This window comes from Saccostrea cucullata, unplaced genomic scaffold (assembly GCF_032062105.1).
Source record: "Saccostrea cucullata isolate Sc308-1 unplaced genomic scaffold, CSIRO_AGI_Scuc_v1 ctg3124, whole genome shotgun sequence".
NCBI lineage: Eukaryota > Metazoa > Mollusca > Bivalvia > Ostreida > Ostreidae > Saccostrea > Saccostrea cuccullata.
In genome coordinates this window covers 378-144556 of record NW_026920915.1, presented here as the reverse complement: position 1 = coordinate 144556, position 144179 = coordinate 378, and the positions used below count along the sequence as shown (strand labels likewise).

General features: G+C 32.5%; 4 protein-coding genes and 3 long non-coding RNA genes across 8 annotated transcripts; 4 read left to right on the top strand and 3 right to left on the bottom strand.

Moving 5' to 3' along the window:
• Positions 1-4325: 4325 nt before the first annotated feature.
• Positions 4326-15013, top strand: LOC134258646 (proline rich transmembrane protein 1B-like). The gene is made up of 4 exons (XM_062741189.1): positions 4326-4391; positions 5928-6112; positions 7603-7731; positions 14586-15013. Exons 1-4 carry the CDS (start codon positions 4367-4369, stop codon positions 14742-14744), a joined length of 498 nt encoding a protein of 165 aa, XP_062597173.1. The 5' UTR covers positions 4326-4366; the 3' UTR covers positions 14745-15013.
• A 20062-nt stretch (positions 15014-35075) lies between these two features.
• On the top strand, positions 35076-43137 carry LOC134258652 (proline-rich transmembrane protein 1-like). Its single transcript, XM_062741195.1, has 4 exons — positions 35076-35250; positions 39922-40091; positions 41475-41603; positions 41840-43137. The coding sequence occupies exons 1-4, from the start codon at positions 35223-35225 to the stop codon at positions 42002-42004; spliced, it is 492 nt and encodes a 163-aa protein (XP_062597179.1). The 5' UTR covers positions 35076-35222; the 3' UTR covers positions 42005-43137.
• Positions 43138-49252: 6115 nt separating this feature from the next.
• LOC134258650 (proline-rich transmembrane protein 1-like) lies at positions 49253-62912 on the top strand. 2 transcript variants are annotated; one of them, XM_062741194.1, is made up of 4 exons: positions 49253-49395; positions 52172-52374; positions 53438-53569; positions 56283-57412. In XM_062741194.1, the coding sequence occupies exons 1-4, from the start codon at positions 49371-49373 to the stop codon at positions 56439-56441; spliced, it is 519 nt and encodes a 172-aa protein (XP_062597178.1). In that variant the 5' UTR covers positions 49253-49370; the 3' UTR covers positions 56442-57412. The 2 variants fall into 2 exon arrangements, with proteins under 2 accessions (XP_062597178.1, XP_062597177.1); XM_062741193.1 differs by lacking the exons at positions 53438-53569; positions 56283-57412 and adding exons at positions 58760-58891; positions 61260-62912 and having other exon boundaries at positions 49256-49395.
• A 1149-nt stretch (positions 62913-64061) lies between these two features.
• Positions 64062-100436, bottom strand: LOC134258649 (uncharacterized). The gene is made up of 9 exons (XM_062741192.1): positions 99939-100436; positions 97568-97807; positions 93367-93861; positions 83797-84006; positions 73728-74222; positions 72389-72640; positions 70882-71136; positions 67179-67312; positions 64062-66238 (listed from the first exon to the last, which is right to left on the bottom strand). The coding sequence occupies exons 1-9, from the start codon at positions 100324-100326 to the stop codon at positions 64940-64942; spliced, it is 3768 nt and encodes a 1255-aa protein (XP_062597176.1). The 5' UTR covers positions 100327-100436; the 3' UTR covers positions 64062-64939.
• A 12844-nt stretch (positions 100437-113280) lies between these two features.
• Positions 113281-120181, bottom strand: LOC134258645 (uncharacterized). Its single transcript, XR_009990196.1, has 3 exons — positions 119422-120181; positions 114612-114687; positions 113281-113404 (listed from the first exon to the last, which is right to left on the bottom strand). It is a non-coding gene; the product is annotated as an uncharacterized LOC134258645 (long non-coding RNA).
• A 1676-nt stretch (positions 120182-121857) lies between these two features.
• On the bottom strand, positions 121858-124194 carry LOC134258644 (uncharacterized). Its single transcript, XR_009990195.1, has 2 exons — positions 123919-124194; positions 121858-122720 (listed from the first exon to the last, which is right to left on the bottom strand). It is a non-coding gene; the product is annotated as an uncharacterized LOC134258644 (long non-coding RNA).
• Positions 124195-129410: 5216 nt separating this feature from the next.
• On the top strand, positions 129411-130526 carry LOC134258643 (uncharacterized). Its single transcript, XR_009990194.1, has 2 exons — positions 129411-129922; positions 130052-130526. It is a non-coding gene; the product is annotated as an uncharacterized LOC134258643 (long non-coding RNA).
• Positions 130527-144179: the final 13653 nt, after the last annotated feature.

Here is a 144179-nt window from a genome sequence, read left to right as displayed (position 1 = left end):
CAATTGTTGTATAAGACTCAATATTGATAATAATCATGCTAACAGTTTGACTGCTTGAGTAAAGACGATTATTAAAGAATGCATTAATTTAAGTGGTTTTTTGGGAGGGGGGGGGGCAGGGACTAAAAATTCATTAATTTTGTTCCCATTCACCCATAAATGCTTTGTGCCAAACATTGGTTGAAATTGATAGAGTGGTTGCAGAGACGAAGCTGACAAATGTTAACGCACGACAGATGAAGCAACATGCACGACGACAGACGAAAACAGATAGCAACGTTTATTCAGGTGATCTAATAATTATAACAGTTAAATTAAAAGCTGAACATTTTAGGCTAGCTTATTTTTATTGAGACTATTATTCAACTGAACACAATTTATCCAGCTGATAACACCGTATAAGGTGTGTAACAAGAAAACACAAAATAACGAACTGAATATAGAAATGAAAACCGTAAAAGCAAAATTTTTAGCAAGTATTCAATTTTGGCATTAAAGTGAAGGTTTTAAGATCGCTAAAATTAAATGCTGCTAACAATTTATACCGAATCTTTTGCAATAGTTGTATTTCTAAACATAAAATCTTTGAAATTAACTCTTGCAAAAACATATGCAATTTACTTTTGATGATTTTGCGTCTCGCTCAAAATTCCACTTATTCGGAATTAACACGTCGCTTGCTATATAGAAAAATAAACAAGGAGAAGATTATAGGATTCTTAGAACCAACCCCGTTTTAGGGACAAAAAAAACTTGTATGCAAAAATGTTTCCAATTATTATTAAAATAGAAAACAAAAGATTGGTGTATAAAGGTGTTATTGTGTATATTATAACAGCATGTAACTTTCTTGATAAAATATCTTAAAATATTGATGTAACACACATCCGTATTTGGAGTGCATATAATAATTATGCTTTAACTTTTGCTTCCATGGTTTCCTTTGTTGTTCGATGTTTTTTTAGAGGTACATGTATCAACTTTGTAAATAATAATGTCTTTCAGAGCAGTTATATTATTAAAAAATTTTAATTAAACATCTAAAGTTTTGCTCATTCTTACAAATCGAATAAAGAATTTTTGTTAGAATCCGATCCTCAGGTTCATAGAAATAGCATTGAAGTTATCAATATAAAATAATACAGCTTCAGAGAAACAAGGAATTCTTGAATCCAGCCTTAGCTACCAAAGCTTATTAGCATGATATGAAATAAGAAGTGATTTATTGTATCTTGCAATGATAGTAAAAGCCTTATACACTATGTATTATGGAAAACATGACGAAAATAGAAAACAAACAATATCAAATAAGTAACATAAGAATCATTAAAATTTCTCTGAATGAGTGGATACCTATCTTTGTTTTTTTTTAACCTAAAATATATTTGTTGATCAATTTGCAATTAGAAAATGCATTGCTGATATTCCAATTCGCTTTTTCTCTGCAAAAATATTGGGGATTTTACAATTTCCCCTATATAATATGATTAATTTTAATAATCTTTAACTTTTAAGAAATACTGTGCATGAATTTACATAACTTTGTGGATTCAGAGATACATTTATGATTATTTTTTATCACTAAGCTGCTAATTTTATAAACCTGTGGATCGGACTACCTTAACTTAAAAAGCAATAGGTATCCAGACATTCAGTGCAATTGTGGTGATTTTTATACTAATTTGGTATTGTATGTCTTCTATTTCCTTCATGTATTATATAATACATAATATAAAAGGTTTTTGCTAGCATTGCAAGACATCAAAAATCACTACTAATTTCATATCATGCTAAAAAGTATTTTTATCTGACACTCGATTCAAGGAAATCTTACTTCTATTTTTTCCCTATTATGGGGTAAAATGAAAACTTTTTATGAGACCTTTTCTAAAATTTCCATAAACCTTGAATCATATAAAGATGAATAAAATAAAAATTGTTGCATGTAAAAATTTCATTTTCAAGCCTCATATTGACACTTTTTTAAATATCAATTTTTGGAGTTTTCATTTATGGCTGAGGATCGGATATCCTTATAATTCAAAACATTTTCAACAGTGAGATAAAAAACTTGACTATTGAAAAATGGATTTTTTTAATGAAAATATTTGTCAACACACTAATAAATTCATCAATGGATTGTTGTTTTCAATGAAGAGTTTACCATGGGTGTGACCCGTCAGTAGTGGATGCTAACTCCTACTAAATACCAGAGCCTCCTCTAGAATTTCCATAGGGTCCCTGTTTATGCCATGTTAACAGAATTTGTTTTGTTGAAAGATTTTTTGAGATTAATCAATGTTGGCAGATACGCAGGTAAACTCATTCATTTTATTTATAAAAACATGGTTAGTTGTTACATAGTACTTTCGTACTCTTTGATAAAAATTTTATTTAATGTAAATACACATTTATATGTTAATAAACTCTTCTGAAAATTTCATAAATATCCCGTGTGTCTATTTATTGTACGGCTTTTCTTCTCATAATAAAAAAGTGGCATTTTTTTTTATCAATTTCGCAGTGATTGTTTAAATTTGGTACAATGAAATATACAGAGACAATGAAGATTATTCAAGCTCAAAAGTCTATCAAACGAAGCGCACACGGACCTCTAAAACATCAGCAGTGGAATCAGGTGCCATAGAGGAGTGACCAAAGCCTGCCAACCAGTCATTCCCGCCGTATGCTCTTTGTCGTGATCGGGATAAAACGGATAAATCCGCCGTCAGTTTAGTGCAGTGTTAATAATAGCCTAACAGTTAGTATGAAAAACGTCTGTTAGCATTTATATTTAATGATACATGTAGATTGTACTTGTAGATAAAGTCATTGTATCGACCTTAGAACTACGTAATTACGACTTTAAACGAGACTGTTGAATTTCTCTCTTCATCAACTTGTTTATCAATAATTTACCTACTTATAGAAATAGTTCGTATGTATAGCATCCTCTAGCGTATCAAATTAAATGAGAAATATAAACTCTGTACGCAGGAGATAAAGGTATATTGCTGCATATGTAATGAAAGTTGACGATTAAAAAAGTCATCACGCTTATCTAAATGCTTATTTGTTAAATTACTATTAACTTGTTTTTCTTGTTAAATATCCAGATATGAAAGAGATGTAACGACTCTCATAATTCACCAAATCCTTTAAGGCATGATTTAGCCATAAGTGTAGCAACTTAAAATCTATACCTTATCAGGATGCTTTTACCTAATTATTCTAAAATGTCATCTTCTAATGGTCCTTCATTTTCGGTAGTTAAGGGTTTCTGGTAAGCTTCTTCTCTCATATGTCCTTGGCATACGGTGCTGTAAAAGAAAGAGAGTTTTTGTCACGTTAAGCGAAGATGGTGGTCCTTAATAGGAAGACTTTGACGATTTTGAAAATTTCTTTCCTTACATGTATCCATGTTAATATCTGATCTATTATGGCCCCGACATCGAAATCCACTGCACTGCTTTGACGAAATGTAGAATTTACGTTAAAGAAATTAGCTGAAATATATAAACATGTTATCATTGAACATTTTTTCCTGGGATAGTTTTAAAAAGGCCCTTTCTTAATTGATTCTTGTCTATATGTCGAAAAGGGACATGACCTATCGATTCAACATTTTTTGGAATATCCTATCCAAAAGAATCATTTTTCCAAACACACCTGGCACAGATAAAAAAACCAAAAGTGTGATAAGTTCGCAGACCGACAGTCAGAGAGCTGGACAGAAAAATGGGTAAACAGAAGGACGTTCACATTTTAACCTTGAGTACTCCATATCTAAGCATAACTTACCAAATTTCAATTCATAGTTACAAGAAAGCCTATTCTAAAAAATGATAAGAAAGAATTGTTAATACACCGAGGGGTCATTAAAGTATAGGTCGTATATAATTTAATTAGAATCGCAATTATCCTCTGTTTAGTAGTATCCAAAAATCGTTTTCACACTTCTAAGTCTGACATGCAAAATTTTACGTCAAAAAGGGCTTTATCAAATAGAATGTTGTGAAAGTATCAGAAATATTCAACTTAATTTTAACGTCTGTACACATTAGAGTCATGTAGTTAATAAAAACCATGATATACAACTGTATCTTGAAAATTCTTTACTGTATTAATAGTAAAACATTTCGCATCTTATAATGAAAACTTTGGAAACCTTTTGATTAAAGGCCATTTCACTGAATGCAGTCTTACCTGTGTGACAATGCGCATTGCATGTGTTTAATTCAATAGACCCCCTTTATAACCTGTTATAATAGACTCAATGCTGCTGCCAACTTTTATTACGTATATATATTTGAATACTGGGAATAGTTTGGAAAACATTTTGGAAATACAGGTCCCCGCGTGAAAAATGCTTTCGGTGGATAAAACGGGAGGTGGGTAACTATTATTGTTTTAGTAAAACTATTTTCAACTCATAAAAAATTGAAAGTGCCTTTATGTGGCGGTTTTTTTTTTTTATAATAATTATTTCTCTGTAGCCACAAGAATGATGGTGCATCATGTGTTAGCATTGTATTGCTTTTAGCATTGTAGACAAGTGTAGCGAAACAATACGGCTTTTTATCATCATAATCAATAGAGATTTCTTTGATTTTTTAAAAAGCAAAATGCATGCCAAAGTGTTGAAATTGGTTGCTTTTTATATGGACACGGCATTTGTGGATATAATAATCCAACTCTGCACATAGATATATTAATAACATTTAAAGCTAATTCTACACTGTATATATCTAAATATTATGATACAGATAAAAAGATTTAGAGTAAATGAAAATAAATATACGATTGTATTATGAAATCTATATTTAATCGATCCTGCATAGGATTAGTGAATTCATTAGTTTTACACGAGTACATAAGCACTTAAGCTTTGAATCAGTTTTGGAACATCAATAATTCGGACCTATTTTACTATATACAAAAGACATTCATGAGTTATTTTGGGTCTTTTATCATTACATATAACACGTCAAAATACAAAAGAAAGGTGGTTTAAGCTCGTTTTTTAATTTATTTTTTTTATTAAAAAAATATTTACATCATTTTGGAGCATTTGATTGGGTACATTAAAATTCAATCATGCGCTTATATTAATGACAGCTCGTACAACTATGTAGGTCAATCTAGCTGACAGTTGTAGAGCAACAACAGGAAATCCAATAAAGAACGTCTTTTTACTCTTAAACCGCCTCAAACCAGTTTATAATAAAACTCAAACTTCAACACTAATTTATTTCAACGGATTTGGTTTAATTATTTGAAGGTCACAAAATATGCAAGGTTACGTATATGTATAAATTTTCAAGTTGACGTGTGCAGAAAAGGGATATAAATATGATAAAGGGTCTTGAAAAATCTTTATGCAGAAATATTAATAATGCTTACATCGGTATTTAATTCAATAAAACTTACCATATATAACAAAATGACAACAAAAGCTGTTTCTCCAATATTTCCATAAATAGCTACATAGAAAGCAATTAGAACCTTGACAGAAATCAGAAAATACTCAAGCAGAAGATCATTACATGCAAACCATGTGCATGAAATCATCTCAAATTGTGATTCTACGGAACATTTTATTTTTCTATACCGGGAGGGTATACTGTAATCAGTATGTCCGTGTGTCCCTCTAGTTGTCCGTCCGTCTGTCTATTACGCTCTGGGGTACCTATCTCTCAACTCCTCTTATACCACTGGGGGAAATTTAATGCATTTTTAACAGAATCTGTATTACATATTGCAATTGTGTCCCTTTTATTTTACTTTTTGATCCGACACATATTTTGGGTTTCCAGGCCACAGCAAAACAAGGACTTTCCCTATAAACATATGGAAGTTGGGGGGGGGGGTTATCATTTAGTGAGCTCTCTGCTCACAGTACCTCTAGTTTTTCATACTTTTTGTAGGTTTCCCAACGAACAACCAGTTATCAGACTCCGATGCTCAGTTTACGTATGCAAACCGGTACAATCAGCTCCCAAGTCAAAATTCACAACTAGAAGGTGTTCAGTATGAAAATAAAGATGGCATTCCTGTCTCTCACCGATATCAGGGAGTTGATGCTCCGTTTTGGATAAAAAACAATACTGTGGTGAGAATTAAGTTTTATTTCAAGTACATTTTTCCAGATATTTTCGGTTAATACTGACAGATATTATTTTTTTATATGTAGATATTGTGAAAAAAAAACAATAAAGCCTTTAGAATTATTTTTGTGTTAATTAATACTAATCTGAATTTACACACGTTTGTTCATATCTAATGTTATACGTAAATATCCAGTTTGGGCATAATTTTTTCAGTATTCAAATTCAACGATAAAACAATTAATTAAAGTTAACACTTTAGCTTCAAACCTTTAAATATCAGTCAATTGTTTCATTTAAAGCAGCTCAATAAAACAGTTTTTAAGGGTAAAATGTTAACAATTTTCCTTTCGCTTTCATGAAATAAGAAGCGATAAAAGAATAAGAAAGTTTTTTTTCTTTATTTAAGGACGTTTCGGTATGGTTTTAGCAGATAAGGCTTATAACAATGTTTTATGGGTAATATAAAAAGATGGTTTAATTCCTACTTCTGAAAAGCAAACTTTTTCTCATTTCTCACTTTCTGACAAGTGATTTTTTAAAAAAAATTCTGTTCAGTGTTCTAATACTTTACGTTTCATTTAACGAAAATAAATTCAGTTTTCTATATCTAAATTGGATATTTTTAGTTTTATGAAAATCCATGGAACCAAGATACTCGACAAATGGAAAATCTAGTTTTCATTTCTGCATTATTCTGATAAAGAACAAGAGTTATTAGGGGGCGTTTCAGTTATTAGACAAAAAAATTATCCGATTTTTAAAATTGGGATGGAACAAACATATTGTAATATACATGCATATTCATGATTTATGGCCGATATTTTTTAAACCCGTCTTTTTTGAAACATATGACTTTGAGTTTTTGATGTATGAAATGCATTGCTTGACGACAGTCGATATTAACAACAAAAATTGACTGAACAGAATTTATAAGTGCAAGGTTCACTGTAATTTGTTTTTGCATAAAGTATTCAGTATTATACATGTATGAAGAATAAATCTGAAAATTAAATATTGCATGTAGTTAAATGTAACATGCCCCTCGGTTGACAACAGTTCTCTTGAGGTGAAAACTTTCAATGTTACAATTAGCAACATGCGATGTTTAAAATGTTTCAAGGTTTCTTTGTTCATCTTATTGTTTACTGTAGTTATAAAGCTTTGCTGTTAAAAACGCTTTAACAGCCAGAGCCCATGTTAAACAGTAGCTATTAAATTCATTTATTGTGTAATTTGAATATGAAGCTAATAGAAAGATAAATCTAGAAAAAACAGAGAAATTTGTATAAAAAAATCACTTTATCATTTGAAATATTTGTTAAAGCACATGTTCATGAATCAAGGAAATAGATCCCTGATTTCTGAAATTGTTTTCTTTTTCACTCCAAAGAATATCTTTTAACATTGCTTATTCAAATTACGTGTATTTTGGTGTGCATATACCTGTAATATAAATCGTTAATAAGATATCTTTTTTACATATGTCCTGCAGGGCCCACACCCTGGTCAGACGCCTAATATCGTACCTCAAACTCCTCCCAGAGACTGGATGATTCCCGCTATTCTTTCTTTGTTCTGCTGTTGCATAACCGCCGTTTTCGCCATAAAGTCTGCTAAACAGGTATTCATACATTTTATTTAAAATATTTTAAAATTATTGTTGTTTTGAGGTCAATTCGATGATTTAGCCACCTGAGGAGTACAATATTCAACGAGCCCGGAGGGGGATGTGAATATTTTATCTAGAAGGTGGCTAAATCATTGTATTGACTAAAAAACAGCAATATTGTTTTACGCTATGCTATATGATTGAATTGGACATTTTCGGTTGAGTGAACTTCTACTGCACTATCGATAGCGGATTAAAAAAGTATGGAAACCATAAAAAGCATTTATGAATAAACAAGATGTGTTTGTAAAACACTGATGCCCCCGTATGGCAACATAGCAAAGATTAAGCTTTTATTAAATGCAAATTTAATTAACTGGTACCAAAAGTAGGGTATTCTCACTGGAAAACAATTGTGAAATTTTAAAGTAAGCTAATGTTAAAGGTTTTTAATAAGTACAAAAATCTCCAAGGTCAAGGTCAAAAGGTCAATGTAATTAGTATCAAATGAAAGGTCTTGCCTAATAAAATACTTATGTAGAGCATGAAAGCCCTAGCCCTAACCGTTCAGAAGTTATGGTTAACGTTTAATTTCTTAAAAAGTAGATCAAACTCCAAGGTCAAAGCATCAAAGTTATTTTATCAAATGAAAGGTCTTGTCATAAGGATCAAATATGTAAAGTATGAAAGGAACTAGCCCTAAGTCTTTAAAAGTTATGGTCAAGGTTTGCTTTTTTTTCAAGTAGGTCAAACTCAAAGGTCAAGGTCAAAGGGTCAAGGATCTTCATATCCAATGAAGGGTCTTCTCACAAGGATTACTTATATGAAGTATGAAAGCCCTATCCTTTACCGTTCAAAAGTTATGGCTAAGGTTAAAGTTTTTTCACAAGTATGGAAATCTACAAGGTCAAGGTCAAAGGGTCAAGGTTGTTGGTATCCAGTGAAAGGTCTTTTAACAAACATTACATATGTGAAGTATAAATGTCCTGGTGTCTACTGTTCAAAAAATATGGCCAAAGTAAAATTTTAAAATTTTCATGTAAAAGTGGGTCAAACTCCAAGGTCAAGGTCAAAAGGTCAAATTTGGTGGTACCCAAAGAAAGGTTTTGTCACAAGAAATACACATATGAAATATGAAAGTCATAGCTCCACTAAATCAAAAGTTATGGGCAAGGTTAAAGTTTTTGCGGACAAACAGACAAACAGAGAGACATACAGACAGACACGACAAAAACTATATACCCCCGACACTTCGTTTACGGGGGCATAAAAATAATACAAGTTCCTTAGTTCAAAACGGCGTTTTTTAACATTCAGTTTACAACAACTTACGTTTTAAAACAGTTGTAAATTGGATAAGTAAATTAGTTTTTCCTTCATCAGAGAATCAGACAATATTTTTATTCAGATCACTTGTAATAAACGCCATTTAAAACAAAGGAGCTTATATACTAATTTTAATGTATTCAATCAGTGCTTACTATCAGTTAAGATATATTACTGTAGTCAGCAGCGACTTCTACAACTTGTTCCAACGAAAATAGCTCCATCATGAGAAGTAGATACAACATTATTGTTCATGAAAAATTATACTGTGTAAGTCGTACGTAAAAGAAACCAAACTTAACGTAAATGTTTCTCAAAATATCACTTTCCCCCCGAAAAGAGAATTAACATGTTTGATGACAGAATATCTAGGTCTTTCTTCGATTGATATCTTTTCACCGATGAATTGATTACTAGTGTACTATAATCAACAATTGTATTAAGTTCATGTTAATTGTTCGTTAATTATAATTACTGAGTATCATATAGTTTCCTTTCTTTTCCCCATGACAAATTCAAATCCAGGGTTTTTTATATCATTGACAGCTGCTTCTTCAGCAAAAATGGAAAAGTAAATTTACTTTTCCAACAATCTATTGGGGTTTCCATGGGTACAAATGGCGTTATTAACAGACTTATTTTAATATTCATATGAAGCAGAATTTATGTTAAATCTTATGCACGAAAAGAGGGAAACACTTGCTGTGGCCTTCAACTTGACATTTAGATATATCGACGGCGTATCCAATTAATAATGGCAATGTCCATTCCTACGTCGATACGACATATCCTTGTGAGCTTGAGATAAAAAATACCACTGAGTCCCCCATTTGTTTCATACTTGGATATTTTACTTGAAAAAGACGCTAATGGTAATCTAACAACCAAGCTATATGATAAACGTAATGACTTTAACTCTTCTATCGTCAACTTCACTTACATATGCAGCAATACAACTTCATTGCCTGCATACGGAGTATATATATCTCAGTTGATTTGATACGCAAGAACATGCTCTACGTATGAACAATTTCTGAAGCGAGATAAATTATTTACAAGGAACTTGATGAAACAGTAATATCAACAGTCTCGTTAAAAGTCATCATTTCGTAAGTTCTTTTGTCGATATAATGACCTTGTCAGAAAATACAATTTTTCACTGGCTGACGTTTTTCATACCAATTGTTAGTCCATTATTATACACTGAATTGACGATGGATTTATTCCATTATTTCCTTATCATGACAAGGTCGGCAGGGGATGCTCACTCCTCCATTGCGCCTGATCCCACCTCTGATGTTTCGGGTGTCCATGTTTGCTCTGCTCTTAATTTGTATTGTTTTATGGACTTTGAGATCGATTACTGTTCGTTATCTCCATATCCTTCTTTGAGACGAAAAAAATAATCATTGTGTGTATATTATTAAATGAAGGAATTTTCGATCCCTTGCCGGGTTCTGATCGTGTGTAGACTGTGTGGGGAGCGTATAGTTTTTAAGATGTGTAGCAAAACCCGAACCTGGTCGGATATTTCTAAACTGAAAACTGGGTTCGTGTTCGTGCATATTATTTAATATAGAATTTGAATTATATAAGCGAGTTCCGTGAAGAATACATTATTTTATTTCAGTAATTTAAAAAAAAGGATCTCAGTTTAGAATTTCCGGACACAGCCCTGATTTTCCTGACACATTTTAAACACTCTTTGATGCAGATGCAAATGTTAAAACAAAATTTTCTGAGTAGTTCAGCAGGGATTGTATAATTTTTACTTAACAGAATTTGTAATGATACGAGTATGTCTGTCATCGTAACTTCTCGGAAAAACAAAACGTGTTTCTCCGCGGTCGCTATAGATGCATATGACAACTCAGTCGCACCTGTATATAGACCAAGGCTTAAACTGGTCTTGAGGACTCAGGTGTGTGTACTGTTTGTTATGAAACTGGGTGACCGTAATCACGAAATTTACTCAAATCGAAAAGTCGAATATCTTTGGATATCCCATTTCTACTCTTGTTTATTTCATAATTGCTTTATATGGTTTCCATACTTTTTCTTATCCGCTATCGATAGTGCAGTAGAAGTTCACCCAACCGAAAATGTCCATTAGAAAGGTAGTGGAATTAAAAAAAAACTTACAAAAAGTAAAAATGTTTGATTAGGAAAAAGTATTGAAAGGTCGGGAGGGATCTCGGCACCCCAAACTTACCACCCCACTCAAGTTATATATTCGCCTATAATGTTATGTTTACAGAGTCAAAGTGGGCATCAGGTATTATACAATGATTGCTGTGTTTTGAGGTCAATACAATGATTTAGCCATCTGAGGAGTACAATATTCACCGAGCCCGGAGGGCGATTATATATATATATATATATATATATATATATATATATATATATATATATATATATATATATATATATATATATATATATATATATATATATATATATATATATATAAAAAATTATATAATAAAATACTATATTTCATTATATGGTTGAATACTTCCTGTCATTCTAATTGACTGAGTTCCAACTATGTTGAAAAAAACAACGTTATATTTACTTGCAAGTGGCATTTCAGGTGAATATAAGGATTTAAATTTAGATTTATTTTCTATACATTGATCCAAAGATAGGTCGGGAAATTCCAAATTGATACAAGCTATTTTATTATATGATTGATTAATTTCCACCTTTCTGATTGGCTGAGATCCAACTATGTTAGAAAAATACTACGTTGTATTGACCTGCACGTGACGTTCCAGGTCAATACAAGGATTTATTTCCTCTATTTCCTCTACATTGATCTAAAAATAGATTCGGGGAATCCCAAAATGACAAAAATTGTTTTGGAAAGCCATTTAAACTATTATGACTTTTTTTCATGTGAACAAACCAAGCGAATATATATTTTCGCGTGAGGGTGGTAAGAGGGGATGCAGAGACATCCCTTGGACACTTTTACTGAACAACAATTTTAACTTTTTTGGCAGTCAGTTTTCCCTGATAATACTCCTTCATTTAAAAATCTATCCTAAAAAAACTGACATATTTTTTTTTCATGACAACTAAAATTGATAAAAAAAAACTTATTAAAAAAATTGATAAATAAGACCTGTAAGGTTAATTATCATTTTAATTCTGCTTCTCTTAATTGTATTTGGATAGGACATATAATTAAATGCAAACATGTAGTGGGTTTTATCATTTTATTAATGAATCATATAATAAAACAATTATTGCTGTGTTTTTCGGTCAATACATTGATTTAGCCATCTTCGAAGTACAGTATTCACCTCGCCCTCCGGGCTCGGTGAATATTGTACTCCTCAGATGGCTAAATCATTGTATTGACCTCAAAACACAGCAATAATTGTATAATGTTATGGAATAATTCATATCTTTCTAATTTTCTAAAATCCATCAAAGTACAAAAAATACAACGTAATAGTCATCTTGCACCGACTTTTACTCATATGAACATAAGATTAAGGGATTTGTAATGTTAGAGAGGATGCAGGGACATCCATTTTCTTGAGATTTATTTTTTTTCTTTTTATAGCTGTCAATTTTATTTGATTATTCTCAAAGAGCCCAAAATATTTTTTTTCATGGCAACTATACAATTTTATTTTCAAATTAATACGATTGGTAATGTTTACTTACATTTTAGCTCTGCTTCTCTCTTATCTATTGGTTAGGACTTCAACAAATGCAAGCAAGTAATGAGTTGCATACTTTATCATTGAATCATAAAATAAAATAATTATCTCTTTTTCGGTCGATATGATGATTTATCCACCTTTGAAGTACAAACTTAACCTTATCCTTAGTGCTCCGGAAGCATATTACTCCTTCGTTCTAAATATATTACTCATTGTAAGGACCCAAGATGCATCATCTGATAGAGGTTGATGATTTGTAGCCAATAAGGGTCATAAATGTTTAAGTTTAGCCATAATATTCCTAAAGTGCATGTGAGTCTCGGTGACCTACTTTTTGTTTGACATTTTCCAAAGACCTAAGAAACAACGATCGTAATATCTAAGACCTGATCTGAAATATTATAATTCAATACTTTGGTTTATATTCTCCGAAGACCTAAGAACAAAACACTAACCAAAACACCCAATAGCAATAGTGATGATTCTAAGCCAGTAATTTTTAAATTACTTGATATATTCAAACATAGTCATCAAATTTCAAAAGTTAGTCACCGTGACCAATTTTTACTTAACTGTTTCTGTAGACTCGAGATGCATTTACTGACAAAATGTGATGATTTTAACCAAATAATTACGTAGGAAATTTCAAAATAGGCATAAACCTTCAGATGTGGGTCACTGAAATCTTATTTTTTTACTTAAATTGCAAGATGCATCAGTTGACAAAGTTTGATGATCATACACATGTAGGTCTGAAGGTATCCAAGAAATGCCTTTGGCATATGAACTTTTGACTTTGAAGAGCTAAATATAGAAAATAAAGCAATACATTTCTTCGTCCTCTACCCGTGAAACCGGATGGGATGTGACTATAGGTTTTCTCTGAGATTGTCCGTCTGTCTGTGAATGTCGAGCTGTCCGATCGTCCAACTGTCTGTCAGTCTGTCCTACTTGGTTTTACTTTCTTTTTTCTAAGTATATATAACGCTTGAAAAAATTGAGTTGATGTTTGGTTATAGCTTGACGAGTTTTAGGTGTAGTTTGTATATTGCTCCGTATCTTTGATTTTTGGCGGAATCATGTAATTTCATTTTTTTTCTTTGATTAAAGTTATGATCCAGTTCGTGATGCATTAAATAAATGCTCCAAAAATGCTTTTATCTCAAAGAGAAACGGAGATTCCGATAGGGGACATGTATTCTTATCAAAAGATACGTGTGCTAAAAGGTTATGACCAAGGTGGGTTTTTTTGGTAAAATGGGGGCCAATATTCAAGTCAACAAGGTAAAATCTTGTGGTACAAAAGAGAGGTCTTGTCATTAGGAATGCTCCTGTAAAATCTGAAAACCATGACCCTAAGCAATCAGAGGTTATGGACAAGGTTTATGTATTTTCAAACAATTTAACAGCTAGAAGGGCCGAGAGGACAAAAACTATTTTCCCCCGAATATTCGATAGTGGGGGCATAAAAAGAGATCTATTTAAAGAAAAAAAAGCTGTCATCCTTAAGCTGAAATTGACACAACAAAAATTTGACTAGTGCAATGACGCTTCCATGCATCTCTTATTAATTTAAGGCATTGAAATTAATGGAAAAAATGTTTTGCAAAACTTTAACTTGGTACGCTAATACCGAGGGTAGTACAAAAGCTCCCTCCCTCACCCGAACCTCTTATAGGCGAGTAAAAAAAATGATGTGCGGGTGTTACCAGTCAACAAGAGATGCTTTCTTCTTCTATACACATGATCCATCATCTGCAATTTTCTGGAATATATATTCCAAAGCATTCATAGATTCGTTTTGTTTATAGATTTCTTTCTTGATTGATCACTGTCGCTTATCTCCATTTATTTTTCTTATAGGCAAAGGAAGCGGTCCATGTTGGTGATATGGCAAAAGCACATCGGGAAGCAAAAGGAGCACGTGACCTAACCATTATCTCTTTTGTGATCGGGATCAGCTGTCTCATATTATTTGCGATATATCGAGTGACTATTTATTTTACTCTCGAAAGTGATTAACACTTCAGAATTGTGTAACATGCTAACTCCTCCGTGGCAATGATCCCTCCTTGAAGAGGTCAAATTTTGTAATGTTTGTTGACTTTTGAACTCAAATACGTTTTGGTTTATCAATATATTTCATTAATTTTTCTATAGATTTGCAACATACCTCAGGAGAATTAATATTATTAATAATTACTAAATATTTAAAGTGTGATTTTGTTCATTCGAGTTTATCTCAGTTCTAAGGAAAAGGAAATGCGTCCGATCTCTCGGATGTACTTACCGTATATAACCGCCTTTCTGTCGGTATTTTGGGAGTTGAATTTTAGTCAAACAGTCTCTGTCCGACTTATAGGCGAGTAATAAAAAGACAGGTATTTTTCTGGATAGTGAACCGTAGTACATTGTATTCTATAATCATTTTCAACAGCTATCGTTGAACAAAGTATGGATACATTATCACATTTATGTATTTTAAATTTATACATCAATTACATGTGTTTTATATAAATGAATTTTATAATTTTATTTCATTTTTAATCTTAAGAGGGCAATATTTATATTTTTATGATTTAAAAATAGATATCTTCTTCATTTCTTAAAATATCAATTGAAATCAGGGTAAAACATCAAAGCATTAATAGAACTTGTCATATGATTCTGGCAAAAAATTGCACGACTTATAAGCGGGACAATTGCAAATCCTTGCAAATAACTTTAAAAAATACAACCGACTTATAGGCGGTCTACGAAAGCCCAGAAGGCTCATTCGAGATTCGAGATTCGAAATACGAGATTCGAGATTCGAAATACGAGATTCGAAATTCGAGATTCGAAATTCGAGTTTCGAGATTCAAGATCCAAAGTAACCAATCAAAAGGCGGTTTGAGATTCAATTACTCCCCTTTATTATTTTTTACTATCAACAAATCGTTGAGTATTTTAATACTGAGGAGGTCATTTGATTAAATTACAACGCGAAAAAGTGTTATATATTATCAAAACGAAATTTAAAGAAATATTAGATTTTGGTCTGCACGATATGCTTAATTAATTTATAATAGCTTCTTAAATATCATAAGAGATTTATATAAAGAATATATATATTTCGTGTTATCTACTTTGGATACAGGGTTGTTGACATAATAGTAAACTTAAAATAGATTAATTAACAGTACATACATCCCCCCTTTTTTCCAAACATAATTTTTTTACTATTGAAAATGTTCATCGAAAGGTCAGTTGCCAAGCCCACCCACCCCCCCCCCCCTCCACGTTTTGGTACAGTGGTGCAGAATAGTCAAAGAAGTTTAAGTAGTAGTGTATTAAAAGAAATTAGGTACTAAATGAAGTTCGATCCCCACCCCCACCCCCCGCCCCCTTTCACGCCCCGAAATAGGATTTTCGGGTTTGAACAAATTTTTTCTGTCAGTTTTTATTTTCAGGTTTGCAATAATATTTTTGTCTGCCCCCCCCCCCCTCCCCCCCACCCCACTTTCAAAATCGATGCTTCGTCTCTGTAATAATTAGAACTACGGGTTTCAAGGTGGATAGTGTTTGTGACACGGTATTAGAAAGTGGCCAGTGATCGAGATCGACCAAGTTTATGAAACCAATAGACAGCCCCTTAAAAACGGATGGCTGAAACATGCATGCTTAATAAAGATAATGACCCATTGGGAATAATAAATTTTGAAAAAAAAATCATTGTTAATCCCCCTATCCCTACCCTAACCTCAAAAAATAGGGGTTATCATGGTAATTGGAATTTATTTTTGAATGGACATAAGCATAAAGTTACTGTTTTCTATAGTATATTATATCGGAAATATATAAAATATTACGGGAATGGCCAAGTGGGAGGGGGAGGGGCAAATGTGTGGTTATCAACATTCATCGTCAATCTTGCGATGCATAGATACAATAAATATATATTCGATAATTATTTAAAAGGAAATCGCTCGGGTCTCGCCCGACTTGGTCAAAGACTCAAATATACTAGTAAAACCATAATGCTCATTTCATTCGGGGGGGGGGGGGGGGGGGGGCAACCATACATTTTCAGTTTTCAACAACAAAAATTTCTTGAAAACCAAAAACAAAGCAAAAAAAGTCATCAGATGTTTTATTGAGGGGGGAAAAAATTGAGGGGGTACAAGCATATAGTAGTTATGATTTCTTTAGTATTTTATAATCGGCAAAATCATTGGGGGGGGGGGGGCACAATGTAAAGAAATGTACCCTCATTAGTATTTCATATAAATAATAACTTTCTCCCTCATCAATGTTCTTATTTAAAAAAATATCGACTTAAGAATACCGCAATTCAACGATAAGACCATATAATATTCTTTATACCTATCTATTGTTTTGTTTAATGGGGAAAAATAAGAATTTATATATATTTTCTAAAATGTAACCTAAAATTTCTTTTTATTTCGTTTTAATACATATATCTTTTTTTCTTGCATTATCATTTAAGCAAATGACCCATTTGATATGAATATATTCAACGATTTCTTGATAGTAAAACATAATAAAGGGGAGTAATCAAAATTGAACCTGCCTTTTGATTGGTTAATTTGGATCTTGAATCTCGAAACTCGAATTTCGAATCTCGAATTTCGAATCTCGTATTTCGAATCTCGAATCTCGAATGAGCCTTCTGGGCTTTCGTAGCGGACCGACTTATAGGCGAGTATATACGATACAGTCCGAAATATCTTATAAAAAGTGTTTCTGAAGTTTTTAAGAATTTGATATTTTACGTGCCAGGAAAACGTCAGAACCGGTGCCATTACGAAAACTGGAAAATGCCGCCCTAACCGGAGGCGGCTTTCTTGGGCTATTGAAGATACTTGCAGACCAAAACATACTAAGAATACAATAGTTTTAGTACTCACCAATCCCATTTTTATGGTTCATTTAAAAATTGTGCAATTCGATGACTTTTTTTCAGACTTGTTGAAATGTGTCTTCGTTTTGGGCCTTTAAAATTCTTGCAAGCCCCTTAACAAAATTTGGAGTGATATTTTCCTTTCATCGATATTGGTGAGTTTGGAGTGTTATATTCTTTACAACTGTATATAAACTACAAATTAAACATAACGTAACACTGTAAATATTAAGTGTAGTCTTAAGATATAATTATAAGACATTGACTTTTGAAATTAAGCTTTACAAAAGTACTAGTTTAATCTTAACTTGAGAAAGGTCTTCAGCAATAAACGTAAAGTGAGCAGACCTTTTTATACATCTTACAGTGTAAGTTTATCTTCAGCAGAAATGACCACAGGTGATAAAATCGTCGAATAGGATGTGACAAACAATTAAGGAGACACGTGGCATCAGGGGACAGGGATAGTCCAACTTTTTTCCAGAAATATTTCAAGTTTGGGCACCCATTTTGGTTTGAGTATTGTCAAATAAGAGTACATGTTAAATGAGGGTTATAATGTTTGAGTAAAAACACATTGTGTGTTGACAACATTCTTTTTTTTATTTTTGCTTGTTTTTTTTTCTTTATTTCCCCTTTCCTTTTCTTTTTGTTTTGGTTTTATTTCCTTGTTACGATTTTTCAAGTAAGTGTTCCTCGGATTGACCACAACTTTGAAAAAAAATGCTACATGTACGTCAATTTTTAGCCTTACAATAATGAAAACCCCTCTGACTACTTTGCTGATGAGGATTTTTTACAGCCTTCTTTGTCGTTTCACTCATAAAGCGGGACTTTATATCGTATATTTTAAATGACTGTTTAAAAAACATATATTCTTATATTACATTAATGTATAAAATACATAAAAAATGTTAAATTTTTTTCAATTTTATATTTTTAAAAATCACTTTCAGTATGTTGATTTACATGACACGTATCATTAAATGGCAAAAATGAACACTCTCCGATTTCTTACAATGATTTGATGGTCTTAAAATGTTTCAAAGATATACGTAAGGAAATTTCTTACTACGTCGTCGGAAGCAAATTGAAAGTGTGTGTTGGGGGGCTAATTGAAAATGGGGGGTGGGGGGGGGCTAAACCTACAAAAAAAGGTAAATTCCAATTTTTAATGCCTTAGTTATGTATACATTTACATTTGCACAAAAAGTGGGGGTAAGCCCCCCCCCCCCCCCCCCCTCAGTTCCGACGCCTATGCATCCAGCATTAAATCCACTTCCTTAGACCGATAAGTAAATGAATTAGATGATACTGCATTGAAAAGCAAGGGGAACAAGGCTGCAATCACAACCAAGAAGAAAGATGGAAAAGACGAACATTGAGGTAGAATGACGTAAACAGATCAGTAAGGAATTGCTTCACGTGACGTGTAAGGAAGAGAGTCGCGTGTTTTGCAAACTGAGTGAGCACATGTACTCAGCTACATGTATATTTTCTGACATTATCAAACATGTATTGACTAACAATCATCTCAATATTTACATGTAGTGAATTAATATGTAAGCTACGCTGTTAATTTTGTTTTTCAAATCTTTGTAAATTTGCAATAATTACTTTTTTATGCTTATGTGTTATATACGTATAATCTCGAAAACATATAGAAAATACTCGACAAAAAAAGAAAAAAAAAGTAAATTAGTATCATCGGATGGGTTCTAGAACATTACCTTTCTGGAGTTATTTCTCTCATCACATTAGTACTAAATGTTAACCTGAAGTAGCAATTTGCTTTTAAGCTGTTAAATGTAGCCATCTTTTTGCTTCAATGCTGAACAAACAGAAAAAAATTACTTCACTTTTCAATTTCATCATAAAATACATGTTGTAATAGCTGTTCAAAAAGCTGAATCTTAATTTTGATAAATAAACAATCAGATCGATTTTTTTGTAAGTGATCAGTATTCTTAGATTCAACTTCATATCGATCTTCGAACTGTTACCGGTCTAAAGTAGGATCTTCCCCGATGAAAATTTACTGGAATAGGATTTCCCCTTTGGAAATCCCACACCAGATTCAATTTTCCCGGGTGAAATTCTCCTACATAGTAGATATAGAGTGCAAACTCCCGGAAAGGTATCTTCCCACACGCCCAGTACAAGAATTTATGATTTAAATCACTGACTCTTTGTTATACAACATTAGTTTCACTTGATGTTTGGTTTCTGTCATTGGTTATTGTTTCCCCTTCAGTAGACGTCTCCATATGAGTGAAAATTTCTCAGGAGGGACGTTAAACAATATACAACCAATCAATCCCCTTCAGTATCCTTGTTCTTTTTACAATCTTATTTACACTAGATCTTTGATCCGCTCCAGTTTGAATGCTACACAAAGTATCAATCAAACTGGAGCGGATCAAAGAGTTGTTTTGACATACGAACATGGTCAATTTTATTTGTGTTAGAGATCTTAAAAAGATACCATGTTTTTTTTTCTTTACTTAAAATTTATTTAACTTTTCTGCAAATGAATTTGTATTCTCAATTAACCTGAAGATTAACTCTTTTATCCCTATCATGCAGATGAATTTTAAAAGGTAAAAGTATGTCACCATTAAGATTTTCGTTTTGCATAACCTTCTTTCATCGGAGAAGGGTCAAACAGTTTGTTCCCTATCTACAGATTTGAAGCTCGCTTGTCTGAAAAATATGGGACAAACAATTCATGGTCTGTCAATATATTTTTTTCCCAGAGAATTATGTACAGTTCTGTGGATATATCTGTGCTCAACCTTTGATTATGCTTAACATTTTTTTATAATTTGTGATTATTATTCATTCATGGTCGGTTACCACTATAAATACTTTGGATAAGATATAATTTAAAAAAAAACATTTGGAGTTTGTTAATATAAATACAGTATTTGTTGTCATATATTTTGAATTTACTAAAACTCAGTAAAATTAGAATCTAGATCATGACACTATACTATACAGTCATTTAACAAGTGTTTGTACCGTCATGTAAACAACACATGGAATTTATATTCCTCAGTTATTTTAATAACTGCTTCGAAATTAAGATTCAAAAAGTGTCCTACTTTTCTGCGATATATTCTTTGATTTAGTTTGAAAAACGATCTTTATTCAGAAGCGGTTTATTTTTAATAATTAGGACAAACAAGTTGTCTTTGAAATTCTATGCAATGGAACGATCACATAACTGAAAAAAAGATCATCTATAATACTGTAAGTACAATATCCAATGGTTCAGGTACTTTGATGCAGATCAGACAATGCATATAATTACTAGTAATATAGTCACATACCACAATATGCCATTTTTAAATGCCCTGAAAAGAAATTCAATTACCGCAAATGAGTTTATTATTTTTTTTTTGCTTGTTCGTGCGATCACTTCATAAAACTTTTCTCTGTGAAAGAAGACAAAAATTTTCTTTGAATGTTATGTTTCTAGACATGCCAAAATCCAATCGACAGTGTCTTTTATCATTATAAACGTTAAATGTTTACCTGGCTTGAACTCACTTTACCTTTCCCTGCCTAAATAGTGTATGTAAACGCCACTATTACGTAGTATTCATTCTTTACTTTAGTTCCGGTGCTGTAGAGTAGGATTACCCCCATAGCCACCCTCCCACGGAAACGTACTTTACAGAATACTCTGTATAGAAAAGGATTCATCCCCGAAGGGAAATCTCACAGCAGAGCGAAATTATCCATCTTTCTTTTTTAGAGAAGAATTTCCCTTTGCTATACATGTACGAGGGCTGTTCAATAAATAATGTCCTCGGCGCTCAGAAAGAAGCAAAAGACGCTTTTCAATGATTTCGTCTTCATGATTTTACTAATTAATCTCTTTGATGTAAAATACATGTCCGTAACATTTTTTATCCACTTTCTGATTGGTTTTAGAACTCATTTTTGGGTATTACCCTCAGTATACTGGAAAATGGCAGATCCAATGATTTCCCGGACTTGTCTCTTCCCTCTGAAAGGTGTTTTTTTCAAGTTTGGAAGTAGAAACAAATCAAAAAGTAAAAGATCTGGCGAAATTTGTTAAAGTGAAAAAACAATAACTTTCTGTTTATCCCGAAAACCCCTTTAATCTTCAGGGCATGCAGGTTTGGACGCTGTCTTGAAGAAATTCAATGTAGTAAATTCCTGATTCTGGGTCATTCCTCTAATAAGCCTTTTGATTTTTTTGCACAAAAATTGCTTTCTAGACTCCTCCAGAAATTAAACTGTCTCTCCGAATACGAATTTGAACAACAATACCACTAATTTTTAAGAAAATTACATATAAATCTGTCTTTGTGCTCTTGAATACTTGTGCTCTTGTCAGACATTCGCCGTTTTTATCAAGTACATCTTATTGTTAATTTTGTTTTGAGTGTTTTAATCAATAGATTCATGTTCCAATATCTGTTTGAAAATAAAACAAACGTGGATAACTAAAATAACTGATATTTTAAAATAATTGTTCAGAATTTCGTATACGCTGTCGTTTTCACTCATTTTTCAAAATATAGGGTGACCTTTGAGTACCAAGCTTTTTACCGTCAAACGTTTCTTAAAAACAGTGTAAACTACTCCCGATATGATGTCTATCAAATTTGCTATGTGTCTTAAAGTCAATCATACATCATTAAATATTATTTGTTGAAATTTGGCAACCAGTACATAAGTTGTTATAATTTTTTTTGGCAAGGAGGGTACCCATTTTTGATGCTCATTATATAAATTTTTATCATTGAAATCCACCTGCTCCTTTGTCTATAAAACAGGCATAGATTGCTGTAAATGTCATATATGTCAGTGAATATTTCTTTGGGATTTTTAACAAGTTTTACGGCAGCTATAATGAAGCTTTTATTTTCACTCTAGTTTACTGATTCTTTATCATTCATTTATAATGCAGTGTCTCGAAAAACCCTTGTTTCCCAGCTTCTCACGATGAAACTATGTGATGAAAAGTGGTCACATAAACTGTTATAAATTCATGAAAGATTCAATAATGAGAGAAAGTCAAGTTTAATGTCATATGATATCTGTAATGTATGTTATATAGTTCAGGACATTGTTTATTGAACAGCCCTCGTAATATAAAAACTCTATTCAAAATATTTTTTGTAAAATAAAAAGATTAACGTTAGTTAACTATACTATGGCATGCATGTATAAAAACTGATTTTTTGTAGCGAAAGAATTTTCGACTTAATTATGTGTAATTCAATCTTAGTAAAAATTTACTAATCGTTTTTTTTTCATATCATGGAGTCACAACCTCAAATTTGAACCTATTGGAAATTATAAAGCAAGTATCTCAAAAATCGAAAGTCTGAATGCCTCGATATTTTATTTCGGCGCAACGAATTCGAAATGTTTATCAGGGTATCTTTATTGATATGTCATCCATGGATTCATCATATTAATGTTTAAAACATATGTTGAACATATAGCCGACTCAAAGCATATGTTTGCATTAGCCATAGTTTTAAACATATGATGAAAATACGTTGTAATTTTACCGGTGTTAATGTATTTTTAAATTGCTTCCAAGAGCACATTCTTTTAAATCCTATTTTCAACGTAAAAAAAATAAAATCATTCAATGTTCTTTCATAAAAAAATTCAAATTTGATGTGCAATTCATAAAAAAGACCTAGAGCCGTCGTAAAAGAATATTTTCATCGTTAACAATTACTAGAAATAAACCCGGGGTCCAATTTCTTTTTAATTAAAACAATTGAATATTGAAAGACTATTGAAGCCAGAATCTCCCTTCCTTTAACTTCCCTTCCCCCAACCACCCCCCCTCTTCTTCCATAATATTGACAAAGCGACCATGCATGATTCCGAGAAACAGAACTTAATAGAGAACACTTTTTTGTAATCCTGGTGATCTGACTAGGCTAACAAAATAGTTGAAATATAACAAAACAATGTAAATTGAGTGAGAATTGTCATTTATTAAATGGCAATAAGTATAAAACAAAAAAAAAAATACGGGGAGAACACCGGGATATTTCCTAAGTACAAAGACAATCATAAGTTTGGCAAACATAATTTGAAAAATAAAAAGTACAAAATCCACAAAGTTGTCAAAAGAAAAAGCTGCCACCAAAAGCAAACTGCCATGAAAAGCTGTTTGCAAAACAGGTAGACTAGCCAGATCAACAAAATCGGGCAGTCTAAAAAGCATTTTATGCAACACAAGTAATATTATATTTTAAATTAGTCCTCTCCAATTTTAATGTACATCGGTCGTCGTTCTGCTCATGCGCGAATCACGTGATAATGGCGGTCACAAGAACACCTCCGTCGCGTTTTGTCACAAAAGCTAAAGAATGTTTCTGATTTTTTTTTTTTTTACTATGTTAATTAATTTTATACATGTAACAAGAACACTTCATTTGTCAGAAATGGTCAAATCTCGGCAACAGAATGGGTGGATAAGAATATCCTTTCCAAAAATAAGCATGGCGATCATCAAAACACAAATTTTCGGTCTCCAGAGAAACATTTTCTTCAAGGTGAAGTGAGAATGGGTGCCTCTTTTTTTCATATCAGGTATTTTCTAAATTCTAAAGTATACGATATCTTAGGTATTCAATAATTATATTATTGTTGAAATATACAACTATATTTCAAAGTGTAAATTGGATGTTTTTGATAGCAAATTGCTTAATTAAAAACGCATCTCTTTTTAAATTTGCTTTCACTGGGCAACATAACAAGTAATTTCTTTAACCATCTGCCTTCCTTCACTAGAAAGCAATTAATTCAATCATTGATTTAATTTATAGGAAGTCATTTTTCTTAATAAACTGTGTACAAATTATCATACGCTACTTCAAGGGGATTTCCAAGATATATCATAAATTGTACAGGCAATTGTTGAACAAGTTCGACTGAGACAGCCATTTTTCGTCACAATTGACCTACACAGTGACGTCATTTTCATATTGTGACACCAAGTCAAGGAACAAAACTTTATTCAGCATATGCTGTATATAGTACTTGTGTACGGCTATGTAACCCAGGCCGTGGAGTCATATTGTAAAACTGAATTTTGCTTTGGAATATTGAAATTGACTGAATTGTATCGAGGATAAGATAAGTCATGAATCATTCTGAATTGACCGGGTTCAGACTTAGGCACCAACCCTAAAGGGGATGATACGAAAGGATGAAATGGAGGGCAAGAAAAGGGACCTGCAAAATAAAAAAAAATTACAGTTGCGAATTTTCCTTTAAGGCAAAAAGTCTAGCCTACACATCGTTTTGTCAGAGATAAAAAATGCAGTTAAAAAATGGGAAAGGGGAGATGATAATAAATCTTGCCAATTAATATATCATTTTGTTGTAAATTTCAAACAGCATACTTAGCAATCTGCAATTTTATACCTCTCTTATGCTAGTTTTCAGTTATGCTTTTTAAGCCAAAGTTCAAGCGTTATATAAGTCTTATCAGACAATTTTAAAACCATCGACAGAAACAGAATTAGTGCAGGTCTGCAGACAGTGTAACTGATAACTGGAAATATTTTCCGTTATTAGTGAAACTTAATAGAAACGTACAGAACACACCCATAGAATGGAATAAACTAACACCCCTTGGCAATAGATTGTTCCAAGGGTATATAAGTCAGTTCAGCTGACAGCTGCGGGGAATTGATGTGAACACGGAGAAGAAAGAAGGCAAAAGAAAAACGAAAACGTCATGTAGGGTAGAAATACAATGAGTACACCATGCGGTAAGGTAAAAGGGGGATTAATTTGAGAGTCAGGAGGTAGTAGGTCTTATTAGATCGATGGAAATTATTATATTAATAGGAACAATTTTATCAAGAATACGCGGTGACAGGTTACCCAGTCAGATTTACATAATTCATTATTATATAGCCCTCGGTAAACGTCTGGTAATTTAATTGTCTTCAAATTATATACAATATCATTATTTATACTCAGGAAGATTAAAGGGAAATTATCTCCCAATCATTTTTACCCAGATAGAGTACAAGAAAAATCATATATCCCTTATAAAGAACCGTATTGTTCAAATAAACACGTTAAATTTGGTGGCAGCGGTGGGGTAGAAATTATTTATATATATAATTTGATTCCGTGGGGAAACTAATTTTGTTCTTTGTTGATTTTATTTTACCAGGTGTATTTTTATTTAAACAAGTTAAGAAATAGTATATATTTTACCGGGTATATAGTTTAGGCTCATTATAATTTTTGGTATTGTGTGTGGCTTGGTAAAGTTTACCAAGTACGTTGGCCTCGTGGAATTATAGAATAAAGAAAACCAGACACATAAAACAAATTATACCAGAAGGAGCGATAGAAAGGACAAATTGATAGCGGACCTCGGTGCTATAGATGCCAGAAGGGAAAAGCTCAGAAAAGAAATAGAAAAATGCGTTAAACACCTCAGATTATCAAGTCTTCAGTAGTACTAGATTCCAGAGTAGATGTTTGGTTCAAAAGGACATGCACTTGGACAGATGCGATATTCGAAGCCTTGTAACACATTGTACCAAGATAAGCAGGCCATAGATCGAACCTTACAGAGAGATACAGAAAATAAGCTACGGCGCTTTGGTACAATAAGTCAACCAGTTTTCACCGAGACACATTTGACACCAAGCCCTCCCTTGAATAATAGGTTTGCGGTATCATCATCAATTTCCTCCACGGTTACATGGTCAAACAACCAGAATCCGGTGCAGAAACCAGTATATAGACATCTACCTACTCTTGATTTGAGCAAGAACGTTTCAGATGCACGGCCCAAGGAATATTCATGTAGTAAAACAGTAATGCAACCTGTAACGTATGATGGATCTGGATCATGGATTGATTTTAAAGCCTATTTTGAAGCATGTAGCAATGTCAATTAATGGAACTCACAATAGAAAAGTTTGTACCTTGCAGCCTCTTTAAGAGGACAGGCTAAAACGGTCCTTGGTAATATGTGACCAAGTGCAAATAGAACCTATATGGACCTGTGTGAGGCATAGGAATCAAGATTCTCACCTGCAAATCAAACTGAACTCTATCGAGCTATGCTTTGTCAAATCGTCAAAAGCCAAGTGAATCTGCCAGAACTTGGTACGGTAAAAGCATCTCGCATATCCAACGGCATCCAGAGAAGATACCGAGATGATATGCGACTTCGCATTCGGCAATCACGACCAAAGTCATTAAAAAAGGCTGTATGCTTCGTTATGGAAATAGAGGCCTTCTGTAGAGCAGAGCGCCGGAGAAGAGGAGAAGACGTTGGATGTCAGAAACTCAAGCAATTATCAGGTAAAAGCTGATGCTCAACAAGACTCGGTTGTCAGGGAAGAACTAAGGCAATCGAGGGGTGAAATACAGGCTTCCCTAAAATATTTAGAAAAGAAAAAAGACACTCATTACTTCAAGTTCTTTAAGCAAACAAAGCTTTTTGGAAAAGTTCAAGCAGAACCTTTTTCTTTAAACTATTTATCAAAATTCAATTTTTATAACATAATTATTTCAACAATGTAAATGTTTTAACATTCAACGAAAAAACTGCTCAAAAATCTACAAAGAACCAAGATTTGTGAGGAACTATTTTTGTGGTGGAAGGATATTTAGCAAATAATCCTGCATTTCTGCACATTTATTGAATTCATTATTTTCGCATGAAATCACATATTTTGACCAATATTCCAAAATTAACTTCAATGACCCCAACGTTTTCTTTCAATATTTTAAAGTACTCGATACTTGTGACTGATCGTTAAAAGCTTGATTTAAGAATATGTTTTATTGCCAATTTAGTTTTTAATACCCCAAAATATGTTACTTTTTAGTGCAAAAAGGTCACACAATAATTTACATGCATTAATTTGCAAGATTTTTTTTCAATGATGTAATTTTTATTGACAATAATATGTTTTATGCATACATACAATGTATGTAATTTCCCATTTCTGTGGTTAGAATGTAGTGATTGTAGTATATTTCATGTATATATCAGGTTTCAGAGCTAGGACGTTATTTAATGCATAGTCTCAAGTTTTGGGGCTTTGCGTTGATAAGTTGTGAGCTAACGTCGGAGATATCACGTGATTGTTATCGCTGGTGGATGCTGCAAATGTTTGTACACACCATTTTTTGTAGAAAATTGTCTACCACCCTCTCCTAATGATAACAGTACAGCACAAAACATCTGCTTATAAAGGTCGTCCTGCAATCAATTTTTTATTAGTCGAATTAATCTTGTCATCTTCAGGTAGGTTGTCCCTTAATTAACAATAATTGGGTCAAATTATGCCTGTCAGGTTCATGTAGGTATACCCGTTGTCCTAAGATAAGTTGTAAATGGGTCAGATTATGTTGGTTGTGTTCATGTAGGTTGTCCCCAGATAAGCTTTCAATGGGTCAGATTATGTTGGTTGTGGTCTTGTAGGTTTCCCAAGATCAGGTGTAAATGGGTCAGATTATGTCTGAAATGTTCATGTAGGTTGTCCCCAGATAAGCTGTAAATGGGTCAGATTATGTCCGACATGTTCATGTAGGTTGTCCCTAGATATTAAATTGGTAAATCGGTCAGATGATGTCTGACATGTTCATGTAAGTTGTCCCCGGATAAGCTGTAAATGGGTCAGATTATGTCTGACATGTTCATGAAGGCTGTCCTTAGGTCAGATTAAGATGGTTCAGATGAGGTCTGTCATCCCCTTCCCCCTACAATTTATTACCATGGATTACTTTCAGTCATCTGCAATGGATGATTAGAGAGTAAATAACAAATTGGAGCATGAAATAAAGGACTCGGCATTTGGTATGTTTACTGCAAATCATTTGTATAGACTAATTTACTGTTTGCAATGTAATTAATTAATTGTAATTAACCACTGCTGATATGTTGTTTTATTACATAAATACAAATATTTTAAACCTTTGTACAAGAAATATTGTTTATCATTTATCGTGATTTATATAAATGCAATTAAATTGTGGAAAGTTACAGGGGTTTGCTGGCCATCATTTATTATTCAGAGCGAGAATCTTTTCTTAAACTTATATATTAAGATTATTAAGGTTTTTCTCCTATGTTGTCAATTTACGTGGGTTTTTTCCCTTGGGTGGCGGAAAATCCAATGCAGCTGGATTTTTGGTGGCCTATTGTTTGTTGCCACCTTATTTTTCAGCTTAAATGTTTGATATATTTGTGTTTTTTGAGTATTGTCATGATGTTATTTTAAGTTTTGGGAGATCCATAACAAGGTGTAGATACAAATTGTAGAAAGTCATAGGATCTCCCAAATTTCATGTGTTTCATTTGTGTCATTAATAAATGACATATTTACAACAATACTCATTCTTGGTTTTCATTCAATCTGAAAAATAACAGAGCTGCGGGAAACTTGGTTTTAAATTTGCACTATTATCATATGGAAGGCATAATGTAATATTATTGACAATAATATGTTTTATGCATAGATATGTAATTTCCCATTTCTGTGGTTAGAATGTAGTGATTGTAGTATATTTCATGTATATATCAGGTTTCAGAGCTAGAACGTTATGTAATGCATAGTCTCAGGTTTTGGGGCTTTGCGTTGATTAGTCGTGAGCTAACGTCGGAGATATCACGTGATTGTTATCGCTGGTGGATGCTGCAAGTGTTTGTACACACCATTCTTTGTAAGAAAACATACCCACCGCCACCCCGTACAACCGTCCCTTAGGTTAAACTTTACTTTGGGATTTATTTTGATAATTTCTTTTGTCTCGTGGCCTATTGTTTGTTGCCATCTTATTTTTCAGCTTAAATGTTTGATATATTTGTGTTTTTTTAGTATTGTCATGATGTTATTTTAAGTTTTGGGAGATCCATAACAAGGTGTAGATACAAATTGTAGAAAGTCATAGGATCTCCCAAATTTCATGTGTTTCATTTGTGTCATTAATAAATGACATATTTACAACAATACTTATTCTTGGTTTTCATTCAATCTGAAAAATAACAGAGCTGCGGGAAACTTGGTTTTAAATTTGCACTATTATCATATGGAAGGCATAATGAATATTATTCAAAACATTTTACGTAAAATAAGATAATATTTTTTGCCATGGTTATATCTTATAAAATAAGTAATTAACCAAAAAGAAGTAAACTTCAAGTGCAAAAGGTTAAATTCATTGTACCGTAGATCAGTTAGATGAACACTGACCCCCTATTTTCTCTGCAATTTTGAGTCACTCTAGATGAGTACTTATCCAAAATATACTTCTCAATAAATCCTTGATTTAACAAATTTTACGAGTGACATGCCATAAATGACAGAATTGCGGAAGAAAAAGTCATATGATGAAAGATTGTTTTGTAAGAAACAGTCAGGATGAATCCAAGATGCCATAAACAGACTTGAAGAATTCAATCACCCTGAAGGAAAATACAGATTCACAGAAGAAAAGTGGTTCAATAGTTTCAAGCACAACCTCACCGAAAGTTGACCAAGACATACAAGAATCTGGTTTGTTTATTTAGGAGGTGGTAAATGGAACTCGGCGTAATTTGTTGTTAGACATAGGGGCAACTCTTACTGCTTTATCAGATCGGTTGTGTGCTAAACTGGACTTTCACCAGTTACACAGAGAATCGTTCGTGCTACTGGTGCTCCTCTTAATGTATAGGGGAAAGGATTACTCTACATAAAACTTGGTTCTCAAGAATTTGAAACCCAGGCAGTAATAGCTAACATAAAAGCGAATAGTATTATAGGATAAGATTTCTTTCAAACAAACCAGTGTCTTATCGACGTTTGTAAGAACAAGATGCAGGGTCATGGAGTAAACCATGAATTAGGACTCCAAGAAAATATCGGTTGCTTTCGCGTCAGTCTATTTGAAACCATATCTATTCCTCCTAAAAGCGACATGGTATGTCTGGGTCAAGTGTTGGACCTATCAAACCTTCCACAGATACCTTTGTTGATTGAACCCTTGGCTAAATAAGTTTCAGGACAGTGGAAGAGCCTTGGTGGTCAGGTCGCTTTTTAATTCATCTGAGAACGTGTCAGTCAGACTTATGAACAATTCTAGTCAGCCTCAGACAATCTTTAGGAACACAGTAAAAGGACTGACATCCTCAATAAGAGAAGTATTTGTGCCTGAAAAGGGCATTGTAAATAACGTTACTTCTGAAGAGGACAAAGGGACCGTTCCTGAGCATGTGTACGATTTATTTGATAAAACAAAAACTGATTTGTCAAAGGAAAAGGCGACTAAATTAAAGATGTTCTAATAAAGTTCAGTTCTAATAAAGTTCAGTGAAATCTTTTCCAAGAGCAAAGCTGACTTTGGAAGAATATCATGCTAGATGCTGCCGAGTTCGTTGATCAAGAAGTGAAAAATATGTTTTGAAAGGCATCGTAGAACCCTCTTCAAGTCCATGGGCTGCTAGGGTTGTTTTGTTGAGATAAAGGAGGGCACAAAAAGGTTCTGCGTTGATTATCGGTCATTTAACATTCAAAACGGTAAAGAACGCCTACCCTTTACCGCGCATTGATGATTCCCTAGATACATGTAGACTTCAAGGAACTTCTTGGTTTTGCACGCAAAAACTTCACTCTGGCTACTTGTCTGTTGAAATGAATGAGCCTGATAAACCGAAGACTGCGTTTGTGACAAGAAATAGTCCTTCCTGTTTACCCTGATGCCTTTTGGACTATGTACATGTAACAGTCCAGCAACATTTGAAAGTTCATGGAAGTAGTTTTGGCTGGACTGAATTTCAATAAATGTTTGGTATATATCGATGTACAGAACACACCCATAGAATGGAATAACCTAACACCCCTTGGAAATAGATTGTTCCAGGGATATATAAGTCAGTGAAGCTGACAGCTGCGGGGAATTGTTGTGAAGTCGCAGAGAAGAAGGAAGACAAAGGAAAAATGAAAACGTAAGGCTAGGGTACAATGAGTACACCAGCGGTAAGGTAATAGGGAAATTAATTTGAGAGTCAGGAGGTAGTAGGTCTTATTAGATCGAGGCGCCTGATTCTCTATATTACATTTAATGTGAAACCTTTTTATCAAGAATACACGGTGACAGGTTACCCAGTCAGGTTGTTTCAAAGTACAATATTCACCGAGCCAGAAGTGCTCGATGAATATTGTACTCCTCAGATGGCCAAATCATTGTATTGACCTCAAAAACAGCAATTATTGTTTATTTCAGATTACCTATAAATCAAACAAACAATATGGATGTTATTTTGCTTGTTTCATATGGAGCTTCTGGCCGCGGTGATCAATTTGCTTGGGTTACCACAGGGCTGCCCCACAATCAACAATCAATACAACAGATGTGACGACCCAAATCGGGTGGATCATGTACTGGGTAGATCGCAACTACCACTGCGACATAGGCTGTTGTGGATGCAGGACCAAGCAGGCGCTCTTCATACAAAAACATAACAAGAACAGAAGTATTTGTTCTAAACCAAGAGGAGGGTGGGTGGGAAAAATTAAAACATTGCCACAATTCAACTTCATAAAATTTTCCATGGCCTTACCGTTTTATGGATTCATCGAGAAAGAAAGAAGAAGTAAACGACTAATATTAGACTATATATAAATGGACCTAGATTATCCGAAATGATGGGTTGTGACTAAGGGTATCTGAGAGGACTGAAGATATCCAGAATGGAGGGACATAGTGTTACTGAAACACACTCACTTATCTAAGACCTGGCTCGTATAAGTGGTGATATTATACTCCGGAAGAGTAAAGGAGATAATTCTATCTCCCAATCATTTTTAATCAGATACAGTACAAGGAAAATATATCATATATCTTTTATTAAGAACCCTATTGTTCATATAAACAGGTAACAGTAGGAAGTTAACGTTAGACGTATTGATCGTATTTCGATTATTGAGAAAGGAAGTTTTCATATTTTCTAAACAGAGTAAATATAGATAAGTTCTCAGTTTTCTTAAATGGTTATCACCAGAAATCAGTATTATTTCTCATACATTGTAGATTTACATTTAAATTGACAACCTGAATGATGTTAAATTTACCAAGTAGAGTGGGAGAATTTTATAAGATATTGTCATAAAGTTAAAAAATTGTGCAAAATTTTGTACGGAATTATATAGAAGGCAAAATAAAATCTCAAATCTAAGCACCAAGGAAAAACTACGATTTCTTTATATTTCAGGGATTAATTATTTATGTCATTACAAATCAAAATCAGTCAAAAAATCTATATCAACCCGCGCATCCATTTTTTGTTTGTGGTAAATACCCTTAATTGAGAAGAGATAAGACTTTCATATTAGATATGTGTAATTGATTTGCCTTTGAAAAGCCTTTTCTAAATGCATTTTGATTTTGCTTTTTGTTTTTATGCTTTTTGACCTTGTAGTTTGACCTACTTTTCAAAAGTTAAACCATTACTTAATATTGGCCAAAATTTTTGTGTACTAAACATGTGTATTAAGGACAGATGATACAAACAAAAGATGGATGCCTGGATTGGTATATATTTTTTGCTCTAATTTCATTGCAAATGATGCAAATAATATATTTCTAGAATATAGAGAAACTGTAAACCTTCTGTGAAGTTCAAAAGTCTACCCTCCTGAAACCATCCTTATTAATCTAAACAAATATTTTCACTTAAAATCCCATTTTTGGGAAAATTTGAATAAAAGAATAAAAACTACGCGGTAAAACTTACCTTAGGGTACTCATTTTACTCATTAAAACATATGACCCAAGTTGTTATTTTCAATTTTTTTGACATTAGTTTGTTTGTATCATCTGTCCTTAAACACCTTTCTAACTACAAATAATGACCTACCTTTTTAATTTTCTTTCCTTATTACTTTTGATAGAAAAGAGATATGGCTTTCATATTTGACATATCCATAATACATTGTATGTGGCAAGATGCTTTCGAGTATGCGATAATGTCTGATCCCTTTACCTTGACCTTCATGTTTGACCTAACTTTAAAAAGAATCAACTCTGGTGATAACTTATGAATGATATATGATATGGTGTTTATAATTGGCAAAATATGTCATAAATAATGACATCTCACCCACAAAGACCCCGAAGCTGGGGACCACACTTCTTTGAATTTCCTTGTTTTTCTACATTATGTCTTAAAATGTGATTTTCAGCTGTGTAAAAAAAACATTTTATTACATTTTTTTATTGTTTGATTCTTGCATACAGAATTTGAAGCATTAAAGTTACATTATTTGAAAAGTCGTGTACAATTTGAGGTGTCAAACAATACCGTCATTAAAATCAACTCCCATCAGTACTTTCAGTACTTAGATTATATATAGTTATGCGTAAAATCAAATATAATGTGTCCCCGGCCCAAATGTGTGCATCTTTTAAAATTGAATGTTGATACACAAGGTTAAAATACTACTGGGAAAATATAAAACCTCCGTATTTCATTGATGGATCTTGGGGGGAATTTTTTTTCAAGATCCTCTTGGGATCAGGTTACATGTGTATAATTATCCAAATTAAATGTACACGTAAAATGTGTATGTATTAATATCAAGAAAAGAAGTGTGTGTTCTGATGCATCTATGCAGAATGCAAATTCATATGTATCATCTATTAGTTTTATATACATGAGAAACAATCGGTCAAAATCTATATACATGTATGTAGAATCGTCACTATTGTTAATACGTAAATACTGTTGTGGTCAATGACACGTGAATAAATGTCTAATAACGAATATCCGCTTCAATGATTTGGTTTTGTTTCCATTAATAAACTCGTCTGAATCATTCTTAAGTACAATATGAATTCATACGAATTAGTCAACAAACTCGTGACTATATTATATATATTTATTTGAAGTTATTTTCAAATTTTGTGCTCAGGATACGCTTGCGTCCTTTTCTTTCTTTCTTTTTTCAGCATCTTTTTTTTTTTCTAATCAATATTTATTGATGTAAATGTACATCAACATTTTTTTTAAAAACATTTTTAATTCATTTCAATAAATATCATAGATTACACTTTTATTATGCTGAAACAATCATCGATCTCTCTTTTTTTATTTTGTAGGCGTTACTCTTAATTTTTCTCATTACGCTTGCCTTATAAACCACAGAGTTATGCAGATAATGTTTATCAATTTTCCAAGGAACACAATCTAGAGCATTAAATAATTAAAACAAAAGTATAATGATAAAGGCCAAATAAAAAAAGCAAAACAACGAATCATATATTAATTGAAAATGAATAATACATGTTAAAATTGAGTTCCTACATATTAAAATAAAAAAAAAATGAGTTTCTGATTACCAAACGCAACTGACATCAAACATACGTAATCGTACAAAATCGGAAAAACCCGCACGCCTGAACATTTCGAAATGCATTTGTCAAGTGTGTAAATTTTCCGCAGCGTAAACAGGTGTATAACGCAGGAGTGAACCATTCATTGGGAGCAGTCGATCGAGGGCAGATCATAATATAAACACAAACACCAGAGCCAGCTATTGTATAGTGAATAATTATAATATAGGAATATGTCTACTGACCAAGAGAAAGCTGGACGTAAGTATTCTAGAGCTTATTGATGATTTTTTTTTCTTCTGCAGTTTCTTTCTTTTTTTTGGTTGTGCTCTAATCTCTTTTCATGATGCTTGAAAAACAACATTCCTGCAAACCGCTATAAAGATTGATGATGGTGTGTATACAAACCTGTTCGCGTTTCTCTGCTTATTCCAAAAATACTGGCATGGTTAACATGGTTAATTTGGAAAGAAAGCAATGATATGAAATTCAGTTTTTAAAAGTTCTTTGGAGGACCATTGAGTTTGTATAAATAATATTTTCATCTTCTGTTTCGCCTGGAGACATTGTGATAACTTCGATCGGTTTCAGCATCTATGACCGAGGATTGACCCCTTTCTTTAGTATGCCCGTTTCCGTCCATTACACGCGTGTCTGAGTTATCTGCGACCTGCCTAAATAACAATGTAAATTTAAAAACAAAGCAGAATGATGAATAATATGTGCCTCAAGCGTTTTACAGGAAAATTTTTAACTAGATTTAGACATTTCAAGGTAAACTAACTTTCACCATTGATTAACCTTCTTTCTTTCAATGTGGGACATAAAGACGTACATGTATACGCCTGTGATGCATCTAGCAAGCAATTTTTCAAAAGCTCGGGGTAACACAAACATTGGAAATTCGTCCATTTTCTTTTTTCAAAATATATGTGTTCATGTTTCGACCATGTACTTCAGCATGTTTGTTGCAAAATGAAGTTAACAATTTACATTTTTAAAAAATTTTAATCTTCTATATGACACATTGTTTTTTACCACAGAGTACAGTGTAATATAATATCCTGTATGAGCTTTGCGAGACATATTTTTCAGTACATGTATGACAAAGTTTTTTGAACTGCGTATTAAGGAAAACCAAATCATGCGTGGTGGACGAGATTCAATAGAAAAGAAATGCGCCTCATTTAAAGTTATTTATATACAAACCTATTTCAAAGGAGCTGTCTGCGTAAGAAGAGTCCATGAATGCAACTGTACATATCAGTGAAAAATCTTGTTAACGTTTGTTTAAATTTCACTTTCAATAATTAAATTATATGTTCGTTTTTTTTAACTAAATTATTTTTTCTGTCAAAATATACAAACGTTTAAAATTATTAAATAAAACATATATTATTTGACGACAATTTGACCTGTCTTTCATAGGTTAATACGAATGCTATTTTATTTTCCGGGATTAGACTCGCACATGTTAATAGATTATTTATTGTGCATAATTTTTCTTGATCCTATTCGTTTAAAACTCATTATGATGCATGGCTTTCAACTAATATTTAGGCCAACATCTGAAAATATCAAAAAGATATATAGACCATTAGCAGAGCTACTTCTGAACGTTGGATCCCTTAATTTTTATGAAAAAAAAAAAATCAGTGATAGGTGCAGATTTCATAGCTTGCCTTTTGTGAACACCAAGCACAAGCTTATCCCGATTCAAGTAGAAAATGAATATTCATAGTCTGTACAAATATGCATGGGTCATAGATAATGAAATTTTTCTTTGGATGCCTTGTTGAGGGAATTTAAATTAAACCATATTTTAATGACATTTGCCATTCTTGATTGGGGAGGTGGGGGTGGGGGTAGGGGGTCTATTCGAGGACGCCGACCTTGTTTTCATATTTTTGCGATTTATTGCAAACTTTTTAAATGTATCGCGTTATGAATATTAAATTATGCATTTATATACAATAATTAAATTAAATTAAATTATTAAAAATATTTTTTTCCTTTTTTATGCAGCTCATAGAAAGTTATCATTTAGAAAGTTCTTTGGTCGATACAATGTCCTTGTCACCAAATACAATAAATGAATTTATAATTGAGTCAAATGCTGATTGACGTTTTCATACTGATTGTTAGTCCATTATTTATACACTGAGTTGACGTCGGATTCAATTTGATTAAAATCAGATGTTCCGAATCCTCTATCGCTTCTCAAACGAGAAGCGATAGCAAAGTCGGAACATTTAATTTTAATTAGATTGCGACCGATTTTTCTGTTATTTTCCGATCATGACAAGGAGCACACGGCGAGTGTGAACGGTCTGCAGGGGATGCTCACTCCTCAATAGCACCTGATCCCAACTCTGATGTTTTGAAGGCTCGTGTTTGTCCTGCTCCTATTTTGTAATGTTTTATTAACTTTTGATCTTGAATACTGTGTATCTCCATATGTTTCATGCACATAACTGTATCAAATGATAGCCCACTAACTATCCCTAGAAAATACTTTATTAAGTCCTGTAACATATATATGTCGAGTATCATGATATATCTTTTTACGTGCCATTGACTCTTAATAAGAGCCAAACTTAATTTATAAGTTGATTGCTTTTTTCTAAAAAAAAAAAATACAATTGTTTTGCTGTTATAATCAAATAATTGTCCTCGACAAAAATTTGAATTTTTCAATTAAACTTTGTATTTAACAATTGTCAAATACAAATTTTAATTGAAAATCACAAAAATTTGAATTTTTCAATTAAAAATTTGTATTTGATAATTGTCAAATACAAATTTTAATTGAAAAATTAAAATTTTTGTAGAGGACATAATGATAAAAATCATTCAGATCAATGGTAAATTCCGGATGATACATCTATTGATTTTCAGAGGACACTCAGTACCTAGACGTGAGCACCTGTTACATTTGACACACGGTCTAAACAATCTCATCATTTCCTATTTCAATTCCAAACAAAATTTAAATCTTTACCTCAGGAAGAAACTTACATGTACTTGAATAATAGTTGAATCTATTATTCCAGATCAGGGCCCTGTCGGGCATGTTACATGCATTATTATTAAATAGAACATAATTATTCACAAAATGTGATACAATAGTAGTATTCGGCATATTCTATGTACATGTATTATTATAAACTTCGTCAATTTGCACATGACTCATTGCTAAGCACATGTGTTTTTGGACAGCCCCCCCCCCCCCCCAACCACCACCCTCGATATTCAACCCCGGGGCTTGTTGGACATTTTTTTCTCATATTATATTTTTTATTACACTTATTCATCATGTGTACAATAGGAAAGAGTTAATAACTCCACATAAAAACCCTTCTACTCTCTCTAATAATGCATATATTAGTCGTTTTTTCTTTGGGTTTTTTTTTTGTGGAGCGATTATTTTGCGGTTGATTTTTTGACTATTGTACACATAATGAATAAGTATAATAAATACACATGTATAACATAATTATAAAAATTGTGAAAAAAAATGTCTAATAAGCCGGTGATTGAATAACGCGGAAAAAAAGGGGGGGGGGGGGGGCTGTCCACAGGTATCTGTGTTGCTAACGTGTAAAATTTATATACATGTTGTCATTTATAAACACCGTGAACCATAATACAAAAAGCCAGAGATATACATATACAAAAATATATACATACTGTGTTTGTGGCCAGGTACAAAGCTTTGTGAATATCATTCAAAATATATCTTTTACGTTTTTTCACACTCACAATGCATGTTGCTCAGTGGTTATAGTGCTAACCAGCAACGGCAGATTGCCTACGTTTGGGTCTCACTTAGACCTAAATTGTCATCAGGTACTTGCAACATTGACAACTGATTCATAAACAACCAGAGACAACATCATTTCCATGCATGCATTGTTACAAGGCGAAATGTAATAACATCGCAAAATGTTAATCCAATGGAGTTTATTACATTTCGCCTTGTAACAATGCATGTTTGAGGCATATTTGCATACAGCTGTTAAAGATTTTAAACTTCTTAATTGTAATTCCTTTATTGTAATTTTTAGAAATTCCGTTCCGTAGATGATTCATCAATTACTTTCTTCAAAGCAAAACATTTTTTTCTATTTTAAACATACATGTATCAAATTCTAAATTATAAAACTGAATGCACGTCTATTAAACTTTGTGGAGGGGATCTATAGACTATGTGTCCATACTTCTAACTTCTTGTCAAAAAATTTTGCGAAACTAAATATATTACATGTATTATACAATGTTTCTGTTCTTTTACTTTCCACGCCTTATTGTTTAGTTTGCTTAAAATGTTTTAGAAATTCCTATAATAGATCGTCTAAAAATTCCACTTTATATATTGAACTGACATAGATTTACTAACATCATTACACATTCTCTTATTTGACTTTACTTTTTAATGTCTAGATCACTTGTGCTGATAGGATTAAAAATTGCTTCCCGGATGTAGACCGTTTGAAGAGGAGGCGGAAGAGTCTCCTTATCATGCTTATAGGTCCTCGAGGAAGTTACTTCTGCAAATATATCCCTATTTTTTAATTGATTTGTGTTTAACCCCCTCTTGTATTATTTAAATATAAGATATAAGGAGGTACATTAAAATACTTTATATTCATGTACATGTTTACCAATAACTATTATATCTAGATATAAGTTTGACCCACTTTTATGGTCTCAATGCAGGACATACATGTGTTGACTATGATCTGAACCTAACAAACATGTTTTAGTCTCTCACTCTCTCTAAAATGTCCAGACCTAAGTATTTTTAAGTTTTCTTTATTTTTTAAGCAAGCAAGGAATTTTTATTGAAAATATTTTTTTTTCCATAAAGAAGAGAATGAATTTATTATTAATAAATTAATACATGATATCTATCTTTTTTTTATTTTACAGCACCGCCCTCATACAACCAAGCAGCATATCCTAACGCCCAGCCTCAGTATGGGTACGGGAACCAGTACAACCAGTATCCCGGAAGTCAATATCCACCGCAAGGTGGCGTCCAGGGACAGTATCCTGGAAGTCAAAATCCACCCGGCCAATATCAGCAGCACAATGTTGTGGTAGGTTTTCTCTTGGTTTTTCTGTCTGTCAGAGAGTTTGTTTCGTAAAAACCATATTCAAGTATAATAACACAATTGGTTCGACCTTTAATTGTCACTCAATGACATATTGCTGTCCAGTTTTGTCCGGTACCGTGCTTCGTCCGTCGAAATGCGGAACTGTGCAGTGCAGTGAAGATTAACGTTAACACGGGGACTTTATAATTCTTGAATTTGACGACTGTTACCTACATGGTCACGAGGGGCGTGGCCAATGACGTCAAAATGAATCAATTTTTTTTAAAATTTTAGTATTAAACAATATAACTTAATGAAACGTTTATTTGATTTCCTTTGGAACTTTGTGGCTGAATGTAAGATGATAAGATATTGTAAATGAATATAATATCAAAGGCATTTTTCTACTTCAAAAGTTCTTCTAATATCCCATGTATATCATGCAACAGTGCTTTCAAAAATTGTAAAATTCTTGACATCTGCATGGGTAAGGGATTAAGGCCTCAAGTTTTAGGCTTTATGTTGTAACTTTTATAAAGCTCTATATTCAAATCCAAATTCCATTTCAGCCATTTGAAGGCATTTCAGTTTGGGAGAAAGGGGGGAGGGGCATCCATTTATTTTTAGGTGGGGTGCACTATCAACTTCCAAAATCTCTTTTCCAAGCAACATGTTTATTGATAGGACACAAGGCATGTAGTAACTATGTTTTCTCTATTATACTATTTATCGGCAAAATTATCGGAGGCCCCTTTGTTCCATGCATACTGAACGCAGTTGTATACAACCACGATAAAAATCTTATGCATAATCGATCATAACAATATAGCTGATCAATAAACGAGTTACTCATAGAATCACTGTCTAGTTAGTAGAGTAGGCCAGCGTATCTACGATAGTTTGAAACGTGGGATATTTTGCATAAAGGGCGAAGAATTATTAAAGATTCAACGCTACTAACTTTAAAAGACTTATCAGGGAGAAAACAACAGCGTCGGAACCCACAGGTTTTCTCTCCGTTACTATGCTGTGTAACAGAGAGAACACCAAATGGCTCTGACGATGAGATAACACATAGAAATGGAATAATATATCGATATCATTGCAAAATAGATTAACTAAAGGAGATGTAAACTTTCCCCCAAAAAAATCATTGATAAGTGTATTGCAAAATAGTTTAACTTTCAGAAAAAAATTATATGATCTACTGAGCTTCGTTCAGTTAAATCGAGTAGAAACTTTGCATGGGTCATTATGATAAGTTTTCCGTCGCCTATGTACGTAAATAAAAAATGATAGAAGTTTGATCATCTAGAATATGGAGAGGACAATGACGAATTCATGTTTAATGCAGTCTTTAATGTTTTGTCTTTATATTCCCAACAGGTTGCCCAGCCCGGGCCTACAATGGTGGTAGCCCAGCCCCCACAACAAGACTGGATGGTACCCGCCATTTTATCGTGTTTGTGCTGCTTCTGGCCAACAGGGATCTTCGCTATCCTTGCTGCTAATAAGGTACTAGTAATAAGATATTGTGTATATTTTTACGAAAACCTATTTTGGTAAATATATTTTTCAACGCCGATTCGGCAAATTGAATTTTTCTAATGCTTTGAATGCTTTACTTTTATCTATTTTTGGAGAGAGAGAGAGAGAGAGAGAGAGAGAGAGAATCTACCGAAGCTATGTTATCTGTTAATTCTTGTATGAATGTTTTTTCCTTTCTTATATATTCCTTTTTTTTCTAACAGGCCAAAAACGCTGCTCAAGTTGGCAATGTCGTGGAAGCGCAGGAACAGGCGGGACGCGCGCGCACACTTGTCATCGTTTCCGTTGTCATCGGAGTCATCGTCATCGCACTTAGCGTGATACTGCGGGTGGTCCTCTATTCTAGTAGCAGCTACAGACATTACTAAAACAACGGTCTTATTGTGATCTTTTTGTGAGGACTATAATTAATACTAATTTATGGGTCTGCCATGGTGTTTTTTATGCAGATTCTGGAAAATATTCATGTATGTACAGTGTATATCACCGTATACTAAGAGTATGCTGAAAAGTTAAAGTGTGTCAAGTCAAGTTTATACTGGATTTCATTTAGGAAATTTTCAGTTATTTTCTGCTTTTCAAAACCAAAGATAATTTGGCAGTTTTACAATATGTTCATAACTTGATATGTGGTGTTTTTCTTTATTTTAAATATCATCCGTAATTGAATATTCCGGGTAATATAATTTTAGGTCTGTCCGTCTGTCTGTTTGTCTGATAATCTTATTGTCTGTCTGCCAACAAAATTATCTTGCCTTTATTACTTTTAAGTGGTTGGTGCTGGTCTTACATTTTATACACGTGTATTCCTTTGTAACAAGACCTTCCTTCCGGTACCAATATATTTTACCTTGTCACCTTGACCTCGGAGTTTGATTTTCTTTTTCAAGATTTTTCCAAACCTTAACCCCAAACATAATTTTGGAACGATTGGTGCTAATGCTTTTATATTTCAAATACGTATTCAATGTGACAAGAGCTTTTTGTTTGTACAAATATTTTTTTTAATGGTTGGCTTGACCTAGGAAATTTGATTTGCATATTTGGATACTTTATTTTAAGCTCGAACATTTTCGGGACATCAATGTTTCAAAAGCACTATTCTTGACTTATTAATACAATATACACACTGTAACTGTTTTGCAAATTTCATGTTTCATTTTCTTCATCAGGTATAATCTCATGCATACATGTATATTTCAACTTGTTAACAGTTCAAAGCCAGCTGATGAGGAGACAACATTGTTTATATGTCATAAGAAATTTCGTACAATAAATGTTAGCTATTTTACATGTAGGTTAATTAGATTAAATTGAGATTACTGTGTTAACACATACCTTATTTTCTTTTTTTATTGTAAATGTTATTGAACTCAGTGTATTGAATTCTGGGTCGAGAAAGTTGTGATTTTTTTTTTACAACCAATATATACTAATATTTTTTCTGTGACTCATTAATTAGCTGTAAACTTGTAACAAATAAATTTTCTTGTTGAATTAATTTTGTATTTTTTTTTTCAATAAAGATCAGTTGATATATGTATTTATCACCACTATGTGTCGGAAATGCCTATTTCTCTCCTGGAAATGTTCAATATCCTCACATCCAATCATTTTACAAAGTAATTTGATTTTTTTATGAAGGATCTTAGTGAAGTTGATTTACATTTCACACGTCAATAATTCAAAATCAAATTAAACAAACCTTCCATTTACGTCCTGGAAATAAAAACAATGTTATATTCTATTTGAATTAGTTGAAAATGAAAAGCGATCCAGGGACTGTGAATCGGCAGAAAAAATCAGAGAACACTGAAATAAACAAAATATTTATATAAAAGATATTTTGATTTAAGTTTAAAATGCTTGAGTCTTTTATCTTAGATCTGTATCGAAATATTAGTAGCGTAAATTATAACTTTTTAAAATTAAAAATAACTTTCTGGAAATTCTAGTGCGCCTGCCATACTGTGTTAATGTTTAACTACTTAAAGTAATGCACTATTATATTGACAAAGGACCACTCTTAATTGACAGAGTATTGGCTGTTGTTATGAAAGACTTAAAATGTCCTGCTTTAAAGATAAATCAAATAAGCATATTGAAAACATTTTGAATATTTAACATTTTTAAATATGAACTGAAAAAATATACTTGTAAAAGGTTCGGTTCTCAAGTTTTGATTAATTTATCTAATTGAAACTAATTTAAACTACGTTTTTAATGTGGAAATATATTCCCCCAGAACGTTAAAATGAGAATAAAGAAAAATGAATTGTTAAATTCAAATTCAAACAGTGCAGACCAGGAAGTAATATTTTGACACGCGGTACAATGTACCTAAAGGTGGGATGGTCATGTGTTTATTGTTAAAAGCAGATTGGGCAAATCATGAAAGACGCCATACTACAGGAGAGAACGCAATTAAAGGGTGAAGTTACGGGAAATCCCCTTTTCAGAATTCGTCTATTGCACTAAACTTTAAAGTTAACATGCATGCCTACATAAATTTCTTAAGACTGTTAGACCACACACACACATACACACACAATCTAAACACTAGCAAACTTAACATACAATTTATACATAAATAATTGAATTTGCCTACAAAAAATTAAGTATTTTTTTCCAAATTGGCTTGACAATTGATTATTGATACATAACTTCAAATATCTTTTCATCATTGCATGTCAATAAAAAAAGTAGGATATTGAACATCAATCGGACATAAAGATTATCATTTTCAGGAAAACTCAGATAAAAGTGCAGAAAGCACGGAGCCGTGGATTTTTAGAGTAGGGATAGAATGTCAGGTCCTCATGTTGAAGTCAGTAATCACTTTTGACCGGTCACGTCCCCAATAAGCCTTTCCTATTGACCAGGAAGACAGGTCTAACGTTAAGTAGTCATATTTAGTGTCAAACAAAGGTCTATCAAATGGTTTTAAAAAATAAAAAACAGTCTTAGTAAGACCAAATGATAGGAAATATTTGCTTACATGGTCAATATAACTTACAATCATTTAATTCAATTAAAATGTCGATATTAAAAGAAGTTGTTGAAAACCCTGCTTTACAACTTATTTTGTCCACTGATTGTACTCGGAGCATGAAAACAAAAGTTAAATATATTGGGAGATGTCAACCCCATATTTCTGTGGTTGCACTTTACCAGAATTGAATAAAAGAAACAAAGCCATGTGTATATGAACAGTATATACAGTGTATATATAAAAATGAAAACACTGCAAAATCTCAATGAAAAGTTTCGATAAATCTATAAGAGTTGACTGCATAAAAAGAGAAATTACTCTTACAGAGTTAATCTCTTTAGCCTATATGATGGCTTTTAGACAATGATGAAAATAAAGAAATACAGGGATTCTTATCTGCATAGAACAACAAAAGCTCAGCTATGTCAATGAAAAAAAAATTGAATTGTTCATTATTTACAAATAATACCTTAGGAAAGTACTGAATTTATTATAAAAGGTCTTGGTCCAAATAGTAAGAAAAAAAATATTGTATTACCCCGTTATTAGCAGAGCTATTTTTTCTATACTTATGAAGCAGACTCTGTGCAAAATCTTGTGCGTAAAAAAGAAAAAAAAGGAACACTTGCTGTGGCCTTTAATTCGACATTTAGAGATATCGATCAATTAACAATTGTAATTTCCATTCTTATGTCGATGCGATGTATCCTGGTGAGTTTGAAATAAAAGATAATACAGAGTCTGACACATCTGATACATGTTTGGATATTTTACTTGAAAAAGACGTATATGGTAATCTAACAAACAAGATCTATGATAAAAGTAACTTTTCTACAGTCAACATCCCTTACTTATGCAGCAATATACCTTCATCACCTGCATACAGAGTGAGTTGATTCGATACGCAAGAGCACATGTTCTAAGTATTTTGGTATCTCTCCATGTTCTAGCTATGAAATCTCTTATGTTCCAGGATAAAATAAGACTTCATGCATAAAATACAATCCCGGTTTCTTTTTTTGTGCTAAAAGATTCATAAATTGAACAATTTTTTCTTAGTTAATTAGCTTTATTCTTATTGGATTTATTTGTCAGCAGCAGGTTACTCATCGCAGTGCCCACCGTCTTATGCTTTTATTAATATCCTTATATATTTTTCAGTTTTAATGGTATTTTTCATGACAAATAGACTTACATGAAATATTTTATTGCCAATGCATGATATATTTATTCATAAACATTTTTATAAGCTTGCTCAATTCTCTATGTTTTCATAATTTTTGATAATGTCCTCACCGACCAGAACATGGTCGGTTACAGGATCATATTATACCACTGAAGCGAGCAGCTGGAGAATTGGTGATAATTAAGTTGACAGGTGATGAATGGTTTAGGGGATTTCCTAAATGTTACAAAGTTGGTCGAATTTAACACCTTTTTCTTAAGCTTCTCTGAGTAAAATGAAAAAAATATATTTCAAGCAATATCTGATTGATTAAAGCAATTTTCTAATATTAATAAGTGAAATAAAACTGAACCAGAAAAAAAGTTATAGAAGTTTATTTATAGAAAAAAGGATGTTTTCCTCTGTTAAAATACTGGAAGTGGTAAACCCTTATATCTGGCACTTTTCTGTTCTGAGCCTTATGTTTAACTCGATAAAACAATTGATCCCCTTTGACCTCTCTTATAAGAAGTCAGGTAAATGCATTACAAAAGATAGGATTGAGTGCACATCGCCTGACTGCATTAGTTTTAAGACAGTTTCATTCACTTTTATTATGAATTCCACTTCACATTTGCAGTACACTGTTTCTGTATGGGTCTCTGGATTTATGTCAATACATTGTAGCTAGGCACTTTGCATTGTGGCAAAAATACGCACTTTGACAATTTGAAAAAAGGTACAAAATCAACGCACTTGCGAAAAAATCAAAGTGCGTTAAATTTTGGACACACTCAACGCAATTTGATTTTTTTTTCATCGTGCCTTAAGAATGTACATTAACATCTTTTTTTACTATTGTGACATTTAACGCACTTTGAAAAAAAATATGTATAAAACAAATAAAAATCTAGACTTAGGTTTTAGTAATTGATTTTAAATGAAATCAATTTGTAATGATTTTATCTTTCATAAATCTTTTTAAATTCACATTTATTGATTTACCCTCATTGAGACGAGTAGAAGGTCTTTTAGCCCATTTTTTCCCTTATACATAGCCGTCGGTAGCAAATTAAAATAGGATCGACCCCTAAGGTAAGCACCAATTTTCAATGCCTGTATTATTTATATCTTTGCAAATCATTTGTGCGCCAAATCCCCCGTACCAATTCCTATGCTGCACCCAAATTTATATGTATAGGCATAACTGGAATGACGTTGAAATTTTCAACAATTTTTAGTTTACAGAAAATGCATGCAAACTGGAAAAGTTTAAATACAGTAAACATTGAAAAGAGAAAGAAATTTCAAAGTATGGAAAAATCAAAATAAAAAAAAAACTTTCACATCCTGAAGTGACTTCATCACCGAAAAGTTATCCCAGAGGTTCAATTTTTTATCATACAAAAGATTTACAAGAATATTGACCAATTGCAAGCCATACACTTTTTTTTTTCAAAGTGCATTAATATGGACGATATTAAAAAAGTGCGTTGATTTGGTCCCAAAGTTTTCAGAGTGCGTTGTAAAAATACATGCATGTGCAAGTATCCGTCAATTAATACATGGTACTACTTTTTAGATGATCATTGAAATACTTTTCTTCTTAAATTACTATCCTCAGTTTTTTTCCACAAAATAAAGAGATAATTTCTTTGTTCTCGATGTATTTTTAATAAAACTAAAAATAACCTTTCTAGGTGTAAAATCAGACATTCGAGTTTAAGTTCGGGCTGTTAACAGGAATGTACTTGTTAGCTGAGCAAAAACACTTTAATTATGTGAAAGGCCATAAAAATGACTCGTAAAGCTAAACATGATGACAGATTTAATAGTGGGGCTCATTATTACAAGTCTAATTTTGATAAAATTTAACTATGGTAGAGAACAGAGGACAGCAATACAAAAATAAACAAAGAATTTAAAACAAACAAGAAAAAAGAAAAATAGAAACATACAGACATGAGAAAAAATCAATGTTTGATACCATTTAACTATGGTAGAGAGCAGAGGACAGCAATACAAAAAATAAACAAATAATTATAAAAAAAAAAATATGAAAAATAAAAATAAAAGCATTAATACTTGTGGAAGTCTAGATGTCAACTTATCTATCGTGAACTTTTCCAATTTATGCTAATATATCCCGCTTTCACCTGCATACGGTATTTATTTTTCTCAGTTTTTTTTTAATTTTCACGATATTCACCGAGTACGCACCTTTTTTAAAAGTCAGTTATATTATATCGTTTTAGCACTGCGGAAACCATACTAAAAAGTGAAACCCCAAGTTTCAAAAAGATTTCAATATTTATTTAACAGTTCAATATAGTTTTTTCATTTTGCGGAAACTGGATTTTTCATTCAGTGTTGTTCATAAATTTTATACTTTATGATTCAATGCGTAAATTATTCTTTAAAATATCATTTAAAATATCATTTAAAAAGAATATTCAATACATGTATTTCTAGCATATAATGAGAGGGAAAAACCCGTTAATTAAAATATATCGGATTAAAGATCCTTAACCTAATGACATTTGAAGGTTTTTCATCCATATATCTCCAATTAAGATAAACATGATAAATAAATGAATATATGTCTTGTTTATTTACGTTTTTTAGACTGTTAAAAGTTTTGTATTCTAAATTGTTTTTTGTATATGCATGTATGTATGTTTTTAAATATTGAATTGTGATAACTGTAAGTTGAAAGTTCTTTGTAATTGTTTCTCAGAAGCTGACTTATAACAGTCTATCATTATCTTATCTGATTATCAACATTTGGCGGGAAACGAAATATTTCCACAGGAAGATACCTTCCTGTGAAAGTCGTCTTAGTTACTTAGATTGTAGATTCTACAAGTATACGCGCAGCTTTGTTAGTTATATTTAGTTATATATACTGTTTTAAAACAAAGATTGTAATAATGAATTTCTTTTTCCCCTTATATTTTTGACAATAATGATATTATTTTATTGTTAATACAGAGAGAAAGAGAGAGAGAGAGAGAGAGAGAATTACAATACACCAGTGTATACTGCAGGCGCGGATCCAGAAATTTTTTCAAGGGGGGGGGGTCCACCCAGTCCAAAAAAATACCAATCCCATAAATTCCTTGACAAGCCAAAAAAAAAAAAAAAAAAAAAACTTAACTCGCCCAAAGGTGAAAAATCTATTTCGTGAGAGGGTGGGGGGGGGGGGGGTGTAGTCTATGACTTCTATTGCCTCAAATCTTCCCCTTTTCATACCCATTTCACAAATATTCATGTTCACCAGGGGGGTCAGCGTTTTCCAGGGGGGGGGGTCTAAGGTGACTTTTTTTTGCTTTAGTATATACATTTTTTAACCGTGTAAATTCCAGGTGGGGGGGGGGGGGTTCCTGACTACCCCGAACCCCCCCCCCTCCCCGACCCTCTCTAGATCCGCGCATGTACTGTACAGATCTAAGAATTCTGTTTTCATTAGATTGCATCCTCCGCAGTGGGAATTCACTATTGCGTGCGCAGTTTTGGCTGATCTGTCAGTACTTCCGTGCAATAATATGATGGTTATTGCGTATTGAACAGTGTCAATATGTCTTCGGAGGATAAAAGAGGACGTAAGTAGGCATATATAATTTTCAGTATTGTATATGTTTTGTGTTATTTCAAATCTGTATATGTAATCAATTCTATTATCATTTCTTTTCTGCATCAAGATCTCCTGGCTTAGGATGTAAACAGAAACTATACACACGTGTGTGTTTTAAAAAAAAAACTGGGCCTGTAATTGAAACAATTTTTCATGATAATGAATTTTTGCAATCCAACTGCATAGCTTCATGTTATTGCTGCTGGAATATATACAGGACCAAAAATCACATTCTATCTTGTGTAGTATAATGAAGACTAGAGTAGCGTAGTATATTGAAGACTAGAGTAGTGTAGAATGTTCTAGGAGTATTTATTGATCCCATACTGATGAATGGAGTAACACTGAGGTCATTAGTGAGATCGATCGATCAAGTTTTCTTGGAAATTATAATAACCTAAAAATATATTTGTTGACATTAACACTGAACACATGTTTATCGAAATTGCATGCATAACATATACATGAAGATATAAACATGCTTACAAACTTATCTCACGACTGTTTTTTTTTCAGAAACAAATAAATTCAAAGTGGTGTACGGTGACTATTTTATAACAAAGATTGATCAATACTATGCATGCCTACACTATAATTATGCAAAACTGCATACTATAGTACATGTACTAAAGTGTTAATATTATCCCAATATTTTCATGGGTATCTTTGGGTCAATATAAGCCGACCCGTGATAAAAATTCTTTTTATCATTGTTTATACTCATTCATTTTTTTTTTTTTTTGATAATTGATGTATATGTCTTTGAACATACAGTTTCACTGCAACCCAAACGTAGGACTTTACAACAGGGTTTTTTTTATTTCATTTCAGCTGTTACAAGTATCATTTACTTATAGAATCTTAAGACAACTGTTTCGATTTTGTTTTAAGCTATGCAATGTAAATGTCTAAACACATTAACTTTTTTAAACACTATTATGATTAAATGCTTTTAATGTATTGACGGAAAATACTTGTTTCGCACATTTTTTTTTAAAACGAGAGCCACGATTAAATTTTCAAATCAATCTTAAATAAAAACTTTTGATTAATCGAGACTTTTTATTACTGTATCAAAAACCAGAAAATTAACTTACCAAAAACTAATTAATTATAAGAGATTTGCAATAAAAGAAATGTCATTTGCTTCATTTCAAAGTTTAGAGGCAGACCGTACAATTTATATCAGTGTGAACCAAAATAATGTGAACCACAATCTAAATGTTTAAGAGAATCTTTATGTCTTTTATTAGGTAAAAAAAACCAAAACTCACTTAATTCTGAAAATTAATACATCAACATATTATAAATTTGTTTTCTCCAATTCTTTAATTTAAAGAGAACATCTCTCTTTACCTATAGGCCATCTGTTAAACAAGGATTATTCAGTAAATAATGTCATCATTTCTTGGAGAGAAACAATGAACGTTTTCCAACGGTTTAACCTTGATGATTTCACTCAGATTTTCTCCTTTAATTAAACTACTTGTCCGTAACATTCTTATCCAATTTTTTATTGTTTTTTATAGAACTCATTTTTGAGCATGATACATGGTATACTAAAATAGAGCAGATCCCATGATTTCCTGTACTTGTTTTTTTTCTTTCTGAAAGGTGTTTTTACAAGTTTTGTGATTAAAAATGTTGAAAGATATGGTGACTGTTGTTGATGTGACAAAACATTAACTTTCTATTTATTTCCAAAACACCGTTACTCTTCTTGGTCTGTGGGTTTTGATGCTGACATGAGGAAAATTAATGTAGTGGATTACTGATTCTGGTCGCTTCCTCTCACAAACCTCTTGTCTTTTTTTTTTGTTTTTTTTTTTGCAAAAAATGCTTTCTAGACTCTTCTAGAAATTGAACTGCTTCCCCGAAAAAGAATTTGAACAATCGGACCAATAATATTTACGAAAATAGCATATAAATCAGTTATTGTGCTTTTGCAAGCTTAAGTCTCTGCTCTCTTCAGGCCTTTGCTGTTTTGTCAAGTGTATCTTATTAATGCAGATTTTATTAGAGGGTTTAAGACAATGGATTCAAGAATATCTGTTTTAATTTCGGACAAACGTGGATAAGTACACTTTTTATGTTTAAAATAAATGATTAGATATTCTTAGGTGCCATTTCCATCCACTTTTCAAAACATAATGTGACCTTTAAGTATTCAGCTTTGTAATACGTTTCTTTAAAACATTGTGAACTACCCCAAGAATAAAGCCCATCGTATCAAATTTACTATGTGTCTTAAAGTCAATCAAATATAATTTGTTGAATTTTCGCAAACAAACCATTGGATGGTACCCATTTTTTCATGCAAATTTATCATTTCTGTTCATGGAAATCCACCTGCTTATTTGTGTATAAAAGAGACATTGGTTGCTGTAAATTTAAGATATTAATTTTAAGTAGAATTCAATTTCTTTAGGATTCTAACCAATTTTTACAGCAACTTTAATAAAGCTTTTAATTTTGCTCTAGTTTACTGATTCTTTAACATTAACTTTAATGCAAATAGCCCTTGTTTTATAGTTTCCCACAATGAAAGTCTGTGGTGAAAATGGTCACATAAATATTACCAATTAATTGAAGATTCAATAATGACAGAAAGTAAATCTTTATGTCATACATGTATGATGTCTGTGTTGTATGTCATCGAGCTGATGACATTATTTACCCTCGTACTGATAACAATGTTTATTTGCTGAAATGTAATGTTACATTGAGATATTTAATTTTTGTAGCTCCCCCTTCTTACGATGAAGTAACCAATCCTAGTTCCCAGCCTCTCTTTACACCTGAGAACCAGTACAGCCATTATCAGCCACCAGGTGGCACTACAGGACAGTATCCCGGTTATCAATATCCTCCAAAGAGTAGTTCTCCTGGTCCCTATCCTTACCAACACGTACCGGGTGCTCCACAAGGATTTACTCACAATGTGGTGGTAAGGTGTTATTTTGAGTAAATAAAGAAGAAAACATTATAACATTATAGACGAAGGTCTGTGTTAGGCCAGAGCACAGAACATTTTGGTATATTTTGTTTTTTTTTTAATTTAAAATAAATAATTGGTAATGTTTTATTTATGGTTTTAAAAAAATCATAGAAAATTATAGTCCGTCTAGTATCCATTATAAAGACTTAGTTGAGCCTTAAACTCAAAGATATCTCCACTACGACGTCTTGATCTAGTGTTTTGTTTTTAACATGAATTTCTTGTATGAATAATTGATTTACTGATAGGTCGGACCAAAACAAAGTCGGACTATCACAAACTAGAACCACAGATAAATTTACGATTTTTTGATTGGATTATGTGTACTAATTTTTGAGGTATTAAATTTAAAATTAACAATATATACTATTTAACTATGAATTTTTACTCTTGAGTTCATACAGATCTCTTATACTTGACAAGACCTTTCTTCTAAGAAGATTTGGAATGTTGTGAAATGCATGTAAATGAGTTTAGCATATACTCAAATGAACAATTTCATGAATTTATCTTTTATGCATACATTTTTGTGTTGAGCAGTTGATGAATTATGATTTTGGAAAACCATGTAAATTGAATAACAATTTAGTTTATTTTGAATTTATGACAATATGCATGATATATTTCAAATGGAATGAAAATAGGTTCCAAAAACTTAGATTGTCCTCTCCAAATTTTACAATTTTACTGCTTGTGTAACCAAAGAAACAAATATCTCCTATTTAAATTAATTCTAAAGACAATGATTTAAATATTTTCCGACATTGTTATTCTCCGACTTATCTGTCAGATGAATAATTGAATAGATCAAACAATACCCTATATATACTTAATTTTTTTTTTTATATATCAAAAATAAATTTATCAAAATATCACAAAAAATCGTTTTAAAGTTTAAACCCTGCTTAACTTTATACATTTCTACATAGGTGAGTTGAATTTTTAGATGTAGCCTATATATTTAAATAAGTTTATAACCAGAGAAAGTCATGCATCTGCGAATACTTATTAGGTCAGTCAGCTTGGTTCTGCTACCATGGCGATATCACGAACTGCCAGACAGGATTGGACAATACCGGCCATTCTTTCTTGTTTATGCTGTTTTTGGCCAACGGGAATCTTTGCCATTTTTGCTGCTTGCAAGGTAATTGGAGGAATGAATTTACTCGTAATTTTATCGATTTCACCATATATAGGAAGAATTATTATTAAGACAAGTGAAGGTTCTCAGTCATTAACAAAATAGAAACGGCTGTATGATTGTGTTCTTGTAAAATATCACTATTGTAAACCAACTAGGCTTTGGTGGTCTGCTTTTAAATTTTCCATCAATATTAGGTAAATTGAAGTAATTTAAATGTATATGTGAATTAGGACTCATATCTTCATAACTATTGAGACTAGACATAAGCTTCTGTATTGACTGCCAAGTAAACATGTGCATTACTTGAATGCAATAATATAACCTAGTATATTAATGATAAAACATAAAAACTATCTGTAAGAGAAAGTCTTTTTTTCATTATGAATATATGTTGATAAGAATCTCTCAACACTGGACGATAGGGACTTTTCATTTTGAAGCACATAAACTGTCCATGAACACTTTTATAATTTCTATACTTGTACATGTATAGTATTTCATAAAAGCGAAAACAAATCATTAAATACCTAATGAATATTGGTAAATATTTTTCACAATGTCTTCCTTGAAGAACGAACTAGAAAATATAAATGCCGTCGATGACATTTACAAATGCATGAAAAATTCCAAATTTGGAAAAAAATAATAAATTAGATGTTAAGGCCCATTTGAGTACCTACACGCAATTTCTCGTCCCCAAAATGTATAGATTAATAAACTATTTATTTTCAGATGGCTACAATTTATTAGATACCCATTACGTTTTTCCTTATGTCTTACTGTTTTTCAGTACATATATGAGGGCTTCAAAACTATTCATTCGTATCCAATCACAATTCAATCTAATGGATAAAAGACAAATGCATTTATTAAAATGAAATGCTTTCATTGGTTAGTTTGTATGCGAATCGATGTTGAAGCTGTAATAGTATAAATGTAATCATGCAAGAGGGTTGGGTTATTTTTGTTTTATAATATAGCTGTAAAATTAATTATACATTAAACAAAGATATATTGTTTATATTCAATACAAATACTCAATTATAACAGTATTAAGTTCATGATGAATAAATATTGTACTTTTAATATAGATATGGAGATAACGAACAATATTCAAAATCAAAGTCTATTAAACAATTCAAAATAGTCCATAACATAAGAGGTGGGATCGGGTGCCATAAGGAGTGAGCATTTCCTGCTGTCTGATCACACCCGCTGTGTGCTTGTCATGATCGTGAAATAACGGAAAATTTTGTCGTCAATTCAGTGTATAAATAATGGACTAACAATCGGTATACAAAACGTGTCAGCATTTGGCTCAATAACAAACTGTATTTGCTGACAAGGTCATTTAACTTAACGAAATGATGACTTTAAACGAGGGCTGGTATTCTTGCATCGATTATTGTCCAAATTTATCGTTCTAGAAATTCCATTAGAGCATATCTTGCGTCTCGAATCAACAGAGATATATACACTCCGTATACAGGTAATGAAGTAATATTGCTGCATAAGTAAGAGAAGTTGACGATAGGAAAGTTAAGGTGGTTTTATCACGTTTATCATATAACTTGGTTGTTAGGTTACCATTAACGTCTTTTTTAAGTAAAATATCCCAGTATGAAGTGGATGTGTCAGACTCTGTGTTTTTTTTTTTTTTTATCTCAAGCTCTCCTGAATATATCCTGTCGACGTAGGAATGGAAATTACCATTGTTAATCGATAATACGTCGTCGATATATCTGAAGGTCGAGTTGAAGGCCACAGCAAGTGCTTTCTTCTTTTTTCACATAATTTCTGCTTCTTATGAATACAAAAATAGGTTTATAACGGAGCGCAATTGGTTCCCACTGGAATTCCGATAGATTGTCAAGCAGATATTGTCAATCAGAATCGTTTCTTGATATCAACTTCAGAGTACTTGTGTCTGCAATCTGAATCTTTCTTAACAAATTAATTTTGCAAATGACCAATGACAAGGTAAGTAAATTTACGAGTTCCATTTTATTAAAAAAAATAACAACTGTCAATGATATCAAAAAGTCTGGATTTTAATTTATCGTGGGAAGTTGTTGTGTATAAAAGTTGAAAAGTCGTCAGTTTTTAAGCTGTTGATGTTGGCGAAATCTTATGAGTTCATAATGGAAAAGTAACGTACAGCTGAAGAAATCTGTTAGATTGATGTGCTTAAACAACAATGCTTTTCTTCAGATATACACGTAAACTGAGAGAATTTTATTTAGGATTTAGAATTTTGTATCAAAATGTTCTTGAATAAGCAAATTAGTGCGCAAATCAAAAAAGATAGATTCAAATTATCCATCGCAAATTCAGATTAAATCCCTTATACAATAGAAGTATCCACAGTTTTGGTACAAGTAATCGTGGAAACATTGGACTTAAATGTTGTAAATATAAGTTTTAATTTACTATGACAATTGTTAGGGTTTACTTTCGGATTGAGCTTTGAATTGAGTAGAGTATGTGAACATAGAAGCATGCACTTTTGTAATAGAATTGTCTTTATTTTGATCAAAGTACATATTTTTGTAGCCGCATTCTTTTCGATATTATTATTGTAACTTAAGATTTAACTTGAGCAAAGGGAATTGCAATTTCCTAAATCCATTGTACTTAATTCACTGGAGAAAAGAGAATATATAATTTTGGGTAAAAATGTCATATTTTTCAAATATTTGTTTTCTTTATACAGGCAAATGCTGCAGCAGCTAGCGGAAATGACGAAGAAGCACAAGTGCAGTCAAATCGAGCACGTAGCCTTGTTGTCACTACCGTTGTTATTGGAATTTTCATCATGATACTTTCTGCAATTTTGCGAACCATTGTGTATTCAAACCACTATCGTCATTGAAGACTTACTATGCATACATACTTTAGAATAAGAATAATTCAGAAGAACGAAAGCTTTAACAATTGGATTGTTTAGTTCAGTTAAACCTGAACAGGGATTTGTCTTTCATATTGTTTTTTTTTTGTTATATGAAGCCCATGTACAAGGCGTTCACTATCCTGTGAAATTAGTCGTTACCTAATGCTGCATAATTTTTCTTTTTTATTGTGTGTGGAAGAAGAAAGAGATAAAAGAAACAATACAAAAAACAAACACAAGTAAACTTTAACTGTAGATAAATGGAAAACACAGGTAGTGTAAGATAAGTTGCATGAATGCTTACGTGCCTACCATTCCACACCGGTCCCCGTGACAAAAATACCGTCGGATGTGACAAATTCGAAAAGGTTTGCTACATGTACCATGCTAAAATCGGATATCCAAAATCTAATCTGACGTATGGAATTTTACATGTATGAGTCGTTTGTGACTTAAATGTGACTTTATTTTCAATAAATGGATTTTGTAATTTTTTTTATCTCAGGATGTAAAAATGTGTAAAATATATAACGAAAAAATACATCTTAAGTAAATCATGATACATATTTTTTTTTTCAACGTCGTTTCATTACATGCACCTTCACAGATTTGCTGTTAATTTAATTTTATTAAAGCTAACCATTCTTTGTTTTTTTTTTTTCTCTCGAAACATTATGCACGGGTAGATCACCTTTTCTTGTAATATTAGGATTTTTTTTTAATATAATATTCAATATCCTAAAACTTGCTGACCTAGATACATTCATTTTCACATTTATAGTACAAATATTGTTTTATGTAACTGATGAAGGATCATAACTCAAAATTGCTTCATTTCCTTCCCTGTGTATATTCATATATCATATCAATGTTTTATGCAGTTTCTTAAATTCAAACTCGAAATATTGTATGATGTTATTTTTGAAATATACTAAATCAAATGTTAATGTAAACGAGGTTTCCTTTTTTATTATTTTTCTATATTATCAAAAGACTTTATAGTTTTTGGGTCTTTTTCAATCTCTGTTGTCACATTTATTTTTGTTTTCATTTTTGCCTTAAGTCATTTGTTATAGAGTTTGGTCTTTTTCCAAATGAAAGGCATTGTCATAAAGCTTATAAACTGCGTTGCAATAAAATAATTTGTTGTTTTCTTACCCCACCTCTCTGCAAATATCGGGAAATTAGACTTACCTGCCCTTGATTGGAGATAAGATTTATAAATATGCATAAGAGGCGGAGCTGAAATTGTGAAGAGTGGTCTAAAATTAGAATAGTTACTGTATTTATATTCTAAAATTAGAATAGTTACTGTATTTATGTTTGGTGCATTCTCTCCCTCTTTCTCTCTCTTTCTCTATCTCTCTCTCTCGGCATATGTTTGTCACTATTATTTTTTAATTTTCAAATAAAGTATATAACTAGTAACAAATAATATCGACCGATAGAAGTAGCCATTGATAATCAACAGCAATTAATGGCTGATGTCAGCAATTCGCGTGTTCGAATATAAGTGCCGACTAGCTCAGTCGGTAATGCACAGAATCGATAATATTGAGGTCTTCGAGCGAGACCCGCTAACAAAATTAACAAAGACCTGCTCTATTTTTCCCTTTTTATAAAAAAGAAAGAAAAAACGTCACAATTACTTACGTTTTTCTTAATTCCTTCTCTCCATAAATTAGCGTGCTGGGGATGGTATGATTTCATTTTTATTTACTGGATCTTACTTTGGATGTTCATGAAAAGCTATGGTACAAAACATAATAAATAAATCTTTTTCTTGTAGACTACGAACATGTAGAGACATATAATACACTCGAAAATATATTAACATAGTAAAATGAAACGCTTTTGAGATGAATATAAGAATAATCTTATAGATATCTAAGAGAAAAAAGAATAACCCGTGGCTCGATTGGAATGGGTAACGTTCAAAAAAGCTATTTTAGCTATCTCTCTATCTTTCATGGTTCAAAAGTTATGGCGAAGGTTAAAGTTTGCGGACAAACAGACAGGCAGGACAAAAACAAAATATGCCCCAGATCTATTGATCCGGGCGCATAAACACAATATGAAATTTAGAAAAGATAGACATTATGGATTTCTAAACAAAGGTATGGTAGTCATGCACATACATGTACGTGTGCATATTAAAAAATCAGTATCGATAAAGTTCAATTTATACAGCTTACTATGATATCATATTGTATATAGGCGAGTATGATATCTTGATGTTGCCTTAATATATCAAAAGGTAGATAACCATTCAAAAAGTCATATCTGCGAATCCTTATTAGGTCAGTCAGCCTGGTTCTGCTACCACGATGATATCACGGCTCATGAGACAGGATTGGACACTGCCTGCCATTCTTTCTTGTTTATGCTGTTTTTGGCCAACAGGAATTTTTGCCATTTTTGCAGCTTGCAAGGTAATTGGAGAAATGAATTTACTCGTATTTTTAGTGATTTTAGCATTTATATGAATAACTTTTTTTAAGACGAGTTTCTCAATCGTAAGTAGAGTAGAAGCAGCTGTATGTGTTATTTAAGGAATTACCCTCTAGTTAGTATAGCATGCCAGGGCATCAGCGGTAGTGGGAAACATGGAATAATTTGGCTAATGCATAACATTGATGTCCCTGGCATACTATACTATCTAGAAAATGATTCCTTATTTTTTCCATTTTTTTGTAAAAATTGGCGATTTAGACTTTAAAAATGTAGACATAGATTTAAATCACACGAGGATTCCTATGCAAATGTCAATAGTGCTTGCCCACTGACGTCAAACACAAAGACATCTGCGCGAGATTTATGCACATTTTGCCCCCTTATCGTCCGCCTCAGAGACATATGCGCACGAGAGTTGCATGCCTGTAAGCCCCCTTAGCCCTATCGACCTGCCTAATTTACATTTTGGTAGATTATCAAGAAATCGACTCCGTCAACTGTCAATGAGTTATCACAGAGAAAAAAGTAGAAATGGAAATATTATAAAATATCATTCTCGTATACTCTCCTAAACAAGGGCTCTGTTGGTCTGCTTTTTATCTTGCATTTATGATATCATTATATAAAAACGAGTATGTGAAATTAGTACTCTTACCTTTATGACTATGGAGAATAGACAAGAGCTTATTTATTGACTGCCATGTAAGCATGTGTATAACTTAAGTGCAAACTACACAATGTACATGTAGTATATTTATGATAAAACATCAAGCTATTTGTAACAGAAAGTCTTTTGTTATGAATATATGTGGAATAGAATTTCACAAAATCAGATGAGACATAGAATTATTATCATTATTTGAGCACATTGATTGTCTATGAAAACTTCTATACTTGGAGATACATTACACTGAAATAGTATTTCATGAAAGTAAAGAGGACAAGAAAGAGTATCTAAGTATAATTCTACCGTGAAGAAAGAACCAGAAAGTTAAAATGCTTACAATGACATTTACAAATTCACAATATAATTCGAAAAAAAAATAAAATCTATGTCTAGCCCTATTTGAGTGAGCACTTTACAATTGGTCGTCCCTAAAATAAACAAATATTTTTTTAGATGGCTGTAATATATGAGATACCCATTAAGTTTTGTTTTATGTCTTACAGTTGTTAATGCAATGTATAAGGGTCTCAAAATGATCTATTTATAATCAATCATAACCCAATCTAAAAGTTTTAAAAAAGAAATCTGTGGTTATTCAAATAATATTTTTTTTTACATTGGTTAGTTTGTATGCGAATAGTTGTTGCAACTGTAAAAAAAAATATAAAGCGAGTTAGGTAATATTTCTTTTACACTAGCTCGATAATTTCCCCGAATATTTGTTTTGTATATCTTCATAATTTATGAAAAATAAACAAAGTCTTTATGACTCTGTTTTCTAAACCGGTTTTTAATTGTATTTAAAAATTAAAAGACTGAAAATGTGATTTTGGAAAACTAAGTATTTTTTTCTAAAGAATTGTATATAAAATGCCATCCTCTGGGATCTCACAAAAAACGCATGATAAGGTTCCTTGATTTTTTGCGAGTACATGTAAACATGCTAAGGTAGTAATTCTTTAATGAAAAAAAAAATGGAAAAAATCATATATTATTGAGGAACGTCTCGTCTGTCCTTAAATATTGTTCTATGGGTGTTATAATGGAATAGCAACAGCTCAACACATCTGTACAGTTGATATGCTTAGGGTGTATTGACTGATAAAGAACAACGGCTTTCTTTAGAAATAAAATGAGAGAATAATTAGAGTAGGATGTCAATATTTCATATTAAAATATGCTAAAATTAATATATGAACGCACAAGTAATATGTTAGATTCAAATTATTCATTGCAAATTCAGAATAACCCCTTTTGCAATGGAAGTATCCATAGCTAATTTAATTAGGGCAGAATTATACATAAATGGTGTAAATGTATGTTTTCATTTGCAATAACAATCTTAAGTGTTTACGTTTAGAATGAGCTTTCATTTTCTCCAATTGAATGGACTGGTAGCAGTATGTGAACTCAGAAACACTTTTGTAATCGATTTCTCTTTAACCAACCTGTCAAAGTATAATGTCTTTTAATGGCGTCTTTGTTTTAGACATTATCATCATAACTTAAGCTTAAACTTGAGCACAGAAAATTGCAACTTACAAAATAATTTTCACATTCATCGCTGAAAGGGGAGATAAGGGATATATGTTATATAGGTTTGGACAGTAAGAAGTTTTGAAAAAAATTAATTGTATAAAAATGTCATATATTTTCAAATATTTGTCATTCTTATTCAGGCAAACGCTGCAGCTGCTGAGGGAGATGAAGTAGAAGCACAAGCGCAGTCGAGACTCGCACGTAGCCTTGTCGTCACTTCCGTTGTAATTGGAATTTTCATCATGATACTTTCTGCAATTTTGCGAACAGTTGTGTATTCGAATCACTACCGCCATTGAAACGTATTTGGATATTTATTCATTGAAGACATCTTCCCCAAGCATACTACAGAATAAGATATCTTTAGAAAAAGAATTCTATGACAGCTAGATAGTAAAGTGAATTAAAGCTGAACATACATCTAAAATATTAAACGAATATCTTAAATGTAATATAACTTATGCCTATTTACATTTTCGAGTCTTGTGTAGCTTTAATGTGGTTTTATATTTAGAAATTTGATTTTGTGTTTCAACATATCAAGATGCATATACTATCATGTGTCTGTGTAAAATATTTACACGAAAATAACTTAAGGAAATGTTACAACACAAATTTTCTACATGTACGTTATTTCATTATTGCTGTTATTAATTTTTATACCATATTTATATGTTCACCCTATTGATTCAGGTAATTGATCGCTTTTGTAACCGAAGACACTATGCACTGCTAGATTATGTGTATAAAGATTGTTCTCCTTGAAAACTAACTGTTCAATATTTTTTTTACCTTGCTGACCCAGAGACAAACTGATAATACAGAAGATTTTTATATAACTGATGAAAAATCATGATTTACATGAATGCAATAACACGAGTAATTCGAAATCCTTAAAAATTATGTTTCATTTCTTTCCCTGTCTATATTCGATTTTAATTTTGATATCCTTTGTCTAGTTTTTTGAGTTCAATATTGAGATATTTTATCATGTTACGTGTATACCTAATTACATGTGATGAAAACATTTTTTTCAGGATTTTTCAAATTTCAAAAAACCAACATATAATTGATGCCAAGAGCTAAATGCACTAGAAACCCGCAATTTCTGTTTTGCATCTTTTGTCAGTGCATGCCTCCAAATCATCACATCTAAAAAAGTATTTGCCGGGTGGATTTACTTGAAAAACTTGTTGACGTTATATTGCCAAACTGCACTATTTTGCCATGGAGACGATACCAGGCCATATAAATTTATTAAGATTAATAGTGTTTTTTTTCTAAATTGACAAAATTGATTGAATTGATCATATCATCCATGATTTCTTTAAAATATATAGTGAATAAAATATGATTGACTCATTGAGAATTATTATTTAAATTTGTAAATGCATTTAGTGAAAATCTGTTCCTGTTGACAAGGGTAGGAATTCAAAATAGTTTGTAGATATGTATAAAACACCCATTCGTGGATCTTGATGTTCTTTTGAAGTATTTAGAAGGCTTCTACAGAATTCGATGAACCCATTCTCTTTCTACACTTTAAAAATATTATCGTCCGTCTAATTTTTTTCGTTTGTTTTTTCAATCTATTGATTCTTGTTATTCCATTAGACAAAGGAAACATTTATGATCAGACCTAGGCACAGAGTGATCAGGTACTGGTAATATTGGTCTCTGCAAACGTATCAAATCAGGCAATCAAAAATTTCTAATTTTAGCCACTCCTGCGCGTGTATGATTTTAAAATATTACATTTAGCAATTATAAAAACCAAATCGTCATAAGATCACTTTTTAAATTTAGCAATCATTCATTCATTCATTCGTTCATTCGTTCTTTATTTCCTCCATTTGGAGATTTGAATTACAACACATCAATAACAACATATATACATGTACATCATGAGAATTTTTAAAAATTGTTTCATACATTTTGTCGTTGTAAGTAGCTATACTATGGACTTAAAATGAAAAAAAAAAAACAATTTATGGTGAAGTTGTTTTTGTCTAAGACTTAGTCATGGGTACCCCTAAGAACAGATGAGTAAATATTGTACTCGTTTAAACTGACAAAATCTGTGTAAACATCATTGTATTCGTCTGATAATTCAAACATAAACTCAAGATTTTTCATTAGATGTTATAGAACACGACGCTATATGGCATGTTGAAAATTGTTTGTAAAGGGATTCGAGCAGATTTTGCACTGGTATATGTCCTCTTTTGGTACAAGTGTTCACAAATTTGCAATGTACTAAACAACATGCATTTTTTTGTTGAAATTTGATATGTCCAAAGTGAGGCTAAGTGCACAGACGTGTGAAGAAACTTAAAGCCCTTGAAATCTGGATCGTAGTAAATTAACTTTTTCCATAAGAATTGTAGAAAGAATTAATAGCCTAATTTACGATATTCCTCTAAATATTTTGGAGGAAAAACTTGTATTGCCTATATATGTATGAAGGAATCTTTCAAAGGAATATTTCTGGATAATAGAGAGAAGATCTTCGACAAAACCGAATTTTGATGCTTGGTTATGGTTAAGATACTTGAACATTCGAAAAGTAAAGACTTGTTTCGGAAGGAGATCATTATCCATGTAGCAGAGCTTTTCAAAGAAAAATAGTTTTCTTTTTTTCAATTTCAGCTTAAATTGGTTGTAATCCGAGCATACTTTCGCAAACAGCCGTTACTAAAATAATTATAAAAGAATACATATTTTCATGATACAAACATGCTCAGGTTAATGAATGCAAGAACACCGGTAGTCATTTGTCTGATATTTTTGCTTGTTTTATTATGCTATCTTTCTCCCCTTACGTTTTGTTTATTTATGCTAAAGGTATGATTAATATTAGCCAGTCTGAAAAGCAAAACCCCCTGTTATCAAGCTGCTGTGGGAATATAAAAGCAGGAATGATAAAAAAAGAAAAAAATATATAATCTTTAAATTCATTTATTAGGGTTATATTTTCTTACAGACAGAAGAACAAATAAACATATGCAACTTTTGATAAATCATGTGTATAAGGTAGTCCTAAATTCGGCACTTAATGAACTCAATCTTTAACATGTTTAAAAATCTGCTTTTATAAGATAGTCTTACATCTTAGACATAAGAAAGAATGATGTTAATTAACATATTTAATTTACCACTGTTGCCTTTCAGTATATACCCCGAAATGTAAATTACTGAAATTAACCTATATATCCTAGATTTTGTTGAATGTAAATGAATTAAAGTTTAAATACTCACATTGAATGCACAACATAGAGTAGAAACCTGTTAATGAACCATATATGATGACTGTTTTGTGTGAATTATTATTAATATTTTCGATTGTTTGGCTAAGATATAAAAATTGCTTATTGCTTCCACAGTGTGTACTTTTTTAGAAGGTGAATGTATAATTTTTCCCAAACTTAAAAATCATTTACATAACACCAGGATAAAAAGGTTCCATCTTTACTCATTACCTTTTTCACGAATTTCATCCGCTTAATAATTTTATTGTAATTAAAAGATTACTTTGTGAATATATATATTTTTTTATAAATAAGATAGATTTTTGATAGTAAAGAAACATTATAGCCACGACGTATTTTCATTCATGAACAGTTATAGAAGAGTTAAGTAAGTACGAGCATAAAATATTATTAATATCTATAAAAAAAAATAGTTATCGGAAAACAACTTTTTTACTGTACAACAAATATTTTAATATTACTTGCCCAATAAATATAGTAGGAACGAATAAAATACACAAACAATATAAATGATTAATTACAAAGCATCGCATTTCTGTTCATTGTTTTATTCAGGGGTCTGCTTCTAATTCAGATTCATTAATAGTTTGGTAATTGTCTTTTGGAAAAGAAGCAGTGTCTTCCTTCCGCCAAAACCGCAGTATTTTATTTTTATCGATGGTGTGTCTCTGTTTTCTTCTGACATGTTTCGGACAAGGTCTTCTTCCTGTTTCTGTTTTTAGCGCTATAACCTCGTCTTCTGTCAAAAAGCACTCCTCGTCTTCCTCTGTAATTTTTATATCTTTACAGGTATATCCTATTTCATACTTAGTTTGCCTGTGGAAAGTTTGCGTTATCTCATGAATCATACTCTTTACTGTTTCTTTTATTTCTATAACACTCTCGGTTTGCAACGCCATTTCTTTCTCAGGAGTAAACACCTGCAGTTGGATGGATGTTTTGTTAACGGCAATGACAATGTAATGGCTTGCATCGTCCACCTTATAAAATGCTGCATTTTTACAAAACATCTCCATATCGAGTGCTTTCCATTTATTTAGGCATTTCACGACTAATCGAAAAAAGAAAAAATGAGGCAAATACGTTTTAAAATGGAAAAGTATAATGGACGTTTTTCGTCCTCGATTAATTGTTTCTTCATATTCTTTTGCAAGATCTATTCTGTTCATGCTTGGAATATAAAACAGCTCATCATTAGCGTCTTTGTCTTTACCTTGAATCTTTGTCATCAAGCCAAGTTTATCCAGATATGGCAAAATATCTTGTTTATGATTAATATAGAATTTCTCTGAATCGACTTTTCTCCACACTTCTTCTATTTCTTTTCCGGTTATTTTTCCCGCCTTATCAAGTGTACTATACCAGTCTATTTTAGCGAAATGAGTCTCGTCTGTTATGATGTATTTGAATCCATCGACGAACCACTGAACGTTGATGATAATTACATTCTTCATTTCTTTCTCCGAAAAATAGATAAGTTGTCCTATTTCATGAAAGAATCGGAGTGCATCATTAAGATCATCGTCGTTCGATAAATCAATTTTGTCATTGGCTTTAAGTTCCAGTCTTTTAATACATTTGACCCCTTCATTCTTCCTCAGCCGAAGAAATTCTTCAAGTTTTGCCCATTTCAGTGGAATTTTTTCTCCCCACTGAGGAAGTTGTTTTACAGTTTCAACAATACAATTCCTCACGTCTTCAATTTTTTCTTTTTGATCATTTGTCAATGTTTTTTCTGGACATTCGACCTCAAAATATCTTCTGGGAGAAATTAGTTCTTTCAAAGTTTGACTTTTAGACAAGCTTTTATTCAATTGGTCAAAGAATGACCCCCTTTTCCTCCTCCTTTTCTTTAATAGAAAAACATGTACATGTATCATATGGGTATGCAGTCATATAATAATCATAATATTAAATTCAATGAATATTTTAAAAAAAATCCTTTAAAACTACGATACAAAAATTGAAATTAAGATATTTGATTTAAATTTTTGGACAGGTTCTTTTTTTCTTACGATAGTTACTGTAAGGCATTACAAAACTTTTTTTCTAAATTCATGACGTTGTAAATTTCAAAATTTATTTCTTTACCATTGCACTTTTTTCTAAAATAGTAACAGTCTCTATATGTTTTGTAATGTTTCGTAGATCATATATTGAATCAAACTTTTTGATCAAATTAAGCACATGGAAACAAGAACAAACAAGTGTTTTATTTTTTTTTCTACGAAAAGTATAATTTAAGTTATCAAAACACCGAAAGGTAATGTATAATACTTTGTTGTATTTGGAATTCGAAAAAGAAAGGAGTTTTTAAAACGAAAAGGAGCGTGTAAGTAAATTATTGATTTTTCCAAAAGAATTCTACACATTGAAGGACGTCGTGACAAGTACGTCTAACAAAGTCAAGGAAAATCTGAAGACGATGGGCTTGTATACAAATATTTATGGTTGAAAAGCAAAAACAAAAGATGCTTTTCTTCATTGAAAAGAAGAAAAGAAGCCGTGCCCAAATGTTAAATAGGATTTCAACTAATATTCTGACATCACATTGTACATGATTATTTAGTGAAAACAGCTTTTTGTATAGAGATTGTTCTGTTGGCATATTTTCCAGCATTTAAACAATTAATTTACAATGTTTGAAATGTTTCAAGTCATGAAGGTACCAAATACTATCATTTTCTAACCCTTTCCCAGTTTTACAGATTCTTTTAAAAAGAGAACACTGTTGCTGAATGTAAGTTGTTTTAAAATGTTTACTTAATTGTTATAACAAATAATATTCACCTGCTTGTCTTTATGGGATGCAACAAGAATTACAGGATGGAAAACACCTTGGCTTGCTATACCAAGATCTGTTGGTTGCGTGTTGCCTTCATCGCAGTAAGTCTTGATAGACTGGAGCCAAAAGTGAAAATAATCTATCAAAGATAAAACAAACATATTAATTGAATATTTTGAACAATTACCTAATTGAAAAAAAAATCAAATTTATCGACAAATTTAATGACAAACACCTTTTTAATACAAAAAAATAGGTACGTGTGCCATTTGTGCAACAGGAAGTATAAATAATTTTGGCAGTCTTATTTGCTTTTTGAAAATAAAATCAACAAAGCTCAATGTGCCATTTTAATTTGTGATATAGTTTTTTTTTTCAATCATCATTTTTAATTGGAAATTATCAGATGAAATGTATTTTCAAAGAAACATTATTTCATTGTTGCCGATTAGCAATCAATTAAGCATGAATCAGAGAAGAAATTTAGAAATGAAGCAATAAAATCGAGGCTGATAAATTTTCATCAAACATTTTTGCTTGCTTAATTTCTTTTTTTTTTTGAAAATGATTTTAGATAACATTAATACAGCATCCCTTTACGAGGGTCATTCAAAAATACGTAGACAATGATCCTCACCGTCATATTATTATTACAAGATTATAGATAAACACATTAACATAAATAAAAACATTTTAATTTGTCGACGTGTGAAGTTTCATTCCATTTGATTAAATTGAACTCTTGCTAGCCAATTTTTAAAGCGACATTTTTTGCTACCACAGAGCACGGTTAAGCATTGTAACGTCAAAAAAACGTCGAGAAAGTTTCTCAAAATTAATCTGCTTTTAAATTTCATAAAACAATTTGTAGCGTCTTCTACGTACATTCATAAAAACGTATCCATAACATTAATCACCTGGTTTGCTAACAATTGTGCAAAATAGCTTGAACTAGATTATCATTGTTTTCAAATTGCTCAGGCCTACTGCGGAACTCTATTTCTTCCGCAGAAATGGAGCGCACATCAAGTTTAATGACGTTCCCAACTCTTTTGACAAGATTTTCAAATATAACCTGTTTCTTTGCAGACCATCTAGCGTCTGATTTAAACTCACTACCACTCGAAAATTATATTATCCATTTTATACAAATAAACGGCTTATTTTTCATACATTTCGTGGTTCATACAGATTTTTTTATAGCTTGTTAAAGAAGTTTCCTCTATGGAAAACTAAATTTTATCGCTACTCACTGCTCCGTGATGTTCTCCAACGTCATAGTTTTTTGCCTTTTTAAATAACGTTCATATGTATTTCGAGATTGATACCTTTTAAACGGAACGATATATTACACTACCTGATAGTATCTTTATTAATACAGCAAGACTGAATTTATACATGTAACTTTTATTTGTTTCGACTCTATTTATTCGAGTTCTGACTATAGAAACTATAAAGTGAAAAAAAGCAAATTACTCAATTTTGACGTTGCTCCGTGGCCCCATTTTTGCTGTTCTTAATCATTGATAATTTGTAAAATTACGAAAATATATTCCTATGTTTTAAATCAAATTAATCGAATTAAATGTTAAAATATGTGTACCAAATTTGGATATAATATGACGTTAAATAATAAAGTCTACCAACTTTTGAATGACCCTCGTAGAAGCAAGGTCATCTTAATCTTATAGTTTTGATATACCGATAGCTCGATGATCATCGTAATAACTTTGCCTGCTACTTTTGACGAATTTGAAGAAAATTGTAAGTATATATATTTTTTAATTAATTCATTCTTTCGAGCGAATTTCTCCTAGGTTATTTCTCTCCGATGACCTTTGACGGTTGATCAATTCAGGGCAGTTCATATCGCTCTCATACATAGGACACCGGTTGTTAACCAGAAAATAATAAAGATTTAGCACAAGATGGAACTAATTTCCATTGCGCTTTCGCCTTCTTGGTGTTTTTTTCTTTTATGTAATTTATAATCAAGTAATTATTTTGTTCGTCTAAAAAATGTATGAATAGGGTATTGTTAACCCTATAGAATATAGATATTCTAAAAAAAAAGTCATTAAACTGCTACTCAGTAAGTATAAATTTAAAATGGTTTGGCTGCCAAATATCCAAGAAATAAAAAGAAAAATATTTATATTTGTGTCTACCAAAATAATGTCATTCGTAATAATAAATTTTAGCATTTCAAACAAATAGTTAAACGTCAGAAAAGTGACAACAACATTTTACTGACTTTTTGTTCATTGAAGAAATAAAATGCATTTTAGTGTTAGAGGATTATAGAGAAAATTACATATGTAAATGATTTTATGGGTATTTGATCTTCCAACAATCTATTGGAATTCCCATGGGTACAAATTGCGCTCCGTTATTAGCAGACTTATTTTTATATTCATATGAAGCAGAATTTATGTAAAATCTTTTGCGTGAAAAGAAGAAAACACTTGCTGTGGCCTTCAACTCGACATTTAGATATATCGACGACGTATTGTCAATTAATAATGACAATTTCCATTCCTACGTTGACACGATATATCCTGGTGAGCTTGAGATAAAAGATACCACAGAGTCCGACACTTCTGCTTCATACTTGGATATTTTACTTGAAAAAGACTCTAATGGTAATCTAACAACCAAGCTATATGATAAACGTGATGACTTTAACATTTCTATCGTCAACTTCCCTTACTTATGCAGCAATATACCTTCATCATCTGCATACGGAGTATTTATATCGCAGTTGATTCGATACGCAAGAGCATGCTCTACGTATGAACAATTTCTTAAACGAGGCAAATTATTGACAAGCAAGTTGATGAAACAAGAATATCAACAGTCTCGTTTAAAGTCATCATTTCGTAAATTCTATGGTCGATACAATGACCTTGTCAGCAAATACAATTTATCATTGAATGAAATGCTGACTGACGTTTTCATACCAATTGTTAGTCCATTATTTATACACTGAATTGACCAAGGATTTTTTCCGTTATTTCCTGATTATGACAACGAGCACACGGCGGGTGTGACCGGTCGGCAGGGGATGCTCACTCCTCCATGGCACCTGATCCCAACTCTGATGTTTCAGAGGTCCGTGTTTGCTCTGCTCTTATTTTGTATATTTGTTTAATGGACGTTGAGATTGAATACTGTTCGTTATTTTCATATCTTTCTTCTAACAAAATACTTATATTATTGCATTAATATAAAAATGATTTCGTTAATATTTTTTAATAACATTTCAAATATTTTTATCTAAACTAACCACTAACGAAACATAAGTTCAGGATAGCTTTTTATTATGGTTAATTAATTTTAAATGAAACTTAAATTTCATTCCGAGTCCAAACAACTTTTATTTCGGTTTGTGTTTTTTAAAAAGATTTTAATTCATTTTTTATCTTGAAATCATTACAAAAAGGTCCTTTCAAATACATGTATAAGATTAGTTTGCATGAAGAGGCTTACCTATGCAATCCAAAGAATATACAAAAAAGTTATTTAATTTTCCGTGGTAAAGCAAATTCCAGATTTTTATCAATGAATGAACTATTTTATGGTTTCAGCTTTTTAAATGAGAAAAACAAAATCAATTCTCTGTAAAAAAAAATTTTTGAACAATTTTGAATAATCTGAAAGGGTTTGATATAAAATAAGTTTTTAATTTATTTTCATGTCACCTATTACCTTTGTATTTCCATGCATGGAATAAAGATCCTTTTGGATTATGACGGTCAACATTGTGCTTGCATACTTTTTCTTTAAGTTCTTTGGACATATCGATAACAATGAGATAAAACGCTCTTTTTGACAAGTAAACTTGGTGGCAGGCATAATAAGCTACTTGTCCTGCAAAGTCAGTCATGCTAATCAACTTTTTCCCATGACTGCTCTCATATTGAATTCCTCTGATAGGCAGCCCATCTTCATTGGTACTGAAATCTGTTTACAAATACATGCACTACAGAAATGATTTCTGATTAAATGAAGAAGACATTAAATTGAATTCATGCATTCTTGGTAGAACAATTGCATATTTATCAAAATAAAATTTTACAGAAAATTAGGGATGTCAACGAGTATCCGCTTTACAGGGTACCCGAGCGAACGTCCGAGTATCAAATACCAAAATTGGTTACTCGGAGGTATTTATATCTATTATTCTAAAGTACATATATTTATCAAAAACATAAAAAAGAACTCAATTGTACAGTCACACGATAATTGAGTACCGTCGCGCAGATCTGTAAAACACCTGTTATCGCTTATGGTTGTGTATATATAGTAATTAGTGACCAATCACGTGGTACACAGCTTTTCTTACCTATCACGGTCCTTAATCATTAGATGGCTTCAATGATTTGTTTTTCATTGGTGTTCTATTATCTTACATCATTTTAAAATAATTAAGTAAATAATAACGAAATCCGACATGCATAAATATGCTGCATCAACCTTAAAAATGTAAAGACGTATTTTGGTAAAATATGTAATTAAAGATTTAAAAAAAAGTTTAAAGTCAGCTATGAGGAGTAAATGTAGCGTATACGAAGTAACAATAATAATATACGACAAGCGATCCCAACAACGTCTGTTCTTTCTGTTTCGTTAGTGTAGTCATCACGAAGGGGCATGAGGCATGACAGATTGATTAAAGCTCTATCCAAACAAAAACTATCAATCAATTGTAATTATCGGAGCATCAAATTGATGTCCTCTGTAAGTGTGTACATATTTTTTTTATAAAATGAATAAATTAAGTGCAAGAAATTATCTGTTGGACTCGTTATTTTTAAACATGCACTCAAAAGGTAAGAAAAATATTGGTGTTTCACAGAGTTAAAGAAAATTAACAGACTTGTATTTACAAGTTTACCGACTACCCGGGTACGTAATCGGAAAAACGTGCGAGTATAACCGATAATCACATATTGACCGATTTGACATCCCTATAGAAGTTGTATATTTTTTAAATCTAAGTTATGTGAAGAATAAGGGTCACATGTTTAAAGAATTTGGCTTTTGGAATTTAGATTTTCTTGAGTAAATCAGGGTAAAAATATTAGACCGTTAGCTTTCAGTTGAAATTTGAATCATCGTATTCAAACCGCAAAATGGATAAAAGACATTTTTATGGTAGACATTTTTTCGCTATATTTTAATAGAACATTTCGTAAAGAAAAGGAACTATCACCCATTAGCTTGTCGTCTATGATTTCGAACAAATCCTCATGGACCTCCAGGCCAACAGTTGTCTCAGTTTTTTCGAATTCATTATTCCTTTTTACCCTCTTTAGGTTTTCAAGGAGAGTTGTTTTTCCAGCGCCAGCGCATCCAACGATCATTCCTCTAGCGCGGAACATTTCTACTCTTCCTTCCTGGGAGATTTCAACAAATCGTTTTCTAGCACTGAGATCCCACGAGAAAATTTCCTCAGGTATATTCACTAAAAGGACATCAAGACATATCTACATGATTAAACATATACTAGTGCAATAAAAAATAAAATCAAAAGCATGAAAACACTTTTTGAAGAAAACATTCTGATATGTTGTAGATTTCAGAATCTTCCAAGAGTAGTCAGTAACACGTATCTATAAAAAGACATAAAATAAGAGTTTCCCAATATACAATAAAGTTAACAAAATAAATTGAAATTTAATAACAATTACGGTAGCTATATATTGCAACAACCATGCATGTATTGATAGTAGCTGATGTAAGGAAAAAACTTAATAAGGATCGTGAGCATAACTACCTCTGGCCATCAAGAGCGAGAAGAGAAATACAGAAAGATAAAATTCAAATAAAAATTCGTCTGAAAAAAATCAATTCTCGCAAAAATCCAATTACTTTTCCCAAAACTTTCATCTGGTGACCCAAGGCATTTTATAAAGAATTTTATTACGGATCACTTCGCACTTGCTGTTTAAAAATATCAGTATTTTTCATATCTTTCTGAACTTTATATCGAGTCTGAGCATTAATCGAAAGATATATGTAAACTTGAACAAATAATAATAATTGGTTTTTTTATTAATAATAAATTTGATGTTAAATAGGTATTAACAAATCTGAACAAACCTATCGTTATTTCTCCAATCAATAACTTTATTACAACTGCTAATTTTTCTGTTTTTCTTTAATTTGTTTTATATTCATTAAATATTAAATAAATATTTCTTATAATTGCCAGTGTTTTTAAAATCGGTTGATGCAATCTTAGAATGTTTGTTTTAATTGCAATTCTTTTTTTATTATAATATTTGCATTAAGTTGACTTGGATTCAACAAATTAAGCATCCAATATATCTTAAATTTTAAGATATGATATCTTAAACTTTCAACTCTCATTTGGCAAAGGAAATAATTATAAATTTTAGATTAAAATTTGATCATTTTATTTCATATGGCAAGCTTTTTCTAAAGGAAATCAAAATAGGGTGAAAATTGCCACGACCACCAAGCCCTTTTAAGTAAAATCAGTTCAAAAAAAGAGAGCGTGGGGGATATTATATTTAATATGTACTTACGGCGTTTCCTTATATTACTATGATGCTCTTTCTCTGACATGAAACAATGTACTAAGATATCCACCTGTAAATTGTCTATGAAGAGATCGTACATCTCCTTTGGTTTGTCGGGTATATACAAACATTTCTCATTTGCACTCCTTTCATAATTCCAGGACCTGCAGTACTCTGATACCACATGTTTGGATGCCATCTTCAGGAAAAACTCCAGATCGCTTTCCTCAACTAAACATTCCGTCACAAAAGCGTACATAACGTCTTGCCTGATTTCCACCGATTTAAACTTATAACAACTTTTCTGTTTGTTGACCACTCCCTTCAGCTCAGCTGGCACCTTAATTTCGTTGCATAATGCCAGATCTTTGAAATACCTTCCTCTGACTGTTTTGCACAAATTTTTATGACTTTGTTCATTGATGTTGAGTGCATACTTATCCAAGAATAAAAGGCAGTAGAGGAGACATCTTGAGTCAGATGAGTACTTGTGGTATTTACCTGTAATTGAAGTTTGCAGTTGTCTTTTTATGACAGTATTCTCGAAAATCAGTTAAAAATCTTTATGATAAAGTGATAAAAGCACACCTCTCCAAAAAGGAGATCCGACCTAACCGATACAATATTTTAATTGTTTGATAAAACAGAGACTGTTACAGATAGTTTACTGTATGTCTGCTAGAATTAAAGGGTAAAAAATCGTAAAGTCTGTGATTTTTGTTCTCGAATGCGATCTTTTACCCCCGCTTGAAAAGCGGGAGGGTATATAGTAATCGGTATGTCCGTCCGTCTGTTACAACCGTTCACGGTAGCTCAGTCGGTAGAGCGCTCGCTCCGTGATCGGGAGGTCGTGAGTTCGCATCTCGGCCGCGACCGCCTAGTCGTTAAAATGGGTAGCAACTGTTCCTTCGCAATGCGCTCGGCACTTTGAAGTGAAAGTTGCGGGTCCTTCGGATGAGACCTTAAAAACTGAGGCCATGTTTCAGCGGCAGGCGTTGGCACGATAAAGATCCCTCACTGCTCAATGGCCCAAAGTGCCAAGTAAAGGTCAAAATTTGAAGCCCTTCACCGGCATACGGTGACGTCTCCATATGCGTGAAAAATTCTCGAGATGGACAATATACAATCAATCAATCTGTCTGTTACCCTTGCGTGTATCCATCTCTTACCCGGAACTCCTTTTATACCACTGAATAAGATCTTCATTACATTTTAGCATTGTGCACCTCTAATTTTAATTTTTAATCTGAAACATATTTTGTTTTTACCATAAAAAACATGGACACTGCCATTATATTTATATTGGAGACAGAGGGTATTATTTAGTGAGCTCCTTGCTCACAGTACCTCTAGTTTTATATTATTTCTTGTTAAATTTCTACTTTTGTAAAATCTCATTCCATGTATAAATTAATAGATCCAATACTTGAAGGACATTTATGATATCTTATGAAACGTAACACATCCCCTGAATATAAAATATTCAGGACAACAAACCTTAGCTTTAGTTTGTTCCTTTTTTTTCTTTTTAAAACATAAGAATTTTTATCACATGAGAACTCTTCGAAACTACTTGAAAAATAAAAATTTTATTTCTAATTTTTTTTTGAAGATTCTAAGATCTTAAATCGAAAATTATCAGCAAAAACAATTCATGATAAAGAATTCGAACCTTAACATTGCAAATAACATAAAGTCACTCAAAGAAGATGGGCGAACAAGGCGGGCAGAATGCCTATAGCGTCAGATATTAAGAAATCATATCAAATATGTGAATTGATTATCTAAATTAACGTCTAATTATTGAAATTTTAGAAATTATGAGAAAAAATAACTTTTCTGAGAGAGAAAAAAATCTCGTAAAAAATTTTCTTTCATAAAATTATTAGATGGTATTCGTTGGATTCGAACCCTAACAATAAAAATCCGACGTATCAATAGCATACGGCTTTGAGACTAACGCGTTAACCACTATGCTACACCGCTCATGATGATTTTTTGGCATTTAAATCATGTTAGTGATATGACCCTTCACTTAATGGACTTGAAAGTATTTTTCGGAAATATGCGAATGTTTTGTCATAAAGGTGTACTTTTAAGGTATAGTGGGTCTTCTCTCCATGTTTTTGAAAACCAAAAAATGTGTATTTTATTGCCAACTTTTAGGATCATCTTTCAAAAAAATGGAGAGAAGACCCACCCATATTGAAAAATTTTGTTTAAGTATGAGAAAATGATCGTTTTTGTTCTTTTTAGTGTGTGTAAGCTTTTTCATAGGCAAATATTTTTAGTCTTTGTGAGATTTTTTTAAATTGTAGAGATTTTACATAAAGTATACTTTAGTATTAGATGAAATATCAAGTAAAATTTGGATTCAATTGAGATTAAAAATTTCACTTCTTATCTGTCGCACTATAGGCATTCTGCCCGCCTTAGTCGCCCATCTTCTTCAAGTACTCGCAAATGAGACCCATTAAATAAAGAATACATGTATTACACTTGGGAACCCATATATTATGAATAGAACGATAAGAGCATCGATATCTGTGGCGTAATTGATAGTGCGTCGGACTGATAATCTCGGGGTCGTCGTGAGTTCGCTCCCAAGTGTGTGCACAGTCGGGTTTTCTTCAGAAAACGTAGCCTTGCACCATTTCGGCATAGAATGCTCACGCTATAAAAATCCCTAGAACACTATACGAGAATACATTTAGTAGGGTAAAAGTTATATAGAGACAAACTGACATGAAGCATAATAAACAGAGAATATTACATGCTAAAGTGTGAAAATTAGCGACATCAATCAACCAAACTTGTAAGAGATTTATTAGGACCCGACACTCCAAACCACACTTCTAGTAGATATGATTTTTTGCATAGAGCAGATTAATATATGATTTGAATTATGCAAGTAGTTGTAGAGTGTTTCGGCTATTAAGAAGCCTCATCGGGGGTCACGGACATAAATCATGGTGTTTGTTTTAGGTGAGACCGGATTATCTCTTCACCTATATTCTTGTGTTTGCTGTAAGCAATGATTGGTTGAGAGTTAAATAAAGTTTTGCATTCTGGATTTCTAAGAATGGTGTTCCAATATTTCAGAATTCGTTTTTTCAGTCCTTTAACGCAAGGGTTAAATTTAGTAACCAGTACTGTAGGGTTACGTAATGACTGTTCTTTAGTCTTTTTGATGATGAGTTTTGATCGGTTTGTGTTGATTGTTTCCTTGATGATAGGATCAATTTCCGAAGAAGAGTAGCCTCGCTTTGATAAGTGCGTCTTGAAGTCATTAAGTGTTGCATGTAAAATTTCAGGGTCAGTGGTGTTTCTTGCATGTCTAATGCATTCTCCTTTAATGAATCCTTTAAACACAGCCGGGCTATGAGCGCTCTGTCTGTGTAGATATTGAAAGTTATTTGTTGGTTTGATAAAGGACTTGATATCAAGTTTGTTAAAATTTTGAAATTTCTGTCCTTTATAAACTGTAGTATCAAGGAAGTTGACATCAGATGGAGAAATTTCAAATGTAAATCTTAGATGTTTGTGACACTGATTGCCAATATTAAAGAATTCTTCTATCTCTGGTTGCGTTCCATTGAATATTATGAAACCGTCATCACGGTATCTGCCGTGGAAGACAATTTTGCTGGCATGACGAAATTGTGCCATTATGTGCTTTGTAATTTGATACATTCTGATGTCACAGATCTCTGGACTGGGGACTGCCCCCATACTTGCTCCTATTATTTGTTTGTAATATTTTCCGTCGAATTCAAAGTAATTGTTTTCCAAGACGCATTTCAATAAGAAGTTTAGATCCTCAGGGTCCGGATATGGAATGTCTAATTGCGTTTTATTGGCCTGTGTGTAAGCCTCATTTACTGATGAGAGAAGCTCGTGTGAAAATTAGCGACATCAATCAACCAAACTTGTAAGAGATTTATTAGGACCCGACACTCCAAACCACACTTCTAGTAGATATGATTTTTTGCATAGAGCAGATTAATATATGATTTGAATTATGCAAGTAGTTGTAGAGTGTTTCGGCTATTAAGAAGCCTCATCAGGGGTCACGGACATAAATCATGGTGTTTGTTTTAGGTGAGACCGGATTATCTCTTCACCTATATTCTTGTGTTTGCTGTAAGCAATGATTGGTTGAGAGTTAAATAAAGTTTTGCATTCTGGATTTCTAAGAATGGTGTTCCAATATTTCAGAATTCGTTTTTTCAGTCCTTTAACGCAAGGGTTAAATTTAGTAACCAGTACTGTAGGGTTACGTAATGACTGTTCTTTAGTCTTTTTGATGATGAGTTTTGATCGGTTTGTGTTGATTGTTTCCTTGATGATAGGATCAATTTCCGAAGAAGAGTAGCCTCGCTTTGATAAGTGCGTCTTGAAGTCATTAAGTGTTGCATGTAAAATTTCAGGGTCAGTGGTGTTTCTTGCATGTCTAATGCATTCTCCTTTAATGAATCCTTTAAACACAGCCGGGCTATGAGCGCTCTGTCTGTGTAGATATTGAAAGTTATTTGTTGGTTTGATAAAGGACTTGATATCAAGTTTGTTAAAATTTTGAAATTTCTGTCCTTTATAAACTGTAGTATCAAGGAAGTTGACATCAGATGGAGAAATTTCAAATGTAAATCTTAGATGTTTGTGACACTGATTGCCAATATTAAAGAATTCTTCTATCTCTGGTTGCGTTCCATTGAATATTATGAAACCGTCATCACGGTATCTGCCGTGGAAGACAATTTTGCTGGCATGACGAAATTGTGCCATTATGTGCTTTGTAATTTGATACATTCTGATGTCACAGATCTCTGGACTGGGGACTGCCCCCATACTTGCTCCTATTATTTGTTTGTAATATTTTCCGTCGAATTCAAAGTAATTGTTTTCCAAGACGCATTTCAATAAGAAGTTTAGATCCTCAGGGTCCGGATATGGAATGTCTAATTGCGTTTTATTGGCCTGTGTGTAAGCCTCATTTACTGATGAGAGAAGCTCGTTGAATTCCATGTTTGTGTACATGCTCGTCACATCATAAGTAATTAATAATGCGTTTGTTGGCAGTGTAAGGCTTTCGATTTTGGTGATGAAGTCCGTAGTGTCCTTAATATAAGTTGATTGTTTTTGTACAATAGGTACCAGAAAATAATCGCAATATTGTCCTATTTTCCTTGTTGGCGTATCGCATTGCGAGATAATTGGTCTACCAGGTGGTAATTTCCTAATGCTGCACTGACCGTTTATTAGAGCATTGTAAATGTTTGCTGGTATTTTATGGGTTTTAGGTAAAAGGTATAAGTGCCCACATTTGAGTGAAGGTTTTTTGTCATTAAAGAACTTATAAGTGTCTTTGTCCAGTGACCCATTAGTATGCATTTCGGCAAGTTTATTTTGAATACTGTCATGCAATGTAAGCATGTTGGGTTCAGATACTTGCATATAGTGTTTAGATTGCAATTGGCGTTGTGCTTCTAAGACATACTGATCCTTGTTCATGATGACAATAGTGTTGCTTTTATCTGCTTTTTTGATAACAATGTCGCTGTTATTTTTAAGAGATAAAATAGCTGCTTTTTCAGACTCTGAGATGTTCGATTTCTTTTTTACAATTTCCATTGAGGATAGTTCCAGTTTTGTTTTATCTATATATTCCTCGAGTTCGCTGCATGTAAATGGCGGTTTGTAGCCAGATTTCGTTTTAAAGGGATGAATTGTAGTGTTGTCTCCGGTATCAAAGTGGAATTTGCATCTGAGTTTTCTAGCAAATTCCTCAAAGTCATTGAGAAGTATGTTTTTAGCATTGTTGCTTTTAGGCGTTGGAATGAATTTCAATTTCGGCCCTCGGGCTGATATGGGGCCACTCGGGCTGATATGACATATGATATGGATTTTAGTATGTAGTATTCTATTTATCATATATTTACAATACTTCATATGCGAGTTCACATATGGCGGTTGAGGAATGTTTGTGCTTGTTAGCGAGTTTTCTTTAAAATCTAATAGAGCCAAATTTTAGGTATTTGAAAAAAAAATAAGACCACAAATGTCATTAAAGAATTATTTTATATGAATATTTAAATAAAATCAAGTAAATTAACTTTTAAACTTAATACAAACGTTACTTCCGGTTTGATATGGATTTTTGGCCCGCCGGTCCGATACGTGATATGGCTTTTCGGACCGGTCCGTGATATGGGGTATTGTGACGTCACCCGTATCACACCGTGCAGAATCGGTATATTTACTACTAAGTATATGATAATAAGAAATAGTTAATCCTTACGTAGCGAAATAGAATCTCACTGTGGGATATGGAGACCTATCCTCCGGATAAACCCGTGTAAATTGAGATTCCATCTCGCAGCTGTTGCGAGCACGAAAAAGATCCCTTACTGCTCAGTGGACTTGAGTGCAAATCATCGGTCACAATTTGCAGCCCCCCAATGGCAAGTGAAAAATTCTCAAGTGGGACGTTAAACAACAAAAAAAAATCATACAATATTCAGAAAAATTTGCATATAAAAATGATATTTTCTTACAAATCGTTCAAATTGTAATTGAGAATGGTGAGATAACGAACAGTTATTGTAGGAGTCTGACATGCAACCTTTAGAATTCGACAAGTACAACTTGATGAGATTTGATTTGATTATGCTGAACAAAAATAATGGAATTTACCGAATGAGACTGACATTTTCGCTTATCGGAAAGCAATTTGTGGTCTGTAACCAGCTGTGCGATTTTGAAAAATATCACTACATGGGATTCTCACACTAAGAAAATGTACATGATCAGCATCATATTATGTATAATCCTCCCTTAATGGGAAGAGTATCATAAACTTTACAGATTAATTCAAACTGCATATAAAGTGTCAGAAAATTAAAGTAAAATAAGTGTGTTTTAAACTTTTCTTTAACAAATCTTATGTATCTGAATAATTTAGATAATTTTGATTTATTACTCTTGTGTAAAAGTTAAAAATATGTAGGATACATGTAATATAGGAAAGGCAGTTACCCATTTTATACCCCTGGATAGAAGCTGAATTCAAAATACGTGTAAAAAAATCCTCAAACTGGTGAAAAATGAAGATTTATTTAAGAAATTTAGTGAAAATCAGTAAGAGGCATTTACCCGCTTACTGAATCTTGCTTGGGAGATATGCATGATGACTTTGTTAGATGATGATATTGAGTGGGAAATACCCTTAGCTTTTTGGGCAAGTTCAGTAATTGTGCAATATTTTGTACCAGAGTAATTTAACTTTTTCCAACCACATTTCGGGTTCACAAGGACGCATTGAGGTTATTTACAAGCACGATACAAAAAGTTAATAATAATTTTGTCAATCGATTGCACCGAAATGATTTGTGTGAAAAGTGATCATCTAGGTAACGTGATATTGTGACAAATATATTATAAATAGCCTTGTTACAACGCGAAATGTAATAACGACGCAAAATGTAATAAACCTTGATTATTACATTTTGCGTTATTACATTTTGCGTCGAGATCAATGCCAAATGTAATAACGCAAAATGTAATAAAACAATTTTAGATTATTACATTTTGCATTATTACATTTTGCGTCGAGATCAACGCAAAATGTAATAACGTGCTTTTTCGTTGTTACATTTTGCGTTATTTTATATTTGCACTGAAGACACAAAAATATAATAAAACAATATGTAGTAAACAAAATAAAACTAAAATTTTTGACTGCGTTGAACAAAAAAGATCATAAAGTTGATTCAAATATATACATGTAACCAACATTGGAAACGCACTGTAAAAAATATTTTGAACTAAAACAATGAGATCATCGTTAGGGCTTTTTCCGGACATAAATACATCAAAATGTATCGTTTTTCGGACTCTGATTTTAGTTATATTGAATGAAGGATATGGAAATAACGAACAGTATTCAATCTCAACGTCCATTAAACAAATATACAAAATAAGAGCAGAGCAAACACGGACCTCCGAAACATCAGAGGTGGGATCAGGTGCCATGGAGGAGTGAGCATCCCCTGCCGACCGGTCACACCCGCCGTGTGCTTGTTGTCATAATCAGGAAATAACGGAAAAAAAAATCCGTAGTCAATTCAGTGTATAAATAATGGACTAACAATTGGTATGAAAAACGTCAGTCAGCATTTCATTCAATGATAAATTGTATTTGCTGACAAGGTCATTGTATCGACCATAGAGTTTACGAAATGATGACTTTAAACGAGACTGTTGATATTCTTGTTTCATCAACTTGCTTGTCAATAATTTACCTCGTTTAATAAAATTGTTCATACGTAGAGCATGCTCTAGCGTATCGAATCAACTGAGATATAAATACTCCGTATGCAGGTGATGAAGGTATATTGCTGCATAAGTAAGGGAAGTTGACGATAGAAAAGTTAAAGTCATCACGTTTATCATATAGCTTGGTTGTTAGATTACCATTTGTGTCTTTTTCAAGTAAAATATCCAAGTATGAAGCAGAAGTGTCGGACTCTGTGGTATCTTTTATCTCAAGCTCACCAGGATATATCGTGTCGACATAGGAATGGAAATTGTCATTATTAATTGACAATACGTCGTCGATATATCTAAATGTCGAGTTGAAGGCCACAGCAAGTGTTTTTTTCTTTTCACGCAAAAGATTTTGCATAAATTCTGCTTCATATGAATATACTGTAATCAATTGTAAAGAATTAATTTAACTTTGATTGGCATATTTTTGATAGTCTTTTTAAATTTCTAACAAAACACATATTAAATCACCAAAAATTGACCATAGGTTCATTAAAAGCTCTTGATATGCATGTTCGGCATGTATACATTGGTTAACAAATGAATAGAAGTGTATATGTGTGTCAAGTGAGGATGGGAGGGGCATTGATAGGGCGGGGTGTTTACTTCGTATGTTTATTATTGTATTACTGTGGAAATGCTGAAACAATCCATTTTATTATAGGATTGAGAGAGAGAGAGAGAGAGAGACAGAGAGAGAATTTTGATTTTGCTTGTCTGCAATGCTGGAGATTTGCATCGAACAGCATGGTATCACTATTGTCAATAAACCCTTTCCCGCTATACAATTACACCTAGTACATGTACATGCACGCAGGCCAGTACCCCAAACAACCTTGCCCACAGATGCACATTTCTAATTTGCAACACATTTTATACGAATGTATTTATTAAACTGATTTAGAATAAAAATTAATTGTATTAAATTGATCTATTTTTTCTTTTGTTTTATTTTCTTATCATCGGCCACTTGACTATTAAAAATTGTACTCAATCTGGCCGACGAAAAACTGTGTTATTACATTTTGCGTTCCTGCCTTTTGCTTAATCTCGACGCAAAATGTAACAAAACAAAATGTTATAATCGAAAAATCGTGTTATTACATTTTGCGTTATTATATTTTGCGTTGATGTCGACGCAAAATGTAATAACGCAAAATGTAATAATTCTCAAAACTGTGTTGTTACATTTTGCGTTATTACATTCTGCGTTGATTTCAATGCAAAATGTAATAACGCAAATTGTAATAATGTAGGTTTATTACATTTCGCGTCGTTATTACATTTCGCGTTGTAACAAAGCCTATAGAACTCTCTGTATGAATTGGCCGTACATAAACAAATAATTTAAACTCAAAATCGACCCAGCAATTCATTGGAAGTACGTTTTCAGTGCATTTAAAGCTTCGAGAAGCCTATATAGCATTACTGCGTAGACTAAGTGGCATTGCAAAAAATATTTCAAGTAAAAGTATGCAAAATTCCTTGAAAGTATTTGGAATGCAAATTTATTCCATATACCTCAATTGAATAAAAATGATATCCGAAAGAGAACTTACGGAAAGTATCCTTAACATTAGAATAAGCCACTGGCATTTTTGTAAAAATTGTTGTTTAATAGATTTTTAATACAAAGATATCTCTTTATACATTCTCGGATCCTTTTAAAAGGAAATCAGAAAAAATCTTAAATACAGATTACAGAGAATTATGAATGGCTATACATATATGTTTGATGCTCAATACCTACTCGGCTTTCTGTAAGCTTTGTTGTCGATGATATAAATATCCCAGTGTTGATGTAGACCTATACAGGATCTTACGATGTTTGATCTCCCGTGTTCTTCATTATTAAGAGACCTTCCTCTGAAATGCACAATCTCCCCTTCATATTTCAAGTTGTTTTGAAACTCTCTCCATTCGTTTTCATTCCTCTGAGATATTTTTAGCGGAATATTTACTAGAAAAAAGATTTTATTTGAAATTATGATATAAAAACAATCCATAGATCAATTATAGCAAAGAGAGACAAAACAGATTAAAATGTTATGAATGTAAAATAAATGTTCCAAATTCGTGTCCGTCCGCACGCCCGAGACCTACTAAGCCGGGAGTAGATGTTTAAATTCTGAGACAATAAATCTTATCGATCTTTTTCCCTCCGTTTTTGCATATAACTGTTTTGAGAAAGTAAAGACTGACTATTTCAATGTACTAAAAAGACATAATTCCCTTCAAAAACAAGAAATAAAGATAAACTGATCAATAAATCTTCAAATATATACAGAACTCTATAATCGCCTCTTAAAATTTTCCTGGTTTCATTCATGGGGAAGTTTTTTCAACCTACCACTCGTTTATTTTGCATTTTGTAAACTACCGGGATCAAACAGTTTGCAACACGTGTTGAATTACATGTAAAAGAATCAATTGAATCTGAAAAATGACCTTGCTCTTTATAATGATAAAGCTAGGGTACTAAACAACTAAACACGGTTCAATCTCTTACGATATTTTCATATTAAAGGAGATGGGTGAACTTAGCGTGCAAAAAACCCACAAGCTTCAGATATATAAAAATCATTCAAATTGTTATTTTAGTCTTGAGAGTAAAGTTCTCATCATTGATTTTTGTGTAAAATCACGATAAACAAAAAGTTCTGCGGAAATTTTTTCGTTAACATTTATTCTTTTATCAAGAAAAATAATGTGGTATCCATTGGGTTCGAACCCTGGCAATAAAAATCCTGAGTTGCATTCTCCATTGAGACTAGCACGCTAACCACTACGCTACACAAGTCCTGGTGAACTGAGGCATTTAAATCATGTTTGTGATATGACCATTGACTTAATGGACTTCAAGTATTTCTCAAAAAGATACGAAAGTTATGTCATGAACTTATATTTTTAGTGTATAGTGGGTCATTGCTCCATAATTTTGGAAACCAAAATATGTATGTTTTTATGCAAACTTTGAGGACTACCTTTCAATAAAATGGAGAGAAGACCCACTCATAACGAAAAACAGTGTTATAGTGTGAAAAAATGACTCGTTTTGTCCTCTTTCGTGCGTGTATCATATTTCATAGGCAAATAACTTTAATTTTCATGAGATTTGTGCAAGTTGTAGAGATTTTACATTAAGTATACTTTAATGTTAAATGAAATATTAAGAAAAATTTTGATAAAATTGAGATTTAATTTTTCGATTCATGTTTGTTGCACTATGGGCTTATCTCTCGTCATGTTCACCCATCTCCTTTATTTGTTTCCATTAAATCAAGATAAACCTACATAAAATTAAATAATTTCACAAAATTTTTATACTTTTAAAATCTTTATTTCAATATTTAAATGAAAATTTTATGTTTTAATTACCAGTAGATGGAACACCTAAAACTGTTCAAAAAATACCAGTTTTGTCGTAATATATAAAGAGTAAAAAATAATGGCAAAGAATAGCGAGTTATCGGTCCTGTCCAGGTGGCGCCGTATTACCCGGTCCTTCACGATTTCCGGTGTCCGTGTAAACAAAGCGAATTCTAGTTAGTGAGAGAAAAAAATCCGTTTAATTTGTCCATTTAAAATGCCTGGAACTTGCTGCTCAGTTCCTGGTTGTCATGTTAGGGGAGGACATGAATTCCCTTCAAATCCAGATCGTCGGAAATTATGGATTAATGCTGTGAGGCGATTGGATCAGCATACGATGAAAACATGGGTCCCATCGAAGACAGCAGTCGTGTGTAAGGAACACTTTACTGCTAACGACTATGTGCAGGAGACGATATACGGTAAAGAGCGCATTATACTGCTTTAAAAGAATGAAATTATCGAATATTTAAATAAGACAACTTAATTACAGGGTAATCAGGGGTATATTACGTATGCAGCTGGTATGTGCTCAACACGGCACTAGCCTAATAATAGCGCTATAAAATATTATTAAAATGAAGTAAAATCAGCTGATGTTTGTTGTTTCACGCATTTTAATTATCTGATATGTTTTTGTGTAATTAAAAAAAATTATATAAAAACTTAAAGGTCGTAATGACGGTAATGTAGGCATTGCATATTCATTATAATAAACAATATTGTCTTCAAAGACAGTCATACCAGAGACATAATATACTATGATTAAAATTGATTGTATATGTTGTCACACACTTTATCGTATCATGTTTTCTTAATGCTTTGATACTGCATTTTTTAGGGAAAAAACCATCAATAAGACGACTGCGATTATCAGCTGTGCCCAGCATTTTCCCCTGGACAAACCCAGAGTCAAAATCTTCGTCTAACAGAAAAGAAAGATTTGCTGAACGAGAGAGAGCGAGATCCAAGGTTGAAAACAGTTGTAGGAAAAACTTGGAAGAATGCTTTAGTAAAGATGATGATGCAAATATAGAAATGCAAGAAGAAGTTGTTTCTGAAGTAAATATTTGTGAAGATAGGGAAAGTGATATTATGTCTAAGCAAGAGTCTTTTGGGAAAGCAACCCAAACCCAAAATAAACCAATGTTTGATGTGGAAAATTTTGTGAATGACAATGTAGGGATGCACTTTTACACTGGTCTAGAAACTTATTGTAAGTTTATATTTGTTCTTAGGACATTAGGTCCATCTGCTTATTGTTTGAAATACATTTTTTTTCAAGTCGACAATCAAACTGTTTCTGTTGAAAATCAGTTTTTCATGACTTTGATGAAACTTAGGCGTTATTTAACCAATTTTGAATTGTCCAGATTTTTTTCAGTGTCTGAGTCAACTGTTAAAAATATTGTCTACACATGGATAATTTTCATGTCTAAGCAATGGCAAGAAGTTAATATTTGGGCATCTCGTAGTTTAGTCAAATACTTTGCTCCTTCTGATTTTAAAGCAAAATTTCCTACCACTAGAATTATTGTTGATGGCACAGAATGTCCTATCAAAAAGCCTAAGGCTCCAAGGGCACAGCAGGCTACATTCTCATTATACAAGAATCGAAACACTATTAAGATACTTGTTGGCTCAACACCAGGTGGATTAGTTAGTTTTATATCAAATGCTTATGGAGGTAGTACAAGTGATAGGCAGATTGTAGAGAGAAGTAAGCTAGTGAACCTATGTGATCCTAAAGACAGTGTAATGGTGGATAAGGGTTTTAATGTTCAGGATCTTTTTGCACGGATGGATGTCACTGTCAATATTCCAACCTTTTTCAGAAAAAGAAATAGAATGAGTGGAAAAATTCTTCTTAGAGATAGGAAGATTTCTAGTAAAAGGGTACACATCGAAAGAATAATTGGTCTAGGAAAAACTTATAAAATTCTTACTATTCCATTGAATAGCACAGAGACAAAAATATCCTCTCATATCACTTTTTGTTGTTACATGTTGTGTAATTTTAGAACATGCATCATTCCTAGGGATGCTTAAAGGCATAGTGCATTATGTTGTCAAGTTTTCAAATACTATAATACATTTTGCTCATAACATCTTGAGAAGCAATGTTTTGTATAATTTAAAAAATCACAAATTCAGATAGCAGTTTAATATATGTAATAAGTTTACTTATTGAATGGTCTGTAAAAATGTTTGTCAAGTAATGCAGGTTTGAAATACACATAATAGAAGTTGTTTAACTTGTCAATCATGTCCAAAATAAAAGCTTCATCTCTGGAAACTGATACATATTTTATGTCATTGATTTTCAAATTGTCAGCATGACTGACAATGAGTGTACATTCTTTTGCTCCAGTACATAGCATTTGGCCCTGAATTTGATAAAAGTAGTCATGTTTATCATCCAAGAAGTATGTTTCATTTTCATCATTCTTAAGATATGGCACAGTTTTAACATTAATTGGTTTATCTCTAGATGTATAGGGACACTTCACTTCAACAATTAAATTATTTGAAACAATCCCATCTGGCGACGAAGATAAGTGTGGGAAATCAAATGACACAAAAAGTCCACAAGGATTGACTTTGAGTCCAGTATCTTCCATGTATCTCTGTAAAGCAGTATTCTCGTGTCTTCTACCATGTTCCAAAGGGGCTGCTTTAATCTCTGACACAACTGTTAAAGAATTGGCCAGCTTTATCATATCCGTGCGCTCCGTAGCTTTGCAAATTCTTCCATACATTGATGATGGTAGCCGCAATGTTCTTTCATTTTTCCATGTCGAGTTATTTGCCTGACCCCTAGTTCTTTCTTCTATAGCATTAATTCTTTCCTGGGTAATATTAAGTAGGCCAATTCTTTCAAGAAAGTTATCTTGAGGTGTAAGCTTCAAATAATCATGGTCATGTGCAACAGCATACGCATTAGCAGGTTCAAAGAGTTGAAATATAGGCATATTGGATATGCCTGAAAAATTTAAACAAAGGTTTCTAAAATAGTCATTGTAGCTGGGAGCATTTCTAAGGTGATCTGGCCTTGGATCAAAGTCCATATTGGTAAACTCGTCTGCACCTGGCATGCTGATGTTTTGTGACTTTATTGGACTACCGAGGAACCTCTTGCACTTGTGAAAACTCTGCAGTTTTTGTGTACATGTCTCTTCAACCTTTATGTTTCTGAACTCCTTGAACATAATAGAGGCATATATCACTGCGCAGACATGCTTGCAGTGAGCATTGGGTCCCTCCCCTGCAGGACACTCGCACTGGGCCTCAACTATAGACCCATTTTTGTCAAGTAACAAATCAATCTCGTATGAAATTCCTTTCCTGTACTCAGCATAGCAACTAGAGGCAACGTAAGTTAAATCATTATCATAGGATATTTTGAAATACCTAATTGTTCGTTCATTATATAACCGCTTTACTTTATTGTCCAATTGCTTATCAAATTTGGCCAGGTAACTTGTCAGTTTCTCAAGTGTAGTACCAGAAAACGTAGAGTCGGCATTTACATCAAAGTACGATAATGGGTCAGGTAAGGTCATCTTATATTCGGGCTCTAAATCTTCTGTTTGTCCAAAATTCTGGTTTCTATCATAGGCAATTAGTCTAAAACAAAGGTAAAATGATCAACTTAAGTATTTCTCTATTCATTTGTTTTTGACAGAACGGCCGTGTTTACCATTGTATAACATGCGTGTGTACACACTGCACCGTCAACACCGATATATTACATGCATACACGTGTTTTTATATCAGTTTATAAGTAGGCCTAGTCTTGAAAAAAAAAACATATTTCCTTAAAGTTCTAAAAACATTGATAACTTTCCCCTAAACTAACTAAAATTTCTTCATAAAGCATCTTGTACATATATTTATGTACATGTGTATTGACCTCTTTATTACTCGATACAAAATGCCGTTAATTTACCGATCGGGGAATCATAATAACTATTCATATATATATTTACCTTTCAACTAATTCTTTTTTACGACCAGAAAGTCGCGCATTTCTTTTTTTTAATTCATCTTTAAGGTCTTTGATGGTCATATTTGCATACTTTGTGCTTGAACACGCCATCGCTGCTTGATGTAAACAAATGATGCTGGACCGGGAACACTGCTGCCGTCTAGCGATCAGAAGCAGGAGATAACCGACTATTGTTTGCCATTGCATCATAAATATACATGACAATTTACCTTTAAATGTTTATATTATAGAGACTGCCATGAACCTCAAGGACACTCGTACATGTATCTATTATATCTACCAATTTATTATAAATAACAAAATTAACATAACAAAAAGAATGAAAGATATGTACTTAACGAACAGAATTCAAGCTCAATACTCCTTAAGATTATATACGAAACGGGAGCAGATCAAACAAGAACTTCCAAAACATATGCTACCATGGAGGAGTGACCATCCCTTACCGACCGTTTACATGGCCTCCCTGTCATGATCGGGAAATAACAAAAATTTCTGTCACCAATTCAGTGCGTAAAAAATAAGCAAGAAGTTCGAAAAAATAAGTCAGCATTTGATTCAATATTAAATTGTATTTGCTGACAAGGTCATTGTATATATATCGACCATAACATTTACGAAATGATAACTTCAAACGAGACTGCAGATAGTCTTGTTTCTTTAACTTGTTTTGTCAATAATTTATAATTACCTCTGTTTAGAAATTGTTCATACGTTCATAATGTAAAAATTGAATTATTGACTTGTTCATTGTTCATACCCATGAAATTGTTGAATATCTCTTGGGCATCGAATTAGCTGTGAGATACATGTAAAAACTCCATGCCCCACTAATGATGGTGTACTGCTGCATACTAATCAAGTTGAGGATTGAAAAGTTAGTCATCTCATTTGTCATAAAGTTTGGTTGTTTGACTTGATATTCAACTTAATATGAAACAGATGGGTCAGTCTCTATGGTATCTTTTATTTTAAGTTCATTGAAATATAAAAGTTAATTGCAAATTTATCACCAATACATTGAATCTTTTGATCAGAACGTTTTCTTTGATTTTTCCTTTTGAGCTCACAGTACGTTACCCAGAGCACTGGACGTCATGCCTTCACTTCTCTGAACTACAAAGGCATGACTTGAAATTGAAAATGGATTCAAATTATTTGACAACTTTCTTGGACTTTTACAAGAAGCATTGACTTCTACAGTTGACAGTTTACTTGGACATTTAAACTTGTATCATGTATGGAGCATTGCAGGTAAAGTGCAAATCGACAAAATCTTGTTTTCGGACACCAGCTACTACTTGTTAACATCAATGAAGCAGTTTGTGTCAATTAACTAATCGGAAATGATAGAACGTTTGATTTAGACGTAAACATTAATGTTCAGTATGGTTATGTGCAGTAGAACTGATTGCTGGTTGAATATATATAAAGAACAATCCAGTAACTGCTTAACATTTCATCTGTTCAATGTACTTTACTGGATCTATTCATATTTCCTTTTACGTGTTTAACAAGATTACACTACATAATTTGTGTTAAAAGTGATACGAGTTTATACTATATTAGTCATTCATGATTTCCTCATGTCTTCAATGTAAAGCTTTATAATAACAGCGTGAGTACGGCTGCTGTATTTGTGACTCCTGGCACGTGTAGTTGCTACGTTAGTCTTCCTCGGTGTCATAAGGCGCGACTGATTATCATAAATGTATTGCTTTCCGTGAAATGCAATTTAAATTTGATATCGACACATCACATAGTACAACCTCTTTTATTAAAACCCAGAAACATACCCTTCAAGTCGACGATTTGTTGCTTCTATCGAATATTTAAAATGTCTTGAATATAACCCCCTCCCCTTACTTAATCGGTTTCATTATGTTTAACAAAAGGCCCATTGCAACATCGCTCACCTGAGAAACATTGGCCATGCTCTTCTTTAACATATCTCCCATTGTGATACCAATTGTGACAACACCATACCCACAGGTGTCATGATTTGGACAATTGAGAATCTACACTGCCCCAAGATGCTTTCAAATAAGTTTCAGCATTCTTGCCAAATGGTTCATAAGAAGAAATTTTCAAAGATTTTCCCATATATTTCATTGTAAAACTTTTGGATTTCCTATTAAGGCCCGCCCTACTCCCATGGGTCATGATTTGGACATAGTAGAATCTACACTACCCCAGGATCCTTACACATACACCATGTAAGTTTCTGTTTTTCTGGCCAAGTGGTTTTTGAGAGGAACATTTTGAAAGTATTTACCCTATATATTACTTTCTTAAGGTAGGACCAAATAGATAGGTCAAATTTTTCCTCAAATTCAATTTTTCTGAAACTTTGATATTTTCTTCTTGGATACAAAATATCTCTTTATAAATTATATAAAAGAAATTTCACCCGCACATTTTTTGACCACATAGTCTGAAATATGGCCTATCAGACCCCTGTAAGAAGATTGCGAAATCAGACATTCTACTTGACAATGAGCCTTATATTAGAATTTTCAATTGATCTATTGCAAATTTGTGTAATACTTTTAATAAAGATAACCTTTTTGTTACTTTAAATCAGTAAGTCACATTGATTCTTGAAAATTTGGGTAAAATATTACGTAAAATAGAACATACATTGTATCAGAAACTGAAAATTCACATGTAAATATCCGACATTTTAAGTTTTCTTAAGAGAAAATGTATAATTCAATTTTTACAAAAAATCAACAGAATGATTCAAATGGGTCCTTGAATAAAATTTGTAAAAATAAAGAAAACTGAACTGGTGCGTTAAGATATATTTTGGCGATTAAAAAAATCAATGGCAAAAAAACTGAAAGATTAAGTAGATGCCATCACAATATTTGACCTTTGACCTCGTGATATGACCTTGACCATTGTAGTACATGCAGAATAGAGACTCCTTATATATGTGTCCAAATATCTCCCCTCTACTATTTATGGAACAAAAGTTGTTCTGCATTTTATAACAGACTGTTACATACTTGTTTATTGCACTTAGACTGCTCAAACCAATTCCAAAATGTAAGCTCCTAAGTGACCAATATTTAGGATTCTCTGATTTTTTCACAAAATATAACGCAAATATGCCAAAACTTATTTTTTTCAGGGATCATTCATTGTTGTCAATAAAGTGATATTATTCTTTTTTTTCCTCCAGGAATTTTTAAGACATGGGTTAAAATAGATTTCACGGGTGTTTTGTCCTACCTTAAACTTGGATTCTTCCACATAAGTTTCAGTTTTTCTGGCCCAGTGGTTCTTGAGAAGAAGATTTTTAAAGTATTTTCGTATTTATTTCTATGTTGAACTTGAATCCCCTATTGTGGCCCCGCCGTATCCCCTGGGTCATGATTTAAATAATTTTGAATATTATCTACAATAAGATTTATTGGCGACCTTTTGTGGAGTTTCTAATCTAACTGGATATTGCTTGGAAAAAATATACACTGTACTGGCTTTAATTTGTTTTAATACAGATAACGATATTCAGTGGAAAAAACCATCACATTTATCGGTAGAGCTGTAGGAAGCATTAACATTGCAGCGTTGTATATTGTGTCAGTATCAGAACAAGAAAATTTTGTCGCCCTGGAAACAATGGAAATGAGTCTTGATCATCAAACCGCTTCGATATGTGTAAAAGGGACATGCGTCTAAATGATGGAGACGATAGTCGAGAATATTTTTTAAAAAAATTAGAGTCGGGTGATTATCGAACAAAAATTATACCTTTCTAAACTTTCTCAATTCCCCAAGTATATGTTGGCTGCATAAAATATAAATTGAAACCAGACATATGCATCACCTATATTCGGAAATTTATATTTCTCTTTAAAAATATAAAACAGGATTCACCTTTTATCACATCTTAATGAATATTTTTTTTAGGTATAATACATAAATAATACTCACAACGTTTACTGATCCTTTCATGAATCCTCCAGTCAGACACGGTACAGTGTGTGATGATGTCCAGCTGTAGTTTGTCTATGAAGAGGTCATACATCTTATCCGGCTTGTCCGGTACATATAGACATCTCTCCCCCTCACTCCTCTCATACCACCAGGACCGGCAGTATTCTGATATCAAGTCACGTGACGCCGTGGTCAGGAAAAACTCTAGATCACTGTCCTTCACCAGACACTCCGTAACAAAGGCGTACATGACGTCATGTCTGATATCTTCTGATTTAAATTTAAAGGTGTTTCCCTGTTTATCAACGACTTTCTCCCGAATATCCCTCAAGTTTATTTCGTCTCTTAAATGTATATCTGTGAAATATTTTTCTCTAAGTTTAGTCATCAGTACTTTGTTGGCCTGATCATTGTCATCAAAAGAATAATCGTCCACCAGAAGAACACAGTACAGAAGATATCTTATTTCAGGTGAATAGGCGTGGTACTCACCTAAAATTAGATTTATTAATTGATAAATGGAATATATAAAAGCAATCTGATTAAATTCAGATCCTTGTTACGCACTCCAAAATTCAGACTTTCAATAAGGAAGATTTGATTTATCTCAGATTGATAAAAAAGGGACAGCTTATGATAAAAAGACTGAACATATAAAAGAAATATATCTAATATTTATTAAGTTCATACTTATGATAATTAATTCAAACCATGCATAATATAAGATAAAAAAAACATGTTAAGGATATTAATATTATCTTAAATCCATATATATCTTGTGTATCATACTAAAGTGCACTGTATAAGTATTTCAACAATATTGCTTTTATGAAGGGTATTTGAGATATTAAACCCATGTATATTGTTTAAATATTTATCGATATCAGCTATTAATCATTCTAATTTGAATTCAAATTAATTGGTACTTCAACGCTTATGACCTGCTATTTCTTTTTAAAAAAAATACTTTAGACTGAATAATAGTTCTGACTACGACTACCCTTACTGCAATTATTAATAAACTAGAAATATGTTCATAGGACATGAATGCCCTGCAGAGGATATATTAGTAAAGCAACATGAAAATTTGTATAAAATTTGATCAGAATATCTTGAATAGTGATGCAGTTGAATTGCTTACATTAGTATGTATCAACATATATGACGTTTGACACTTATTTCATTTAAATGAGGTAAAGATCAAAGGAAATACAAAGGACAAAAACTGTTAATTCAGTTGAAAAGTTCTGATCAGTAAGAATCAGCAAATAAAGTTGAAAATATAATATAATTATAAATGGTTTCTTTAAAACATGCAAGTTTGGTTTAGGTAGTTAAAATATAGATCAGATCCAGCATCCGAATCAAGTCTGGTGGTGTCGATCCCTAGATACATCATCCATGCAAGTTTGGTTCAGGTAGGACTTATAGTTACTTGGGAATAAAAATGTAGTTCAGATCCAGCATCTGAAGCAAGTCTGGTAGTGTCCATCCCTAGATACATCATCCATGTAGGTTTGGTTCAGGCAGGGCTTAAAGTTACTTGAGAATGAAAATGTAAGTCAGATCCAGCATCCGAAGCAAGTATGGTAGTGACCATCTCTAGATGTATCATCCATACAAGTTTGGTTCAAATAGGGCTTATAATTCCTTAGGAATAGACCTGCTCCAAAAAACATTCATCTGGAAAATGTAGGTCAGATCCAGCATCCGAAGCAAATCTGGTATTGTTCATCACTAGATGCATCAATTGTGCTAGTTTGTCAACAACATCTGACAACATATGAAGTTTGATAACACCATCTTGAATAATATGTTTAAGACTGTGCTAAACACTTATTTAAGAGGTCAAGGTCAAATGAAAGGTCAAGGTAAAAAAAACTTGATGCAGTGCAATAGCTCTCATCAATATCTATCAGCATATGAAGTTTGATGAAAATATCATAGACAGTTTCTTTGAAACTTAGCTTTGAACAGAGCTAAACGCAAAATGTGACGGAAGGACAGAAGGACGGAACGGACATGACAAACACTATTTGCCCCGGCCATATTCATGGCGGGGCATAACAAAACAAAGATATCCAGTGAACATGGATTTATGCATAGCGATTGATCTGCTGATGTATAACCATGAAGCGCACTAGCATTTAATTGTTTAAGTAAATACATATTTTATTATCTCTCAATATAACCTGCACTCATAAATTTTGCAATATCTCCCGGTGTTACTAAACTCTGAACGAAAAACGGGGTCAATTAGTTTAGATAAAATACAAAAATAAATCACAAACGATATATCTGATACATGTACATATTAAATCACCTGTTATAAAATAGAAGTAGATTTAATCATGTTCGGTTTCATATCAATGAAAATTGCTCACATCAAATCGAATTTTAAAGTGTTTGGATTTGGGGGTGCATGGTGGATTCAAATTAGCTGAAAGGTATTTGACAAGTAAAAGGTAGAAAACCAGTTTTCAATTCGGGAGGGAGGGATGTGTTCCAATTCCAACATGTTTCAGTAGTTTTTCACACTAACTTACTACATTAACGAAAATTATGGGGGGGGGGGGGGGGTTAATGATCATTTTTATAGTAAAAAGGAAAACGAAGTGGGAGAACACAAAAGTTAGATCTCTAGATGAACCATGGTGAGAGAAAAACAAGAGGCCCATGGGCTACATCGCTCACATGAGGAACTTTTATGTTAACTTTACCAGATTTCCCCTCTTCTTATATCATTTGTGGCCCCCAGCACCCCCTCCCCCAGCGTTCACCATCATATTAATTGTTATAATTTAGAATCTACACTACACAAGGATGCTTCCACCTAAGTTTCAGCTTTCCTGGCCCAGTGGTTCTTGAGAAGAAATCTTTCCTATATATTTCTATATAAAACTTGGATTCCCTATTATGGCCTCCACCTACCCCCGGGGGTCAAAAAATTTTAACAATTCAGATTCTACACTACCCTCAACATAAGTTTCAGCTTATCTGGCCCAATGGTTTTTGAGAAGATTTTTTAAGATTGTTCCTATATATTTCTATGTAAAATTTTGATTCGCTATTTTGGCCCCGCCCTACCCTCAGGGGTCATGATTTGAACAATTTAGAATTTACACTACCCAAGGATGCTTTAACATAAGTTTCATCTTTTCTGTCCCAATGTTTCTTGAGAAGAAGATATTCAAAGATTTTTTTTCTATATATTTCTATGTAAAACTGGTTTCCTATTGTGGCCCCACCCTACCCCTGGGGGTCAAGTTTTTAACAATTTAGAATCTAAACTACCCCAGGATGCTTCCACATAAGTTTCATTTTTTCTGGCCTGATGGGGTTATATATAAAATTTTCCATGATTTGTAGTTGGATATGATTTTTTTCAGCGATTTGTGTGTTTTTTATCCCCGAGCCATGGCGAGGGGATAAAGACACACAACGAGGTACTAAAGCAAATACCATGAATAAATACTTGAAACATATGAGATTGTTTTTTCTGCTCATTCGAAAGGTCTGAGAACTTTCTAAAGCCCCCACTCCTCTTGTATGTTAAAAAAAACCCATAGGATTTAAACAATCAATTTTATTTTATTTTAATGTGATTATAGGTCTCTATCCCGACCCCAAACTTCCCAGATTCGCCACTACTTGCCTAATCTGAATATCAAAACTACGTATTATTCCGTTTGTATGTACATGCGTTCTAGCAGTCTTTTTCCTTCTTCCTATTTCAAGACAATATCTTATCATTTTATGAATCAGAACTCTCCTTGTACGAAACGTTCAGGATGGATACTCTGGATCTGAGTCTAATCAGTATGTATTTTATAACACATCTCATGTACACGTGCCAGTTCTGGGGGCGTGCATGATTCATGAATATACGATGTATCATGTACTTTACGATACATTTTTATTAACAGATATGACTTTTTTTTATCAAGAAAATTGCTTTTTACCTCTGGTTTATATCGAATCTTAGCTATTTGCTTGACATAAATTTTCTGTTTTCCGTTCCGCATTCCAGCTAAACCCGAAATTCTTCAGCTATATATGTTGCTCTTGTTTGGAACAAGCTATTTCCGGTACATGTACACAAGTAAATCATTTTCTAGTATTTTACTTATTTAATAAGTGTATGTGAAATCATAACATGTAAACCGTGAATATTCAATAATTTTCAGTATACACGTACTTGGTTTTCTGTAAGCTTGGTTGTCGATGATGTAAATATCATTGTGTTGATGTAGACCTATACAGGATCTCACAATGTCAGGTCTATTGTATCCCCCGTATCTCCAGAGCCACGTCACGTGATCTACACTGTCCACTGCTGCTTTTCTGCTTTGGATTCTCTCCCCTTCCTGTTTTAATTTCTCTTGAAAATCCTTTCTATCTTGTTCTCTTCCCCTTACAATACTCATAGGAACATTTACTAGAATAAGTATAAAAGTATTACAAGTTTGGCTTTCCAGAAAGCCTGAAATGTCATCTATTTGGCTTCATTAAAGTCACAGAATAAACAGTGGAGTGTAACTTTTTCTCAGCTATTACTGATTTTTCTATTCTTCTGGGGAAGAGGAATGACAGCTTACCTGAACAATTTTAGATTAGAAAAAGGGGAGTAATCAAAATCCTATGTGATGGATGGGAAGGGAATATTTTTTTTTAAATTTTTCTTCGAAAAACAAATTAATTTTGTTATTACATGACTATACTCGAACAAAACTTGATGATAAGGGAAGGGCTGGCATTAAACAATTACAGCAGTACAAAGTTAAAAGGTCTGGTACACAGATTTGTAGATATGATTTTCTAAACTTGTCTTAATAATATCATGATTCATATGTTGCTAAAGCATTTTACACTGCATGATATGTAATAAAATAATGTTTAAAAATCTCTTTTATCTGGAAATTATCAAAACTTCAAAGTTTGAGACACGCTTCATGACATTGACAGATATCCTAGCACTTTCGCAAATTAAATAATGTCAGTATGATATCAGCATAATAGAAAAAAAGTCCGAATTTGCCAACCCCGAACTTACGGCTGTTTTCGGAATATACATGTGCCACTAGTGGCCGTCCAAATTCACGTGCTGTGCGTATATTTTTTGTGTGTGTGTTTTAACTTTATCTGCATACTAAACATATAAACTATTATGTATAAATTATAATTCGGTCTTCATTTCAATATAGGAGGGGTAAATTGAAGATTTTTTTTGCCATTTATGCAATTAAAACTACATAAATTGCAAGTTCTTTTATCATGATAAATCCTTAAAAAGAATAGATTAGACATGCAAGAAAATACTCACAATGATTCTTTGTGATCTTTCTTCCAATGTTTGTTGTTTTTTTTTTTTTTATAGACATTAATGTATCTGCTTATAACTTTTGCTTTTAATTTCATAATGCATTTGATTAATCAGACTTGTTTTATTTTTTAAAGAATGACACCGCGTTAAAAACTGACTAATGTACCAAAAAATTAAAGTTTTCACCAACATTTCCTATTAGTCAGTAATGCAATTACTTATGTGAATGTTTTAATTAAATTTGATGTTGATTTTCTGTGAATACTTGGATCCGCGCCTCGGCTGCAGAGGATCTTTACACACGCGATGACCTAGTTAGAAGATTCTTTCGAGTTCTGGCCATCATTTATGTGATAGCCAAGAAGACTATACATTTGAACATGTAGTGTATATTTTGGAAAAAACCTCATCATTTAGGCGATATTGTGTGTTGGACTCTCTATGATTTCTTTGCAGCTTGTTTTCTTTATCAATAATAAGGCAGATCGCTCGTTGTGTACATCTCTATATTTAGAAAATCGTAATATCGCGTGAAACTGACCAATCAGCCTCGCACTTTTTGTATGTAGCGTAGTGGAGTCAGCCGAGGATTGCCGATTGATAAATGGCAGCTTACATTTGGACTTCACATCCGAAAATCAAACTTAGTGTGTCATCTCTCGTGAGAATGAAAACAAAATATTATAAATATATTCTTAAATACAACAGACTGTGTATTAAAATATGTTTATGTGGGCACATAAAACGTACTGAAGAATGAAATATTCGTACATGTAGTGTACTTAATTGAAATAACTTTAGAATTAATGATGTATTATTATAAGAATGCTGGAAAATTCTAGGGATTCTAAAGTCGTATTAATTTAATATATCTAATGACCGAAAAGTGCATATTCTTTTTTGAATATTACTCTCCAAACAGAGAATAAAATGAAACAGAGAATAAAATGCAACAATTTTGAATGAACGTTGGTCTTTAAGAATCAATAAAAAGCAGGATATGGCTGCTTCTTCAATCATTTATAGTTTAGCAATTATTTTGAAGGTAGTGTAAGCTTTTGTATAAAAAAAAAATAAAAATAAAAAACCTGGTATAAACACACTTATTCAAATCATTGTTCTTTTTAACTGATAAATCTTAGCTGCATTATCAATGATCCGCGTGTCCTAAATTTTATTTAAAACTAATACTGTGTTTAAGCATAAAGAAAGGGGTGCAAATCCTGCAGACATATGTTATACTCACAGATCTCAGACACTTTATCATATATCATCCTGTCCTTCATGGTGACGTGAGTCAGTATGTTCATCTGTAGACGGCGTATCAGTAAGGAAACATGGTAAAGAGAACCAGGGTAAAGAGGAGTAGTAACACACTTCTCTCTAGGTTCTCTGTTGTATCTCTCTGATCTCAGGTACACACTGGCTGTGTCATAACTACTGTAAATGAATGGTATAACATCGTTTATCGATTTTATCCTATACATTGTCTCATCCTTTGTGTCCTCCGTTACCTTATCCTGATCTTCCCAGAGGTAATCATGTGACTTCAGTCTGTCCAGAGTCTGTTGTGCTTCCTCACGTGTTACAGGATTCTTTGTACGGTTCACGTCATGTCGTATCTCATTAAGCATGTCCAGCCACTCTGTGTCAGTAAAGTCAGGAGGACCGGAGTCAGAACACAGAAAACAGAATAACACGGACACCTCGTCATCAGTCAGTGTGGAGAACTGATCTTTAATAAAAAAAATAATAATAAACGTATAATTTTAGGAATTAATTTATAGATAAATAACACAAACTTTTTTCAGAAATCAGCAATATTTCGCATAAATTTACATTTAAATTGGTAACCAGAATAACGTTTACCAAGTATAGTGGGAAAATTCCTTAAGATTTTCTCATAAGGTTAAAAAATTGTGCAAAATCTTGCATGGAAATATATAATATGTAGGAAGCAAAACAAATTCTCATGTCTAAGTACCAACTTGAAGGAAAACCTACGATTTCTTTATATTTCAGGGATTTATTATTCGTGTCATTTTTAATCACAGTCAATCAAAAAATATATATCAATTTATGTATCGTTTTTTGCTTGTGTTCAGTACCCTTACACGATCATCTTTTTATTTCTACATGTATATTAAAGGCACCAGCAAAAATCCGAAAACTGAGAGAAACGTTACATGGTACGTTACGTGCGATGTTGGTTCCATTTTACAGTTTTAGAATCTGAACTATTAAAATATACTCGCAATATGGATGATTTTGGAGTTAAAGGATAGATTTCCAATAGATCTAGAACTACTCGATTCTAGTAAAAAAAAATAACATTTAAATATCTTTTTATGCAAAAACTAGAATTTAAAGCGCACATTAAAGGTATTTTAAGCGTGTAACGCGTTACATTTTTCAGCAGGGATCGTACGAAAGCCCAGAAGGCTCACTCGAGATTCAAGATTCGAAATACGAGTTTCAAAATTCGAGATTCAAAATTCGATTTTCGAAATTCAAGATCCATACTAACCAATCAAAAGCGGGTTCAACATATTATTACTTCCCTTTATTATTTTACTATCAAGAATTCGTTGATTATATTTATAACAATTCGACCATTTGCTAAAATGATAATGCAAGAAAAATGTTTTATGTATTAAAACGAACTAAAAATAAAATTTATATTACATCTTGAAAAATACATATATAATCTTATTTTTCTCATTAAATAACACAGTAAATACGTATATATAGAGTATTATATTGTTTTATGTTGACTTGCGGTCTAAGTAGGTCGACTTTTCTATCAGATCATAGCTGGGGGAGAATATTTGAGGTCATAGACAACGTAGTTTGAACTTTATTGGATTCTTATCTGGATTTGAAGAGTTACACTAAATGAAGGACATGTGTGCAATATTTTCAAAGTCTATATAAATTATGTATTTGTACACCTCTTCTAAAACAGTTTTGATGAAAAAAAAAATCTGAAATTTATGTTTTGTAATTTTGGTATTTTTTTCTTTGATTAATTCAAAAGATTTTAAATTAAAGGTAACGCATGCTGATTTTTTGTCTAAGAACATGTAATGGTATTATAAGTTTAAATTTAGAATATCTTGAAAAATTATCAGTAGGTAAGGTACATTGCGTATGTCCTTAAGAAATGAAGCTTATTTCAACTTATGTTATCCAGATATAACATAACTTTGGGCTGTTTACGCTTTATAAACCGCAAGTTTTGTTATATCGTATAATATAAGTTGAAATAAGCTTCATTCCTTTTAATTTAATTTCAGTGCAGACAATAAGACAATTTTTCCCTCAGAATAATGCTTCACAATGACTAAATTTTGAAAGTAACGTCAAGCAGAGTAATACGTTTTTTTGACGTAACTCATTGTGACGTAGGCAAGTTATGATATACAAAATGAATAAAGTCTTTTTTCCAATCAAATGACGTGTTACAAGTAAAATTAAATTATTTTTATTGATTATAATAAGAGGGTTGTCCGTAAAGTTCGTGGACAACATTGATGATTACTGACAAACATTAAGGTTTCGTCAAAGGTCAACGTTTCTAAAAAATATTTTCACAATAGCTCCAAAACTATGTGTGGTAGAAAGTCAAAACCTTTACAGTTTATAAAATATATACAAAGTATCAAATGATAAAAACTACATGTATTTTTAAAAAGAATTTTTTGAAGAAAATTGTATCAGAAAATGTGCATATTTTAGAAAAATGCACCTGCTTTATTCTGTCCTTTTTGTGAAAACCATCATTGCAGAAATAATATATGCTTATCATTGAAGGGACGTGAATGGTCTCTGAAAGGCTGTTATTGAAAGCATGACATGTATAAAGACAAGGCCCATGTAGAATCCGCCATTTGCAATGTACTTTCACTTTCAAGTCTTTAACATTTGGACAAAATAAACAGGGAAAACAACTTTTCAGAGACTATCCAAGTCCAACTTGCCCTTCATCGATAAAAAATTTTGTTTCTGCAATGATAGTTTTCACTAAGAGTACGGAATAAATTAGGTGTACTTTTTAAAAATATGTGCATTTTTAAGAAGAATTTTTCTCAATTAATATTTTTTCCAAGTATTTTTCTTTTTATCAAATGTTACTTTGCATCTGATAATCAATGAAAAATTGATAAACTGTAAAAATTTTAACTTTATACCTCATACAGTTTTGGGGCTATTGTAAAAATAAATTTTTGAACATGTTGACCTTATTATTAACATGCAAGTTTTCAACAAAAACAAAGCACAATTAGTTTAATTTTATCAGATTAAAAGACACATACTCATACCCGGAGCACTAAACTGAAAATCCTTGACGTTACTGACGTCAAAAGCTAAATACGAGTACATGTAACTTAACTCAATAAAGTCACCGTTTAATTCCATACATTTCTTATGTCGCGTTAACCAGTCATAAATATGTGCACAATATGTTCAGGTTTCATACGTAAAATAATATTTAACAATGCCTGTCTCATATCCTGCAATCCTTCAACCTCTGTCCGCGTAAAACCGACGGTATTTACGGTAAAGTCACGTTACAAAGTTCAATTTTTTACAGCACTGCAATCTCGGAATGATGGTTTTCCTTCACGTAAGTCATTCTGTAAACTTTTCCCTCCGTCCGAAATTACTATATGCTACTTAAATACTAATGTATTGCTTCCTTTATTATATGTCTTCCCGATTGTTCACAAAATGTATTGGTCTCTGTAGGTGTTTATCCGATGTCTACGCAGAATTTTATCCCTGCTCACTGCTCCACCTATTCCGAAAACGTCCCTTTTTGAACAATTCCGATCCATCTTAGCATGTTCTTATTTTTATTGCTTAGCCATTTTAAAATTTTGAATGATCAAATTTTGCAGGTTTGAAGTGATAGCTCCTGTCTACCTCATAATGTAAAAGTCATCCAGATTTCTGCAGAATTTTTAAAAATACAACCGAAATTTATAAAGAGATAGATAATTTTTTAATTAACAGTTTGCGGTGCTCCGGGTCTCCATACAAAGTCTTATTATGAAGTCATAATTGTAATTATATAGTTGAAATTTAATCAGGTTTTACATTTCCCAGTTCACATTTAGTAAAGGATTAGAAATATGCTAATAATGATTATCAATGACGCAACTTCAACTTAGTTCTTAGCTTGTCCACGAACTTTACGGACAACCCTCGTAAGTTATGAAATATCATGAATCGTCTCTACACTGTATAGTAATGCAAGGATTTATATTTCATAACATTTATAAAGGTTACATTTGTGCAGTGAGACTTGACTGCTGAATAGAACTGTAGCTTTATAAGGTGTTACGAGTATATCTATATCTTTGACCATAACGGTACGGTCAGAAACTAAAATATGAAACCATAACGCTATAGTTCTGCAGCTAATTTAGAATAATCTACTGTTTGATATAAGATCAGGGGCGTAGCAACAGGGTGAGGGGAGGGGGGCTGGCCACTTTTTCATTTTTTTTAATTATTATTATTATTTTTTGGCTTGCCAACTTTTTTCAGGTAAGTAAAAACAAATTTCTGTGGCTGCCCCCCAACCCCCCCAACCCCCACTTTTTAAAACGATGCTATGTGCCTGAAGATAAGATGAATGCTGCATTTATTTTAATTTATATTGGCAATCTGTATTGTATATGTTATAATTGTTAATTAATTCAAGAAATCAAAGCCTTAGATGAAGATAAGTAATTGAAGGAATTTTAAGGAAAACGAACGCGGTTTTTATTTATCAAAGCTACATTGCCTTTCAAGTTTTTAACGTCACATTTTCAGTGTCGGGAAAAATGGGCAGATGTTCGAAGTAGGGCTGGGGATTTTGTTAATCTTTAGATATTATTTATAACTTTATTACTATGTCAACAACCCTTTAAATAAAATAGACAATGCAAAAATATATATATTCCTGATATATACTGAAAGGAAAAAGAAATGCATAATAAACTTTTGAATAAAATTAAAACGTTTATTTCCAATATGTTTTCCAGTATTGTTATCAAACATTTAAATTCAACTTTAAACAACAAGTAATCAAAATTTTGTGTGACTTTAACTGATAATTTCCTGAGTTATTGAAATTGATATGTCGATAACCCCCAAAATTAAAATAAAAAAAATATCATCATCTCCCTTGCGCATCAATAACAGCCTTGATTTTCTTGTGCATTGGGTTTACTGGAGCATTTATCTTTCTCAAGGATTATCATTAAAGCCTTCCGACGGTAGTCTTAATGGTTGAGAGTAGCTGTATTATTCAAAAGCTAACAAATCCCCCCGCCCAATGAATCCCACGAATTTTTGATTAAGGATAGAATTTAGAGAATATAGCTGATTTGGTACACGTGAATATTTGTAAGGAAGTATCAACAAACATTGGCTACATTTTCTCAGCGTGAACATGCTAAGAACAATACGCATACGGCGCGTACGTGTGCGTGTGAGAGTAAAATCGACGTAAAGTTGCTAACCTTGAGTACCAAATTAGAGCAGAGAGTTTCTGTCAGTATTAGGGTAAAAATATGAGTAGGATTGCCTGACGTAAAAATATCGGTTTCAGTGATATTGACTTGACAATAACCGAGGTAGCATGATGAAAAGCCCTATATTCTTGTGACGTTGTTACTCGCCAACGTCACCCTCATGGTTGGTTGGAAACCTTTTGAGTTACTCTTTGACAACCGAAAAAATAACTTTTTTGGTTAAAAAGTTAAAAACAAAGTGCACAGCAACATGTTGTTGCCTTTTTTCACTTATACAACTCAATTACTAGACCCCATGTCACTTCCGACATCTATACCATGCTTGCAAGAAATTTATACTGACTGCAAATATCGGAAAACAGTGTCTATAACTCTAATGCATCTCTTGGCACAACAAAATGTGATCACAAAATTGTCTTCAACAACATGCATGTGTGTTTCGTTTTTTATCACTTCCCCTTAGTGACATCATACATTTCATGGTTGAGTAATTTTGACCAGCGACTTTAGTGCACAGTAACCAAAATACACATTTGACCAATTTTCATAATTTTTGGCGCAATAGTTAAATTTTTTTCGCTATTATGCTATTATGTGTTTCTTTTTCCTTTCAGTATGTATTCTATTTAATATTTAAGAAGTCATAATATAAATTGAAGTATATCTTGCTGATCAAAAATCCAATGATTATTTTACTTTTCCTCTTATATATATAACACTCTTTCTTGCATTGTAATTTAATCAATTGACTCATTTGTTATAAATATATAAAACAATTTATTGGTAGATAAAACATAATAAAGAGGAGTACTCAAATGTTGAACTCGTATTTGATTGGTAATCTGGATTTTGAATCTCCAAACTCGAATTTCGAATCTCGTATTCCAAGCCTCGAATCTCGAATGAGCCTTTTGATTGGTTAATCTGGATCTCGAATCTCGAATTTCGAATCTTGTATTTCAAAACTTGAATCTCGAATGAGCCTTCTGGGCTTTCGTAGGGATCGCGCATTTTTCGTGTTTAGCGCGTTCAAAAGTGAATCTAGAATTTTCATTTTCCTTTCAAAAGAAGAGCAATCCATTTGGTTTGTGATTTTTTAACGATTTTGCATTAAATGTTGGCAAGAAATAGAAAGCGATAGTTTTACGGATGAAGAATCTGTAACGTTTTGAATAAAAACGTGCATATCAATTTAAACAATAAATTTACCTATTTACAAGAAACTTTAAATAGGAACAAATTATATCAAAATAATGTGCTTTTCCTATAGATTTTTAATATTTCATTGATGTTGATATCAAACTGCATCCTTTGGAGCTAGTTATTAAACAACAAGTTCAACAGAAATGTCAAGCGTCTATAATGACGTGCAAAAATAAGACAATGCCTATTTTCGAGTCCTTAAATGCTATTGTTTTCCCCATCGAATACAGAAATAATTGAAAGTTCATAATGTGCTACTTTAATCGACCAGATTGAATGTCAGAATAATAAATTTACTCCATTAGTTAATATTTTACGCAACATTTAGGAGGTTCAACATTTTTGTCCAGTGGACGTTTTTTACTTGTAAAATTCATTCGTTTTGCTTCAACGTAATACATGAAAAAGCGTTTAAGAGTGCTTCGAGTAATTAACAAAATTAATCATATATGTATATAAATCCCAGCGCCTTTTATATTCTTAATTTTAAGTATAAGTAGCCTATGACTTTTAAAACTCGTATTTTAAGTACAAAGAGGTAGAGATAGGGTACCAGTCAAGCAAGTTACACTACTAGAAGCATGACGTCAATTTTTCTGTAGCGCTATGAAAACGTAACGTCAATACATATACTATTGGACAGAATAGCTTCTTTGTTCTTGTGTCCCTCTCACCTTAATATTAAGATCTAAAGAAATCTTAACTTATTAAGTTTACTTTTTTCACAAGATACATAAACCTTGGACAATGAGAATGTCAACTGCGATATCTTAATATATCATTTTTCTTCATTATGAGTTTAAATCACTATCGCTGAAATTTTTAAGGTACATACTCTTATTAAGCTGAAATGATTCATTGATCTACATTTCACATTTAAAGGAAAACAAGTTGTTGTTTTTCTAGGAACTATCACATTGCTTTAAAAGGGTTTATGTGATATAAAAGAATTATTTTTTCTTATTAATGATTTTAACGTCGAATGAATCGACGAATTTTACCACAAAGAATAGGAAGAGTACACACTTATTATCCAAATATAGATGTATGTCAATATAAAATTTAACACCATTGCTAAAAATTAATATTAAAAATCCTATAGGAGCCACTGGGCCACATCGTTATAACCTCCAAACATTGGCTAAAAATGCACAAGTCAGTTCACTATTAAACAATTCACGTGGGGGGTGGGGGGCTGAAATTTTACACTATCGATGCTCTTAAACAATATAATAAAGGACTTTTCAGATTTTCCCCTCCACTGTATAATTATCCTTTTGTACAAATGTGATTCTCTATTGTAGTTCCAACATTCACCAGGGTCATGATTTGAACAACTTGAATAAACACTACCTGAAGATGCTTCAGTATCAAAATGAATTAGCAAGGATTTTCTCTTCCTGTAAAGACTATTTGTTCCTTATAATCTTTTTACTAGCAGACACGAGGCTGTTTCTATATCAATATAACACATGGCTTTGTCATTTCCCCCTATGAAGGTTCATGATCTGAACAAACTTGAATTTTCATTACCTGAAGATGTTTCAATATGAATAAGGTTTGAATTTACTTGAAAGATATCTCTTGCAACATAGGGTCACCCTCACCCTCCTTAATTGTAAAATGCAGGGGTTTGCAAAGATGGGAAAATAATCCTTTTACACCGCACGGGTACGTTTGAAAGAAACAGACCTGCCAATGATTTTAATTAAGTAATATCTCTTAAGGCTCCATACAGCCTTAATTTTATTCCAACTTTACTACAGCACTACTTTTAAAATATAATATTATTATTTTTTAATGAAAGTTCAAAATATTAAATGATGGTAATGATACAATTGAATATATTTTTTTATATTTTTCATATCGCCTCTAATGTTGCTTCACTGTTTTCTTTTAAGCGAAATGCAGAAAAATCGGTGTCAAGATATGACTACATGACTTATCTTCTTCGACATGTTAATAATAAAAGTTAAAAAAAAAAACATTATATTTCATGGCATCTTATAATAACAAAACATAACAACCCTTTTCCTTGGCCTATATGATGATTATTAATTTTAAAGAAAGAAATATATGCCTTTGAATTAAATGTGACAAATTGTTTTACAATTGTTTTAAAAAACAAAATGTTTTAACAAAATAAAATTTCTAACTCTAAGTTATAATAAATCGTTTGAATAGTTTACTTGCAAGAGTTGTCTTTCCTATTTCCCCCAGACTCAAAACAAAAGGGTACTTTCGATCATGAAGCACTTTTCATTAGTTAAATTTTGTGATATACGGTTGAAAAAAATACTAAGACATTCATTGCAGGCAACAAAATAATTTCTGCATATGATCCATTTTTTACCTTGACTTCTTAAAAATGTACTATCAATGTGAATTCAAATTCATATAACAAAGAAATCTTAAAATTTCCGAGAATATGTAAAGATAGGTTAAAAATATATATTATATTAATTTCTACACTGTATATTATTTTCCTACTTTTATATTTGCTTCCTTAAGGTCCTTACACACCAAGCTGCGTTCACACGGAGTCATTACGGCGTTGTTAAAATTTTAAAATCGCCGTGGAATCGCAGGAAAATTGCTCAAATTATGTAAAATTTTCAGAAGATGAAGATGTCACTGCGTCCCTACGGCGACGGACGCGATTCTACGGCGATTTCACGGAGTTCTACAGCGTTTTCACGGAGATCTCTCGGCGATTGACTGCGCTTTCGCGGAGTTGTCACGGCGCGTAAGGAGTTTTCACCTCGTGTTCACGGCGTTCTCACTGCGCTGGCTGCGTTCACAATACGTTCACAATGCGTTTTATACTCAATTATATAAATTCAGAAGGAATGTAATACATTTTTGTCACACGATGAAAAGAAATATTCTTAACAAGAGGCCCATGGGCCACATCGCTCACCTGAGAATCTTTGACCATTCTGTTCTTTACCAGATTTCCCCCTTGTAATACATACTGTGACCCCACCCTACCCCAATGATAATAATTTAGACAATTTGTAATCTACACTACCCCCAGGATGCTTCCAAGTTAACGCTTTTCTAGCCCAGTGGTTCATGAGAAAAAAAGATTTTCAAAGATTTTTCCTGTATATTTCAATGTAAAAATTTGATTCCCCGATGTGGCCCCGCCCTACCCCCGGGGGTCATGATTTGAACAATTTAGAATCTACACTACCCAAGGGTGCTTCCACATAAGTTTCAGCTTTTCTGGTCCTGTTGTTCTTGAGAAGATGATTTTTAAAGATTTTTCCTACATATTTCTATGTAAAACATTGATTCCCCATTGTGGCCCCGCCCTTCCCCCGGGGGTCCTGATTTGAACAATTTAGAATCTACACTACACCAGGGTGCTTCCACATAAGTTTCAGCTTTTCTGGCCCAGTGGTCATGATTAGAACAATTTGGACTCTATCATGAGCTAATAATTAAAAATGTTCTATTTAAATGATTTAGTACTAAATTAATAATAGTTAATAATAGTTTTATGATTAATCTCCTTTTTTTCAATTTTATCGGTTCAGATGTGTTGTTAGTTGTTTTTTTTTATTTAATTATGAATGTAAAAAAAAATTAAACACACTGAAAAGTTTTCTACAAAATTTAAGTGAAACAAGCTAATTCAAAGAATGTGTGTCCCCCGCTTAGGGAAAAAAGTAAACCAGTGCGGGGGTCGGAGGGGGGGGTCGTATCCCGTTGACTGGATTTTTAGAATTATTAAATGTATACATGTATACTGAAGCAAATAAAATATGCCATATCGATATAAAGGTTTGATTGCTAATTCTTTATTATGTGTATTGAAGAGTCTTTTTATATGGAATATTCATCACACTGTAATGATGATTATATGAGTTTGTACAAGCCAGACCTCATAAATTTTTCATTACACGTGCTGAATACTATCATTTAGTAAAAAAAAAAACCTATTTCGAAAAAAAAAAAAAAAGATTATGCCTAAACGGGAATGCGAACCCGGGCCCTCTCACATGTGAAGCGAGTGACATACCCACTATACCACGGCGCCGCTTTTAAATAATTGAAATTATATGCAAAGATAACGTTACATACATGTATATATTCACGTTTGATATTGTCAAAATTTTACACAATGCATGGTGTCTCATTTAACCTTCATTAAACAGTTCTATTAGATGTAATAAGAATATAAAGTCCACCGAGAACCTGTTTTATACGTAATTTATACGTAATAACTCGCCTCATGCCCCTATGCTTAAAATAGCGACATGTAATACAATAAATACTAATAAAACAAGCGGGGCGGGACACTTTGAGAGGGGTGAGAGAGGTCCTAGGGAGTTTTGGTATAAAATTACATTGCAAAAGCTCAAAATCTTCTTAAAATATCGCCTGGAAAAGATAGTGTTTCATACAGACAGAATGTATAAATTTACAACCTTGAACTTTGACCTTTTGACCCCAAAATCAATAGAGGTCTTCTTTAGGCCACAGGGAGTTGTTATGTAAAATATCATTGCAAAAGCTCAAAGGGTTCTCGAGATATCGCGTGGAAACGAAAGTGTTATAACAGACAGAATTTGCGAATTTATGACCTTGACCTTTGACCTTTTGACCTCAAAATCAATAGGGGTCTTCTTTAGCCCATAGGGAGTTGCTATGCAAAATTTCATTGCGAAAGCTCAAAGGGTTCTCAAGATATCGTGTGGAAACGAAAGCGTTACAGACAGACAGAAAGACGGACGGACGGACGGACGGACGGACACACATTTGGTTATATATTGGGTACATCAAGTCCAAGTCCTATTGGATACTGCTTATTGGATACAAAAAAGTGTACACACGAGAGAGCATTATTTGGGTAGTTACTGTTCAAATCTTATTGGATATTAATCCTGGTGTCCGTATTTTATTGGGTTTTTTCTTATTGTTTTTTATTCATTTCAAATTTATTATATATTTAATATTTGCTGGTAAATTCAGACAAGACTAAAAACCTTTGGTTTTGAACCCATAATTTTGTCAATTTCTGGGATATAGCTCTTTTATTGTAACACCTAACTAATTTGTTCTTAGCAATAAGGATATACACCTGTATATTTCAAAATAACTAATATTAAAATATATGAATACCTAAGTGCAAAAAAACTCAATTGTGAAAACACAACTCAACACATCTCAGACTCTGTTCAACCTTTCTTGAATAACAAAATTTAGTATTTAAGGAGAAACCTTTTTGAGTCATGACCAATTAATAATAAGCAAATGCCCATTACATGTTGGACAGAATGAAGGTATCCAACAGGCATTGGACAGGTGTCCTATACCTGTTGGGTTGTATTTTGACGAAAGGATTAAACTACCCAAGAACAATTGAACATGTGTACATTGTCCAATTCTATTTGGGTTTCTTAAATCTCCTCATCAAAATACAACCCAACAGGTAATGGACACCTTTCCAACTCCTCTTGGATATCTACATCCCACCCAACAGTTAATGGACACTTGTCCAATTCTTCTTGGGTTTCTTGAATTGTTTCATCAGAATACCACCCAACAGGTAATGGACATCTGTCCAACTCCTCTTGGATATCTACATCCTACCCAACAGGCAATGGACACTTGTCCAATACTTCTTGGGTTTCTTGAATTGCATCATCAAAATACAACCCAACAGGTAATGGACACCTGTCCAATTCCTCTTGGATATCTTCATCCCTTCAATAGTAAATAAACTAAATGGTATTGGACATTTTTCTTGGGTTACTCAAATTTTTTTTCATAAGAAAGAAAACCCAATAGGTATTGGACATTGGTTCAACTCTTCTTGGATATTACATCCCAACATTAGAATAAAACCCAACAGGTGATGTTTACCTGTTCTTCTTGGGTTACTTATACCCTTTATTTAAATTGTCAAATTTGTCTTGGATATTTATACTCTTGCACTAGATTGCAAACCCAATAAGTATGACATTTACCTTCCCTAGTTGAATTCAAATTTATCTGCATAAGCATACATAAGTCCAAAACATATTTAATTCTAACATTCCACATCTCATTCAGTGTACACTTTACAAATGATAGGAAATATATAAGCATTTTGTGCCTAAACTATTTGGCTTTTAAAGAATTTTATAACCATGTTTGCAAAATTTAAATTTAAATATTTTAACCTGGAGCAAGTCATTACAGGTAGAGCAAGATGCTGAAAACCATATTGATAAATAGATCACACCCTTGATAAAATATTTGCCTTCAGTTGCTAAGATTGTGTTGTATTATATGGAAAATTTCTATAATCCTGTTTATTACAGAAACATGTACAATGCATATTTTCCCTGAAATAATAAAAATACTTCTGAGATGTAAAAGAATGGATGAAATAGTCACCGATGTTAAAAGATATTACATGATCTCATTAATCTGGTTTGGAAATCACAAACTTAGTTTTGAAGCCGATAAAACAGTGTCGCACCAGAAAACTCAGTTACAAGTACAATGAATGAATTCGTTGTATCAAAACTTTAAAATAATTGATGCACTATGTCCAGATCTTTTCGACAAATTGGGATAAAGATATTAAATCAAATCATCACTGTTATACGTCTTAGAGCTAGTCATTACATGCCCAAATTTTACATGTAAGACTTTGATCCTATATTTCATTAAATGTCAAAATGGTTTTTTTTTTTTTTGTTTTTGTTCAATACTTTCTTCTTCAAAGTCATTACATGCCCAAATTTTACATGTAAGACTTTGATCCTATATTTCAATAAATGTCGAAATGGTTTTATTTTTGTTTCTGTTCAATACTTTCTTCTTCAGGGTCTCTCATGGCTATACTGTATGATACCTCCATTGACCCTGCTCTTTTATATTGCCATATATTTATCCAGTAGCAGTGGTTATGCTCAGGCAATCTTTGAAATATTCCTCATTTCATGCATCTCCTTCAGTTCTGCATCTGTCCATTTTATTCATTCTGCAATTAGATAAAGGCATTTCTTTGCCGTATAAAACATGTTTTTCTTGACTACAGCAAGATCACCCTTTATGTTGATCAAACCCAACCAAGAAGTAGAAGTATATTTCTTATTCAGAAATATGTATTGATAAATAAAATGGAAGAAAAACTAAATTTTATCAACTCTTTTTTTTCTTCTATGTCTAACTGCATCTTCATCCTACCCCCCATCCGCCATAATTTTATCAAAATGGAATCATCATTCAACACACAAAACGATGTTGCATATTAATTAAACAGTATTTTAGTTTCTGATTGTTAAGAAGTAGATTTTAAAAAGATTTTACACCTATTCCTTGCAAATTTTAGACTTCTAATGTAACACTATCAGTACATTAGGGGTACATAATCTTCAAAAACATCTCTACACTTAATGATAAAGCTTCACATAGTATTGTTTTTAGCCCAATGGTTCTGCTAAAGAGGATTTAAAATTGACCCAAACCTTACTAACTGCTTTGAAATTATATTGACAGGGACAGAGACACACTTGACACTCCATCCCCCCTTCCTGGGGTATGCTTTGCACAAAATTTAATTAAAATTGACTAAGCTGGATAGAAGTTGAAAATATGAAAAATTACAGTCAAACAGATTATGAATAACTTTCAGCACATCAGACATGAAGTAGTGATCCTTAAATAAAATACACCTACAAGATGAAGCTGTTTTATTCCTTTGAAGTGATATCTAGTATTGTTTCTTTTTCTGTATGCCACCTCTATCAGAACAAAATGTTATACATGTATTAACATAACCTATGGCCGTATAATACCCCAGTATTTACTTTACAATTAATTAAGTTCTGGAACCAACCTCAGATGCCCTTAAAACAAATGATTCTAAACTGGCAAAGGTAAAGGGCATCTGAAGAATTTAAAATAAAATGATAGTACAAACAAGCAAACAGTGTGCATGAAAATGTTGGCAAACACTAGAAAAAATACTAAGGTACTTTCTCAAACTTAACATGAATAATAAAGAGGTTTTATATAGCTGTATTGCACATACCAAAAGCTTTCCTGCAGTTAAAGGTTGGTTGCCTAGTAGTTATGTAGTATGTACAAGTTTTTCCCTCTATCTCTTCTAATTTAAGAAGCGAAAATGTCTTTAAAAATCTTATGGTTGGCATGAAGTATTCCTGTTCATTTTACTGATTACTTACAATTGTCCTATTTCTGAGGGTCATCTTCTGATGGGTGTGTTCTCTGCAATGTTCACAACTGAAGTTCCTGTTTGACCTGTTACATATTGAAAATCCTCAATGAACATGATTATGGTTTTAATTTCCATTGTAATTATTGATTACTTTTGTAAAAAAAAAATCTAAACCAATTTATTGTAACATAATACTTAGGAAAATATTTATGCAATATCAATGGAAAAAAGGAATCATTATCTCCAGTTATCCTAAAATCACAAGTAAGCATTAATCATATAAATTCACATACATGTACGTAAACCCATTAGCTTTTTTGTGCTATTAAATCATAGTCATTGCTGTGCAATAAAGGAAATCAAGTACTAATCCACAGCTTTGTGGCAATGAAGTTACTATCCCCGAGTAAAAAGTGACAAGCCCAAATATAGAGGCAAAAATTAAAAAGTAACATTGAAAAAAATTTAATCGTGAAAAAAGTCAGGGGCCCGTTTCATCAAAAGTCGTAAAGTTAAGCCTTAACTTAGGCGTACTTCCGGGGATTACGCCAAAATTTAGTCGGGCGTAATTTGCGTTTCACCAAGTGGCGTAAGTCTAGTCGTAAAAGATACGCTTAGTCACAGGACTAAGTCCTTGACAACGTTGCATTGCGCAGGCGCTAAAACATAAACATTGCCCAAAGTGTACAAACATGTATGAATTGTACCACGTCAAAGTACAGAATAACACAAGTTATAGATAAATTGATACTTGCACTAATTGAAACATGCATGGGTTTATAGTGTTATGTAAGAGACATGCATCTTTTAAGAGACCAATTTTAGTTTTTTACAATATTTCAATAATAAAAGTCTAATAAATTGAAAGGATGAAAAGGACAGTTTTTATATTTAATGACTAGATTCCTTAATCTTAAAAAATTGCCAATATATCGATATTACAAAATCGTATTGCGATACGATATTTTTTGTCATTGTATTGCAATATATTGAAATATTAATAAATTGTAGCACGTCAAAGTACAAATAGAAACTAGATATAAAATTAATACTCATTTTGGATGGGTTTAATTTAATTACAGCCACACCAATTTTAGTTTTTTACAATTTTTCAAAATAAAAGTCTAATAAATTGAAAGGATTGAACAAGGTTAATAAATTCGCAAAACTTGATGGAAATAAATTTTCCCGAAATTGATTTCGCCTTTGATAATAAATTTCATGATTCGATAAATACTGATTCTACAGACAAATACTAATAATTAGTCTGAGACAAAATAAGATATAAAAATTTTAATAAAAAATGTATATGCAAGCAAAAATAATGAAAACAAAATGCAAACGGTTTACCTATGAACACATTTTGAGTCAAGAAATAAATTTTATACGTTTACTACTATGGTAATATATTACATGTTTTAGATAATCCTCTCTGTATTTATTTTTTTTGTCAATTCAACTGATTCATAATTGTTCAGTTATAGAAAAAAAATCTTTACTATCTGCAGATTAAATGTGATGTACCGTTTTAAAAGTACGCAGAGAGAGAGAGAGAGAGAGAGAGAGAGAGGGGGTTTGGAAAAATGACTACAAAGATATTCTTACAAAAATTCTCTGCTTGTGTGGTCTCTGTCTTTAAAATTTAGTTACAGCTACTCTTTATTTTGTTTTCATTAAAATGTAAGTAATGCAGGAAATCAAAAACATTTATATTTTCATCTTATATGTGCTTTATATGCGCTCAAATTATCTTATACTATGTAAGATTTGCTTTTTTAAACAAAATTATGAAAATTAAAGATGTCTTCTGCATTAATGTTTGTCTGAGAAAAAAATTAGGAATAATTCATTCTTGAACTTAACTGTGTATTTATCACCGTCTTACATCGATATTATAAAAGCAATAATTTATTACCACTTTCAAAAATCTCTTATTGTCTATGAGACCCCAACCCCCTCCCTGGGTTGGGGTCTATGATTCGCCGGGAACATCACTTGTCCCAGATACCTAGGAAAATAATTACTTTCGTCCTTAACTAAGTAATCTGTACATTCAATGTTAATTAATCTGCAAATTCGGGAGGTTCTGAACCCTTCCAGATCCACGCATGTGGACGAGAAGTAAATAAGAAGTGGACTCTTCAAACATGACAAAAACTATTTGGTTTTAAGATGGGTTATTTTTTTTGAATTTTTTTCTTAAATGTAGAAAATTACATGAAAAATGATAACTATGCTTTTAAAACCGATTTTTTTTTCAGAAAATATGCTGTTGGAAAATATTTTTGAAAAAAATATACAATTTTAATGGGTCTCTTTTTAGTAAATGAAAAAGAAACTAGAGGTACCGTAAGCAATGAGTTCAATAAAAGATATCCCCCCGCCTTCCATATAAATATAATGGCAGTGTCCATGTTTTGCTGTGGGAAACCCAAAATATGTGTCGGATCAAAAAGTACAATAAGGCACAATGGCAATATATAATAAAGATTCTGTGAAAATTTCACCAAATTTCAATCAGTGATATGAAAGGAGTTGTGGATAGAGATGGGTACCCCCAAAGCGTAACAGATGGACGGACGGACATCCCGATTACTAAATAGTATATACATGTACATATACATGTACCGTCCCGCTTTTCAAGCGGGGTGTAGAAATACAGTTATATATGTAAATTGATTTACAATACCTTAGACATACAATACCACAATCAAATGTGTATGAATGCATTGTCAAAACGTAAGAAATCTCTAATAAGACAATCTTTTCTTCTCAGCAGAAATTTATCAAAATATTATTTGAGTACGTTATTACTCAAATCAACTAAGTCCCCAAGTAGTTGTAACAACCCCCCCCTCCTCTTCATAATATGTATAATTTAATAATGCATTGTTTATATTTTAAATTCTTCTTAGAACCTTACTTTTTCTTTAGAACTCGCTAAAATTAATAAAAAAGCCTTATTTTAACTTTACGCCCTAACTTACGCCTACCCATGAGTAGACGTAAAATTTTGGCCTAAATTTAGTCAGGCGTAACGATACGCTCTTTAATGAAATGCAAATATTCGTGCTAGTCCCGACTTTACGCCGGCGTAGCGCTACGACTGGGCGTACGACCTTTGATGAAACGGGCCCCAGGGTATTAACTACAGATGATTCTTTTTAAAATTAAAGTTTAATTTAATTTTCGCTAGTAAAATTTAATCATATATAAATTAATGATTTAAAAAAATGAAAGAAAGATTTTAAATATTCCTTTTCTGGTCATTCACTAGTTCGTCTAATTAAAACGAAGCAAAAATCATTTTGTTTTCATCCTGAATCATTTAAAGCCATATATGGCGTATGTACAATGAAAATTATTAGACTAAAATTATAAGAACTTATTATTTGTATCATTACTTTATATAAACATGATAAAGATAGAAATTTTCCGTAAATTACAAAATCTAAGTCAATTGCGTTATAAAGATATCAAAATTTAATTTGGATTCTCGGAATTTTCTCCGACTTGGAAGAAAATACAAAAGATTTAAATAACACATTACAGAGAAGATAAAATCGTATTATTAGATAAAACGAGGTGTTCTCCGTGCTCCGAATTGTATGAAAAGCTTTAATTTAAATGTATTAACTATATTTCTTTACTTAATTTTGTATTTTTCAAAAATATATTTTTTGATCAGTTACGCCATATATGGCTTTAAAAAAACGCTACATAATTGCATGACACTTATCATTGAGCTGATTGAGTTAATTATATAATTTAATAATGATATATCTGTGAGGCATATATGTACATGCAAATATTGCTATATTAAACACAAGGAAAGGGGGGAATTCAAATTAGGAAATAAAAGATCGTTTTTAGCTGTAAATCAGTCTTGTAGTACTGCAAAATGGATGCAGTTGTGGATATTTATGGATAATATGAGCATGCTGTCTGGAATATTTCCATATTAGGGAATTTAATAGCAAAAAATGAGTGAAATACCTATATTAAACAAAGGAAAGGGGGGAATTCAAATGGTGCTTTTCATGTATTACATGTGTATTTTAAAAATCCTAATAGCCAAAGGGGATTCCTAGCAGTGCAGAAAACCACTAGCCCCATCCTCAAAAATGGAAGCCCCGGGTGTAGCGCGATGCTAATTACACACCCATCATGTGAAATAGTTATAGTAGCCCTATATCAATTTCAGTATTGTTTTAAATTAATTAAAACAAATGACAAAAACAATAATTTAAAAAAAAATCAAAATAAAGCAGACACTCAGTCAAAATCAAAGACAGAAAGAAGCACTGTTTTGACTGAAAGTTTTTCAGTAATACAATGAATCTCTTAAGTTACATATCAGATGAGATAAACTTACATACAATTATTTAGTTGTAGTCAATTATCCCAATTATTATCATCTCAGCTCACTTTGCGATTGTAATACTGTCTACATTGGTCTACATGAACCGATAATTTACAGCTGATTTATGAACACACGATTGTTAAAATTTTCATTTCCCTTTCCAATATACATTGTCAGAACATACTTAGTTGGTTATGATATAAAATTAAATAATAAACACTTTCGATTTATTAAAGATTATCTAACAATATACGATCATTTACTAAATACTTCTCGCCCTCAAGAGAGTTAAAAAGACAGAGAAAATTCAAAATACAAACAAGTGCAACTTAGGATTAATTGTTCCGATATATCTATTTTAATTTTGTGCACAATTGTTTTCAAAATTACATTAAAATCTATTTTCCTTAAACAAGAACCCAGCAATGGATAAATATTAATCGAATAAACTTACCTTTTCTCTTGTCAATCAGAAAATCTTGTTGACATTAAGTGTTTCTTAGTCGCCATATTTTTTTCCATGAAAACAAACGTTGTTATGATCAGGATCAACGGAAGTTGATTTTCGGAACTCTCGAGGATTTAGAGTTCCGAATGTAAAACTGAAACACAAAACACGGTGCGTCCGTGAAAGCAACTGGACACTTTTTTGGACAAATCGTCGTGTCCAAGTTTTGTTGGGTACTAACCTGCAAATACCCAATTAGGGTGTTTTAAGCATATTCAGCGACACTTCTTATTGGGTATACCCAATAAGCAAAAAGTACCCAATAAGTACAATCTTGGCATGAAAAATACCCAATAAATGCACTCTCGTAAACACGGACGGACGGACAGACGGACGGACACACATTTGGTTATATATTGGGTACATCAAGTCCAAGTCCTATTGGATACTGCTTATTGGATACAAAAAAAGTGTACACACGAGAGAGCATTATTTGGGTAGTTACTGTTCAAATCTTATTGGATATTAATCCTCGTGTCCGTATTTTATTGGGTTTTTTCTTATTGTTTTTTTTTTCATTTCAAATTTATTATATATTTAATATTTGCTGGTAAATTCAGACAAGACTGAAAACCTTTGGTTTTGAACCCATATTTTTGTCAATTTCTGTGATATAGCTCTTTTATTGTAACACCTAACTAATTTGTTCTTAGCAATAAGGATATACACCTGTATATTTCAAAATAACTAATATTAAAATATATGAATACCTAAGTGAAAAAAAAACCTGAATTGTGAAAACACAACTCAACACATCAGACTCTGTTCAACCTTTCTTGAATAACAAAATTAAGTATTTAAGGAGAAACCTTTTTGAGTCATGACCAATTAATAATAAGCAAATGCCCATTACATGTTGGACAGAATGAAGGTATCCAACAGGCATTGGACAGGTGTCCTATACCTGTTGGGTTGTATTTTGACGAAGGGATTAAACTACCCAAGAACAATTGAACATGTGTACATTGTCCAATTCTATTTGGGTTTCTTGAATCTCCTCATCAAAATACAACCCAACAGGTAATGGACACCTGTCCAACTCCTCTTGGATATCTACATCCCACCCAACAGGTAATGGACACTTGTCCAATTCTTCTTGGGTTTCTTGAATTGTTTCATCAGAATACCACCCAACAGGTAATGGACATCTGTCCAACTCGTCTTGGATATCTACATCCCACCCAACAGGCAATGGACACTTGTCTAATTCTTGGGTTTTTTGATTTGCATCATTCAAATACAACCCAACAGGTAATGGATACTTGTCCAACTCCTCTTTGATATCTACATCCCACCCAACAGGTAATGGACACTTGTCCAATTCTTCTTGGGTTTCTTGAATTGTTTCATCAGAATACACCCAACAGGTAATACATCACTCCTCTTGGATATCTAGGCAATGGACACTTGTCCAATTCTTCTTGGGTTTCTTGACTCATACAATACAACCCAACAGTCCAACTCCTCTTGGATATCTACATCCCACCCAACAGGTAATGGTCACTTGTCCAATTCTTCTTGGATTTCTTGAATTGTTTCATCAGATCACCACCCAAAATGTAATGGACATCTGTCCAACTCTTCTTTGATATCTACATCCCACCCAACAGGCAATGGACACTTGTCTCATTCCTGGGTTTCTTGAATCTCCTCATAAAATACAACCCAACAGGTAATGGACACCTGTCCAACTCCACTTGGATATCTACATCCCACCCAACAGGTAATGGACACTTGTCCAATTCTTCTTGGGTTTCTTGAATTGTTTCATCAGAATACCACCCAACAGGTAATGGACACCTGTCCAACTCCTCTTGGATATCTATATCTCACCCAACAGGTAATGGACACTTGTCTAATTCTTCTTGGGTTTCTTGAATTGTTTCATCAGAATACCATCCAACAGGTAATGGACATTCGTCCAACTCCTCTTGGATATCTACATCCCACCCAACAGGCAATGGACACTTGTCTAATTCTTGGGTTTCTTGAGAATCCCCTCATCAGAATACTACCCAACATGTAATGGACACCTGTCCAATTCCTCTTGGATATCTTCATCCCTTCAATAGTATATAAACTAAAAGGTATTGGACATTCTTCTTGGGTTACTCAATTTTTTTTTCATAAGAAAGAAAACCCAATAGGTATTGGACATTGGTTCAACTCTTCTTGGATATTACATCCCAACATTAGAATAAAACCCAACAAGTGATGTTTACCTGTCCAATTCTTCTTGGGTTACTTATACCCTTCATTAAAATTGTCAAATTTGTCTTGGATATTTATACTCTTGCATTAGATTGCAAACCCAATAAGTATGACATTTACCTTCCCTAGCTGAATTCAAATTTATCTGCATAAGCACACATAAGTCCAAAACATATTTAATATTTTAATTCTAACATTCCACATCTCATTCAGTGTACACTTTACAAATGATAGGAAATATATAAGCATTTTGTGCCTAAACTATTTGGCTTTAAAGAATTTTATAACCATGTTTGCAAAATTTAAATTTAAATATTGGAACTTGGAGCAAGTCATTACAGGTAGAGCAAGATGCTGAAAACCATATTGATAAATAGATCACACCCTTGATAAAATATTTGCCTTCAGTTGCTAATATTGTGTTGTATTATATAGAAAATTTCTATAATCCTGTTTATTACAGATACATGTACAATGCATATTTTCCCTGTAATAATAAAAATACTTCTGAGATGTAAAAGAATGGATTAAATAGTCACCGATGTTAAAAGATATTACATGATCTCATTAATCTGGTTTGGAAATCACAAACTTAGTTTTGAAGCCGATAAAACAGTGTCGCACCAGAAAACTCAGTTACAAGTACAATGAATGAATTCGTTGTATCAAAACTTTAAAATAATTGATGCACTATGTCCAAATCTTTTCGACAAATCGGGATAAAGATATTAAATCAAATCATCACTGTTATAAGTCTTAGAGCTAGAGAAAAGTCATTACATGCCCAAATTTTACATGTAAGACTTTGATCCTATATTTCATTAAATGTCAAAATGGTTTTTTTTTTTTGTTTTTGTTCAATACTTTCTTCTTCAGGGTCTCTCATGGCCTATACTGTATGATACCTCCATTGACCCTGCTCTTTTATATTGCCATATGTTTATCCAGTAGCAGTGGTTATGCTCAGGCAATCTTTGAAATATTCCTCATTTCATGCATCTCCTTCAGTTCTGCCTCTGTCCATTTTATTCATTCTGCAATTAGATAAAGGCATTTCTTTGCCGTATAAAACATGTTTTTCTTGACTACAGCAAGATCACCCTTTATGTTGATCAAACCCAACCAAAAGCCAAGTAGAAGTATATTTCTTATTCAGAAATATGTATTGATAAATAAAATGGAAAAAAACTAAATTCTATCAACTCTTTTTTTTCTTCTATATCTAACTGCATCTTCATCCTACCCCCCATCTGCCATAATTTTATCAAAATGGAATCATCATTCAACACACAAAACGATGTTGCATATTAATTAGACAGTATGTTAGTTTCTGATTGTTAAGAAGTAGATTTTAAAAAGATTTTACACCTATTCCTTGCAAATTTTAGACTTCTAATGTAATATCAACATTAACATAATCTTCAAAAACATACACTTAATGATAAAGCTTTCACATTAGTATTGTTTTTAGCCCAATGGTTCTGCTAAAGAGGATTTAAAATTGACCAAACCTTACTAACTGCTTTGAAATTATATTGACAGGGACAGAGACACACTTGACACTCCACCCCCCTTCCTGGGGTATGCTTTGCACAAAATTTAATTAAAATTGACAAAGCTGGATAGAAGTTGAAAATATGAAAAATTACAGTCAAACAGATTATGAATGACTTTCAGCACATCAGACATGAAGTAGTGATCCTTAAATAAAATACACCTACAAGATGAAGCTGTTTTATTCCTTTGAAGTGATATCTAGTATTGTTTCTTTTCCTGTATGCCACCTCTATCAGAACAAAATGTTATACATGTATTAACATAACCTATGACCGTATAGTACCCCAGTATTTACTTTACAATTAATTAAGTTCTGGAACCAACCCTCAGATGCCCTTAAAACAAATGATTCTAAACTGGCAAAGGTAAAGGGCATCTGAAGAATTTAAAATAAAATGATAGTACAAACAAGCAAACAGTGTGCATGAAAATGTTGGCAAACACTAGAAAAAATACTAAGGTACTTTCTCAAACTTAACATGAATACTAAAGAGGTTTTATGTAGCTGTATTGCACATACCAAAAGCTTTCCTGCAGTTAAAGGTTGGTTGCCTAGTAGTTATGTAGTATGTACAAGTTTTTTCCCTCTATCTCTTCTAATTTAAGAAGCGAAAATGTCTCTAAAAATCTTATGGTTGGCATGAAGTATTCCTGTTCATTTTACTGATTACTTACAATTGTCCTATTTCTGAGGGTCATCTTCTGATGAGTGTGTTCTCTGCAATGTTCACAATTGAAGTTCCTGTTTGACCTGTTACATATTGAAAATCCTCAATGAACATGATTATGGTTTTAATTTCCATTGTAATTATTGATTACTTTTATAAAAAAAATCTAAACCAATTTATTGTAACATAATACTTAGGAAAATATTTATGTAATATCAATGGAAAAAAGGAATCATTATCTCCAGTTATCCTAAAATCACAAGTAAGCATTAATCATATAAATTCACATACGTAAACCCATTGTGCTATTAAATCATAGTCATCGCTGTGCAATAGAGGAAATCAAGTACTAATCCACAGCTTTGTGGCAATAAAGTTACTATCCCCAAGTAAAAAGTGACAAGCCCAAATATAGAGGCAAAAATTAAAAAGTAACATTGAAAAAAAGTTCATCGTGAAAAAAGTCAGGGTATTAACTAGAGATGATTCTTTTTAAAATTAAAGTTTAATTTAATTTTCGCTAGTAAAATTTAATCATATATAAATTAATGATTTTAAAAAATTAAAAAAAAAAAAGAGTTTAAATATTCCTTTTCTGGTCATTCACTAGTTCGTCTAAGTAAAACAAAGCAAAAATCATTTTGTTTTCATCTTGAACCATTTAAAGCCATATATGGCGTATGTACAATGAAAATTATTAGACTAAAATTATAAGAACTTATTATTTGTATCATTACTTTATATAAACATGATAAAGATAGAAATTTTCCGTAAATTACAAATCTAAGTCAATTGCGTTATAAAGATATCAAAATTTAATTTGGATTCTCGGAATTTTCTCCGACTTGGAAGAAAATACAAAAGATTTAAATAACACATTACAGAGAAGATAAAATCGTATTATTAGATAAAACGAGGTGTTCTCCGTGCTCCGAATTGTATGAAAAGCTTTAATTTAAATGTATTAACTATATTTCTTTACTTAATTTTGTATTTTTCAAAAATATATTTTTTGATCAGTTACGACATGTATGGCTTTAAAAAAAAACCTACATAATTGCATGACACTTATCATTGAGCTGATTGAGTGAATGTATATAATTTAATAATTAGATATCTGTGAGGCATATATGTACAAGCAAATATTGCTATATTAAACAAGGAAAGGGGGGAATTCAAATTAGGAAATGAAAGATCGTTTTTAAGTTACTGTAAATCAGTCTTGTAGTACTGCAAAATAGATGCAGTTGTGGAGATTTATGGATAATATGAGCATGCTGTCTGGAATATTTCCATATTAGGGAATTTAGCGCAGAAAACCACTAGCCCCATCCTCAAAAATGGAAGCTCCGGGTGTAGCGCGATGCTAATTATACACCCATCAAGTGAAATAGTTATAGTACCCTATATCAATTTCAGTATTTTTTTTAAATTAATTAAAACAAATGACAAAAACAATAATTAAATAAAAATCAAAATAAAGCGCGGCGCCATGCCCTTTTTTTCTCGGCGCCATGCCCTTATTTCCTAAGCCAAAATTAATAAATATGCCCAGTTTATGCAATATTCCTTTGCTGTTCTGTTTATTAAGTGCATGCTGATAATCCCTTTATTTAAACAACGACAGGAAATCACTTCACGCTTGAGCGCACGCACACAGCCACCTGGCTAATTAACATGCCTCAGGCTGTCTGGGTAGAGAATTTAACTTGAGAAACTGTCATTTGATTGCATTGATTATGCAAGAATTAGCCCAAGACCAAAGATAAATAAACTTGTAAATTTTTAACTAATAAAAATCAGGATCGTTTTTTTATAAACCGAAAGTAGAATAAAACACATAGTACAACTTGAAGAAAAAATGGATATTTTATCTGAATAAAATACTTACAGTGTACCAAAAAACTGAATGTAATGTGATAAAAAAGGCTTTAAAAAAACAAACTAACTTAGTTTCTTTGATTGAACTGATAGATTTGACAAGCTAAGGGTCAAAGTTTCTAATTAAAGGCAGAGTTGTTTTTTTTAAACAAATTATGCATGGCAGTAAGACCAGTTTTCACATGATCCTGTTGGTAGAATATTTTCCAAGTAAAGAGAATGGTCTCTACGTGTATTTTTCAAAATGCCCATCCCCCCTTCCCTGAAAAAATTATTTTCCTTTCATGTTTAAATTGACTGTACTTGTAAACAAATAAAAGTCAAAGCAGGTAAAAAAACAATCATACCTCCAAATTTTAATAATTTTTGCACCTGTTTCAGCTAGATTAATACCATTATTTTCTCAAGTGTAACCTTACTACTTTTTTTATTGAAGAAATTGGATGTAAATGCCTTTTTTATATTCTTTTTGTTTCTGAATCAATAATTAAAACATTGTTTAAAAAAAGAATGGAATACAGATATATGAATTTATCTTTAAATTACTTGTTTTAAATAAAGATTTCAATATGAAAGGATATTTAAAGTAATTAAACATGTTAAAGTATGTAAAAATTAAAAAAAGTTAAATAGAATTTCAATGACAGTAACATTTGTTTTCAAAGTGCCCTCGTGAGATCCTGTCGCGACACAAAGTGCCCTTTTGATTCCTTGATTGCAATGCCCTTTTTAGGGTCTAGATTTAACATCAAAGACAGAAAGAAGCACTGTTTTGACTGAAAGTTTTTCAGTAATACAATGAATCTCTTAAGTTACATATCAGATGAGATAAACTTACATACAATTATTTAGTTGCTGTCAATTATCCCATTTATCATCATCTCAGCTCACTTTGCGATCGTGATACTGTCTACATGAACCGATAATTTACAGCTGATTTATGAATACACGATTGTTAAAATTTTCATTTCCCTTTCCAATATACATTGACAGAACATACTAAGTTGGTTATGATATAAAATTAAATAATAAACACTTTCGATTTATTAAAGATTATCTAACAATATACGATCATTTACTAAATACTTCTCGCCCTCAAGAGACTTAAAAAGACAGAGAAAATTCAAAATACAAACAAGTGCAACTTAGGATTAATTGTTCCAATATATCTATTTTAATTTTGTGCACAATTGTTTTCAAAATTACATTAAAATCTATTTTCCTTAAACAAGAACCCAGCAATGGATAAATATTAATCGAATAAACTTACCTTTTCTCTTTTCAATCAGAAAATCTTGTTGACGTTAAGTGTTTCTTAGTCGCCATTTTTTTTCCCATGAAAACAAACGTTGTTATGATCAGGATCAACGGAAGTTGATTTTCGGAACTCTCGAGAATTTAGAGTTCCGAATGTAAAACTGAAACAACAAAACACGGTGCGTCCGTGAAAGCAACTTTTTTGGACACTTTTTTGGACAAATCGTCGTGTCCAAGTTTTGTTGGGTACTAACCTGCAAATACCCAATTAGGGTGTTTTAAGCATATTCAGCAACACTTCTTATTGGGTATACCCAATAAGCAAAAAGTACCCAATAAGTACAATCTTGGCATGAAAAATACCCAATAAATGCACTCTCGTAAACACGGACGGACAGACGGACGGACGGACAGACCCAAATTAATATCCCCCACTTTTCAAGCGGGGGACAAAAACAGAAGTTGCTGGTTGACAACGCTCTAACAATGCCCTATAAACATACTGTGATCGCCAACGGACGCTGTAGAAACGCCATGTGAGCGCAATGATCGTAGTGACGACTCCGTGCTGTCGGTGTGTAATCGCAGTCGAAAAAATCATAAGACGATAAATCTCATTAGAAGCGCCGTAAAAACGCAATAGAAACGCAGTGACATCTCCAAGGACTCCGCGACATCTCCGTGAGGTCTCCGTGGAAGCGCAGTTTACTATGACTGCGTTCGTGTCGGGATCATGTGCGCCTTCACGGCGTTCGTACGGACCTCCCACTAAGTTGTTGGAGATCTCGTCGCGCTGCTACGGCGATCATACTAAGTTTCTACTGCGTTCTTATCAGACCGCGATCACACGGCGCGTACTTTGTGCATGCCCAGAAGTTGACATTAAAAAGATGCCAAACGAGGTTCGCTACTCGGTTTTCAGCAGATTTTTGTCTTACATGGTAATCTCTTTTCAAAAAATTCATTAAAATTCTTGAGCTTTTCAATGGTCTGACCACGCTCCACTGCATTTTAAATTTGTGTCAATAAATCTATTATGCATCATGATAAAAGAAGTGATGACAATACACGTTTTGTTAGAACGAAATGGGATGACTTGTTATACAATGAAATTAAAACTGAATTATGTAGTCATTTACAGCACCTTGCGGTCGCTATAAATATTGTAGAAATAACAAAAGAAGGTGTCAAAAATTGTGTTGAGACATTTACGCAGGTACTTAATGATGTATAATTTCTCCCATATCGTAGTTAGGAAATAACTATTAGTAATACATCCAACCAAAGCAAAAGAAGAAACATAGACAATAAACCTGGTTTGATGACAAGTGCGCAGCGTTACGTAAAACTTATCTAAGAAACTTGAATGTGTTCACTAGTTCACGGAATCATTTTAACAGAAATGTATTGGTCGCTTCTGAGAGAATTATATAAGATATGAATGAAAAGTTAAACGAGAATACTTCCTTTACCAAGGAGATCAAATGGAATATCTAAGGAAGAAAAATCCAAAAGAATTTTATCGCATTTTCCGCAAACAAAAAAGAAACCTATTACGTGGACCGGATCTGTCGGAATTTTATAACCGCTATAAGGAACTTTCTGCAAATCAACATTCAATGCATGCCCGTAGTGAATCGGTATCTTTAGAAATAGACAATTCTGCATATCCTGAATTTCACAGCCCAATCACTGCAGAGGAGATAAATCGCGTTATCAAATGTTTGAAGAAAGAAATCCTCCGGCAATTGACAAACTATTTAATGAATATTTTATTATGTATAATGATATTCTCGTTGTATACCTTGTATATTTATAAACTAAACTCGGAATTGTAAGTAGTTTATGCCCTTGCACTAGTGACATTTATGGGTAACACCAATACTTGAAGTAAATGTGCTAAAATCGCATGACTGCCGCATCACGTGACAAGTCTAAATATAAAATCTATTCGACATCAGTATGTAGTTATTAACCATAATTAGAGTTATCCGATATAAAAAAAAAATGTATTTAAAAAAATCGCCATCCCGATTATGAATGTATTTTTCATTACAAAATATTGTTGATAATTCCGTTGTGCACCTTAACTGTATTGCGAGCACTGCATCAATGATGGTTTATTTTGAACTAGGACAGAAACCATTACAATGGAACAGAAAATTTAGAATACTGAAGTATTAGTTAAAATAAAAAGAAAATAGGAATAATTGTATTTTAAGAAATATATACCAAGAAATGTTAGATGAGTGTGAATCAAACACTTTTCCTTGCTGGTTGTCACATAGAAAAGAACTTGTTGATACATTAGGTAATGGTTATAAGAAGAAAACTGTCCATTATGTCAGATATTAGACGACCCGAGTCTAATATCTGACATAATGGTCAGTTTGAGGCTTATAACTTACTTAAAACATTTCACCATTGTCGAACACTTCCATTGTTAACTTATTGGACAACCACAGGTAAGGTCTCGTTCTGGTTGGATGACTACCTGGCACTGTTCGAGTTAGGCCAAAGAAAACCAGTTTTGGTTTTTTTTTCTGATTTTATTGATAGTAGGAATCATTGAGAGGTGTTTTATATCGATAAATATGAACATTAACTTTGTTTAGTCTTATTTGTCCGCATTGCGACATTTTTTATCTATACAACGCATGCGTAAAAGTCAGTTCTACTAAATTCTTGACAATTTATTCATTTTACAACGCAACGACCACGGATGACGACGTGCAGTTTGATTTTGAAAAAATACCTTCAGAATCGGGTGTTTTTACGATGCCATTTATCGATTACACCAGGATGCCTCAATTCAAGTTTTTACTATGACATCCGGATACATATTCTTATGTTTCGGAGTTTCCCGTTAACAGGTAATTTTTGTAAAGCAATGGGATTTGAAGGATTTTACTCCTACAACTGTTTAAGCATTTTCTTTGAAATTGGGAGATTATTTCTGATGTATTATTTTTTAAATGCAACACTTTCTCTTTTGTGTGCAGGTTTCGAACTCGGAAGGATTTTACCCCAGCCACTCCTTAAAACAACGACAGACACTCGCTCAAACGACGCAGGACTAAGTGGACATATGGTAATAAATCACTGAACGAAATTACAGATCGGTTGGAGTTTTGTGAGCGAAATTTTGTGCTAAATGCGGAAAAATGGATATTTCAATAAACAAAAAGCCCAAGGTTGTTTGTAAGAAAATGCATTCTTCTCAATCATTCTTTGTGTCCATTGGATTATATATTATGTTCCGTGAATCAAGTATTGGGAGATGAATCTATTATATAGCAATGAACGGTGAATTCAGGAACTTTATAATCGGAGCCACGGATGCGTCTACAATAATGAATCTGAGACATTCAATTCACTGGATTTTTTGTGCCATTTTCAATAGGATTTTTTGTGAAATATTAACATTTAACGCTACTAATTTCCTACATTGTTCATATTAAATTGTTTGATTTGTCATTGCCTTTTAAGTACTGTTTACTTATTTGCCTCGCTCTTTGTTCTTATTTTAACGTTACCTGTACCTGTCCAATAAGCTGAAACTTATTGGACACCTACAGTAACTTATTGGACGGGGTGCAGGACAATAACAAATTTATTGAACCAGGTTTAACAAAAGATGACGTCACAGAAATGTTTTAAGCTTTGGTTATACAAGGAACTGTATTCTTAATTAATGAAATTTTTTTTGTTTGAGGTGAAACAATGGTTGGATGACATGTTCATACAAGAAGCATGAAGACATTTTGAAGGTTCTCCGAAGTGCATTTTGTATAAGTATTTTAGTGATAGTTTTGATTTACAATTATATTTAAAATTATATATACATATATATATATATATATATATATATATATATATATATATATATATATATATATATATATATATATATATATATATATATATATATATATATATATATCACAAAAATATGTACAACATATCAGTCAATATCGTCTGTCTTCTCACCAACTAGAGAAAGAACGAGGAAGATTTATCAATATTCCTAGAATAGGAAGATTATGTAAATTTTGTTCAATGTCACAGGTTGAAGACGAGTATCATTATACTCTGGTTTGTCTATTTCTTCCCGATGTTAGAAAAAAGTATATTAAGAAATATTATCTCCTAAAACTCTCTACTTTTAAACTTGTTCAGTTGTTGTCGACAAAAAATGTAACAGAGTTATGTAAACAGGGAAAATATCTTTCTAAATGTACAAAATTAAGAGCAGATGTAAATTGAATTGATATAACGAATTTATCCTCACTATTACGATTCCTGTTGAAATTTCTTATTACATGGGGTCGAATGTAAACCTATCGGGATTGAGACAATTATTTTCATAAAGAAAATAGAATAAGCTTATTACAACATGTAAAATGTAATCATGATAGCACAATATAGAATGCACTGACCTATAATCCATCGGGATGTGAAAGTGTAGTACCTTTCCCTAATGTAAACAAACCCGTTAATTGGATTAACGACGTTCGATAAAGATATTTAAAGTCTTAAACTTTTTTTGCCAAGTATATTTTTAGTTTCTGCATACATAGCTTGATTAAAATGCAAAAAAAAAAAATGGGGGTCAATATGCTTCTTTTAGCGCTACAGTACATTTAATGTGACCTTTCTGCACTGAAATTTGTGTCTTAATTAAAAATTACATCTTCGACGTTTTCCCTGTAATATTTTTATCCAATTAAAGCATGAAACAAAATGAACTCTAAGTCTGTTTAAAAAAAGACGCTTAAAAATTGTGACTAAGAAAAAGTTTCAAATTGCTTCGCATAATCAATTATTTGACCTTTCTGCACTAATAAAATGTTATTTTTCCGGCATTGAAAATATAATAAGCAATAAAATTATTTTAAAGTCTTAAACTTTTTCTGATTTTAAGCAAATAGGTCAAAGATATCTTGAATATTTAGAAAAGAACATCAAAAGTGGGGGTATATGATGTACATTTTCAGATATTACAAAAAAAAGTGTGAATTTTACGTTAAAGTTGGCTCAATTTTTTCCAGGATTTTCAGAATATATTTACTATATTTGTCACACTTTGTTGATAAAATTCATAAGAAATAATTTAATAGATATTTCAGAACCAGCAAAGCATATTTCACTGCAAAAAACAGCTTTGTGTGCAACCAGCATGGAAAAATAGGCATCCAAAATTAACAGTACTGTTATAGTTCAAATGGAAAAAACTGATCATTTTCGTCTAAAAAACCTTCCGCCACAAAATATAGTCCCTCGCTTAATTCTACTTGAATGGAATTTAATCGCGGTTTTTTCATTGAATATAGTTTAATTTGCACTGTAGAATTCAGTTTTATTGTTAGAACCTAAAAATGATGCTTAATTTTATGAATAAAGGACCTGCGCGAAATACGCTCAAAATATCAGGATCGAACGTCCTTAAGGACACTGTAGTCAACCAGGATGTTTATCTATCTTCGGACATCAATACAGGAACAGTAACGGAACATTGCAAAAACTTTCTTTAACATTATATTAACTTTTGCACAATACCAGTACCCTGAACTAAAGCTTATGTTTATATTATAATTTATTTTATAAAGTTCTAGGATTTTGACCAAATTTATTGTACAGCGTGTTTGCTAGAATCTGATTTGTTTATTTCTTATGTAAATGAGTATCGTATATTGTACATTATAAAATTTCAGTCTAACTTTACTTAGCACTCACTCTCTCGCTCTCATCTGGGCCGCACATCGTGGAGCGGGGCTCTTCGGAGCAACGTTCTAGGAGGGAGAGACTATACGATCACGAGCCATTTAACGATCGATCTCTCTTGTTGTTGACCACTATACGATCATCATTTGTATTCTCTACTCATTTAACTACTGTTAAATAAACTCTTTAAAAAAAACTATTTCCTTGTCATTGGTTCACAACTTTCCTGTATTTTTTCATCATAATTATAGCAAATATACATCAAATATATCGTTAAATTTCTTGAAAAAAATTACCAAATTTAAGAATACAATTAGATTTATTTAACCTTTATCTAAAAATAAGCATCACAGACCCCAACTTTTTTTAGTTCAGAAAGGTCAAATAATTGACTGTGCAAAAATGATTTAAAGTTTTTTTGTTGTCACAAATTTAAATGTGACAATTCAATATAAAAAAGACTATGTTTGTTCAAATAATTCATTTGGATAATAAAATATTAAAGAAAAAAATTGAACAAAAAAATATTTGAATTAGACTTAATTACAGTACAAAGAGGTCATATTAATTGCTCTGCAGTGCTAAAGAAGCGCATTGATCACCATTTTCTGTTATGAAATATTAATAAGATTCCAAAAATACACTAGGTAAAAAAAATTCTATATATATATATATATATATATATATATATATATATATATATATATATATATGGGTTTGGGAGACCAGGCCCCGGGATCATGAAACAGACTTAGACTTAAGTCAAAATTTCAATTATCTATAAAATCTTTAAAACTTATCAGAGGAAACTCATAATTTGCTTGCAACAGCAGGCTGGTGATACAAAATCGGAAAGCATTTTCATTTTGGGCTGCTTGACCTCTATAACAATTCAGCATCTAAGGCATTTTTTTACTTAAGCTTAAGATGCTTCATGATCCCGGGGCCAGGACTCAGGATTATGAAACACCTTAAGTATAAGTCAAATTGTTTTTATCACGTATTTTAATGTTATAGAAGTCAAGCAGACCAAAATGAAATATCCTTCAGTATTGTTTCACAAAAGTTTTGTATTTTGCAAATTTTTAGATTCATTTAAATACTGAATATTCTTTTCAAAGGGGCTTGTAAATTTGACTTAAGTCTACGTCTGTTTCATGATCTCTGGGCCAGGTCTTCCAATATTTCTTAACCTAGTTGAATTAATGACAAATGAACTAATAAAACAAGAAGTTAAAGTCATCATTTCGTAAGTCCTGTGGTTGATACCATTGATATCATTGAATAAGAATAATACTTAGTGTTTTTCATTCTTATTTTTATTAACGAAGAGAACTTTTTCCGTTTTTCACGATCATTACAAGGTACACACGGTGAGTTTGACCAGTCAACAGAAGATGCCCATTTCTCCAATCCTCTGGCCCACCTCTGAGGTTATGGAATTAGTGTTTTCCTTGCTCCTTTTTTGTATTATTTAATATAGACTTTTAAGCTTGATTGCTTTTCTTTATCTCCATATGTTTCATAATGTTTCTGCTAATGGGGAATTAATGGAGTTTAAAGAATAGTCAACACTCGTTATTTTTTTTTAATATTTGGATCTACGATGCTAGAAAATAAAAAAAAAAATTCTAAGACACTGTTCCGATTTTAAAATTCAATTGGCTTGAAGGGTTTCATCTTTTGGGCCCCACCATGACCCAGTCCTGGACCTGCCGCCGGGGTCTTCAATGCGCCCCCTGATCCTTTGTCTTTTTGTTGGCTACGACATCGGTAGATACCTTTATAATTACTATTTTTCTATATAAACTGGATAATTTACATTATTACCTGTCCATATATTTACATTGGAATATCATTGTTTTGAGATTTGGTTTTACGCACGTGACGTAAGATTGTATGACAAAATTTGGCTAAACGGTTAAACCGTGTTCTTAAGAAATCCCTACTAGAATAGGTGAAAATCCCATTCAAGTACACTATGCCTGTTTGTTTTCATGTCCACTAGTCTTCAATTATGAGACATCGAAAATAAAAATATTTTAAATATGCCCCTTATCAGGCATGGGGTAATCGTAATCGAATGTTATGATTACTTGTTTTGAAGAAGGATATGGAGATAACGAAGTATTCAATCTCAAAGTCCATTAAACAATATACAAAATAAGAGCAGAGCAAACACGGACCTCCGAAACATCAGAGGTGGGATCAGGTGCCATGGAGGAGTGAGCATCCCCTGCCGACCGGTCCCCCCCGCCGTGTGCTCGTTGTCATGGTCAGGAAATAACGGAAAAAAATCCGTCGTCAATTCAATGTATAAATAATGGACTAACAAATGGTATGGAAAACGTAATTGACAGTAATCTGTAATAGATAAGATTATCGATTACTTGTAATCGTAATTTAATCTATTTTAGATTACAGCTAAAATTTCTATTGTAATTAAAATTACTTTATTGGTTACTTTCGATGACTTTATACATCTCCTTTATACATGAATGCTATTTTGTAACGTAGAATCATTTCCAGTCAGTCTAAAATAAGTATTAAAATCAATCCACCCAAATTTTTATAATCATAACTTGAATAATGTAAACTAAATTTGCATTAAAGACATACTGGTCAAGTCTTTTTTCATATTTTAGATGTTGACAAACTTTGTCTTCTGACAGAATAACATATATCAAAAATAGATTTGAGTGCTTTATATAAATACAAATTACATTGTACCTGAAATATAACCTACATTGTACTAGCTCAGACCTAATAGTAAAATAAGAGGAAAATATTTATCATATCTGCTTGTGCTTTAAATTTGCAAAATCATTTCCATGTTTAAATTGTTATACTTAAATTTTGCGACCGTTAAATCAGCATTAATGGTCGCAAATACCAAATTAGTTATTCCCTAATTAATGAATACCTGTTGGAATAGAGGACTGGTACATGTTTATTTGATTTTTAGAATTATAAAGCATACTTTTTTACTATCATTTGAAAGAATAATTACTGAATTTAATCATTTTCACAATGTTTATTTTAAAATCCAGCAATTTAAATGACCCCCTCCCTCCCCCGATAAATCTATTTATTCTATGTTCTAGAATCAGGATATGAAAGTGCTTAATCTTGTTAGACTTTTTTTCTTTGTTATTTTCTTAAACCTTAATTTTAAATGAAATCATTCATATATTTTTAATGTATTCGTTATTTTATGTCTTAAAATGTACAAAATACAAAAAAAAAATCTAAGAAGGGACGTAATTAGTCTAAAAACAAATTAAATTGTCTAAAAATCTATTGATTTTACCAAGTGGGAATAGGTGAAATTGAAATTTTTAAAGTGGGAATACGTAGAACTCACGCTTTAAAAGAGAGGGGTCTTAAGTGTCACTATGTTATCTTTGCTTATTGGCTTGAATATCCCTGACTGCAGATAATCAGGCGTTAGCTAGCTTTCTTCAGCACAAGAAATTGTTTACATCTATAGTGCTATAATTTAAATCATACAGAAATGCCAAAATGTTCAAATACTTGCAAATTGCATTAAGATATCAAATAATTTCTGAAACAATCTAAGTTATTTCAGATTACAATCGATTACTTTCAATTTTCTTCTTTTTATTTAACAATCTAAGTTATTGAATAAAAAGAAGAAAATTGAAAGTAATCGATTGTTAATTGATTACTTTGTCAAAAGTAATCCATTACAATCGATTACAGTACAAAACTGACTGTAATCGATAATTAATCAATTACACAAAAAATTCCTCTAGGTAATCGATTATTAATCGATTACATTTTTCAGTAATCGTGCCCATGTCTGTCCCTTATATTAATGCAAAGAATCTGGGATAGAAATTATCATTTTTTGTTATTTATTTTACATTATACACGCCTATGTTACGTTTAATCACAGATTATGAAGGTTAGATTTTCTAAATATATATTTTTACGGGGGAAACTTGTGAATTCTACGATTGTATTAGCATTATCTTTTTATGCGTCAAAAGGTTTACGTTCTTAAGGCTCAGTTAGACACAACGCAGGATTTGCTTTGGTATTTTCTTCTTATAAACATAAATTACTTTATTTTTGTTCAAAAAGTCTTCTCTATAAAATTATATAATTATAGATGCACCGAAAAGAGCACTCTCGGAACACTCTTGGACGTACAGTGCATATGTATTAACTAAACAACGATATCACAGTCCGTATAGAACTAAAGAAGATTAATTGTTTACCTGAAATATGGGTTTTCCATACAGTGTAAAGACCGGTTGACCTAGACCTCAGATTTTCTTAAATGAAAAAAGAAAGAAAAAATAAGTAAACAATTCTACATAAAAAGAACAACTTTCTCTTTATATGACCAAACATTAATGAGAAAGATAACTTTTTTTTTTTTTTAAAAAGTAATACTCCCACCCTCTAAAAAGGAGACACTGCACAGAAGATCATCTCATGTAAGGTGCAAATCCCTAACTAAAACAGTATTGTAAATTTTCAAATTAAATAACAACGAAAAATTAATAAACTGGGATTTTTTTAGATGTAAAAAAAAATATGATGTATTATATTTTGCGTCGAGTCTGATAAAAAAAATAATTTATCTAACATAATTTGTGGATAATTACACTATGTCTTGTAATATTTTGCCTCGACATAAAGCAATATTAAAAAAAAAATCATTTTGGTCAATTAAGTTCAGAATAATTTTTAATTTAGTAGTAGACCAAGAAAAGAAACTAAAAGAAGGAAAAAAAGAACAAAAGGAAAAATAAAAATATTTATTCGTTCCATTATATTTTGATTGCATTTTTCATTAGAAAGCAGTAGATATTCTCATCATTTAAGTAAGAATCGTGCAGGGTCACCTTTGTATGTGTTTGTAGGTGTGGGGTGGGGAAAGTTTGTTAATAAATAGAGTGTGTACTTTGAGGGTAAGGTTCATGGTGTCGTAGGCCACAATATGAACGTGTAACTTTCCAGCTGGCGAATATATGTACCGATGGACGATAGTATGTGTAGTTAGGGTTGTTACAAATTATGGACGATGAAAATATATAAAAACAAGAGGCCAACGGGCCTTATAGGTCACCTGAGTATCATATAACAACTTTCCAGCGATTGTATTTTGTTCATGTTTTAATCCAAAAGCCATGAAATTCACAAATTTTGAAAGAGGCGCCCGCAACATTGCTTATCAAAGAACAGATTTCAAATCATTAATTTATTTTAAGTCAAAGTCTGTCCGTCAGTCCGTCCGTCTGTCAGTCCGTCAGTCTGTCCGTCACAAAAACTTTAACCTTGCCCATAACTCTTGATTTAGTGGAGCTATGACTTTCATATTTCACATGTGTATTCCTTGTGACAAGACCTTTCTTTGGGTACCACCAAATTTGCCCTTTTGACCTTGACCTTGGAGTTTGACCCACTTTTACACAAAAATTCCAAACTTTTACTTTGGCAATAACTTTTGAATAGTGGATACTAGGACTTACATATTTCACATATATATTGTTTGTGGCAAAGACCTTTCATTGATAACAACAACTTTGACCTTTTGACCTTGACCTTAGAGATTTACGTACTTATAAAAAAACTTTAACATTGACCATGACTTTTGAACGGTGAGGACTAAGGCTTTCGTACCTCACATATTCAATCCTTGTGAGAAGACCTTTCATTGGATACCAATAACTTTTACACTTTGACCTTGACCCTGGAGTTTTAACTACTTTTAAAAAACTTCAACCTTGGTCACAACTTTTTAACAGTAATACTAGGACTTTTAAATCTCATATATGTATTTCTTAAGGCAAGACATTCAATTGGATACCAACAACCTTGACCTTTTGACCTTGACCTTGGAGATTTACGTACTCATTATAAAACTTTAACCTTGACCATATCTTTTGAACGGTGACGGCTAGGGCTTTCGTACTTCACATATGTAATCCTTTTGAGAAGACCTTTTATTGGACACCAACAACTTTTACCCTTTGACCTTGACATTGGAGTTTTAACTCCTTTTTAGAAAAACTTTAACTTTGGTCACAACTTTTAAACGATACTAGGACTTTTATATTTCATATATGTATTCTTTGTGGCAGGTCCTTTCATTAGATATCAACAACTTTGACCTTTTGACCTTGACCTAAAAGATTTACGTACTTATGAAAAAAAATTTAACCTTGACCATAACTTTTGAACAGTAAGGGCTAGGGCTTTCATACTTCACATATGTAATCCTTGTGAGAAGACCTTTCATTTGATACCAACATCTTTGACCTTTTGATCTTGACCTTGGAGTTGACCTACTTTTAACTTTTTTACTTTGGCCATTACTTTTTAACGGTCAGGATTAGGGTGTTCATCCTTCAAAAAAAAATCAACTTCAATGATAATTTCTAAATAAATGACATATGATAGAATGTTCATATTAGACACAATATGTCATAAAAAAATTACATCTCATCCACAAAGACGCCGAAAGCGGAGGACCACAATTCTATAAATTTGCTTGTTTGTATAATATGTGTTAGGTGAATCTGTAGATATTTTTCTAAAATATACTTGAAACCTAATATTATAATTCCTATTATAAAACAGACAGGGAGTATTGCCGAGTAGAGTGAACATTTTTTCAATTAGGTGTAAAATAATTTTCTGGATGATACAAATGATACTACATGCCTGTATATATTTGTATATTCTTGCTTTTTAATATTGATTTTTTTTTATTTCTTCTTGTTATTGTTTATTTCTTCCTCAAACAAATGGACTTAACTTCCCCCATAGTTTTAATCATTACATCTGATACATAAGCAACCCTTTTCTAAGAATGATGCTTAGACTGTAAGCTATAACAGAGACCTAAACAATGTCGCTGGTAGTATGCAATAGCTACCACGGGCAGTTTAAAACCTGCGGGAGGAAAATGATTTACAGACAGATACTTTTGAAACGAATCTCACCAGCATGTCATTGTGCAACAAAGTCGTCAGCATTTTATTTGTCCTTTGAACGGGTGAAACGTTTAGAATGGCCCTCTTATCGATGAATTTTACACTTAACCAAGCTATCTTCGCAGATCAAGCTTTATTTACCCGTCGTTTCATCTTGAAACCGAAAGTGCGAGTTCTTAAATTTGAAATCTCGATCCCGACTCAAATTTGACAAGGGAAAGAAAAAAAAATATTTTATTTTTTTCTGAAAATTCAAAACCTTGAGTTGAGGGTTTGTAAAACTGAAAATAAAATAAATCTTGGCCTTAAATATGCAATTAGATCGGTAGCATATTAACCAGGAGTAAAGGATAAGATGTTCAAAGAGATTCATGCATTTCACTATATTATCATTAGAGCCCCACCCTAAACAAGAACCCCTGACCCAGGGGCCCTGAAATTCACAAATTGGGGGGAGGCAGTCTTATTCAACATACCTATGTACATGGTTAGTTTACTTAATTCCCAGGAGTAGATAAGAAGAATTTTAAAGAATTAATGTATTTTCACTATATAATCAATAAAGCCCCACCCTAGCACTAGAATACCTGACTGAGGGGCCATGAATTTCACAATTTTGGTAGAGGACACCTTATTCAACATAACTATGAACTTGGTTAGTTTATTTAATGCCCATGAACAGAGAAGAAGATTCTCAAAGAATTTATGCATTTTCACTATGAAATCAATTTAGCCCCGCCCTAGCACTATAACCTGACCCTTGGGCCATGAATTTCACAATTTTGGTAGAGGACTCAATGCTGATTACAATCATGGAAACAGTTTGACTGCTTGATGTCCAAGAGTAAAGAAGAAGATTTTTAAAGATTTCATTAATTTAACAGGTTTTTGCCCCACCCCTCAGGCCCCAGGGGGCAGGGACCATGAAATTCACAATTATTGTGAACGATTGGTTTGTCAACAATAACGTTCCAGCCACTGTAAGGTCAAGGTCAAAGGGTCAACGTTTTTGATATCAAATGAAAGATCCTCTTACAAGAATTAAATATGTAAAATATGAACCACTATCCGTAACCCTTCAAAAGTTATGGTCATAGTTTGCTGTTTAAAAGTACATCAAATTCCAAGGTCAAAATGTCAAAGGATTTAATATCCAATGGATGGTCTTTTTACTAGAATTACAAATGTGACGTATGAAAGCCCTGACCGTTCAAAAGAAATGTATTATCAGTATGGAATCCTCCAAGGTCAATGTCAAAAGGTCAAAGTTGTAGGTATCCATTACAAGAGACCCATGGGCCACATGGTTCACCTGAAAAGCTTTGACCATGCTATTCTTAACCAGATGTCCCCTTTGTAATACCTAAAGTGATTCCATCGTACCCAACGGGTAATAATTTGTACGATTTAAAATCTACACAACCCATGGATGCTTCTACATAAGTTTAAGCTTTTTTGACTCGGTGGTTCTTGAGTAGAACTCTTTTAAAGAATTTTCCTATATATTTCTATGTAAAACTTTGATTAACTATTTTGACCCTGCATAACCCCATAAGGTCATGATTGAAACAATGTTATATCTAAACGACCCGAGAATGCTTCCACATAATTTTCAGCTTTTTTGGCCATAATGGTTCTCGAGAAGATTACTAGAGTTTTTTCCTATATATTTCTATGTAAAGGGTTAGGGTTAGGGTTAGGGCCCCACCCAACCCCCAGGGGTTATGCTTTGAATAATTTAGAATCGAAACTACTCAAGGATGCTTCCACATAAGTTTCACTAGCCGTGGTTCTTGAGAAGAAGATTTTTAAAGATTGTTCCAACCAGGTATATATTTCTATGTAAAACTTTGTTTCCTAATTGTGGCCCCACCCAACCCCTAGGGGTCATGAGTTGAACATTTTAGAATCTACACTACCCTAGAATCCTTTCCACGTAAGTTTCAGCTTTTCTTGTCCAGTGGTTCTTAAGAGGAAGATTTTAAAAGATTTTTCCCAAATATTTCTTTGTAAAATTCTGGTTAACTATTGTGGCCCCGCCCAACCCCCGGGGGTCACGATTTGAACAATTTACAATCTACACTACCCCACAATCCTTTCACATAAGTTTCAGATTTTCTTACCCAGTGGTCCTTGAGGAGAAGATTTTTAAAGACGTTTCCTGTACATTTCTATATAAAACTTTGATTCCTCATTGTTGCCCCGCCAAAGCCCTAGGGTCATGATTTTAACAATTTAGATTCTACACTACCCAAAGATACTTTCACATAAGTTTAAGCTTTTCTTGCCCAGTGGTTCTTAAAAAGAAGATTTTTCCCATTTATTTCTATGTAAAAAATTGATTAACTATTATGATCCCGTACGGTCATGATTTGAACATTATAATATCTAAACGACCCGAGGATGCTTCCACATAAGTTTCAGCTTTTTTGGCCAAATGGTTCTTGAGAAGATTTTTCCCAATTATTTCTTTGTAAAACTTTGATTCCCCATTGTAGCCCCATCCAACCCCCAGGGGTCATGATTTGAACAATTTAGAATCTACACTACCCAAGGATGCTTACACATACGCTTCAGCGTTTCTTACCAAGTGGTTCTTGAGAAGAAGATTTTGATAGATTTTTCCTATATATTTCTATGTAAAACTTTGATTCCCCATTTTAGCCCCACCCAATTGTACAATTTTGGTTAACTATTGTGGCCCCGTCCAACCCCCGGGGGTCACGATTTGAACAATTTAAAATCTACACTACCCAAGGATGCTTACACATACGCTTCAGCTTTTCTTACCAAGTGGTTATTGAGAAGATTTTAATAGATTTTTCCTATATTTTTCTATGTAAAACTTTGATTCCCCATTTTAGCCCCACCCAATTCTACAATTTTGGTTAACTATTGTGGCCCCGCCCAACCCGCGGGGGTCACGATTTGAACAATTTAGAATCTTCCTTACCCAAGGATGCTTCCACATACGTTTCAGCGTTTCTTACCCAGTGGTTCTTGAGGAGAAGATTTTGAAAGATTTTTCCAACATATTTCTATGTAAAACTTTGATTCCCCATTTTAGCCCCAACCAATTGTACAATTTTGGTTAACTATTGTGGCCCCGCCCAAACCCCGGGGGTCACGATTTGAACAGTTTACAATCTACACTACCATAGGATGCTTCTACATAAGTTTTTTTGGCTTTTCTGGTTCGGTTTTTCTTGAAAGGAAGATTTTTATATGATCCGAACCTATTTTTGTCTTTGCTTGATTATCTCCCCTTCTGAGAGGACCTGGTCTTTAATTTCAACAATTTTAATTCCCCCTTATCCAAGGATACTTTGTTATAAGTTTCTTTAAAATTGGCCCATGGTTCTTGAGAAGAAGTCGAAAATGTGAAAAGTTTACAGATGTGACGATGGACAAAATGTGATCAGAAAAGCTCACTTGAGCCTTCGGCTCAACTTCGACCAAGGTCACTGATATCCATTGACCAGTGGATCTCTATGAGTGAAGTAATAGCCAGATTGGGCCAACGAGAGAGAAGATATGCTCCAGAGAAGGATTTTTCATATAATTCTGCTATGACCTTGATTTTTGACCTAGAAACCTGGTTCAAGGTCACTGCACGCTGGTTACCCAAAGACACTCTCTGAGTGAAGTATGAGGCAGTTTGGGCCAACGAGAGAGAAGATGTGCTCCACACAAAGATTTTTCATATAATTCTGCTATGACCTTGACCTTTAACCTAGAAACCTGGTTCAAGGCCACTGTACACCGATTTTCCAAAGGCACTCTGTGGGTGAAGTATGAGCCAGATTGGGCCTACGAGAGAGAAGATATGCTCTGGACAAGGATTTTCCATATAAATCTGCTTTGACCTTGACCTTTAACCTACAAACCTAGTTCAAGGTCACTGCACGCCGGTTACCCAAAGACACTCTCTGGGTGAAGTATGAGGCAGTTTGGGTCAAGGACAGAAGATATGCTCCAGACAATGATTTTTCATGTAATTCTGCTTTGACCTTGACCTTTAACCTACAAACCTAGTTCAAGGTCACTGCACACAGGTTACCCAAAGGCACTCTGTGGGTGAAGTATGAGCCAGATTGGGCCAACGAGAGAGAAAATATGCTCTGGACAAGGATTTTTCATATATTTCTGCTATGACCTTGACCTTTGACCTAGAAACCTGGTTTAAGGTCATTTCACACCAGTTACCCAAAGGCACTCTGTGGGTGAAGTATGAACCAGATTGGGCCAAGGAAAAGAGAAGATAACTATGCTCCGGACAAGAGATCTCGGACGGACTGACGGACGGACAGCCGCACGGACGGACAGACGGACGGACGGACGGACGGAAAGACTGATCACTATATGGCGCCTGCAAAGCGGGGCCCTAATAACGATTAAGAATTTCTAACATTTTTTCGATAGTTTAATGGAAAAT

What these genes read in the sequence shown, in the direction of transcription:
- LOC134258646 (XM_062741189.1), top strand. Translation starts at nt 4,367, where the DNA reads ATGCTTTCGGTGGATAAAACGGGAG. An exon ending in TTCGGTGGATAAAACGGGAG is followed by an intron (nt 4,392 to 5,927) that starts GTGGGTAACTAT and finishes TACTTTTTGTAG; the next exon opens with GTTTCCCAACGAACAACCAG. An exon ending in GGATAAAAAACAATACTGTG is followed by an intron (nt 6,113 to 7,602) that starts GTGAGAATTAAG and finishes TATGTCCTGCAG; the next exon opens with GGCCCACACCCTGGTCAGAC.
- LOC134258652 (XM_062741195.1), top strand. Translation starts at nt 35,223, where the DNA reads ATGTCTACTGACCAAGAGAAAGCTGGAC. An exon ending in ATCAGCAGCACAATGTTGTG is followed by an intron (nt 40,092 to 41,474) that starts GTAGGTTTTCTC and finishes TATTCCCAACAG; the next exon opens with GTTGCCCAGCCCGGGCCTAC. An exon ending in CTATCCTTGCTGCTAATAAG is followed by an intron (nt 41,604 to 41,839) that starts GTACTAGTAATA and finishes TTTTTCTAACAG; the next exon opens with GCCAAAAACGCTGCTCAAGT.
- LOC134258650 (XM_062741193.1), top strand. Translation starts at nt 49,371, where the DNA reads ATGTCTTCGGAGGATAAAAGAGGAC. An exon ending in TTCGGAGGATAAAAGAGGAC is followed by an intron (nt 49,396 to 52,171) that starts GTAAGTAGGCAT and finishes TAATTTTTGTAG; the next exon opens with CTCCCCCTTCTTACGATGAA. An exon ending in GATTTACTCACAATGTGGTG is followed by an intron (nt 52,375 to 58,759) that starts GTAAGGTGTTAT and finishes AATCCTTATTAG; the next exon opens with GTCAGTCAGCCTGGTTCTGC.
- LOC134258649 (XM_062741192.1), bottom strand. Translation starts at nt 100,326, where the DNA reads ATGCTTAATGAGATACGACATGACGTGAACCGTACAAAGAATCCTGTA. An exon ending in CAAAGCTTACAGAAAGCCGA is followed by an intron (nt 74,223 to 83,796) that starts GTAGGTATTGAG and finishes CTTCAATTACAG; the next exon opens with GTAAATACCACAAGTACTCA. An exon ending in CATAGACGACAAGCTAATGG is followed by an intron (nt 71,137 to 72,388) that starts GTGATAGTTCCT and finishes ATTTGTAAACAG; the next exon opens with ATTTCAGTACCAATGAAGAT.